This window comes from Hemiscyllium ocellatum, chromosome 16, assembly GCF_020745735.1.
Source record: "Hemiscyllium ocellatum isolate sHemOce1 chromosome 16, sHemOce1.pat.X.cur, whole genome shotgun sequence".
Classification (NCBI taxonomy): domain Eukaryota; kingdom Metazoa; phylum Chordata; class Chondrichthyes; order Orectolobiformes; family Hemiscylliidae; genus Hemiscyllium; species Hemiscyllium ocellatum.
Window position 1 is genome coordinate 74213954 of NC_083416.1, and position 121896 is coordinate 74335849.

At 47.1% G+C, this 121896-nt stretch overlaps 1 protein-coding gene across 4 annotated transcripts; it reads right to left on the reverse strand.

The window, feature by feature from the left end:
- Positions 1 to 2372: 2372 nt before the first annotated feature.
- cyfip2 (cytoplasmic FMR1 interacting protein 2) lies at positions 2373 to 116593 on the reverse strand. Of its 4 annotated transcripts, none has more exons than XM_060836935.1 (32): positions 116526 to 116593; positions 76981 to 77135; positions 76204 to 76293; positions 75310 to 75387; positions 71550 to 71651; positions 70758 to 70939; positions 68864 to 68960; positions 67584 to 67712; positions 65599 to 65703; positions 63710 to 63801; positions 57796 to 57913; positions 55835 to 55954; positions 53779 to 53904; positions 52907 to 53073; positions 51478 to 51625; positions 46287 to 46440; positions 44635 to 44791; positions 38004 to 38100; positions 37454 to 37530; positions 35103 to 35211; positions 32090 to 32209; positions 31006 to 31205; positions 29034 to 29121; positions 24472 to 24615; positions 22293 to 22383; positions 17372 to 17502; positions 15594 to 15666; positions 14932 to 15026; positions 13646 to 13684; positions 12434 to 12672; positions 5182 to 5329; positions 2373 to 3441 (listed from the first exon to the last, which is right to left on the reverse strand). In XM_060836935.1, exons 2-32 carry the CDS (start codon positions 77095 to 77097, stop codon positions 3274 to 3276), a joined length of 3801 nt encoding a protein of 1266 aa, XP_060692918.1. In that variant the 5' UTR covers positions 77098 to 77135; positions 116526 to 116593; the 3' UTR covers positions 2373 to 3273. The 4 variants fall into 4 exon arrangements, with proteins under 4 accessions (XP_060692918.1, XP_060692917.1, XP_060692919.1 ...); XM_060836934.1 differs by lacking the exon at positions 116526 to 116593 and adding an exon at positions 88953 to 89034; XM_060836936.1 differs by lacking the exon at positions 116526 to 116593 and adding an exon at positions 84469 to 84545.
- Between the last annotated feature and the right edge of the window lie 5303 nt (positions 116594 to 121896).

Here is a 121896-nt window from a genome sequence, read left to right on the forward strand (position 1 = left end):
AAAAGGCAGTCGCTTTAATATTTGAAGGGAATTTTATTTCTTTTTAACTGATCTATCACAGTGGTGGGATTTGACAATGATACATCAATACACAGTTGTGGAGTTTAAACTGTTTACATTCCAAGAAACAAACAGTGCACAAACACTGACTTATATTATCGTGCATTATCTCCAGGAGAGTCACATCTTTAAGAGCAGTAATTGTGTTTAGCTCTGCAGAGTTTACAAAGTCCCTCTCGTGTTCTAGGGACTGGCTACACAAGTGTCACTTGTTGATAATCCTTCATCATAGGTAGTTCTATCGTAGGGGTGTGTCGGGCCATTGCAACAAATACACCTCACACCCAAACTCAGAACACCGCAACAAGACAAACACAAACAAATTCACAATGCACTGTTCACCGAGAGCAGGAAGAGAGTGTAGAAAAGTGTAAATGATAAAAACCCTTCCTTCAATGATAATTACCCTTCCTTCAATGATAATTTACATTAAAAGCCCAGAGGCCCCACATCACACATAAATTAATTCAGTAAGTTAAAATTTATTTGTTCTCTGGCAATAATATCTCATTATTTCCTTTCATATTTGATAAATATTTCATATCTTTTGTTAAACAAGATGACTGAGATCCTGAGTCCTTTGCGAGGTGTTACTGCTCAGGTCTTTGAGAAACAATATGTTGACTTTACCAGCAACCAAACCTGGCTGGACAATGCTGTAATCGAAAAACCAGTCACGCTATGGTAGGAGGCCACTCAGTTTTCTGATCTGCTCTGTGTCTTGGTGATTTATTCATTCGGGGAACATGTCCATGGCTGACACAGACGGCATCACCGAACCATTAACAACTGGTTAACACAAATTCAGTCTCTTAACCAATACCTGGAAACAATAGGTTTCCTTATCTAAAGAACTTAGAGAACTGATGGCCTGTTTAAAGAAAATATTGCTCTCTGGATTACTAGTCTAGTCACTTTACACTTTCTAGTCCGGCAAGAACATTTATTGCTTCCATTTTTATTTGAACTGTTGTTAAATTGTTAATCTATTTTCAAATTTGAGCCACTCAACATGAACCTCTGCAAAGCGTGTTAATGTGTGTTAGACAGAGTCAGAGAAAGGGATAAAACATTTAGCCATTGACCCACACATTGTTTGGAGTTAAGACCAGGAAAGTTGAGTCAGGGGGTCCAAATTGAAAATTGCACTTGGGAGATTTGAGACCATAATCCAGGGTGACACAGAGCAAGTGCTGCACTGTTACAGGGATAGTACTGAGGGAGCTGCAAATGTGTTGCTGGTCAAAGCACAGCAGGTTAGGCAGCATCTCAGGAATAGAGAATTCGACTTTTCGAGCATAAGCCCTTCATCAGGAATAAGAGAGAGAGAGCCAAGCCGGCTGAGATAAAAGGTAGGGAGGAGGGACTAGGGGGAGGGGCGATGGAGGTGGGATAGGTGGAAGGAGGTCAAGGTGAGGGTGATAGGCCGGAGTGGGGTGGGGGCGGAGAGGTCAGGAAGAGGATTGCAGGTTAGGAGGGCGGTGCTGAGTTGAGGGAACCGACTGAGACAAGGTCGGGGGAGGGGAAATGAGGAAGCTGGAGAAATCTGAATTCAAGCACTGCACAGTTAAAGGAAATACTGCACAGACAGCAAGGGCTGCTATTCAGAGGAGATGTTAAACTAAGGTCCCACCTGTAAAAGATTCAATGGCATTATTTCTAAGAGTAGTCCCTGATGTCCTGTCCAACACAATCCCTAAACCAGCATCACCAAAACATATGAGCCATCATTAAATTAATCACATTGCTGTATGTGGGAGCTTGCTGAACACAGGCTAAAAGTTTCCGACATTATGACAGTGACTAGACCTCAGAAAAATACGTTTAAAAAAACTTCTACATGTTCGGACTCGTTTTGACAACTCCGGGGCAGGTGGAACCTAATTCCCAGAGCTTCTGGTCCAGAGACTGTGACATTACCACTGCACTAGAAGGCTCTGATAAAACCAGACATATTGAGAATTATAGTCAGCAGGCTGTTAATTGTGTATTAATTGTATTTAGCTGTTTGCAGCTGGAGGGCATGATCTCAGCATTGATCCGAGCCCTTGCGGACCGTCTTATCCCTACCCCTAGACCAGGAAGCCTGAGTGCAAATCCCATCTGCTCCAGATTTGGAGATGCCGGCGTTGGACTGGGGCGTACAAAGTTAAAAAGCACACAACACCGGGATATAGTCCAACAGGTTTAATTGGAAGCACACTAGCTTTCGGAGCGACGCTCCTTCATCAGGTAATATCACCTGATGAAGGAGCGTTGCTCCGAAAGCTAGTGTGCTTCCAATTAAACTTGTTGGACTATAACCTGGTGTTGTGTGATTTTTAACCATCTGCTCCAGAGTTGTGTTGTAACATCTCTGAACAGGCTGATTAAAAATACTTCTGAGTCCCTGAATCTAGACAAGAGCCCAAAATTAAATTCCTAGGATAGGTGTATTCTTGTACCATGTAACTCTGTGAATAAATGAGTGTGCAATGATTAGCTCCAGTTCCATCCTCCACCAATTGGCTTTCTGAAATAGACCATTAACTGTGAAGCACTTTGGGATAGGATCTATAGAAATGTAAGCTTACACACCAAAACACTTCCTTCCAAATATGCGAGAGATCAGAGACTTTTAAGGAAAGACTCTGTGGAGTGGCAGGCAAGGTGACCATAAACTTCCATGGGGAAATGACATTGTGCTCTTAATTTCTGACACTACTTATTGAAACCCTCGGGGAACTTCCCGTCACACTGTCACTAGGGCTCAGCAAAGTGCTTAGATATAGCAGGTGGCAAGGGTTTGGTGTCTAGGGAGCACCAGGTTACAATAACACAACATTAACAATCCGAGAGTATGGTACGTGTACAGGACAGGACGCACAGCAGAATTGACCAATAAATCATGTTGCTCCCATGTGAACCCTCCTAACAGTAAGATTAAGCTCACTCCCAAGTATCCACCACAAGGCAGCTCAGTTTTAGCTGCAAATACTCAGAGGCTAAAGTGAAATTTTGTTTTTGTCCCTAAATGGCTCAGTTGAAATAAAGTGACATGGAGGGGTTAAGGGATAAACCCCTCTGACCCGTAGTTGAGGGTGAGGATCACAAGGGAATCCAGATACCACTGTAAACTGAACCAGAAATGGGGTCCTTGAAGACTCTTGAGCTCAGTTCCGCATCTGGATCTCCTCCTGAACGAGGGTCACGGGTCAAAGGTCAGTGTCACTTCTAGCAGGTGGTGGCCAGGGATTGGTGAATCGGTGGCTGGAAACAACGCACGTGCTCAACCGTTGAGCTGTCGTTCTCCACTGACTTGAGGTACTTGTTCAACATGGCGAAAATCTCATTGTTCAAGATCTGGTACTTCCTGATCCTGTCCGCCATCTTCTTCAGAGGCTGTGGGAAGCACACAATGCACACAACACCAAATCAGGCTTTTGAGATGCTGACCCAGGAACAAGAGACTGCCATTCAGCTCCCCCCGCACCTGCTCCATTACTCAGCAGAGCTGCATCCTAACTCCACCTACCCGCTGTGGTAACCCTTACTGAACAGAAATCTACCATTCTCTGCTTTGAAAATTTCCCAAGTCCCCCAGCCCAACCTGAGCTTCAAATTTTTGGGGAACAGTGTTCCAGGTTTTTCTGACCATGTGCAAGAAGTCACACTTCCTGATATTACCTCTGAATGATCTAGCTTTAATTTGATAGTTACAATCCCTTTGATCTGGATTTGCACACTCGAGGAAGTCATTTCACTTTTTTTACTCAGTCAATTCCCTTAATCACCTTAAATACTTCAATTAGGTCACTGCTTAATCATCAATAGTGAAGGGGATACAAGCTGTGGCTCAGTGGTTAGCCCACTTACCTAACAAAGCCAGGGACCTGAGCTCAATTCCAGCCTCAGACAACTGTCTGTGTGGAGTTTGCACATTCTCCCTGTGTCTGTGTGGGTTCCCTCCCACAGCCCAAAGATGGTGGATTGGCCACACTAAATTGCACGTAGTGCCCTGTGGTTTACAGGCTTGATGGATCAGCATGGGAAATGCAGGGATACGATAGGATGGGATGCTCACTGGAGGGCCAGTGTGGACAGGATAGGCCAAATGGCCTGTTCCTCCACTGTTGGGATTCTATGAAACCTAGTTTGTGGATCCAGTACTCATTTCAATCTCTGTTATCCAGTCCATTGGATGCTGAGGTGAAAGGAACCAATGGGAATTGATTGTGTCACTGGACAAACTAAGATGATGACTCGTAAACCTTGTGCTTGGCACGGACATACTCTCTGGCTCAGGGTCAACATCACTCCATTGCGCCAACATGTTTTTCCAAGCTTGATATTTCTTCCCACAGCTGGGGGGGGGGGGGAGCAAATTCTGTAAAACCCAGGCCTGGATAAAATGGCGCACATCACTAACTCTCAATCCATTTGGGAAGTGCATTGGGATTACTGTCAAACCCAAGTAGATCCAGGCAAGAGATATCCCTAGTCTGGAATGTCGAGTTCAGATTCTGGGGGAGCAGGGTTCCAGAATTCATGCTTTGCTGAAGGACAAACTGCTGTCCAGGTCCTGAGAGTGCAAAGGAATCTCACACTCACTCTGGGCAAAGGGAATGGCTCCATTGAGTTTTTTTTTAATTCACTTGTGGGATATGGGAGACTCTGGCTGGTCAGTGTTTAGTTACCATATCTAATTGCCCAGAGAGCAGTTAAGAGTCAATCACATCGCTGTGGGTCTGGAGTCTCATGCAGGCCAGACCAGGTCAGAGTGGCGGTTTCCTCCCTTAAAGGGCATCTAGGAACCAGAGGTTTTTTTCCGACAATGAATTCACGGTCATCTTTAGACTCTTAATTCCAGATTTAAACAAAGATAATTCAAATTCCACCATTCGGTGTGGTGGGATCCGAACCCAGGTCCTCAGAATTTAACCTGGGTCATTGGATTAAAGTCCAGTGATAATACCAATAGGCCATCTCCTCCTTGGAGGCAAATTGACTTCCTGGGGGACCCTGCATGCCCAACATCACTCACCCCCTCGACAGACAATAAGCACAATCTCACTCCCATCTTTCAGATCATCTCTGGTGTCTGGGGCCTGAACCAGTGCTGCCTATGGAGCAGATACTTACCACGTTCTTTATAATCTCATCCTTGCCGTCCTGCCTCTGAACCTTCAGTAAGTGGTAACAGAAATCGAACAAGTCAAAACGTCGCTGTTGTCCCAGAAGAACGATGATTGAACATCCAGCCCAGTTCAAACCATCTCCGAAGCACTGCCTGAGGGAGGAAGCAGATACAGTCAAACACAGCACTCCTGCATTCAACTGCTTTATTTCTAAATTTGCCGAGATTACAACATCTCCACAACATTAAAAGCATTTTCCCGTCTGTAAAGCACCTTGAGACATCCCGAGATGGAAAACGGCGCTGCAGAAATGCAGGAAATCTCTTTGAAAGTTGTTCAAACTCATTCACGGACCATTCTAAGCTGATTGAATGCAGTTTAGTGGAGGTTTACCACGTGAACCTTGGTTGTCACATTGCACCAGATTAAAACACTGACTTCTCAGTGACCCTTCAATAAGCACTTCACCAACCTTAGTCATGTCGGGCTGAAAAATGTGTTGCTGGAAAAGCGCAGCAGGTCAGGCAGCATCCAAGGAGCAGGGGAATCGACGTTTTGGGCATAAGCCCTTCTTCAGGAATGAGGAGGGTGTGCCAAGCAGGTTAAGATAAAAGGTAGGGAGGAGGGACTTGGGGGAGGGGCGTTGGGAATGTGATAGGTGGAAGGAGGTTAAGGTGAGGGTGATAGGTCAGAGAGGGGGTGGGGCAGAGAGGTCGGGAAGAAGATTGCAGGTCAAGAAGGTGGTGCTCAGTCTGAGGGTTGGGACTGAGATAAGGTGGGGGGAGAGGAAATGAGGAAGCTGGAGAAATCTGCATTCATCCCGTGTGGTTGGAGGGTTCCCAGACGGAAAATGAGGCGCTCTTTCTCCAGGTGTCATGTTGCCATGGTCTGGCGATGGAGGAGTCCAAGGACCTGCGTGTCCTTGGTGGAGTGGGAGGGGGAGTTAAAATGTTCAACCACAGGGCGGTTGGGTTGGTTGGTGTGGGTGTCCCAGAGGTGTTCTCTGAAACATTCCGCAAGTAAGTGGCCTGTCTCCCCAATGTATAGGAGGCTACATCGGGTGCAGCGGATGCAGTAATGATGTGTGTGGAGGTGCAGGTGAATTTATGATGGATATGGAAGGATCCCTTGGGGCCTTGGAGGGAAGTGAGGGGGGAGGTGTGGGCTGAAAATGTGTTGCTGGTTAAAGCACAGCAGGTTAGGCAGCATCCAAGGAACAGGAAATTTGACGTTTCGGGCCAGAGGTGTGGGCGCAAGTTTTGCATTTCTTGCGGTTGCAGTGGAAAGACCACTCCCTCCGTGACTCCCTCGTCAGATCCACACCCCCCACCAACCCAACCTCCACTCCCAGCACCTTCCCCTGCAACCGCAAGAAATGCAAAACATGCACCCACACCTCCTCCCTTACTTCCCTCCAAGGCCCCAAGGGATCCTTCCATATCCGTCAGAAATTCACCTGCACCTCCACACACATCAATTACTGCATCCGCTACACCCGATGTGGCCTCCTATACACTGGGGAGACGGGCCGCCTACTTGCGGAATGTTTCAGAGAACACCTCTGGAACACCCGGACCAACCAACCCAACCACCCCGTGACTGAACACTTTAACTCCCCTCCCACTCCACCAAGGACATGCAGATCCTTGGCCTCCTCCATCGCTAGACCATAGCACCATGACGGCTGGAGGAAGAGCGCCTCATCTTCCACCTAGGAACCCTCCAACCACACGGGATGAATGCAGATTTCTCCAGCTTTCTCATTTCCCCTCCCCCCACCTTTTCTCAGTCCCAACCCTCAGACTGAGCTCCACCTTCTTGATCTGCAATCTTCTTCCCGACCTCTCCGCCCCCACCCCCTCTCCAGTCTATCACCCTCACCTTAACCTCCTTCCACCTATCGCATTCCCAATGCCCCTCCCCCAAGTCCCTCCTCCCTACCTTTTATCTTAGCCTGCTGGACACACCCTCCCCATTCCTGAAGAAGGGCTTATGCCCGAAACGTCGATTCTCCTGCTCCTTTGATGCTGCCTGACCTGCTGCACTTTTCCAGCAACATATTTTTAAGCTCTGATCTCCAGCATCTGCAGACCTCACTTTCTCTTAGTCATGCCGGGTGCTACTGAAATGCAAGTTTTCAATGTGAGAGGACAGGAACTCTGTCAGTGTTTCAGTTTTCTACCAATCCCAGGAACCACAGGATTAACGTGAGGATGGACTGTTTGGAATTACTCATCGGAACTAAATTATCTAGTGCTGAGACAAAAAGCCCATAGTTGAGAGTTCAAATACCACTAGGAGAAGTTGAGGATTTAAATTCAGTTCCAGACAAAAACTGTAATTAACAACGTAGCATCAGTGAAAGAAAATGACCAGCAAACCTTTCTCAGGGCAACTAGGCATAGGCATTAAACATCGGCCCTAGCTGCAACAGCCTGAGGGATTTATTTTTTAAATTTTCTTCTTAAAATGTGTTTGTTTTAAAGATCAGTGGGAGGAGTGTCAATTGGTAGATACAGTGAAGAAAGTGAGGACTGCAGGTGCTGGAGATCAGGGTCGAGAGTGTGGTGCTGGAAAAGCACAGCAGGTCAGGCAGCATCCGAGGAGCAGGAGAATCGATGTTCCAAGCATTCCTGATGAATGCTCGAAAAGTTGGATGCCTCTTGACCTGTTGTGCTTTTCCAGCGCCACACTTATTGACTCGCGTGGATTGGTGATAGTGTCGGAAATCCTACTGCATCAGTCCTGGCACACAGTAAATGCATAACCTGGCTTTGCTCCTGCTCCTGAGCAAGGGTCAATGTGTGCATGTGCAGGTGGCATTTCAGTATACACTAACAGCTCGTTTCCCATTAGCACACAGGGTACAGCAAGCCAGTCGGAAGATAAATGACATGTTGCCGTTTTACTGCAAGGGGACTGCAGTACAGGAATAAGACCATAAGACAGAGGAGCAGAAATTAGGCCATTCAGGCGAAATTGAGGACTGCAGATGCTGGAGATCAGAGTCGAGAGTGTGGCGCTGGAAAAGCACAGCTGGTCAGGCAGCATCCGAGGAGCAGGAGAATCAACGTTTCAGGCAAAAGCCCTTCATCAGGAATGAGGCTGGGAGCCTTGGGGTGGTGGAGAGAGAAATGGGAGGGGGGGTGGGGCTGGGAGGAAGGTAGCTGAGAGTGCGATAGGTGGATAGAGGTGGGGGTAAAGGTGATAAGTTAGAGGGGAGGGTGGAGTGGATAGGTGGGAAGGGAGATAGGCGGGAAGGGAGATAAGCAGGCAGGATAGGTCATGAGGACAGTGCTGAGCTGGAAGGTTGGAAATGGGGTGAGGTGAGGGGAGGGGAAAATGAGGAAACTGGTGAAATCCACATTGATGCCCTGGGGTTGGAGGGTCCCAAGGCAGAAGGAGAGGTGTTCTTCCTCCAGGCGTCGGGGTGGTTAAGATGTGAGGGGAAAGGTGTGGGCACAGGTTTTGCAATTCCTGCGGTGGGAGGGGAAGGTGCCAGGAGGGGAGGGTGAGTTGTTGGGAGGCGTGGACTTGACAAGGTAGTTGCAGAGGGAATGGTCTTTACAGAAAGCGGATAGGGGTGGGGAGGGAAACATATCTCTGGTGGAGTGGTTCGTTTGTATGTGGCAGAAATGGCAAAGGATGATGCAGTGTATATGAAAATTGGTGGGGTGGAAGGTGAGGACCAGGGGGGTTCTGTCCCTGTTGCGGTTGGAGGGGTGAGGGTTCGAGGGGAGAGGTACAGGAAGTGGATGAGATGTGCTGGAGGGCAGTATCAACCAGGTGGGAGAGGAAATTGCAGTCTTTAAAGAAGGAGGCCATCTGGTATGTTCTGTGGTGGAACTGGTCCTCCTGGGAGCAGATGTGACAGAGGCGGAGGAGTTGGGAATAAGGAATAGCATTTTTACAGGAGGCAGGGTGGGAGGAGGTGTAATCCAGGTAGCTGTGGGTTTGTAGAAAATGTCAGCGTTGAGTTGGTCACCGTTGATGGAGATGGAGAGGTCCAGGAAGGGACAGAGGTGTCTGAGATGGTCCCGGTGAATTTAAGGTCGGGGTGGAATGTGTTGGTGAAATTGACGAACTGTTCAATCTCTTTATGGAAGCACGAAATGGTGCGGAAACAGTAATCAATGTAGCAGGGGAAAAGGTGGGGAGTGGTGCCAGTGTAACTGCGGAAGATGGACTGTTCCACGTTATGGATAAAGAGACAGGCATAGCTGGGGCCCATGGGGGTGACCATGGCTACCCCTTTCATCTGGAGGAAGTGGGAGGATTCGAAGGAGACATTCCCCTTGAGTCTGCTCTGCCATTTAATCATGGCTGATACGTTCCTCAACCCAATTCTCCTGCTTTCTCCCCGTAACCCTTGATACTCAAGACCCTATCTCAGTCTTAAATATACTCAATGACCTGAATTCCATAGATTTCCCACCCTCTGGCTGGAAAAGTTTCTCCTTATCTCTGATCTAATAGGTCTTCCCTTTACTCTAAGGCTGTGCCCTCAGGGCCTTATCTCTCCGACCAATGGAAACACCTTCCCAACATCCACTCACTTCAGTATGTTTCAATTAGATTACCCCCTCATCCTTCCAAACTAAACGGTGTGTTGCTTCAATTGTACGGGCCTTTGCTGAGACCACAGGGTTTGCAGCTTTAGTTTCCATATCTAAGGATGGGCATTAGAGAGCAGGAACAGCGCAGGTTCACCTGACTAATCCTTCTGTAGCAGGTATGCCTAGTTACAGAATCATAGAATTTCAACAGTGCAGAAAGAGGCCATTCAGCCTGTCGAGTCCACACTCACCCTTTGAAGAACATCCCACCTGGACCAGCTCCCTACGCTATCCCCATAATCCCACATATCCCACGACTAATCTATTTAGCCTTTACACCTCTGGGCACGACGGGCAATCTACTAGCATGGCCAATCCAGCTAACATGCACATCTTTAGACTGTTGGAGGAAACTGGAGCACCTGGAGGAAACTCACACAGACACGGGGAGAACATGCAAACCCTATACAGTCGCCCAAGGATGGAATCGAACCCAGGTCCCTGGCGCTGTGAGACAGCAGTGCTAACCACTGAGCCACCGTGCTGCATAATGTTTTGTTAAGACCTCATCAGTCTCAAGAGGCACCTGAATAAACTGAGCCAGGACTCTCTGGAGATCAGAGGAATGAGGGCAAAAGTGTTCTGAGGCAAAAGCAGAAACTCAGCAGGTCTGGCAGCATCTGAGGAGAGAGAAACAGAGTTAACATTGCGAGGAGTTCTCTTTAGAGAGCTGGAATCCTGAGTACAGCCAAATCACCCTTGACGCATTAATGCTGTTTCTCTCTACAGAGATTGCCAGAGCTGCTGAGTTTCTGCAGAGCTGCACGGTGTCTCAGTGGTTGGCACTGCTGCCTCACAGCGCCAGGGACCCGGGTTTGATCCCAGCCTCGGGCAACTGTCTTTATGGAGCCTGCACGTTTTCCCCGTGTCTGTGTGGGTTTCCGTCGGGTGCTCCGGTTTCTTCCAGATGTGCCAGTCCTGATCCTGGGATGCTCCCTGACCTGCCGTGCTTTTCCAGCACCACTCTAATCTAGACTCTGATTTCCAGCATCTGCAGTCCTCACTTTTGCCTAGGTTAGGTGGATTGGCCATGCTAAATTGCCCGTGGTGTTCCGGGATGTGGAGGTTAAGTGTATTAGTCAGGGGTAAATGTAGAGTGATAGGGAATGGGTTGGGGTGGGATACTCTTCAGATAGTTGGTGTGGACTTAGAGTCATAGTACAGCACAGAAACACACCTTTCAGTCCAACCCGTCCATGCCGACCAGATATCCCAACCCAATCTAGTCCCACCTGCCAGCACCTGGCCCATATCTGTCCAAACCCTTCCTATTCATATACCCATCCAAATGCCTCTTAAATGTTGCAATTGTACCAGCCTCCACCACTTCCTCTGGCAGCTCATTCCATACACGTACCACCCTCTGTGTAAAAACGTTGCCCCTTAGGTCTCTTTTATATCTTTCCCCTCTCACCCTAAACCTATGCCCTTTAGTTCTGGACTCCCCGACCCCAGGGAAAAGACTTTGTCTATTTACCCAATCAATGCCCCTCATGAATTTATAAACCTCTATAAGGTCACCCCTCAGCCTCCCTCACTCCTTGTTGGGCCAAAGGACTTGTTCCACACTGTAGGGATTCTATAACAAAGTTTTCTTTTGTTACATTTCAGTTTTACAGTATCTACGGTATGATGCTTTCACCAGAATGTTCTGAAGCAGCCTGTCGATGTTTCCACTGATCTGAAATCTACCCACGGAGGGGCTGCATCAGGATGACGGGCCGGACAATTAGGACTGAGATTTGGAGAAATGTCCTCACAGAAAAGGGTTGCAAATCTTTGGAATTGTCCATGCCAGAGGCACAATCACTGATTACAGTTAAAGCTGGGGGACACAGGTTTTCGGTCTCTCAGGGAGTTAAGGGATACTGCAGAGCAGGTGAGGAACTGAGTTTGAAGCCCAAGATGGACGGGTTGGATTGAAGGGTCTGTTTCCATGTTGTACATCTCTATGACTCTATCAGTTACAATGATACTGAACAGTGGAGTACGCCCAAAAGACCAAATGGTTTACTCCGATGTGAATATTTCCGTTCAATGTGTTAATGTGTTGAAGGTGGTTCAGAGACGGTTTACTAAACCCATATCTATAATGGGTGGATTGCCTTATGCGCAAAAGCTGAAGGGCTAGGCCTGTATCCTCTTGAACATAGAAGAGTCAGAGGTAACTTATTTGAAACATACAAGATCCTGAGGGGACGTGACCAGGTGAAAGTTGAAAGGATGGTTGCTCCTGTGAGAGAATCTAAAGATCGTAGTTTAAAAACAAGGGGGCGCACCTTTAAGACAGAGATGAGAAAAGAGATCTTCCTCAGAGATTTGAGTGACTTTGGAATTCTGTTCCTCAAAAGACAAAGTATGGAGAATCTGAACATATGACGAAGGAAGAGACAGATTCTTCATGATCAATGGGATGAAAGATTAACAGGGATGTGCGGGAATGTAGAGGTGAGGTTAAAAACAGCTCAGCTGTGAGCTTACTGAAAGGTGGAACAGGCTAGAAGGGGTGAGTGGCCTCCTCTTGTGCCTCATTTGTGTTTCTCTGTGTGCTGGTGTGTCAGTGCGTCGTGGAGTTGCTGGTATCAGGCTCAGGGCCGTCCCTCCCGCCCGCAAGTTAACCCTTCGCACTCCTGCACTTACTCGGCCGTGAACTCATTGGTCCCAACGGGAATACAGTAAACAAACTGCATCGCGCTCCACAGCCGGTGGAATTCCACGCACTCATCCACGTGCATGACCCCGTTTGTCGCAGGAGGTCCCTTCCACACTGGATCCTGCAGGTAGCTCCGAATGCGGGTCAGGATCACCTCAAACATGGAGAGGCCGCAGCACAGACGCTCCTTGGTGAGCAGGTCTCCTTCACGGGCGATGGCTATTTGCTGCGGACACGGACACACAACGTGAACAGCGGTAACACAGCAAGAAACTCGCTTTGGGAATCGAGCTGAGTACCACACATAATGGACCGAATTACTGCTACACAACGCACTTTAAAAACAAAATAAAACCTTTCACGTTTATATTGACATCTTTAGCTCATCTGCTGAGTGCTGCTGGGAACTGTCACATTTCCCGCTTGGCCCAATTCTGAGGACACAGGGTGCAAGAGACTCACACATGACACCATTTCACTCACAGCTGCTAAAACACAGCTTCCCCTTCAGCACAGCCAGCTCACCGGCCGAGTGCAAGATGGTTGATTCAGGCTTCGTTTAGGTTCCAACTGCCTCACCCCAAACCGCCCAGCCATCCAAGACCACTGACTCTCACTGGGTTACTGTCCTATGCACACACACACACACACACACACACACACACACACAGACCCTCACTGGGGTACAGGGTCCCCCCCACACACACTGACTCTCACTGGGATACAGGGTCTCACACACATACACACACACACACACACATCCTCACTGCGATACGGGGTCCCACACAGACACACACAGACCCTCACTGAGGTACAGGGTTCCCCCCCACACACACTGACTCTCACTGGGATACGGGGTCCCACACAGACACACACAGACCCTCACTGGGGTACAGGGTCACACACACACACACACACACATACACACACACGCGCACACACACACCCAGACCCCCACTGGGGTACAGGGTCTCTCACACACACACAAACTGACTCTCACTGGGCACATGGTCCCACACACACACTGACTCTCACTGGGATACAGAGTTCACACACACACACACACACACACACACACATTTGGGTTGGGGTGTATGACCCACCCTCCCTTCACCCCTCCATCCCTGAGGCTGATGCTACCCCCAGCCCAGGGGCAACCTTGGCTGCGATGAGCTAAAGGTTTGATGGAGTTTACTTACACTGACTGGTAGATTGTCTTTCCATCGCTGCGAAAAGTTCTGGGGGGGTAAAACAGTTTTAAATTTAGGAAAGAAACTCTTCAGAGGCCAACGTTGTCCGCTGGTCACGTTGCTCCAGCAGCTGGAGATGCCTGAGGTCACGGCTTGGGCTGAGGGAATGGGGGGGGTCGTAGGTCACAGAGGTCAAGCCGCGTCCTCAAGCATCCAATGGGCCATGGATAGGCCGATAGTCGAAGTAACCTGGTCATAACTTGACCTGGCTCCAGCACCGGCGTGAACTGTGAGCACTCTGCCAATAAGGGTCTTCACAGAAACTATCCCCCATCAGCCCACCCACAAAGGGAGCTTATGTTTGGGATACAGCAACAACTTGAAGTCTCCTTGACCCAGCCGAACGCCATTAGCAGGGATGTAAATCAGACGCAATTTCAGAACAAGCCACACGAAGGGAGTCATGACGCAAGGTGATTTAAAGCCTGCCCAAACAGTTCTAATTTTAAGGGGCGTCTGTTCAAGGACTGAGGGTGCTCACTGACACTGATTCAGGAAGGATGGGACCAAGCATGGGCGGCTCCATGACAATGGAATAGGCTTTGAGAAGAAGGCAGTGGTTAAAAAAATAGTTTGAAGGCTGCCGACAAGTGGTGAAAGGAGGGAGGTGTCAGCTCGGTCACAGTCACATTGGATGTGAGATGGTACCTTTGGTGGGAGTCACTTTAGTGACATGGAAGGTGTGGGAACACACTGAGAGCAATTTAAACATGACCTTACGGGAAAGATGGGCATGGGTTTGGGAGATGACAACACGCTCACTGAGGGGAAAGGGATGTTGAAGATGTGCCTGCAGTTTACAAAGATGGAGAGGTCCAGCGTTGGTTCGTTTTAAGGTGAGGGGTAATGAGGGAAGACTTGTAGGCAAAAGGGATCGTATTTAATGGGACAGAGAACTGTTCCTGCTGCTGGTGGTGTGGCAAAGCCCAATGATTAACCGAGGACTTGGCCATTCCAGGGAATTCTGGCCATGACTGGCAAGGTTCCCAATGGGCACACTCCCAACTGGATGAGGTTTGTCTAGTGGGAGTTGGTGTTCCTTTGTTTGAGATTCTCACTCGTTATGTCCCCTGTGGGGCAGGTGTCCCAGTGTAGGAGGCTCCCATTTCGCAAAGCTCCTGTTGGCCAAGTGTCCCACTGGGTGTGTCCTGCGCTGCCATTGTCGACTTGGGAAAACGATCAAACGTAAAGCAGGTTTGGGGGAAACAGTATTCACAGGACTATCTTTCCCTTACCTGTGGTGTCCCCAGCCTTTCGATTAAAGGAACAAGGTGCAGCGGAGCATATTTTGCTTCTAAACGTTTCATTCGGACCTCCAATCGTTCACCCTCTGTTAATAAGACAACAAATCACATTCTTTTCATGCACATTCTCACACTCGTGAGTCTTTGTTCTCCAGCTTCCATATCCATGCCTTACTCCCCAGTCAGATACACTACAGGTCAGTGAGCTCATTCATACATTCAAAACCTTTTCTGTCCTGCATTTTTGCCAAGGGACCCAGTTTTCCAAATGTTCGACAGGGTGGGGACCATCCTCTGACCTGAGTAACTGCAGTCACCAGATCTAACATCGTCACCCCCTTCTCAGCATTCTTTTAGTTCCATTTAGATTTAGGACTCGGAATACCAACAGGGGCTTCAGGCAAACCCACCCCATAAACTCCAGAACATCCAGGAAGAATCAAGGAATCACCAGGGTAGCCACTCCCGAATGTAGGAGGGACAGGATCAATGAGGAACTTTGTTACACGTCACTGGGGCACAAGTTTGGATGCAAAGATCATTCACTTACACAGCGTTGCAGATGTGGATTGTACACACGTGTTAATAGACAGGCAGGCACACAGTTACACTCTCTCAAATTCACATACCCAAAGTTTATTTAAACATCTGACCTTTGATGTAGACCCTAGGTAGAATGTTCTGGAAAGGTGCTGCATGCAGAAGATCACAAACCTCTTCTTGAGACTGTAAGCAAGAGAAAGTCTTTTCAAGTCACTGAACAAAAACAGCCATGTTGATTCATGTTCAATCTACAAAGCAGCAAAAACTCAACAAATGTCAGCCTGACCAAGTTCTAAAGGAGCTGGAGAATATTTACTACAGAACCAACCATTCCCTACCCGTTAAAGAACCGACTCGATGACAAAAACCCATATTGTCAGCCTTCCAGCTTCTTATTGGATAGAAGATTTAGTAGCACCTTAAAATTCATACCTAAATCCATCTGTCAAGTCCCCAAATTTATCATCTTCCTTTCCTACAAAATTCCGAGCAAAGCCCACCTCTGAATACACTAACCCTTTCCCTGAAGGTTAAAAATCTCACAACACCAGGTTATAGTCCAACAGGTTTAATTGGAAGCACTAGCTTTCGGAGCGACGCTCCTCCATCAGGTGGTTGTGGAGGACACACTTGTAAGACACAGAATTTATAGCAAAGGTTTACAGTGTGATGTAACTGAAATTATATATTGAAAAATACCTTGATTGTCTGTTGAGTCTCTCATCTATTGGAATGACTGTGATAGTTTCACTTCTTTCATATGTAAATCACAAAATTTTTTAAAGAGAAGTTACATTCTCAGGTTAACTGTAACAATTGGTGTCAGCCAGATAGGACATTAAGATGTTGAAGGTGTTAGCCCCCTGTGTTCCCTGTCTGTGCCATAATGCGTAGACTGATTCTAATCTAAAAAGTGAGTTAACAGAGTCTTACATGGATTCACGCAGTTTTTGAGCAAAGTACAATGTAACTCTGCAAGTACAAATTCACCCAACAAACGTAGTTTTCAATGTATAATTTCAGTTACATCACACTGTAAACTTTTGCTATAAATTCTGTGTCTTACAGTTGTGCCCTCCACAACCACCTGATGAAGGAGTGTCGCTCCGAAAGCTAGTGCTTCCAATTAAACGCGTTGGACTATAACCTGGTGTTGTGTGATTTTTAACTTTGTACACCCCAGTCCAACACCGGCATCTCCAAATCATATCTTTCACTGAAGTTGCTTTGTTGACCCCTCTATTTAACTTCAGATGCTCCTGCATAACTCAGCTGGATAAGTCCTCAAAAAGCTCATCTCCTCAACATCATTTTAGAAATACTTGTGATTTGTTTTTATATCTTTTGGCAGAACCAAGAGGATTTTATTTTTGTATTCTTTCATGGAATGGACACATTGCTGACCTGGCTCCCATTTAAGGTCAATCCCTAGATGCCCTTGAGAAGGTGGTGGTAAGCTGCCTTGTTGAACTGCTGCAGCCCATGTGGTGTAGGTAGACCCACAATGCTGTTAGGGAGAGGATTCCAAGACTTTGACCCAACGATGCTGAAGGGACAGCAATAAATTTCGAAGTCACGCTTGGAGGGGAACTTGCAACTGACGGTATTCCCATGTATCTGTTGACCTTGTGATTCTAGGTGGTCAAGGTCACAGGCTTGGAAGGTGCTATTAAAGGAGTTTTGATGAGTAACCAAAGTGTATCATGTAGATGACACACTTACTATTACTCTGGGGGCCACCTGATTGTGCATTGAACATTTGGGTAAACATGGATCAGTATGGCAGAAATGAAACAACAACTTTACCATCCCTCATATGGAGCGGTGGGACACCAGTATTTTCCAAACTCCTCACCCAGTTACCCCAATTTCTCACAGCCATGCTTACTAAAGCTTGCTCGATGAGCAGGCAGAAAAGGATCGCATTGCCAACTTCCCGGAGACTTTGGAACACATCGGTCTTCAGTTCCGCATACTCAATGATGTCCTTGAGCTGGTGGTGGAAAAATTCAAGGATTCCTGGAACAAAGGTAGACAGGTCACTGTCATCTCATTCAATCTGAGCTCTCTCATAATGATCATTCACTCTCCACCACACTGACCTCTGTTCCACTGATGTCCCATCACACTGTAAGGATTCCATCTTTAATTGTTCTGTATTTTTGATTATGGACTGATGGGGTAAAGTCCTTTTTTCAAAAGCCAAGAATTGTTAAAGGATTACGGTACCTCTTGAAAGCAAGTTAGCTGATCCTCCTTGGAAGTGCAGTTTACACAGCTGCTTGTTCAAGCAGTGGAGGAAGGCTAGTTACACAGATAGGCTCGAGCCAGGGGACTGCAAATGGTGATTTGTTGGCTGAATGGTCTGTTGATTAGTGACCCTCAATGACATAAGCCTTCTGCCTGCCAATAACAACGTGATTGGCTCCTAAGTAGCTGAGCCACTTGGGATATGTGCATGTTCAGGGAGAAGGCTTCATAAGAACTAGGAGCAGGAGTAGGCCATCTGCCCCCTTGAGCCTGCTCCGCCATTCAATAAGATCATGGCTGATCTTTCCATGCCCTCAGCTCCACTTACCCACCCTCTCACTGTAACTCTTAATTCCTTTATTGTTCAGAAAAATATCTATCTTAGCTTTAAAAATGTTTACTGAGGTAACATCCTTCCCTGGGCAAGGAATTCCATAGATTTATAACCCTTTGGGTAAAGACATTCCTTCTCAATTCAGTCCTCAATCTGCTCCCCCTAACTTTGAGGCCAAGCCCTCTTGTCTGAGTTTCACCTGCCAGTGGAAACATCCTCTCTACTTCGATGTTATCTGTAACCTTTGTAATTTTATATGCTTTATATTTTATCAGACCTGTGAAAGGGAAGGAGCTGTTTTTGCTTTTCAGTAAAAAGTCTCCAAGCCTGAAGATAGTCAGTTTATTCACCCTCATTCATTAGAAGTGACAGCTTACTGCAACTGAGTCGGGGACCTTTATAAGGTGAACCAGTCTATGCCCCCTGCAAACAAATGGAAGTATCTGGAGAAGGAAGATTGAGAAACAGTGCTCTGATTAGCAAAAGGATCATCTTTTCTTTAATTCATTCATGGGATGTCAGTGTTGCTGGCTAGGTCAGCACTTGTTCCCCATCCTTAATTGCCCAGAGGGCAGTTATGAGTAAACCACATTACTGGGAGTCTAGAGTCACGTGTAGGCCAGACCATGTAAGGATGGCAATTTCCTTCCTTGAAGGACTAGATGGGATTTTCCTGACAATTGGCAATGGATTCCCAGTCATCATTAGACTCTTAATTCCAGATATTTCTTGAATTTAAATTCTACTGTCCACAGTGGCGGTGGGATTTGAACCCAGATCCCCAGAACAATACCTGGCTCTCTAGACTAACAGAGAGAAAGTGAGGACGGCAGATGCTGGAGAGTCAGAGTTGAAATTGGTGGCTCTGGTAAAGCACAGCAGCTCAGACAGCATCCGAGAAGCAGGAGAGTCGATGTTTCAGGCTTAAACTCATCAGGAATGGGTAGAGTGGGGTGGAGGGGGGTTAGCTGAGAAATAAATAGGAAGGTGGGGGTGAGACTGGAGGGTGGGGGAGGTGGATGCGGGTGGGGGGTAATTGTGAGAGGTCGGTGGGGAAGGTGGAGTGGATAGGTGGGAAGGAAGATGGACAGGTAGGACAGTTCAAGAGGGTGGTGCCGAGTTGGATGGTTGGATCTGGGATGAGATGGGGTGCAGGGGAGATTCAGAAACGAGTGAAGTCAATGTTGATGCCATGTGGTTGAAGGGTCCCAAGGTGGAAGATGAGGCGTTCTTCCTGCAGTCATCAGGTGGATTGGATTTGGTGACCCAAGGACTTGCATGTCCTTGGGGGAATGGGAGGGGAAGTTGAGGTATTCCAACAAACACAGGGCGGTGGGGTTGTTGGGTGCATGTCTCCCAGAGATGTTCCCTGAAACACGAGTTGGCGTTCTGTCTGCCCAATGTAGAGGAGATCACATCGAAAGCAATGGACACAGTAGATGAGGTGGGTGGATATGCAGGACAAAGATAAAATAATATTTATTTATGACCATGATCTGGAATACACTGAAAAGGTTCCAGAAGCAGATTCAATAGTAACTGTCAAAAGAACTGTACAAATAACCAAACTGGAGAAATCTGCAAAGCTTTGGGGTAAAAAAGAGAGTAGGGGTGCAATGCCAAATGGATCATTCTTTCAAAAGCCAGGATTGCCTAATGGAAAGAATGGCCTCCCGTTGGATCCGTATCATACTATCTCTTTATAACTTATCAGACGTAGGGGAAACAAAAACAGAAATTCTTGGAAAGGTTCAGCAGGTTTGGCAGCATCTATGGAGAGAAATCAGAGTTAAGGTTTCGGGTCAAGCGACCCTTCCTCAGAAACTACTTCACACAGAGAGTTGTGAGGCAGAGAGATTCATTCTCTCCGAACTGTTTCCACGTTTAAGATGAGATTTGAGAGATGGATTAAATGGTTGGAAGAGACATGTCTTAGCCGCTCACTCAACTGGCTAGCAGTGAGATCAGCACCACCTCTCACCGTCCCTCCACTAACACTGGTTTGTGTGCGATCACTCAGCTCAACATGGGCCTAGTTGCCAAGGGTTACCATTCCACCTTTCCCCAAAACACTGGTCTCTTGCGCGCTGTGCACTGGGAGAAAGTGAGGACTGCAGATGCTGGAGATCAGAGCTGAAAATGTGTTGCTGGAAAAGCGCAGCAGGTCAGGCAGCATCCAAGGAGCAGGAGAGACGACGTTTCGGGCATGAGCCCTTCTTCAGGAATGTGGAGTGTGTGCCAAGCAGGCTAAGGTAAAAGGTAGGGAGGAGGGACTTGGGGGAGGGGCGTTGGAGATGCGATAGGTGGAAGGAGGTCAAGGTGAGGGTGATTGGCCGGAGTGGGGTGGGGGCGGAGAGGTCGGGAAGAAGATTGCAGGTTAGGAAGGCGGTGCTGAGTTCGAGGGATTTGGCTGAGACAAGGTGGGGGGAGGGGAAATTAGGAAACTGGAGAAATCTAAGTTCATCCCTTGTGGTTGGAGGGTTCCCAGGCGGAAGATGAGGCGCTCTTCCTCCAGCCGTCGTGTTGCTATGGTCTGGCGATGGAGGAGTCCAAGGACCTGCATGTCGTTGGTGTAGTGGGAGGGGGAGTTGAAGTGTTGAGCCACGGGGTGGTTGGGTTGGTTGGTCCGGGCGGCCCAGAGGTGTTCTCTGAAACGTTCCGTAAGTAGGCGGCCTGTCTCCCCAATATAGAGGAGGCCACATCGGGTGCAGCGGATGCAGTAAATGATGTGTGTGGAGGTGCAGGTGAATTTGTGGCGGATATGGAAGGATCCCTTGGGGCCTTGGAGGGAAGTAAGGGGGGAGGTGTGGGCGCAAGTTTGGCATTTCTTGCGGTTGCAGGGGAAGGTGCCAGGAGTGGAGGTTGGGTTGGTGGGGGGTGTGGACCTGACAAGGGAGTCACGGAGAGGAGTGGTCTTTTCGGAACGCTGATAGGGGAGGGGAGGGAAATATATCCTTAGTGGTGGGGTCCGTTTGGAGGTGGAGGAAATGACGACGGATGATATGATGTATATGGAGGTTGGTGGGGTGGTAGGGAAGACCAGTGGGGTTCTGTCCTATTGATGATTGGAGGGGCGGGGCTCAAGGCGGAAGTGGAGGAGATGCGGTGGAGGGCATCGTCGATCACTTCTGGGGGAAATTCCGGCCTTTGAAGAAGGAGGCCATCTGCGTTGTACAGTATTGGAACTGGTCCTCCTGGGAGCAGATGCGGCGGAGACGAAGGAATTGGGAGTAAGGGATGGCGGTTTTACAGGGGGCAGGGTGGGAGGAGGTGTAGTCTAGGTAGCTGTGGGAGTCAGTCGGTTTATAGTAGATGTCCGTGTTGATTCTGTTGCCCGAGATAGAAATGGAAAGGTCTCAGAAAGGAAGGGAGGAGTCTGAGACGGTCCAGGTAAATTTGAGGTCGGGATGGAAGGTGTTGGTAAAGTGGATGAACTGTTCAACCTCCTCGTGGGAGCACGAGGCAGCGCCGATACAGTCATCTATGTAGCGGAGGAAAAGATGGGCGTGGTGCCAGTGTAGCTGCGTAAGATGGACTGTTCCACATATCCTACGAAGAGGCAGGCATAGCTGGGGCCCATGCGGGTGCCCATGGCTACTCCTTTGGTTTGGAGGAAGTGGGAGGATTGGAAAGAGAAGTTATTCAGGGTGAGGACCAGTTCAGTCAGTCGAAGGAGGGTGTCAGTAGAAGGGTACTGGTTGGTGCGGCGGGAAAGGAAGAAGCGGAGGGCTTTGAGTCCTTCGTGATGGGGGATGGAGGTGTACAGGGACTGGATGTCCATGGTGAAGATAAGGCGTTGGGGACCGGGGAAGCGAAAATCATGGAGGAGGTGGAGGGCGTGGGTGGTGTCCTGAACGTAGGTGGGGAGTTCTTGGACTAAGGGGGACAGGACCATGTCAAGGTATGCAGAGATGAGTTCGGTGGGGCAGGAGCAGGCTGAGACAATGGGTCGGCCGGGGCAGTCAGGTTTGTGGATTTTGGGCAGGAGGTAGAAACGGGCGGTGCGGGGTTGTGGGACTATGAGGTTGGAGGCGGTGGATGGGAGATCCCCTGAGGTGATGAGGTTATGGATGGTCTGGGAGATGATGGTTTGGTGGTGGGAGGTGGGGTCGTGGTCAAGGGGGCAGAAGGAGGATGTGTCCGCGAGCTGGCGTTTAGCCTCAGCGGTGTAAAGGTCGGTGCGCCAAACTACTACCGCGCCTCCCTTGTGCACATGTGCACTGACCTGGGGATCCATATTCATGTCGAGGCAGCCGGCAGATCTTGGGCATTACCTCAATCAAGGTCTTCACATACTGCAGGATGGTGCCCTGTAGCTGGGGGGGAAGAATCAAACAGAAGGCATTAACCTCATCAGCAGCTCCGTCATGGCTCTCAAACTCCCATCACTTTCCTTGTGTATCCCATCTCCACCCTCTCCCCAGCTCCTCCTAAATCCACATCCTCCCTCCCCTTCCCAAAACCCAACAAATCCACCTTGAAGGTCAAGGACACAGGGCACCACCAGCTGCAGGTTCTCTTCCAAGACACCTCCTCCCCATCTTGATGTGCAAGCACATCACTGTCCCTTCACCACTACTGGGTCTCTCTCTGGATCAAGCTACCAAGAATACACCTCCAGTTCAAGAAGATGACTCACCAACACCTTTTCAAGAGCAATTCGGGATGAAGACGCTATAGGAAGGATATTATTAAGCTGGAGAGCGTACAGAAGACATTTACCAGGATGTGGCTGGGACTGGAAGATCGGAGCTATAAAGAAAGGCTGGAGTGTTGGAGGGGTGACTTACAGAGTTTTATAAAATCATGAGGTGTATAGATAGGGTTAATGACAGTTGTCTTTTCCCTAGGATGGGGGATTTCAAGACTAGGAGGCACATATTTATGTGAATTTATTCCTGATGAAGAGCTTATGCTTGAAACGTTGATTTGCATGTTCCTCGATGCTGCCTGACTGGCAGCACATTCATTGGCACATCTTTAAAGGGGAGAGGAGAGAGATTTAAAAAAGATATGAGGGCAATTTTTTTCACACAGAGAAGGTGTTCGCGTTTGGAATGAACTTCCTGAGGGATGGTGAATGTGGGTATAGTTACAACATTTAAAAACCATTTGGATAAGTACATGAATAGGAAAGGTTTGGAGTGATGTGGGACAGCAGTAGGCAGGTGGGACTAGTTTAGTTTGGAATCATGTTCGGCATGGACTGGTTGGAGCACATGGTTTGTTTCCAAGCTGTGTGACTCTGTGTTGCAGGTTTGAATGTTCCTGTCAAAGGAACCTTCGCAAATTGTGGCAGAGCAGCTCACTACTGCCCCCTTGTGCTCACTTTAAAGGAGATGGATATTCAGGCTAATGGATGGGGGTGCTGATCAAGCGGACTGCTTTGTCCTGGACAGTGTTGATGACCTTGAGTATTTTTGGAGCTGCACTCCATCCAGGCCGGTGTGGAGTATTCCATCATTCCACGATGGACAGGCTTTGAGGTGAATCATTTGCCATGCAAACACTCAACCTGAAGCAGTCACCCTCTTGATGTGTTTAGTTGAGACACTGGTAAGCCTCAGGTTGTCACTGGTTAGGGATTTGGCTATGGGAATACTGTTGGATGTCAGGCTGATGTGGTGTTGACTATCTTCCATGTTATCACATTTCCCTCCAACTCACATTCAAGTCCCACTCCAGGATATAATTTAAACCAACACTGACTGAGCAGTACTGAGGGGATACACCACGATCACAGGGGCATTTCCAATGGAGCAATGCTCTGTCAGAGGGGCGGTGCTGAGGGAGTGTTATATCATCAAAGGGGCAGGAGCACTGCTGCCTCTCAGCGCCAGGGACCTGGGTTTGATTCCAGCCTCTGGCGAGTGTCTGTGTGGAGTTTGCACATTCTTCCCATTTCTGCTTGGGTTTCCTTTGGGTGCTCTAGTTTCCTCCCACAGTCCAAAGGTGTGCAGGTTAGGTGGATTAATCATGGGAAATGCAAGGTTACTGGGATAGGGTGAGTCTGGGTGGGATGGGTGTGGACATGATAGGCCAAATGGTGTGCTTTCACACTGTAGGGATTCCAAATGGATGGAACACTGCATTGTAGGAAGCTCTGTCTTTCAGATAAAGTGTTAAACAGGGAGACTTCTCAGGCAGATGTACAAGATCCCATATTTTGATGAAAATCAAATTCACCAATATTTATCCCCTAGTCAACAGCACCAAGACAAATTATCCAGCCACGTGCACGTTGCTCTTTGTGGGAACTCTGCCCAACTGGGTGCAGTAACATTAATTACTGTTACCAAGTTCGAGAGAACTTTATTGGCTGCAAAGCATTTGGGAAGCCCTGTTCTCTGTACTTATACAGGTTTATAGTTTCTTTACACAATTTACCAGAGTGGGCAATTTACCAGACTTTTGACGATTTTCAGGAGCTCCTCCATCACCACAGCGATACCTTGGTAGCCCAGCAGGCGGCAGATGGTCTTGAAGTGAGGGGGTCCCACAAAGTTGCGGAAGACGCTGTAGATGTGTGTGAAGGCAATGTTCAGGGGCTGAGGAGAGAGGGAGTGGAGAGGAAACACAACTAGTCAGCAATACTCAGGGGACACCTGTTAATTTAACTACTATCAGTTCCATCGACGCTCACAAGTCAGAAGTAAGTGTGGACCCTTGGGATTTCTGTTATTATCTGATATGGAATACATCCAACAACAGCATGAGCTCAGTGATTCCACAGCCACACCTGATGTAAGTTCAGAAAATTATCAAACAGTGAAATTCACAACTGATCTTGGAGGGACTGTTGGGCAAAGTTCACAGCACAGAATCAGATAATTTAATCGTTGTTTTAAGTGTGGGCTACAGAGAATCTGCAGTAGTGAGTAGAGTAGGTTCTTTCTTGATTATATGTTTTTGGAGATATGTTTTTTGATTAAACTTAAAATATAAGTCATAACTATTAATTTAAACTTGGGGCAGTGTTTGTAGAGGAACAAGACGGTGTTATTTTCTGGGTCTGCAGATAGTGAAGAAGCAAAAATGGCCTTCAATAGAGTGATATGTACTTCTTGTCAGATGTTGGGGTTTAAAGAGAATTTAAGGGTTACTGCGGATTATATCTGCCATAAATGCTGCTGGCTGCGAATTTTATCAGATCGAGTGGATCGGTTGGAGAGAGAGTTAGAAGCAGTGAGGAATTTGCAACACCAACAGTATGTGATGGATGGCAGTTATAGGAAGGGGGGAAAGTCTCAAATACAGTCACATAGATGGGTTAACTCCAGGAAGGGTAAGAGAGGTAGGCAGCTAGAGCAGGAGTCTTTTGTGGATATACCCATTTCAAACAGGTATGCTGTTTTGGAAAATGTAGGGGGTGATAGATTCTCAGGGGAACGTAGCATGAACAGCCAAGTTTCTGGTATTGAGACTGGCTCTAATGCAACGAGGGGTATGTCGGCTTCCAAGAGATCAATTGTGTTAGGGGATTCTCTAGTTTGAGGTACAGACAGATGTTTCTGTGGCCAGCAGCGAAAAAGCAGAATGATGCGTTGCTTCCCTGGTGCCAGGATCAAGGATGTCTCAGAGAGGGTGCAGAATGTTCTCATGGGGGAGAGGGGGCAGCAAAAGGTCATTGTTCACATTGGAACAAACAACATAGGAAGGGAAAGGTTGAAATTCTGCAGGGAGATTACAGAGAGTTAGGTAGAAATTTAAAAAGGAGGTCCTCAAGGGTAGTAATTTCTGGATTACTCCCAGTGCTACAAGCTAGTGAGGGCAGGAATAGGAGGATAGAGCAGATGAATGCATGGCTGAGGAGCTGGTGTATGGGTGAAGGATTCACATTTTTGGATCATTGGAATCTCTTTTGGGATAGAAGTGACCTGTACAGGAGATACGGGGGGGGGGGGGGGGGGGTGTGGGACCCAGGGAGATAGTGAGGAAAGAGATCAATCTGAGATGGGTACAGCTGAGAACAGAAGCGAGTCTAACAGTCAGGGCAGGCAGGGACAAGGTAGGACTAATAAATTAAACTGCATTTATTTCACTGCAAGGGGCCTAACAGGGAAGGCAGATGAACTCAGGGCATGGTTAGGAACATGGGACTGGGATATCATAGCAATTACGGAAACCTGGCTCAGGAATGGGCAGGACTGGCAGCTGAATGTTCCATGATACAAATGCTACAGGAAGGATAGAAAGGGAGGTATAAAAAGGGACATTTAGTAAGTTTGCAGATGACACCAAAATTGGAGGTGTAGTGGACAGCGAAGAGGGTTTCCTCAGATTACAACAGGATCTGGACCAGATGAGCCAATGGGCTGAGAAGTGGCAGATGGAGTTTAATTCAGATAAATGCGAGGTGCTGCATTTTGGGAAAGCAAATCTTAGCAGGACTTATACACTTAATGGTAAGGTCCAAGGGAGTGTTGCTGAACAAAGAGACCTTGGAGTGCAGGTTCATAGCTCCTTGAAAGTGGAGTCGCAGGTAGATAGGATAGTGAAGAAGGCGGTTGGTATGCTTTCCTTTATTGGTCAGAGTATTGAGTACAGGAGTTGGGAGGTCATGTTGCGGCTGTACAGGACATTGGTTAGGCCACTGTTGGAATATTGTGTGCAATTCTGGTCTCCTTCCTATTGGAAAGATGTTGTGAAACTTGAAAGGGTTTAGAAAAGAGTTACAAGGATGTTGTCAGGGTTGGAGGATTTGAGCTACAGGGAGAGGCTGAACAGGCTGGGACTGTTTTCTCTGGCGCGTTGGAGGCTGAGGGGTGACCTTATAGAGGTTTGCAAAATTATGAGGGGCATTGATAGGATAAATAGACAAAGTCTTTTCCCTGTGGTCGGGGAGTCCAGAACTAGAGGGCATAGGTTTAGGGTGAGAGGGGAAAGATATAAAAGAGACCTAAGGGGCAACTTTTTCACACAGAGCGTGGTACGTGTATGGAATGAGCTGCCAGAGGAAGTGGTGGAGGCTGGTACAACTGCAACATTTAAGAGGCATTTGGATGGGTATGTGAATAGGAAGGGTTTGGAGGGATATGGGCCGGGTACTGGCAGGTGGGACTAGATAGGGTTGGACCAAAGGGTCTGTTTCCATGATATACATCTCTATGACTCTAGGTTGGAGATTGAGATGCAGAATTGCAGCCGCCATTTGTCAAGTTATTCCCTCGGCTCTTGGGAATACTGCCTCTTCAGGGCAGCACAGTGGCTCAGTGGTTCGCACTGCAGCTTCATAGCACCAGGGTCCCAGGTTCGATTCCAGTCTCGGGTGACTGTCTGTGTGGAGTTTGCACATTCTCCCCGTGTCTGCGTGGGTTTCCTCCGGGTGTTCTGGTTTTCTCCCACAATCCAAAAATGTGCAGGTCAGGTGAGTTGGCCATGTTAAATTGCCCATTGTGTTTGGTGGGTTAGTCAGAGGGAAATGGGTCTGGGTGGGTTACTCTTCGGAGGGCAGGTTGGACTTGTTGGGCCAAATGGCCTGTTTCCACACTGTAGGGAATCTCATCTAAAAAAAAGGGGATCGCCAAATTCACACCAAACCCACCTCAATTCCAGACTTGTATGCGAACACAATTAAAAAGTCATCTGTTGTCACTGAAATTCACCCAGATAGCGGTGCGAATGTGGAATTCACTACAAGGAGTACCTGAGGCAGACAGTTTAGATGCAAGAGCGAGCAGGTGTGTGAGAGGAAAAGGATCAGAAGGACCAAGTGGGTTTGAAAAGCAGGGTTGGGAGGTGCCTCTGGTGACACTAGCTCAGACTAGTTGGGCTGAATGGCCTGTTTCTGTGATGTGGAATCAAATAAATTCCATCCATGTAAAAGGGAGTTATGTATGTATATAGGGCCGCACGTTGGTGCAGTGGTTAGTACTGCTGCCGCACAGTGCCAGAGACCTTGGTACGATTCCACCCATGGGTGACTGTCTGTGTGGAGTGTGCATGTTCTCTCAGTGTCTGTGCAGGATTCCATGTGCTCCTGTTTCCTCCCACGGTCCAAAGATATACATGTTAGGGAGCTTGGCCGTGCTAAATTATCCACAGTGTTCAGGGATATGCAGGCCAAGTGGATTAGCCATGGGAAACGTGGGATTGCAGGGTCTGGATGGGATGGATTTTAGAGGGTGGGTATAGACCCACTGGGCTGAATGGCCTCTAACTGCACTGTCAGGAATCCATGAGTGTTTGGAATATTCCAGAGACTGCACTGGAATAAATCAGGCTGTTGTGTCGAGGTATGGTGATGGTCATTAATTGGATATTTCCTCTGTGTGTTCACAAGAGGTAATTTTCTGACTCCACACGGTGTCAGGGAGAGAACAGCAGAATGTGAGGAGCTTTGTTGCAATTCCTGAAGCAAAATGCTGAGAAAATTGGAAACCATGTGGGCCCAAATTTCCAACACACACCCCAGTCAACGACGACCTATGCAGCATTGGGAAACAGTGTGTCGAGTCAACAAACCAAAGGCCTAGAGAGACCTTTCCAAATATCATCTACCTTGCCACTCACTGCTGTTCCCAGTGGTTCAGACAGTCGTTAAGATCCCACTGCACCATAAAATCGGTCTCCTATACAACTGAGGCAAAATGACACATCACACTTTTGAGAAATCTTCGAACCTGGGGAATTTCTCTCAGTATCCCATCCAATATCATGAAACTCAGAGATGATGCTGTCATCCATCTTGTGGCAGCTAGTGGGATACTGCTGGCACAAAATGGCTGCCACATCAGTCTTCACAACAAACTTCAAAGAGAGTGATTTATTTTTCACATGAATTAGCACCATGATGGGTCCTAGTCCACACCCAACAAAACTGCCAACAAATCTCTCCACTCTGAACAATATTCAGTCAGATATAAAATTTAAAACTTAATAAAGTGCTCCTCAGAAATTGCTGATTGAAAATCCAGCAAAACTGTCATTGGTTCTAGAGTCACACCATAAATCAACTCTCACTCACCTTTGACCCATACAGGTAATATGGCTGGACACTGGCTGGTTTATCCCTCTGAGGCTCATCTGTAAAGGGAATCGCTGTCCGAACAAACCTGGGTTTGCAAAGGAAAACGTTATAATTTCAGTGAGAGAGAAATAAACATGATTTTGTAAATCTCTTGTCCATTGGCAGCCTGAGATAGTACTAACAGAACACAATGCAGTTCAAGGTATGGTGTCAGAATCAAACGCTATGAGGGCGTGTACAGCAGAGTGTTCAGTATAGAGTATAGCTTCCTCTGCTCTGTTAAACTGCAAGTTACATTCCCTCAACACTCCCCCTCAGACAATTTTAGGACAGGAACAGAGTAGAACTTAACTCCGTCTTCACCAACTGTATCTAACACCCCTTGGACAGGTACAATATGGGGTTAGGTGCATAATAAAGCTCCCTCTGCTCTTATAAATTGAAGGAAAATCTCCCTCTACATCTTCCCCATCATACACTCCCAGGAAAGGGACAGCATGGGGTTAGACACAAAATAAAGTTTCCTCTAATCTTTTAAATTGAAAGTAATTCTTTCTCTACATTGTTTCCATCAAACACTCACTGGAAGGGGACAGCATGGGGTTAGATACAGAATAAAGCTCCCTCTGAACACTCCCTGGACAGGAACATGAGGTTAGATACAGAGTAAAGCTCCCTCTACACTGTCCCCGAACACTGCCAGCACAGTGTACAGCCAATGTCTGGGACAGTGGGGTCTGTCAGGGACCAATAAGTGAGGCTTCCTGTGTTCAGGGGTAGGATTGTGTTTTTTACCCAAGGTTAGGTAGGACAAGGGTACCTCTGATTTCAGTCCCTGCTCCTGGGTAAGGACATAGGGTTAGATACGGAATAAGCTTCCTCTACATTCACCAGTGTGCTGATTATTTCACAGCCTGGAAAAGGAATCTGTAGGGGAATGGGTCTGGGTGGGTTACTCTTCAGAGGGTCGGTGTGGACTGGTTGGACGGAAAAGCCTGTTTCCAGACTGTAGGGATTCTATGATTCACATTCATCTCTCCACTCTCCACCTGCTGACCCACTCCCAGAAGTGGACACTGCCTGGTGGACAGTGACTGCTCAGGGACCTCACAGCAACAGGAACTGTCAGATATATCAGGAGAACACAGTCTCAAATTGTGAAGGAAAAGGCCAGGGTGGTTTGAAATAAACTAACTGTTTATAGTATCCAAGGAGTCAAGAATGATGGCAAATTATACGCAATAGATTTAGCAAAGGTGGCAGGGGAAACCTCATCACACAGAGAGCTGTGAGGCCGTGGGATTCACTCGCAGGGTTAGTGCCTGAGGTCTCAAAACTGACGCTTAGATTGAGGTGAAGGATGAAGGAAACAATATTGAAGGACGTGAGAATGTTGTAGGCAAATGTGACTAGACTGATCTATTCAGCGCACAGCAAACACTGAATAGATGAGCTGAATGGCCTCTTTCAATGTGTTCCAATTGGTTGATGAGCAGAGATTCCTTCCAAATAAATATTGGGATGAACAAAGTAATTGCCTTCAATCCCCACCACAAAACTGGTTCTTCTGCCCCCACCTTCATCGCCCTCCTGTTCCCAGCCTGACACAGGGCTGTCTGCAACTTCCAGATCTTATCCGACCCAAAAATGAACTTCAGACCACGTATCCAAAACACTAAACCCAACACACTGAGACCACCTTCGCAATGTCGCCACCTCTCCCTCAGCTCATTGGCTGTTGAAACCATTGGCTGCATCTTTTCTACCTCTAGACTTGACTATTCCACATTCTGAGTCTCATGATGAGGAACATCCAACCCCCCTCCTCTGACAAGAAACAGAGAGTGTTGGGGGTCTTTCATCAGGAGCATTCTCATTGGTTGGGAATGTAGCGAAGAGAAGGCCCTGAGAAGGTACCCTCCCCCACCTTCCACCTCTGACCCCACCCCATCAAAAAGGCAACACCCACCGATTTGTTGATCCGTTGTAGCAATAGTTGGGCAGGAAGTCAAAGTTGAGTTCCCAAAAGACATGAAGCGTGATTCGTCCATACGGAGCAGATACGTTGTGATTGGCCTCCCTGAACATGGCGTCAAAGCTGTCCAGGGTCATGTGTTTGCATAGGAGACGATGAGTGAGACGGTTGACCTCAAACAGCCACTCCAATTCCTATAGGCTCAAATCACAGAGGACTCAATCAACGTTATGTATGAATAAACAAATCAGGAGCAGCAGTCGGCCATTCAGTCCCTCAAGCTTGTTCTATCATTCAATCCCCCGGCTGATCCGTCAGTAACCTCAAATCCCCATCCCCACCTACCCCTGAAACCTTTGGACCCCTTGGGTGACATGCGTCTATGTCTGACTTAATAATATTCAAGGACTCTTTATCCTTACCTCTTCAGGAAGTGAATTCCAAAGGCTCTAGACTCATTGGTAGAAATAATTTTACCTCATTTCTATTTTAAATAATTAACTGCTGATTTTTAAACAGCAACCTCTATATTAGTCTACTAAACCTTCCCTGGATTGACTGAAAATGGTTAAGGCCAAAATATTGTGTTGTTTCGAGAAGGAAGATGCAGCCTTTGTGGTTCAAGGGTCTTTTCTGCCTCTCTTCTGGTTGTAGTGTAGAAACCTACTAATTAGGGACAGAAGTAGGCCATTCGGCCCTTCAAGTGCCTCCGTTCAATATGATCATGTTTGATCATCCGACTCAATTGTCTATTCCTGCTTCTCCCCTCATCCCCTTTGACCCTTTTAGCCCCAAGTGCAACATTCATCTTTTTCTTGAATCATACAGTGCCTCGAGTACTTTCAGCAGCTCAGCATTCCACAGTCTCACCAGATTCTGGGTGAGGACATTTCTCCTGATCTCAGTCGGACATGGTTATCCCTGCATTCTTAGACTATGACCCCCTGTTTCTGGACTCTCCTGTTATCAGGAACATCCTTTCTGCATCTACCCTGCCTAATCCAGTTGGAAACATCTCAGCACCCGAGCCCCACCCTCTGAAACTGACGGCCCGGCTTGAAGACCTTGATGATCTCACCACAACGGACGTCAAATCCTCACTCTCGAATCGACTGATCGCGTGATCCAGAGACTTGTACATAGCAGCTGAGATCCTCTGAGTGATGAGTCTGTTGAGGTCGATGGACCTTCCCAAGAGCTGTGGGGTGGGGGTGAGGAGACAAAACACAATGAATCGACAGGGTCCAACCTGGCCCCATCTGGCTTTCAACATTTCAGATCCTCTTCTTTCGAAAGGCTCACACTAACACTTGAATGAGAATCACTCCTCACAACCTCACTGTGACGACTTAACTATTAGGAATCTGGCAGGTTATCCCCATCCTTTAGGTCTCTGACTAATGCAGGAGATGGGGAGGCCATTGACTCTGAGGGTGGGTTATCATCCCAAAGGGAAAGGTGAAACCCATCATGAATGTGGAACGTTGCAAGAAAAAAAGACTACGAACATGGCAGATTTTTAATACAAGACTCCTCATAGCTAGCATTCCCTAAATAAAACATCCATTTTGCACTGGCAGTGCAGAGAGGAATACAAGCAAATCAGGGCAGGACTTATACACTTAACTGGAAGGTCCTGACAACTGTTGCTGAACAAAGAGGCCTTGGAGTGCAGGTTCATAGCTCCTTGAAAGTGGAGTTGCAGGTGGATATGATCATGAAGAATGATAGTGAAGAAGGTGTATGGTATGCTTTACTTTAATAGTTAGAGTATTGAGTACAGGAGTTGGGAGGTCATGTTGCGGCTGTACAGGACATTGGTTAGGCCACTGTTGGAATATTGCGTGCAATTCTGGTCTCCTTTCTATAGGAAAGATGTTGTGAAAGGGTTCAGAAAAGATTTACAAAGATGTTGCCAGGGTTGGAGGATTTGAGCTACAGGGAGAGGCTGAATAGGCTGAGGCTATTTTCCCTGGAGCATTAAAGGCTTGGAAATGACCTTATGGAAGTTTATAAAATCATGAGGGACATGAATAGGATGAGTTGCCAAAGGTAGGAGAGTCCAAACTAGAGGGCATAGGTTTAAGGTAATGGGAAAGATTTGCCCTAAGGGGCAACCTTTTCAGACAGAGGGTGGCGCATGTATGGAATGAGCTGCCATAGGAAGTGGTGGAGGCTGGTACAATTACAACATGTAAAAGGCATCTGGATGGCTATATGAAGAGGAAGGGTTTAGAGGGATATGGGCCAAGTGCTGGCAAGTGGTACTAGATTAATTTAGAATATCTGGTCAGCATGGAAGAGTTGGACCAAAGGGTCTGTTTCCGTGCTGTATATCTCTATGATTCTATGACAGTCAGGCATGTTTCTGTTCCTGGACTAATAATCCAGGCTACGACATTTCAGATTTCACTATGGCCAGTCGAAAGCCATGGAAAGAAAAATTCTGATCCTAATAATAACGAACATGGTTCGTTGTAAAACCTAACTGGTTCATTAGTACAGGAGCAAATTATTGCAGATTCTGGAATCTGAACTGGAAACAAAAATTGCTGGAGATCACAGAGGGTCAGGCAGTAACACTGGAGGGAAAGCAAGCTTCGAATCTAATGTTCTAATGAAAAGTCATCTCGATTCGAAACATTAGCTTCCTCACTCTCCATGGATGCTGCCTGGCTCGCTGTGATATCCAGCACTTTTTGTTTTCAGTTCATTAGTATGTTTTAGCATTGGTGAAAAAAAAGTTGCATTTTCACAAAGCTGTCCTGTTGCATTCATCAGGACGTTTTGCAAGACTATCAAATCAAGAAGAAAGCTACGTTTTATCCTGCACAGGCGGGAAGTGCTAATTGGTTCGCAAGTGGACTCTGACCAATGTATTAGCTAGTGTCTACTTGTCAACCAATCAACACTCTCCTTTTATGATCTATAAATGCTGCTTTCCCCCAATGAATTAGTATTCTTGTGCATGATCCTGATGAGTACAAGTCAAAAGATTTTGACAAAGTGTGTGTCTTTTTTTCAGCAATATTGAAGTTTTGCTCTACCAACCAACTGTGAATACCCTGTAGCAAAGGGAATCTGCTGTCCTTACAGTCTGTGGTCAGATGTGCTTCATTCTTAAATGTCCTTTGACTTGGCCAAGAAAGACTTTCAGTGGTTTTAAAAAGGCAACTCGACACCACCTTTGGATATTTGTGGGCTCCACATTACAGGAAAGGTGTGAATGCTTGGGAGGGGGTACAGAAGTGATTTACAAAACTGGCTCCAGGCAGGAGGAGCTGCAGTGATGAGGATAGATTGAGGAAGTTGGGACTGTGCTCCCGAGAGAGAAGGTGGCTGTGAGGAAATTTGATGCAGGTTTCCAAAATCACAAGTTGACCGGATAGAATAGCTGTGAAGACATTTAGAGTCAAAGAGATGTTGCAGCACGGAAACAGAGCCTTTGGTCCATGCCAACCACAGATATCCTAAATTAATCCAGTCCCATGCCTACACGTACAGAAAACAACCACCAGAGGAAACAGATCGATGAGTGAATGGAGCAGGAACGATGTGAGAAAAAGCATTTTCACACCGTGACCTATTAGGGACTGGAAAACACTGGCTGGAAATGTGATGGAGGTAGGTTCAATTGAGGCTTTCAAGGGGCTGTTAGATAGACATGGGTGTGAATAAAAAGCAGGAGAATGGCACTGGGTAATTTGAAGAACCAGTACAGACATGCTGGGCCAAATGGCCTTCTTCTGCGCCATACCAATTCTGGGATTCTCAGCACGACTGAGATGTACCAGCAATACCCACACATCCTGAGAATGGAAACATTGCCCAGAGATGTGTGACCCATGACTCCACCATTGGCTCTTTCTAGCAGTGGACAGGAATCTGGAAGAGGAACTTGAATCGAGTTGACCTCTTTCTTGGATGCACAGAGGTCAGACATGTGGGGATTTATCGCCAGGCTGGCAGAGGTCACAGGTCAGAGGCTGGGCATAGAAGTCAGTCTGTGAGACTCAGTTCTGCACAGAATGATGCACCATTTCCCTGAGCAATCAGGACAACCTGAACGCTGGAGTAAACACGATCCGTACCTGTACATGTCTCTGTTTCAGTAACGTCTCATAGCGATTGGATGGTGGATAGGGAATGATGACTCCATAGTTCTTGCATTCTGCCCGGAACCTTTTATCCAACAATACGCTTAGAAGAGAAAAGACAAGGAGAAATTTAACATTTCTATGTTGCAGCTTCATCAGTGTCTCTAGGTGTTCCTTACACGAGCTGACTCCAAAATGTAAAAGGAGAGATAGGAGCAGGAGTCAGTTTCAGTCTCCCTAGTCTCAGTGGTTAGCCCTGCTGCCTCACAGCGCCAGGGACCCGGGTTTGATACCAGCCTCGGACGACTGTCTGGGTGGAGTTTGCATGTTCTCCCCATGTCTGCGTGGGTTTCCTCTGGATGCTCCAGTTTCCTCCCACAGTCCAGAGATGTGTGTGTTAGAGGAATTGGCCATGCTAAATTGCCCACAGTGTTCAGGGATGTGTAGGTTAGATGCATTAGTCTGGGGTTAAATGTAGAGGAATGGGGAATGGGTTTGGGTGGGATACTGTATGGAGAGTCGGTGTGGATTTGTTGGGCCAAAGGGCCTGTTTCCACACTGTAGGGATTCTAAGGATTCCAGCACGCTCTATCATTTAATCAAGATGATGGCTGGTCTGATCTTGGACTGAGCTCGCCTCTACTTTCTTGCCTTACCCCAAGCTTCTGACAAACTCTCATCCTCATCTCAATTTCCCCACATTAATAACCGTCTAACTCAGCTTTGTCATTCAGTGACACAGCCTCCACATCCCTCTCTCCGAGGTCGAGATTCTGAAGATTTACAGCCCTCAGAAAGAAGCACACCTCTGTCTTAGAGGGTCATCCCCTTATTATGAAACTATTCCCTCAGTTCTAGATATCCCCAGGGGGTTAAATTTAAGATTAGCATCTGATAAATAGATGGGAACAGATCCTAAGAACAGAAGTGTTAAGTGAATCACTTTAGTCAGAAAGAGTCTACAGATTCAAAGTATAAATTAAAAAGTTCAACTGTTAAAGGAGGTACAGCACAGAGAGGGTCATCAAAGATTATAAGTCAAGTTGAAAAGGTTTTTTAAAAAAGCAATGGGATTACTGGACTTGTAAATACAATAATAAGCATAAGAGTTAAGGTAAATCTTCAAAAAAACACTGCCTTTATGCTGGAGTATTGGGTTCTGTTCTGGGCATTCTTTTATAAGGCAGTTGGCCTGAAAGGATTAACTCAGTTTTGGAATAGTCCTGCCCACTGATATATAAATGACTTCCTCTGGAAGAAGTTAGTCAATTTGTTTGTTAGTCCGTACCACAGTCTGCAGCCATGTAGTATACCTCTAGTCATTATCCATCAGGAGATAGCAATGTCTCTTACTTAGTGTTAATGTAGTTAACCAGTCTTAAGCTAATGCTGTTACATAGAAAATTGCTTCCTGTTACTGAAGTATGTGCCTCTGATGTCAAAGACATAATAGTAATTAATGCTTCACAACTTAAACCCCACTGAGAAACTTTAGCTTTAACAGATCTTCATAAAGGCATCAATTCAACTAAGAAACTACAGGCCTGCCACTAAAGAGAGTGAACTCATTGTAACTAATAATTGTACATTTTATTCATCTGATCTTTATGTGCATGATAGTGCACATGAGGGATGATGGAAAGACAGCTAGAGAGCATATGCGTTTCAATAAATAATCTTAATTTATTTTTATGCACAATATCTACTGTTGGAAATTATTTAAAATTGAGGACAAATCACCAAGTATATGAAAAAAAACACAGGCCTCACATATAAAGACACAGAAAATAATAAAAGACACAAAGTCTGTCTGTGATGGGACCAGAAGAAATGTATTGAAATGATGTCAGTGATGAGGGATTTCAGTTTTGTGAGACACTTGTGAACCTGGTTTGGTTCTACAGTGAAGGTTATGAGAAGATTTAATGGAGGTGCTTTAATAGACTAAATAAGGACAAACATTCTAGGGGCAAAAGGGTTAGTAACCAGAGGTCATAGATTTAAGTTAAAAGAACCAGAGGAGATGTAAGTGAAAATGGCAGCACGTGGTTAAGATTTGGAATGCATTCAGCTAAAAAGTGATGGAAGCACATTCAGTAATATCTTGCATAATATTTCCAAGAGAGAATTGGGTAAGGATTTGAAGGGACTAAGGACAGTGGGGTTAAAGTGAAAGAACCAGACTGATTGGACAGTTTCTCCAATGATCTAGTGCATGCACAGTGGGCAGAAGGGTCTCATTCTATGCCGTGAGACTGGACAGCTTTAACAATGTGGAAGGCAACATCACAAGTGGCTCCAGAATGGGTCCTGACAACTTAAGAATAAAGAGGATCATACTCTACCTGCCAGCCATCGCCTTGTAATAAGCAAAGATTTGATCAGCCAACTTGTAAACAAATTGGTCAAAGCAGAGGTTCACCTGGAAGACAAGCGGAGAAGTAGGATATAGAAAGGCAGTTTCCACACTTATTCCACTCACTAAGTTCAGGTACTGAGGGTTCATCTGGTATCCACATTCCCAATGCACTGGCACATACTGGGAGACCTGTGACTGTGTCAGCAATCACTAGGCAGCACAGTGTACGGCATTCCTGATGAAGGACTTTTGCCTGAAATGTCGATTTTCCTGCTCCTCGGATGCTGCCTGACTTGCTGTGCTTTTCCAGCACCACTCTAATCTGGACTCTAATCTCCAGCAACTGCAGCACCCACTTCTGCCGGGCACAGTGTATACCTAGTCTCCTCGTTGATCTGGGGATACTGGGGCACTGCACTCCAGCTGTGGCTGCCACCTGCTGACCTGGCACCCTCTCAGCTGCGGCCCGCGGGATTTACCCAAACCGAAGGGGGGGGGCGGGAGGGGAGAGGTTTAAAGCAGCAAAGCTCACTCACCTCCGCTTCAATCTCATCGTACAGGAACTGCTTTTTGAACTTGGTCAGAGTGTAATAGGCGCTGTCGTTGTACAGGTCCAGCGGGTACAAAACATATCTGGAAATGTGAGAACCAACAAAGGAATCTGAAACACCTGTTCTGATCATTTTGGCCAGGTGACCGTGCTCAGTTCCCTGTCCTTTTTGCTAAAGAACCAAATTAGAGTCACACAGAATGGGAACGGACTCTTTATCCAACCAGTTGAAAATGCGTTGCTGGTTAAAGCACAGCAGGTCAGGCAGCATCCAAGGAATGGGAAATTCGACGTTTCGGGCATAAGCCCTTCATCAGGAATGATGAAGGGCTTATGCCCGAAACGTCGAATTTCCTATTCCTTGGATGCTGCCTGACCTGCTGTGCTTTAACCAGCAACGCATTTTCAACTGTGATCTCCAGCATCTGCAGACCTCATTTTTTACCTCTTTATCCAACCAGTCCATGCTGACTCTAATCCCAAACTAAACTAGTCCCACCTGTCTACGGCTTAGCCCATGTCCCTCCAAACGTTTCCTGTTCATGCATGTATCCAAATGTCTTCTAAACATTGTAACACCCACCACTTCCTCAGGAAGTTCATCCCACCCACAAACCACGCTCTGTGTTAAAACATTGCCCCTCATATGTTTTTTTAAAATCTCTCTCCTCTCACATTAAAACAATGTCCCTAGTCTTGATATCCCTCACCCCAGGGAAAAGACACATGCCAATCACCCTGTCCATGCCCCTCACGATTTTATAAGCCTCTGTAAGGTCACCCCTCGGCCTCCTACACTCCAGAGAAAAGCATCCCAGCCTATCCAGCCTCTCCTCATAACTCAAGCCCTCCATTCCTGGCAACATCCTGGTAAATTTGTGCTGCCCAGGCTAACTCAATCTAATCTGATTAATGAAGAGCTCTCCCTATGATACAGACCATCCCATTACAGACTGAACCAAACCCAACTCATGTCATGAGAGAAGCTCACTGTAAAATAAAACTCTTGGATTATGAGCTGACCGGAACTGCACTCAGTTAGCTAACTGTGGTAGAACAATTTCTCATTCACAGAGATCATTTCCTTTTCAATTCATCGCTTCGTTTAGAAAACCCAGAAAGTTGGGGATTTTTAAAGGGTTTGTTTGGAATGCTGTCCTTTAGCTGAGGCATGTGCCCTCTCATGTGAACATGAAAGACCCACAGACACCCCAAAGAGAGTTGGAGTCTTCTCTCTGGAAGCGCAGCCTATTTTTAGAAATATCAGACTCTCTGATCACATCGCTGCTGCTGTTCTGTGGGATCTTGCTGTGTGCATATCGGGTATCGCGTTTCCTACATTACAACGGAGACTTCATTACACAAAGTGCTCAGTTGGTTGTGAAAACATTTCATACACAAGGCCAGAAGATGCAGGAGCAGAATTCAGCCATTTGGTCCATCGATTCTGTTCTACCATTTGATCATGGCTGATTTGCTTCTCAACCCTAATCTCCCTCTCCCCATGACCCTTGATCTCCCAGCCTATCTATCTCTGTCTTAAATACACGCAATGACTCGGCCTCCACATCCCTCTGAGGCAATGAGTTCCACAGATTCACCACCCTCTGGCTGAAGAAATTCTTCCCCATCTCAGTTCTAAAGGGTCATCCCTTCACTGAGGCTGTGCCCTCGGATCCTAGTCTCTCCTGTTAGTGGAAACATCTTCTCCAGGTGCACTCTATCCAGGCCTCTCAGTATTCTGTAAGCTTCGATCATATCCCTGCTCATTCTTCTCAACTCCATCAGAGTACGGACACAAATTCTTATCCGCTCCTCATACAGCAAGTCCTTCATTCCCGAGGTCATTATTATGAACTTCCTCTAGACCCCTCCAATAGCAGCACATCCTTCTTCAGATACAGGGCCCAAAACTCTTCATTATATTCCAAATGTGGTCAGACCAGAGCCTTATACAGCCTCAGCAGTACATCCCTGCTCTTGCATTCTAGTCGTCTTCAAATGGATGCTAACATTGCATTTGCCATTTGAAATGATAGCACAGACGCCAGTATCCCATCACCAAGTCACCCTTTATTTACTCGTGCACAGTACACTGGCTATGGTCAGCCAGCACTGAGTCAGTCCCCTGAACTGAGGGGATTCTGAATCCCCTGTTTGCAGCTCAGTGGTTAGCACTGCTGCCTCACAGCACCAGGGACCCAGGCTCGATTCTCACTTCAGGTGACTGTCTGTGTGGAGTCTGCACATTCTCAGTGTCTGCATGGGTTTCCCCTGGGTACTCCAGTTTCATCCCACAATCAAAACATGTGCAGGTCAGGTGAATTGGCCTTGTTAAATTGCCGAACCAACCAACCCAATCACCCCGTGGCTCAACACTTTAACTCTCCCTCCACCGAGGACATGCAGGTCCTTGGACTCCTCCACCGGCAGAACATAACAACACGACGGCTGGAGGAGGAGCGCCTCATCTTCCGCCTGGGAACCCTCCAACCACAAGGTATGAATTCAGATTTCTCCAGTTTCCTCATTTCCCCTCCCCCCACCTTGTCTCAGTCGGTTCCCTCAACTCAGCACCGCCCTCCTAACCTGCAATCCTCTTCCTGACCTCTCCGCCCCCACCCCACTCCGGCCTATCACCCTCACCTTGACCTCCTTCCACCTATCCCACCTCCATCGCCCCTCCCCCTAGTCCCTCCTCCCTACCTTTTATCTTAGCCTGCTTGGCTACTCTCTCTTATTCCTGATGAAGGGCTTATGCTCGAAACGTCGAATTCTCTATTCCTGAGATGCTGCCTGGCCTGCTGTGCTTTGACCAGCAACACATTTGCAAATTGCCTATAGTGTTCAGTGCATTAGTCAGGGGTAAATATAGTGGGGTGGGTTACTGTTTAGAGGGTTGGTGTGGACTTGTTGCTCAAATGGTTGGTTTCCACGCTGTAGGGAATCGAATATAATCTAATTTTTTTTTAAAGGGCAATGCTGTCCCTGTTCTTTTTCTTTTTTTTTATCTTTTTTTTCGTGACAAGCAGTGCCCTTCACATCAAAGGTCAATGCTGATCCCCTGTTTATTTATTTATTTTCTCCTTTTATTTTCCCCCGCACTACCGCCTAACTGCGGTAGTGCGTATTTTTTCCTCGAATATAATCTAATTTGTCAGCCAAGGCTCCCTGATTGGCTCAGATCAACAAATCCCAATCCAGGATCTCTCAGTCAATGAGATCCACCTGACTCCAATCACTACACCTTCCAAACTGCCAAATGGCCCTGCATGTTAACCTTAAGTGAATCCTGACTTTGTCCTTCAGATTTCAGAAGCCTTTCCTTGTTTTGAAATTAATCTATGCCTCTATTCTTCCGACCAAAGTGCACAATCTCTCACTTTCCCACATTGTGTTCCACCTGCCACGTCTTTGTCCACTCTCTTAGCCAAGTCCTTCTGCATCCTCCCCGTTTCCTCAGCGCTACCTGTCCCTCCACCTCTCTTTGAGACATCTGCAAACTTAGCAACAATGTCCTCAGTTCCTTCACCCAGATCACTCACGTATCAACATGAGAGGTTGTCGTCCCAACACTGACCCCTTCACTAACTATTGACTGCCATCCTCACCCCTTTATCCTCACTCTCTGCCTTCTGTCAGTCAGCCAATCCTCTATCAATGCCCAGTACCTTGCCCCTTACACCATGGGCTCTTAGTTTATTTAGCAGGCTCTTGTGTGACACTTTATGAAAGGCCCTCTGGAAATCCAAATAGATCATGTTCACTGACTCACCTTTCTCTAACTTGTTCATTACCTCCTCAAAGATTCTAACAGATTTGTCAGGCATGAGGTCCCCTTGACAAAGGGTGCTGACTCAGCCTCGTTTTACCATGCACATCCAAGTATTTCACAATCTCATCCTTAAGAATGGACCGTTAATCTTACCAAAGTGAGGCTAACCAGTCTACAATTCTTCTGCCTCACTCCTTCCTTAGTAGACAGGCAGGAGGCTGGAGGAACACAGGGCAGCATCAGGAGGTGGAGAAGTCGATGTTTTGGGTGTAACCTTTCTTCAGGATCTTTTCCACCTCCTGATGCTGCCCTGTGTTCTTCCAGCCTCCTGCCCGTCTACTTGGGATTCCAGCATCTGTAGTTTTTTTTGTCTCACTCCTTTCTGAAGCAGGGTATTACATTAACCACTTTCCAGTCACTGACTCTAGTGATTCCTGAAAGATCACCACAAATACCCTCACGACCTCCTCAGCTATCTCCTTCGGAATCCTGGAGTGCAGTCCATCCAGTCTGGGCGATTTATCCATCTTCTGACCTTTCAGCTTCCCCTGCACCTTCTCCTTACACTCAGCACGGCCCCCTGACTCTTTTGAAGGTCTAGTAAGCTGCTGGTGTCTTCCACCATAAAAACTGATGCAAAGAACCTACTCAGTTCCTCCGCCATTTCTTGGCTGCCCATTCCTGCTTTTCCAGCTTCATTCCTCAGCGATCCCTTGCAATATTCCCTCCATTATTGCTTTTTTAATCACCCTCTACTGGTTTTTAAAGGCTTCCCAATCCTTTTGCTTCCCACTAATCATACCACAGGATGTGAAAGTGCTATATAAATGCAAACTTCCCTTTAGAGCAAGACAAGTTGGAAAGTTGCTTCCCTAACACATTCTGTCTTGTATTCAAACAAACAGTATCCTCAAAGCTAACAGCCCCTTCCTGGGCTCCTCACTGAGATGAGAGGAAACGTGCTCACCCAGAGAATCACAGAATCCCTACAGTGTGGAAGCTGGCCATTCGGCACATCGAGTCCACACTGGCCCTCTGAAGAGCATCCCACCCAGACCCGTCCATCTACTCTATCCCAGTAACCCTGCATTTCCCATGTCTAATCCATCTAGCCCGCACATCCCTGGACACGAGGGGTAATTTAGCATGGCCAAACCAGAGCACTAGAGGAATCCCACGCAGACACAGGGAGAATGTGCAAACTCCACACAGACAGTTACCCAAGTAGTGAGCCTGTAGAATCCTTTGCTACAGAAACCAGTGGAAGCCAAAAACACTGAATGCTTTCAATGAGTTAGATATAGTTCCAAGGGCTAAAAGGATCAAAGGGTTTGGGGGGAAAGTGGGAACAGGGGACTGAATTGGATGCTCAGCCATGACCATACTGAATGGCAGAGAAGTTTAAAGGGCCGAATGGCCTACTTCTATGAGTCTATGCTTCGGCCTATGTTTCACACAGTTTCTATCCGAGAGAGAGTATTTAGCTCAATGGTCACCATTCCCACCTCTCAATCAGATATGATTTGGAGATGCCGGTGTCAGACTGGGGTGTACACAGTTAAAATTCACACAACACCAGGTTATAGTCCAACAGGTTTAATTGGAAGCACTAGCTTTCGGAGCGCTGTTCCCTCATTCACCTGATGAAGAAGCAGAGCTCCAAAAGCTAGTGCTTCCAATTAAACCTGTTGGACTATAACCTGGCGTTGTGTGATTTTTAACTGAATCAGACAGGCTTTGAAGCCTTATATTAGACATCAGAGTCCAGGATCGCCAGGTTACTCTCCAGAGGGATATCAGTGTTGGGTTGATGTGGAAGACTTTCCACCCACCCTTCACTGTCTGGGGTTTTCAGAATCTCGAACTTACTCATCTCCAAACAGGACTGGGATGAAATGGTCATGGCTAGTCATCCTCTCCCTGTTGTTTTCAGCCAAGAGATGACGAACAAACGTGTACATACTCTGAAGCAGATGGCAAAGTAGTGGCAGATTTCAAATGGTGCACAGCAAAAGCTGTGTCACTATTCTCTGTCCCTTTCCCCATCTCCTTCGTCATTAACTGATTGCACATTTTGCAATCACTGGCTCATCCCAATTTTCATCACTGAAATACTGGAGAAGATAATGCAAGTTCATTTAGCATTCATTTCACTAACAGATACCACTGCTAAACTTTGGGTGGCACGGTGGCACAGTGGTTAGCACTGCTGCCCCATGGTGCTAGAGATCTGGGTTCAATTCCCGCCTCAGGTGACACACTGTGTGTAGTTTGCACCGTGTCTGCGTGGGTTTCCTCTGGGTGCTCCGGTTTCCTCCCACAATCCAAAAATGTGCAGGTTAGGTGAATTGGCCGTGCTAAATTGCCCATAGTGTTAGTGGAAGGGGTAAAATCTGTGGGTTGGTGTGGACTTGTTGGGCCCAAGGGCCTGTTTCCACACTGTAAGTAATCTAATCTAGCACCTTTTACACCTGACAAGCAGGGAATGAGGTTCATAGGTCAAATCTAATCTTCAATTATAGGATGTTCAGAGCTGTTCATTATGGGTTCTTGGTCAAATTGAAGGTCCCACTATCTCCACCACAGTTTTGTCAGATATACCATGGACAGGCATCGTTTGAAGCAATCCTGTTTTCAAAAGACAGTGAGGGAGCATTACCGTTTCCCCACACTCCCCTCTTCACCCTTGACACCCACCTGATGAAGGTGCAGCGCTTTGAAAGCTAGTGCCTCCAAACCAACCTGTTGGACTATAACCCAGTGTTGTGTGAGTTTAAACTCTCCCCCATCCCAGTCACAGTGAACAACCGAAAAGGACAGAAGGTAGGCAAGTAAACTTTACTCCATCATGGAGGGCTCTTTGGTCTCCAGAATATGGTCCGTCAGAATCCACGGCATTGACATCTCAATGGGAAACTGGATCCTTCGGCCCATGGTCAACTCCAGGAAGAACTCTCGGAACCAGAGCTGGGACAGGTCACAGCACTGCTGCAGCGATTCTGAAACAACCCACAGGAAAGTCAAGAGAGGCACTGCACTCTGAGTCAGAATGCACAGAGACTGGATTCTACACCATCGAACAGGGCAGCGGAGGAAGTGGGAGAACCACCATCCCATCAATCCCTCTCCTCCCACAGTCCATAGCCCCTCTCCTCTACCGCTGACTGCATCCCTTCCCACAGCCTGGGTACACACTACCCCATCACTCCACCCCACCTTATTTATTTATTTATTCATTTTGTGGGATGTGGGTGCCACTGGCTGGGCCAGGATTTATTGCCCGTCCCTAATTGCCCTCAAGAAAGTGGGGGTGAGCTGCCATCTTGAACCGCTGCAGTCCACCTGCCATCAGGGAGGGAATTCCAAGATTTTGACCCAGTGAGAGTGAAGGAATGGCAAGATATTTCCAAGTCAGGAATGATGAGGACTGGCAGGGAAACTTGAAGGTGGTGTGTTCCCGTGTATCGGCTGCCCTTGTCCTTCTAGATGGAAGTGATCACAGGTTCGGAAGGTGCTGTCTGAGGATCTTTGGTGGATATCTGCACTGCATCTTGCAGATGGCACACACACGGCTGCTACTGAGCGTCAGTGGTGGAAGGATTGGATATGGTGCCAATCAAGTGGGCTGCTTTGACCTGGATGGTGTCAAGCTTCTTGAGTGTTGTTGGGGCTGCACATTTCCTTATCGTGGATTCTACCCAACCACTTATTCTCCTGCCCCCATTCTTATGAAGGTGCTTGCTCACTAGATGTGGAGGCCATGAATGCCTATTGAACCTAGAATAACAAGGATTAATCCAGGATAGTCAGTGTGGCTTTGTAAGGGACAGATCATTTCTAACAGGTCTGTTTGAACTTTGAGGAGGTGACTAGGTGAGCAGATGACTAGGTACTGCAGCTGATGTATTCTACAGCGATGTCAGCAAGGCTTATGACAGGTCCTGTGTGACAGGCTGGTGAAAAAGCCTAGTCCTTGGAGTCCAGGCAAATTGGAAAAATGTATCTGTAGACAAGTTAGTGGCAGGAAGCAGAGGGTGATGGTTGAACGACGTTTTTGTGACCAGGGACCTCATACGATGTCGGGTCTCTTGCTTTTTGTTGTACATTAATGATCTAAACAGGAATGCAGGAAGTATCATCAGGTGGTCAACAATAACAGGATAATTACTGATCTGGTCATGATGAGTGAGAAATCCGTGGGTTACAGGGAGTTAGAGACAGGCTGGTCAGGAAGGCTGATGACAAACAGAATTTAATCCTGAAAAAAATATGAGGTGATGAATTCTGGGAGGACAAACACAGTTCTGTCATCCCCACTGCCCTGGCTCCATATTAGATAATAGTCTGCTTGTCTCTTCCAGTTCTGACAAAGCTTCCTCAACCTGAAACATAAACTGTGTGCGCAGAGGCTCCCAAGTCAGAACCCTACCCCCGTGACTGCAATCTCCCTTTCAGCAAGGCTTGTGTAAGTTCAAAGAGAGCTGGGACACTCACCACTGAAGTTGAGGAGGTGTGTGTGGAAGAAAGACTGTTTGTGAAAGTCCTCGATAGCGATCACAATTGGACCATCGAGGCTGCTGCGTAGTGTCTTCTTGGAGCCACTCTTGTCAGCGATGAGGGACTCCAGCATGGTCCTCACCATATACAACTAGAAAACAGAGAACGCACTCAGGGGGCACAACCTCAAAACAGGAACAAAACCACACTTAGTGTCCAAAGATGTGAAGCTGGAAGAACACTGCAGGTTAGAGAGCATCTGAGGAGCAGGAACGTTCTAATGAAGAGTTTTGGCCCAAAACGTTGACTTTCCTGCTCCTTGGACGCTGTAGCTAGATTTAGATTTTTACTTACGGTGTGGAAACAGGCCCTTCGGCCCAACAAGTCCACACCGACCCGCCACCCACCCATACATTTACCCCTTACCTAACACTACGGGCAATTTAACATGGCCAATTCACCTGACTCGCACACCTTTGGACTGTGGGAGGAAACCGGAGCACCCAGAGGAAACCCACACAGACGATGTGCAAACTCCACACAGTCAGTCACCTGAGGTGGGAATTGAACCCAGGTCTCTGGTGCTGAGAGGCAGCAGTGCTAACCACTGTGCCACCATGCCGCCCACTAGTCTTTCAGCTTTGTGTCTATTGACTCGAACTTGCAGCATCTGCAGTCCTCAGCGTTTCCAACAAACCACACTTACTTCAGGTTTACTCATTCACAGACTGTGGACATTGTTCCACATGGATTTTCCTCCTTAGTTACCCGGGAGGAGGCAGTCAGAACAATCTCGCTTTTGAGGCAATTTCAGTAGAGGGTCAACCGGATTGCCGTGGGTCTGGAATCAGATGGCGAGCCAGACCAGTGAAAGACAGCAGCTTTCATTCTACAAAGGAGCCAATTTTCATGGTCACACTGGGGTGACACAAGCTCGTTACTTAAGAGCTTGTGTCATTGCATTTCGATTCTGCAGTGAATATGGCTCTGATGGTCATTAGGATTGCTCTCCAGAACACTACTGTACCATCACCCTGTGGACTGACTGATCACCAACTGGGCCTTCACAGGGGCAGCCTGTCAGGGTGGGGTAGGCTGGGGCTGGGGGGAGGAATTCACAGCCAGAAACCAGGAACCAGGCAGGGCGATGGTGACATCATTGTTTCACACTGGCTTCTGAAGCTTTCCGAGGTGTCCCGGAAATTCCTAAAAGTCCTGTTGCGGGAAACAGGGAATCAAGGACACACACGCTTGATGTGGAGCTGGGGGCCTCGGGGAACATGCAAGAAACTACAGAGTGTTGTGAACACAGCCCAATCCATCAGGCAAGCCAACCTTCCATCCACTGATTCCACCTACACTACCCACTGCCTCGGAAAGGCAACCAACATCATCAAAGACCCCTCCCACCCCAGTTATAATCTCCTCCAACTCCTCCATTGGCTGAAGATACAAAATCTTAAACACATGTACCAACAGATTGAAGAACAGCTTCTTCCCTGCTGATATTATACTGCTCAAAGCACCTCTCAAATTTCTAATTTAATGTTGACCTCCACCTTCTCTGCAGCAGTAAGATAGTATTCCCCACTCTGTTCTATGACCCTTATACACTTTGTACAGTACGATCTGCCTGTGTGGCACGCAGAACAAAACTTTTCACTGTACCTAGGTATGCGTGACAATAATAAATCAAATCAAAAAGGTCACCCACTCTGTGTGCATGTGAGTGAGTGCATGTGAGTGAAAGAGTGAAAGACACACACAGACACACACACATGCACTCACACAAAGAGACACAAAGTTACATACATGCCCACACAGACCACCCCGTTCAGTCACACATCGATCCCACCTCTCTCCCCAGCACAGAGTCCAGGTCGAACATGTCAGTGATCAGTTTGTAATGGAGCTGAATCTAATACAACTTTCTTCTATTGAACTGGAACGACTTGTTGTCCCAATCTCTCACACTGCACAGGAAGATCCAACATGTTTTCCTGTTCCTTTCTATCTATCGGGTAGCTTACAAGATTTGCAGTCAGGGAAATCAGTAACCATCATGTCCAAAGAGTGAATACAGTGCAGTCCGATATCCCCACGTGGAAAACAAATGATAAGAATGTGCATTTCTATAGCACCTTTTCACTGTTTGGCATGTCTCCAAGTGCTTGATGGCCAATGAAGTACTGAAGTGTAGACACCACAGCAACGTAGAAAATGCCAGAAACAGTTTGCACACAGCTAGCTCCCACAAACAGCAACATGATGACGACAATAAATCCAACAGGACCCTGGAGATGTTGATCCTGGACCCCAGGGAGATCCCCCTGAATCATCTTCACACAGTCACCGTGGGATCTTTCACATCGACCCCAGAGGGCAGGGGTGACCTTGCTTTATCTAATAGCTGAGGGGTGCTTAACCTGGGGCTGAGGCCAGGCCTTGGAGGGTGGGGGGGGAGGCGGGGGATGGAATAGAGGGGTGCGTTTGTCTATCTGTCTAACCCAGAGAACAGTCTGATTAAAGCTGGGGTTTAACAATGATGCTGCCACTTGGTGGCTTTTTCAGGAACTGCACCAATAAAGAGCAGCTTCAATTTGACAAGTTAACAGAAAGAACACAGGGCAGTATTCCTCATTCTGAAATACACAGGGACGAGAACCAATTCTCACATAATTCTCCTTTAGTTGATGATATACTTGTAAATAAGGAGAAACAGAATAAACTGTTTCACATTTCACCATGCCAGACTTGCTACTTCCTGCCTCTGGTTCCACCACAGGATACTGGGAATTACAGAAAATTTCCTCAACATAATTAAAAACGGGACAGGGAGACATTAACTCGAGTGGTCCTCTGGAATCGATGGCCCAGTCACCCTCTGGACTCCAGCTGGTGAGGAATAGGCGTGTGATTGAAGGGCTTTTGCCCGAAACGTCGATTTCGCTGCACTTTGGATGCTGCCTGAACTGCTGCGCTCTTCCAGCACCACTGATCCAGAGTGTGATTGAGGGCGCTTGCTCAGATTTGGAGAGGTACCGATGTATTGATCTGCGATAGCCCCGTCTGCAAAGTTTGGACTTAAAACTGGCAACTCTGTCACATCCCGGGACCCTCTGCAAAAGTTTCTGAGTCAGAGTCAGAGGCAGAGGATTGGGCAGAAACAGGATGGTTTCTCAGAAAAGGGTTGAATGGCCTTTTCTGTACAGTGACATGCTCACTGAACTGAGTCGGTTTAGCTCAGTTGGCTGGACTGTTGGTTCGCAGAGCAGTGAGATGCCAACAGCGTAGGGTCAATTCCCAACACCAGTTTGAAGTTACCATTAAGGACTCTCCTTCTCAACCATTTCTCTCCCGACGTCTGGTGGCACTTAGGTTAAATCACACCAATTGATTCTCTCTAATGAGACAACAGCCCCTAGGGTCTGGTAAGACTATGGCGAGATACACACACTGAGCACCAAAGGCAACAGAGTCCCGCCTCAGGGAATTCAACAGTCCCCTCCCTTTGGCACTGACTCTGTTCCCCATTGACTCAGTCACAGTGAGGGTCCTACCTGGAGTTCCCTGTCCACAAACATACTCCCCCCGTGCCCAAAGTCTAACCAATTTTCTCACCGGGGATCTGTCCAACACAGCAGAGAAAAACCAACAGAACTCCTGCTCAGCACCAAGGTCCACATCACTTCAACAAAAATCAGGATTTTTGTCAGGTAGAAGATATAGAAATTTGTATGCGTGTACAAACAGATTCAAGAACAGCTTCTTCCCTGCTATCAGACATTTGAATGGGCCTCTCAAATGTTAATTCTGATCTTTCTCTCTCTCTCTCCATATCTTCACTGCAGCTGGACCACTGTGTTCTGCACTCTATTCTGCTGCCCTGATGCACTTGGTGTGGTATGATCTGCTCTCATAAGCTGGCAAAACAACACTTTTCACTGTATCTGGGTACTTACGACAACAATAAATCCATAACACTTTTTAAAATATTTTCCTTTGATGTGGGCATTACTGCCTGTCCCTAATTACCCCAACATGCCAGCGGCTTGCTGGGATATTTCAGAGGGCAGCTGAGAGTCAATGACATTGCAAAATCTCTGGAGTCACATGTAGACCAGACCAGGTAAAGATGGAAGATTTCCTTCCCCAAAGGGCATTAATAAACCAGGTGGGTTTTTAATGACAATTGACAATGGGTACCTTATCACCAGCACACAGAGCCGGGCTGTTTTCAATTCCAGGTTTTGTGAATTGAATATAAACTTCACCAACTGCTGTGGTGGGTATTGTACTCTTGCTTCAGGGCTACACCTCAGTGAGAATACCATCACGGCACCACATTCTTTAAATTGTGGAACCCACTCTTATACAGAAAACAACAGCTGGATTCTCAAGGATCTGTGGAACACATGATCCTCAATGTTATAAAGTTCATCAAGGACACATACTGACCTTCAGACAGTGCAGCACTCCCTCAGTACTGACCCTCAGACAGTGCAATACTCCCTCAGTACTGACCCTCTTACAGTGCAACACTCCCTCAGTATTGACCCTCTGACAGTGCAGCACTCCCTCAGTACTGACCCTCTGACAGTGCAACACTCCCTCGGTACTGACCCTCTTACAGTGCAACACTCCCTCGGTACTGACCCTCTGACAGTGCAGCACTCCCTCGGTACTGACCCTCTGACAGTGCAGCACTCCCTCAGTACTGACCCTCTGACAGTGCAGCACTCCCTCAGTACTGACCCTCTGACAGTGCAACACTCCCTCGGTACTGATCCTCTGACAGTGCAACACTTCCTCAGTACTGACCCTCTGACAGTGCAGTACTCCCTCAGTACTGACCCTCTGACAGTGCAACACTTCCTCAGCACTGACCCTCTGACAGTGCAACACTCCCTCGGTACTGACACTCTGACAGTGCAGCACTCCCTCAGTACTGACCCTCTGACAGTGCAGCACTCCCTCAGCACTGACCCTCTGACAGTGCAGCACTCCCTCAGTACTGACCCTCTGATAGTGCTGCACTCTCTTGGTTATATGAGACTGTCAGTCTGAACTCTGTGCTTAAATCAGCCAATTCAGACCTGAGCCCATGATCTACTGGCTCCAATGCGAACATCCAGCCGTTTCCCCGAACACTGGGGAACGCTGCTCCCACAGAGACATTGCTACAAACCTGTGTACTCGATGGACCAACTGAACGACGAGGCACTTTAATGTCAAAGCCCCCTTTCGGATCCTTATCCCCCTTCAGACAAGGATCATTGGCAGGCTCCCGGCCATTTTCCCAGTCGCAGATTGTCTTCCTGATTGCCTGAAGTACACTGGGAATGGGAGAGGGAAAGGTGGGAAGGACGGCAAACCAGAGAGAGGGGTTACAACAGGTACCGAGTATCTGAAGCAGTGTCTTCTCCTCTTCTGACCACCGCAGTCCTGCGCTCAGCAACATTTTCAAACAAAGGTTGAAATGTGGTCTGTTTATTTGACACTTGCCCAGCCTGACTCTCCTTAAAGTTCTGAAGTGGTTTCACAAATCAAAGATAAAAAATATTTTCAGAAGGAGAAAGAAGACAAGTCATTCACTAAACCTGTGGCTCCAGCATTCTCTGATTATCGACAGGGTGCAGCTCTCTTCTCCCCCTTCTGTCCCCTCCTACTCTCCCTCCATCCATCCATTATACCACACACCTCCCCTCTCCCCACCTCCGTCTCTCTTATCCTAGCATTTCCATCAGCAATTCCCGGATTTTTTTTCCCAACCTGATCCAAGACCCTTCTCCAAGTCTCCCTGTCCTGTCCCCACATCCTCACACTGTTTCATGCTGCTCTCCAGGTTCCTCTGTGTTCCGTCTCCCATCCCAGCCCACCCCACCCCCTCACTCTCACTCCCCTTCCCCACCCCCGCCTCTGCTGCTTTCTGGATTTCCGAATCCCCCTCTCCACATCATTCCCTTGTTGTGCTTCACAACCAACAGCCCGACCTGACCACTCGTTTCCTTCCTCCCACTCCCCACATTCTCCCCTCCCCCACACTCTCCCCTCCCTCACACTCTCATTCCCCTCCCCCACACACTCACTCTGCACTCCCCCCCACACACTCCCCACTCACCCCCTACATTCCCACTCTGCAAATTCCCACTCCCCTCCCCCACACTCCCCTTCTCTGCCCCCACACCCTATACCCCCATTTCCCTCCCCTACACTCCCATTCCCCTCCCCCACACTCCCATTTCCTTCCCCCACACTCCCCTTCTCTCCCCCCACACCCTAAACCCCCATTCTCCTCCCCTACACACTCCACTCCCCTGCCCACACTCTGATAGGTCCCCTCACCCACACTCCCACACCTCACACTCCCATTCCCCTCCCCTACAATCCCATTCCCCTCCCCCTCCCCCACACTCTCCTTCTCTGCCCCCACACCCTACACCCCACTCCCCTCCCCCACACACTCCACTCCCCTACCCACACACTCTGATATGCCCCCGCACCCACACTCCCACACCTCACCTGCCTATTCCCCTCCCCCACACTCCCATTCCCACTCCCCTCCCCCACACACTGACCCCCTACACTCCCTCCTCGCCTGCCCACCCCTCCTCCACCTGATGAGGACGTTCTTCTTCTTGCGAGTGGCCTGTCGGAGTGGCTCTCTCAGGGTCACCTGAGCAAAATCCTGCAGCGCTGCGTAGATGGTATTCCGGATGGCCTGGTTAAAGACACTCTCCATACGGCCCATCAGCACCTGCAGCCCTTTAATCATTGCGATCACCTGCAGGGGCAATGCAATGAGATAGTACAGTGAATGTCCCAAACCAGAGGGAGCCTGCACCCCTGCACTCCCCTCACCCTGCACCCTCTCCCTCCATCACCCACCCCCTGCTGAATGTGAGAGACAGAGTGAAAACGAGAGCGAGAGAGAACACCTCTTCATCACCAGTGAGAGAGAATACATCACTGCACAGCCTCATTTCAGCCATCCACTAACCACCACTCTCAACACTCCCTCAGTACTGACCCTCTGACAGTGCAGCAATCCCTCAGTACCAGCCCTCTGACAGTGCAGCACTCCCTCAGTACTGACCCTCTGACAGTGCAGCACTCCCTCAGTACTGACCCTCTGACAGTGCAGCACTCCCTCAGTACTGACCATCTGACAGTGCTGCACTCCCTCAGTACTGACCCTTTGACAGTGCGGCACTCCCTCAGTACTCACCCTCTGACAGTGCGGCACTCCCTTTGTACTGACCCTGTGACAGTGCAGCACTCCCTCAGTACTGGGCCTCTGACACTCCCACTGTGGTGCCACTCGGTACTGCACTGGGAACATCAGCCTGGATAAAGTGCTGGAATTACTGAACGGGAGTTGGAAGTTTCACTCTCGGACTCGGGGCTGAGGTCTCAGTTATAAATGAGGAGTTGAGAAGCTGCTGGATTTCTGCCAATCCCCAGGAAGCTGTCAATGACTGCGAGTTACCTCAACCAGTGCAAATTTCTCCTCACTCGTGTAGTTATAGCGAGTCGCCCTTTCATACTCTTCTGCAGTACCCGGACATTCCTTGTTACAGAATTTATCCGTGGGATGAACCAACTTCCAGGAATACTGTTCAAAACAGAACATGTGTTAGAGACAGGCATCTAAATGTAGACATTTCACTCCAACTTCCCCCGTGTGGGGTACACAGGTGAGGTCATATTTATTTCACACCACCCGGTGTTGGGGAAACATTGTTCCGTCTTTTCCAAAGATTGACGTAATGGGAATGTCTTTGGAAGTTCATGCAGAGGCCTAGACCTGTGCCCTCCAGACGGGGCCTCAAACTGCAAATCAATAAATCCAGAATTTATAGCTACTCCCAATGATGGCAATTGTGAGAACTACCATCGACTGTTCAAAGAAACTCGTTTGATTCCTTTAATGAAGGAAATCTGCCATCCTTACCCGGTCTGGCCTACATGTGTCTCCACACTCTCAGCAATGTGGATGACAGAGAACTGCCCTCTGCAATGGCCTAACAAACCACTCAGTTCAAGGGTAATTAGCAATGGGCAATAAATGCTGGCCTTTCCCGTGTAGGCCACATCCTGTGAAAGAACAAAAAATAACCGCTAACCTTGGGGTGACATCTCCAGGTCACACACATTTCCTGAAACATTTAGGAAGACAAATGGTCAACTGGCCTTCATTGCAAGATATTTCAGTTCAACAGTAAGGATGCCTTGGTTAAGTCACACATGGAGCATTCCATGCAGATTTGGTCTCCGTACCCAAGAAAGGATATACTCACCACAGAGGGAGGTTCACGACATTGAGACTGGGGAAAACAGAAATCTGAGGACAGACTGGTCTTTATTCACTTGTATTTAGAAGGATAAGAGAGTGTCTCTTTGAAAGATATAAATTTCTAATAGGGCTGGACAGACTAGATGCAGAGTTGGCGTTTCCCCTGGGTGGGAAGTCTAGAACCAGGGGACAGTCTCAGGGTATGGGGTAGATCATTTAGGACTGTGATAAGGAAACATTTCTTCCCTCACTCAAACAGTGGTCACCCTGTCGAATGCTGTGCCATAGGAGACTGTGGACGGCAAGTTAGTGGCTATATTCAAGGATTTGGAGATGCCGGTGTTGGACTGGGGTGTACACAGTTAAAAATCACACAACACCAGGTTATAGTCCAACAGGTTTAATTGGAAGCATACTAGCTCTTGGAGCGACGCTCCTTCATCAGGTGATTGTGGAGATCGTCGCTCCGAAAGCTAGTGTGCTTCCAATTAAACCTGTTGGACTATAACCTGGTGTTGTGTGATTTTTAACTATATTCAAGGAGATAGATGCACGGTTCAATATTAGAGGCACCATGGGGTTTTGGAGAGAAAGCATTGAGATCAGTCATGCTGAACGGCAGGGCAGGCTGGATGGACCGAATGGCCTACTCCTGTTCCCAGTTTCTATACTTCCATACCTGAGAATGGATAAATAACAAGATGGGATAGAGGAGAGTGAGGGAGCGGGGTGTGAGGGATATGGAGAGGACATAGTTTTGGTGGAAAATACAGTTTCAACTTGTACCAGTGATATTGGACATGGGTCAGCTGCATGAATGGGCTGGAAATCTCTGGGCACTGACTGAAATTTTTAAAAATCCACTCAGGAGATGAGGGCATCATGGGCTAGGCCTGTACTCTTTGCTCATCCCTAATTGTCCAGAGGGCAGTTTAAGGATCAATCACATTGCTTTGGGTCTGGAGTCACATGTCAGCTAGACCAGGTAAGGATGGCAGTTTCCTTCCCTCAAGGGCATTAGTGAACCACATGGGTTTTTCCAACAATCAGCAATAGGCTCATGGTTGTCATTAATTCCAGACTGTTTTTACTGAATTCAAAATTCCACTATCTGCCGTGGTGGAATTCAAACCCTAGTCTCCAGAACTTTATCAGGGTTTCACCAGGATTAACAGCGCATCAGTGATACCACCAGGCCATCACCCCCCCCTCCCCCGAATGCACATGATGTCGTTTGTTTAGCTCTCACCACTTCCATGACGTGAGTACTCCACTTCGAGAGGAGCTGAAGGCCTCGCAATGCCAAGTCAAACAGCTCTCGGTATTCTTCATCCGACTTCTGGCTGTCCAATCCTGATCCTGTCACAACCTGCACAGGAAGATTCCGGGGTCAGTCCAGAGCAGGGAGCCAGGGTGGGGTCGAGAGAATGGCACCTCCCTCCCATCCCACTCCCGGGACTTCCTCATCAGTTCAGGTGAAAGTGCTGAATGCCAATCTTTTAGAATCCTTAAAGTGTGGAAAGGAGGCTCTTCAGTCCACTGAATCTCCAATGAGCATTCCATCCTATCCCCGTAACCTTGCACTTAGCATGGCCAATACACCGAACCGACCCATCTGTGGACTGTGGAATGGAACCAAGAGCACCTGGAGGAAACCCACGCAGACACGGGGAGAACGTGCAAACTCCACACAGACAGTCACCCGAGGGTGGAATCGAACCCGGGTCCCTGGTGCAGTGAGGCAGCAGTGCTAACCACTGAGCCATCCTTGTCTCCCAGCGAAGGGGATCCTTAAAATACCACCGGTCTTGCCCCCACTGGAACCAAATGCTGCCTCAACACTTTGGGAAAGAAGGCAAGATTTCAGGGAATGGCCTAGGGATGAGGGCGTGGGTGCAGTGACAGGAGAAAGTTCACTTCAGAGCAGGCAGGGGGCCAGCTGACTAAACTGCTGTGTTGACAGACAATAACGAAGGGTGAAAGGGAAAACAGACAATATGGTTTTCTGTAATCAAAAATACAGGCAGTTCTTCTACAATTCAACCATTGCATTCTGGTGCAACCCTACATTATAGAAAAATCTTGCTTTCAAAACAGCGTTTAAAGCATTAGTGATATTATCATGGTACAGGCAACACACGTTTTAAAGGTTTAAAGGGCAGCACGGTGGCACAGTGGTTAGCACTGCTGCCTCACAGCGCCAGAGACCTGGGTTCAATTCCCGCCTCAGGCGACTGACTGTGTGGAGTTTGCACATTCTCCCCGTGTCTGCGTGGGTTTCCTCCGGGTGCTCCGGTTTCCTCCCACAGTCCAAAGATGTGCGGGTCAGGTGAATTGGCCATGCTACATTGCCTGTAGTGTTAGGTAAGGGGTATATGTAGGGGTATGGGTGGGTTGCGCTTCGGCGGGTCGGTGTGGACTTGTTGGGCCGAAGGGCCTGTTTCCACACTGTAAGTCTAATCTAATCCCTTATTCTTCAATCATGTTACAGTGAATTAGTGTTGACAAAACACGCGTTCTAGCAGACAACCTATTCATACTAACAACTGGAAAATGTGAACATGGTTGGATATCATGTGTATTAGTCTGAAAATGATTGAATAATATAATTATGCGTACTAACTTGGAATATAAACAAAACACAGTGGGTGAGTGAATGTTGAGTCTTTTGATTGGAAATTATCTGGAGGAAGAGTCAATTCGAAGTCTGCTGCCTTTCAAAGTGTGTCAAACCTTTGTGTCTTAAAGCTTTGAGCTATGCAATATATTTTGACATGCACAGCTCCCGTGCAAAACGAATCAATATTGAAACAAAGAAACCCGACACTTGTCTAGTCTAAGAGGTATTAAAGGGTTAAAATCACCATTCCAGGAAGGTCAGTAACAGGGGATTAAGATCATCAACAGCATTTATTTTCCATTATGGTTTGGGCTGAGATCTGGCACCCACTGTGTGGATGGAGATTTAAAACAGTGTCATTCGATACAGAACTAGTTGAGTACACACAGCAGAAAGGGTGCATGGAGATCACAGGAGAAAGCCATTCGGCCCACAGACTCCATGTTAGAAAAGTGCGAGGTTGGTGGGGAAAGAGCAGGGAGGAACAGGACTACCTGGGCAGCTCTATCAACAGCATGACGGGCCGAGCTGCCTCACGAGAGGACGCGGTGACAGGAATCGACAGTCGCCAGTTCCTGTTGAGCACCCACCTCGCTGTTACTGTAGCGCGCGAGCTCAGAGATGAAGCGAATGTGGTCATCCCGGATCTGCACCATCTGCTCACAGATGTTATACTGGGGGCTGCTACTACTCTGTGTACACGTCCACCTGCAGAGAGACACACAGAGGGGTTAGACGCAAACCGCGTGAGAGAGAGAGAGACAGAGCAGAGAGGGCGGGCGTGGGGTGTACCTGGAATTCCCTCCCTAAGGGCATTGTGGGTCAACCCACAGCCCATAGTCTGCAGTTGTTCAAGAAGGCAAGGCGAAAGTGAGGACTGCAGATGCTGGAGATCAGAGTCGAGAGAGTGGTGCTGGAAAAGCACAGCAGGTCAGGCAGCATCCGAGGAGCAGGAGAATCAACGTTTCAGACAAAAGCCCTTCAAAGATGGCAGCTCACCTCCATTTTCTCAAGGGCAACTAGGTGATTCAGGATGATAAAAGGTGTGGATAAAATAGACGTGGAATGGATGCTTCCTCTTGTGGGGCATTCTGAGACAAGAGGTCACAGTCTTAGGTTAACGGGGAGCGAATTTGAAACAGAGTTGAGGAGAAACTATTTCTCCCAAAGGGTTGTGAATCTGTGGAATTCGCTACCCCCCAAGTGCAGTGGATGCTGGGACAGTGAGTAAATTTAAGGAGGAGTTAGTCAGATTTTTAACTGGTAATGGGTTGAAGGGTTATGGGGTGAGCCAAGATTGAATGGTGGAGCAGACTCGATGGGCCGAATGGCCTAACTTTGCCCATCTATCTTAAAAACTAGGGACTGGCAATAAATGCTGGCCCAGCCAGCGATGTCCACATCCCTCAAAATGAATATTAAAAAAAACGACCGCAGACTCATGTCCTGCCTGCGAAGCCAATGGGCAGGACCTGATTTCAGAGGACCATAACGGTGGATTCGATTCTAGTGACAGGAAGAGAGGAGGCTGCAGAGGGATTTGGAAACAAGGCCGAGAACCTTAACATCAACAACGTCCAATGTAGGTCAATGAACTCAGAGTGAGGGTGGGGAATGACGGGGAACTAGACTTGGGGAAAAGTTAGATGATGAGGGAGCTGAGGTTTGGATGGCCTTGAGTATCCAGAGCACTGAAGGTGGGAGACCATCCGGGAGTGTGGTGGAATCACTGGGATTCGAGGTAACAAAGGCTTGAATTAGGCTTTCAGCAGCAGAGGAATTAAGTTCTTTACATTCATTCACAGGATAAGGGCATCACTGGCTAGACCAGTATTTATTGCCCCATCCCTAAGTGCCCAGAGAACTGTTAAGAGTCAACCACATTGCTGAGGGTCCGGACTCACATGTAGGCCAGACCAGGAAAGGATGGCAATTTCCTTTCCTAAAGGACATGAGTGAACCAGATGGATTTTCCTGACAATCGACTCATGGTCATCATTAGACTCTTCCTTCTGGATATTTACGGAATTCAAATTCCAGTATCTGCCATGGCGGGGGCTTCGAGCCTGTGTCCCCAGAACATGACCTGGGTCTCTGCAGTATTGGTCCAGTGATGATATCACGAGGTTCAGTGAAGATCAATTTTAATTTTAAATAAATTACCCTTAAATCGAGCTCCAGAAACACTTGCTTTGATCTTCAACTGATTTTCAACAATGTAAGTGAAACTGAACTGGGCCACGGCTCTGATGTACAGCGAGACAGCTTTTCCAATAGGAAACGGAATCTGTGGTATTTCACTGAATGACAGCACTCACTCCTTTTTACAACAAATTTCTGACCATTCTAAATGACTTGAAACAGAACTCAAATCGGAACTTAAACAAATACTTGGACACAATTTCCCAAGTCTGTCTTCAAATGGGATAGCTGCAGACCCACAAGTCACACTCAACGTTATTAACCCTTCTTTTACCAAGTGCTGATTGGGAACTGGTTCCAGACAGTGGGTTATTTGCTGGAAGAGCACAGCAGTTCAGGCAGCATCCAACCAGCAGCGAAATTGACGTTTCGGGCAAAAGCTCTTCATCAGGAATAAAGGCAGTGAGCTGGAAGCTTGGAGAGATAAGCTAGAGGAAGGTGGGGGTGGGGAGAAAGCAGCATAGAGTGCAATGGGTGAGTGGGGGAGGGGATGAAGGTGATAGGTCAGGGAGGAGAGGGTGGAGTGGATAGGTGGAAAAGAAGATAGGCAGGTTGGACAAGTCATGGGGACAGTGCTGAGCTGGAAGTTTGAAACTAGGATGAGGTGGGGGAAGGGGAAATGAGGAAACTGTTGAAGTCCACATTGATGCCCTGGGGTTGAAGTGTTCCGAGGCGGAAGATGAGGCATTCTTCCTCCAGGCGTCTGGTGGTGAGGGAGCGGCGGTGAAGGAGGCCCAGGTCCTCTATGTCCTCGGCAGAGTGGGAGGAGGAGTTGAAATGTTGGGCCACAGGGTGGTGTGGTTGATTGGTGCGGGTGTCCCGGAGATGTTCCCTAAAGTGCTCTGCTAGGAGGCGCCCAGTCTCCCCAATGTAGAGGAGACCGCATCGGGAGCAACGGATAAAATAAATGATATTAGTGGATGTGCAGGTAAAACTTTGATGGATGTGGAAGGCTTCTTTAGGGCCTTGGATAGAGGTGAGAGAGGAGGTGTGGGTACAGGTTTTACAGTTCCTGCGGTGGCAGGGGAAAGTGCCAGGATGGGAGGGTGGGTCATAGGGGGGCGTGGCAGACTAGGAGGAAGAGGGGATTGCAGGAGGGAGGTCGAGAGGGTGGGATGTGTGGTTAGTCATTCATGTAGCAAGTAATTGAGTCGGTAATGGGGTTAATGGATTAACTAATTGACAGGGCAGTTATAAAAGGAGGAGCAGCTGAGCTGTAAGACTGAGTAGTCAATAAACTCTCTCCATAAAGAAAGGTGTCTGGGTTTCCAACTCCCCACTGGTTTGGATCCAGACTGATACTGGTGATCGTGTGGGTTGGAGGTGGGGAAAATGGTTTGAGAAACTTATCTCAAGGGAATCACAACATTATTATCTCTCTCTGCAGACTTGCCCATGAATCACTGAACTGGGACGCCCCGTTCAGGCCTTCATCCTTGATTCGGGGACACCTTGTCAACTGTATAAGGGCCTGAAACAAACCGTTAAATAGAAGAGAATCCACTATAATATGGAACAGTTCACCATTGGATACATTTCACACAAAGCAATTTCAACGCCTACGGGTGACATGAAGAACTATGTACCCCTGACTTTCTAGTCAAAGACCATTACTGAAGGAAGTTCATGACTATTATTGCAACATTCGTTATTGAATTCAATGTTCCGAATTCTAATTAAATTCAAACAGAGGGCACAATCTCAGAATGAGGGGTCGAGCATATTAGATGCAGAGAAGGATGAATTTCTATTGAGGGGAGTGTATCCATGGACTAGGTCACTGCAGAGGGCTGTCGAGGTTGGGACACTGAGTGTACTCAAGGTGGAGGCAGACAGATTTTTAATCAGTCAGGCAATGAAGGGTCATGGGGATAAAGCAGCAAAGTGGAGTGGAGGATTATTAGATCAGCCATGATCTCGTTGAATGATGGAGCAGACTGGATGGGCTGAATGGCCTACTTCTGCCCCTTATGGTCAGTGAATGGTTAAATCGATACAGTCGATGGAAGGCAAGAGTATACACAGGCTGTGGGAAGAGATTAAGCAAATCATGGGGAATTCCTTTTGGAATACTGCGTGCAATTCTAGTCTCCCTCCTATCGGAACGGGTTGAAAGGGTTCAGAAAAGATTTACAAGGATGTTGCCAGGGTTGGATGATTTGAGATATAGGGAGAGGCTGAACAAGCTGGGGCTGTTTTCCCTGGAGCGTCGGAGGCTGAGGGGTGACCTTATAGTGGTTTATAAAATCATGAAGAGCATGGATAGGATAAATAGCCAAAGTCTTTTCCCTGGGGTGAGTGAGTCAAGAACTAGAGGGCATAGGTTTAAGGTGAGAGGGGAAAAATTTGAAAAAGACCTAAAGGGAAATCTTTTTCACACCGATGGTGGTACGTGTATGGAATGAGCTACCAGAGGAAGTGGTGGTGGCTGGTACAATTGCAACATGTAAAAAGCATTTGGATGGGTACATGAATAGGAAGGGTTTGGAGGGATATGGGCCAGGTGCTGGCAGGTGGGACTAGATTGGGTTGGGATATCTGGTCGGCATGGACAGGTTGGACTGTCTCCGTGCTGTACATCTCTCTGACTCTATAATGTTGTGAGGGATTTTATTTCATTCTGTGCTTTCAGATGATGCGAAGTTTGAGAACATTTCCACAATAGTTTTGTTGTGTTAATATTTCATCCAATAAGACACTCGGTCTAGACAAACAAATCATTGTTAAGAAGGTGGTTCTCTTATTCACATCGTGACACTCCACCTCAAGTCCTGCAGCATCTGGTTAGCGTGGTGTTAGTGAGCAGGAAAAGCTGAGGGCAAAGAGGTGAACACAGGGAACTGCAGGGGCTGGAGAGAAGCCAACACTGACCCTTCCCACAGCCAAGGATGTCGCAAAAAGGGAATATTCAAACAGAGGGGAGCATTAGTGAGGCCAGGGAACTGGGAATCACTTCAAACGCAGCTGGTGAGAGCCCTGGGAGTGAGTAGTGTCAAAAGGAGAAGCAGTATTTATATCGCAACTTTCACAATCTAAGATGTTCTAAAGTGTTTCCCATACAATGAAACATTTATTGAAGCATTGTCATTACCTTCATGCAGGAGACACAACAGTCATTGTTAACACAGCAAACTCTCCAACAGCCTGGAGAACTGACCAGATATATGGCCTCGTAGGTGCTATCAGTTGAGGGAGAGATGCTGACGCAGGATGAGAGAGTAAACTCTTCTGCTCCCTTTGTCATGATGTTATTATGTCTAACTGAGTCAGCTTATCATCAAGGAGAGAGTGAGGACTGCAGATGCTGGAGAGGCAGAGTCAAAACGGGTTGCGCTGGAAAAGCACAGCGGGTCAGGCAGCATCCGAGGAGCAGGAGATCAACATTTCAGGCATAAGCCCTTCATGAGATTATGCCCGAAGTGTCGACTCTCCTGCTCCTCGGATGTGTCTGACTTGCTGTGCTTTTCGAGCGCAACACTTTTCGATTCAGCTTGGCATCTCATTTGTGAACCAAGAACTCAGACCCTGACAATGCAGCGCTCCCTCAGTATGGATTCCCGACAGTGTGGCACTCCCGCAGTCCTGACCCTCTGACAGTCTAGCACCCACTCAGCACTGACCCTCTGACAGTGCAGTACTCCCTTAGTACTGACCCTCTGACAGTGCAGCACTCCCTCAGTACTGACCCTCTGACAGTGCAGCACTCCCTCAGTACTGACCCTCTGACAGTCTAGCACTCACTCAGCACTGACCCTCTGACAGTGCAGTTATTTCTCAGCACTGATCCTCTGACAGTGTAGCACTCCCTCAGTCCTGACCCTCTGACAGTGTAGCACTCCCTCAGTACTGACCCTCTGACAGTGCAGTTATTTCTCAGCACTGACCCTCTGACAGTGTAGCACTCCCTCAGTCCTGACCCTCTGACAGTGCAGTTATTCCTCAGCACTGGGATGATCGAGGCTCAAGAGCCTTTCCTCACGTGAACCCACCATGTAATAAATGAGGCAGAGTTTGTGTCCGACCCCGCCAATTCTCAGTGGGCCGCAATAACCCACCTGCTTATCTCAATAGAACCTCCTTCCAACGTCTCCCAGTCAGGACAGACAAGGGAGGCAGTCACAATCAGGATGCAGCTGAGCTCCTAGCAACTTCCCACCAGGAAAGTACGGAATTAGGTGAGAAGGTCTGGGAGCTCCAGCTCGGCATTCCTTGGACCTGCCTTCCTCCTCTCAGAGTCCTCCTGCCAAACGTTTACAGCTCCAGATTGCGACTGGCCCAGGTTACATTACGGCTCGCACTCACTTGGATTTGTTCTCCTCATAGTGAGCACTGGTCTTAATGTATCTGGCCAATTCTATCTGCATATCCCCGAACAACGGGACCACTTGCAGCTGCTGCAAGAGAACACAAGAGGAGGCATTAATCACAATTTATAATTCTTCCAGAATTCACAGCCAAAACAGGGCACGCTGTTAAGGGTTTGTACAGTTTTTTAAGTAACAACATGTTAAATCTGTTTGAAGCTGTAACTACTATGTTGAAAAGGGGAAGTGCGTGAGTTTGAGGTTTCAGACAGTGTGTGATAAAGGGCCAGCAAATTATAACTAGTGCTCCTGAGATCGGGGAAGTGTAGCCACGTGGATTGCAGATTGAGTCAGTCTGTTCACCAAAGAATAGGGGTGAACCATTCACTCTTGACTTGTGAAACGATAATGACAGAGGGACTGGCAGGATCAGTGCCAGGGCCTCATCTGATTCTAATCAGTGTCAATAACACAGATGGAGAGCCAAGTGTGAGCTACCAGGTTACCTGGTGACACAAAATTAGAGGATGCATAGGAGTTACAGAGAAGTTCCGGAGGTCAAGAAGATGGGATTTGGAATATCATGTGGGGAGCTCTGATCAGAAAACTAGAATGTGTTTTATAACATGGCAAAAGAGTGGGAAATGTTGGTACTTGGCGGTTCCCTTCCATAAATGATTAAAAAAATTAACATTTGGGTACAGCAAGCGATCAGGAAAGCGAATCCTTTTATTACAAAAGGTTATGATTGTCTGAGTAAAGAAGTCTCAACATTATTGTGTAAGGGCTGTACAGTTTTGGTCTCCATGCTGAAAGAACCATGTGTTTTCTCAGAGAGAATACAATGAATATTTTACTGAATCTTCACAAACAAAATGCTCATTGTGGACACTACAAGCGAGTCTGTTCAAGTTGGGATAGATCAATTTTTAAATTCTACAGGAATAGAGCAACGTAGAGAAAGACTGAAAAACGGAGCTGTTGTCAATGATTATACTGAATGGGGGAACAGGTTCAAAGGGCTGAATATCCTCCCTCCTGCTTCTCTTCTGTTCTCATGGAAGAGGTCCTAGGGAGTGTTGCTGAACAAAGAGATCTTGGAGTGCAGGTTCATAGCTAAAGTGGAGTCGCAGGTAGATAGGATAGTGAAGGCAGTGTTTGGTATGCTTTCCTTTATTGGTCAGAGTATTGAGTACAGGAGTTGGCAGGTCATGTTGCAGCTGTACAGGACATTGGTTAGGCCGCTGTTGGAATATTGCGTGCAATTCTGGTCTCCTTCCTATCGGAAAGATGTTGTGAAACTTGAAAAGGTTCAGAAAAGATTCACAAGGATGTTGCCAGGGTTGGAGGATTTGAGCTATAGGGAAAAGCTGAACAAGCTGGGGCTGTTTTCCCTGGAGCGTCGGAGGCTGAAGGGTGACCTCATAGAGGTTTACAAAATTATGAGGGGCATGGATAGGGTATGGGGTGGGGGAGTCCAAAACTAGACAGCATAGGTTTAGGGTGAGTGGGGAAAGATATAAAATAGACCTAAGAGGCAACTGGTACATGTATGGAATGAGCTGCCAGTGGAAGTGGTGGAGGCTGGTACAATTTAAGAGGCATTTGGATGTGTATATGAATAGGAAGGGTTTGGAGGGATATGGGCTGGGTGCTGGCAGATGGAACTAGATTGGGTTGGGATATCTGGTTGGCATGGAAGGGTTGGACCGAAGGGTCTGTTTCCATGCTGTACATCTCTATGACTCCATTTGGGTAGTGGAATTCTGTTCCGGCAGGAGATTATCTAGGTTGTGGTTGACCGAAACAAAATAAAAATGGCTACTGCTTTCCCTCGCTGAATGGACACAGATGAACTCACTGGTCAAGGGTCAACAGTCTTTTTACCCGGAAGAACTTGTCGATTTTACTGAGGTTTATCCGTTTCTTGGTGTCCAGTTTGTAGATATTGCTCACATTTCCATCCATCAGATACAGTCCGAAGCCCATCACCTGTTAATAGAGAAGAAAGTTTCACAAATACCAGCCCCTAGTAGAGATGGAAGGTGTCATCCACACTGCCATTAGGCTGCACTTGCGTGAGAATAACCTGTTGTCCAGTTTGGGTTCCATCAGCTCCTGACCTCGTTACAACCTTAGTTTAAATATCCAGAGACGAGCTGAATTCTAGAAGTGAGGTAAGAGTGGCCATCGATGCTACAATTGACCCACCGTGACATCAAAGGGATCCAGAAAACCGGAATCAATGAGTATCAGAGACAAGCTTGCTGCTGGTTGGAGTCATACCCGGAGTAAATGAATATGGTTGGGATTATTTGAAGTCAGTCATCTCAGTTCCAGACATCTCTGCAGGAGGATCCTCAGGGTAGATATTTTCTAAAATCAACATGTTCAGAACTGTTATTACAGGTGGTTCTTGAACCCTTGCCTTCTGGCTCAGAGATGGGGACACTGCCACTGCACAAGAGTTCTAGTTTCTCAGACTAGTGTCCTTGGTCTAGCCATCATCAACTTTCATTAATGAATCTCTCCATCATCAGAAATGAGACAATCACTCGATTCTCCTGCTCCTTGGATGCTGCCTGACCTGCTGTGCTTTTCCTGCACCACACTCTCGACTCTGATCTCCAGCATCTGCAGTCCTCACTTCCTCCCATTCCATCTTCCAGTCCTTTATCTTGAGTGATAGTATGGACATGTGAACCGGGAGCAGGAGTAGGCTATTCAGCCCCTCTAGCCTGCTTTACCATTCGATAAGATCACTCCTGATCCAATTGTGGCCTCATCCAACTTCCTGCCCACCCACTACGACTTTCACACTCTCATTTACGAATAACCCACCTACCTCTGCCTGAAAATATTCATGGAGTCTGCTTCAAGCGAAGAGAGTTCCAAAAACTCAAGAAAGTCTGACTCAAAAAAGGTCACCTCCTCTGTTTTAAGTGGGTGCTCCCTGATTTTTAAACAGTGATCCCCTCATTCCAAATCCTTTCAGACTGTGATTGCTTTAAGTTCCCCCCTCCCTATTTCCTGACTCTTTTCTCTAAGCTTAGGGAATGTTTTTAAGAAACCTTCTACTGTGAAGACACAGACAAAACATTAGTTCCAAGTCTCTTTCCTATCCCTGTATCTTTTTGCTATTCCTATTCCCTATCCCTGTAACCCTACATTTCTCGTGGTAACCAATCCATCCTGACCCGCACACCTTTGGACTGTGGGAGGAAACCAGAGCACCCGGAGGAAACCCACGCAGACACGGGGAGAACGTGCAAACTCCACACAGACAGTCACCCATGGCAAGTCTCATTCACCTTGTAAGGGACCAATACTCACCTTATTGCTTCCTTTCCCTTTCATATACCTACAGAACTATATACTTTGTGTTTTTATATTTATTGGTTATTTTCTGTCATTCTCTATTTCCTGCCTGCCTTGTTATTAACTAATCTTTTCCTGATTTCTCCATGATCGCAATCCTCTGCCCTACCTTTGCAGTGTTTCCCTTCAGTGTAATCCCCAAATGAAGACCAAAGATTCAATCCACAAAGCTCATGGAATGGTACGACATAGGAAACCGCTCTGTCCATCGGACCTGTGCTGGCACTTCTGCAGAGCTATCCAATTAGTCCCACTCCCTCTACTCTTTCCACACAATCCTGCAATAGTCTCCCAGAGTTATTCAATCTCCTCATGACCTGGGCTAACCCTTCAGTCGCTCCGTATTGACTGAGATTAATCGGATGTCGGAAGTTGGAGATGATGGGAAGGGGAGACTGCAGACGAGTGTCTAACACAGATGATTTCACACATCCTACACACCGGGTTTCTGCACAGCCAGCTGGGTCATGTTCCACACAATAATGAACCATTACCTTCAGCAGCATGTGTTTCTCGCTGGGGGTCAGGTACATTCGATTCTCGTAGTAATCAACGCAGATATTGACGATATCAGCCAGGAGTTCCTCATAACCAGGGATCACCTCCAGCTGCTGGTGCAGGCACTGAAATACAGAGTCATCATAGCATCATAGACTCCCTACGGTGTGGAAGCAGGCCATTCGGCCCTTTGAAAAACATCTCACCCAGAGCTCTATCCCTGTAACCCTACATTTCACATGGCCAATCCACCCTGACCTGCAGACCTTTGGATTGTGGGATGAAACCAGAGCACCCAGGGGAAACCCACGCAGACATGGGGAGAACGTGCAAATTCCACACAGACGGTCACCCGAGGCTGTCCCTGTGACGCAGCCGTGCTAACCACTGAGCCACTGTGTCGCCCTAAGCTCCATCAAGAAGTGATCAGCTGAGTCTCCAAGCATTGTGCTGTGACTGGTCCCCACCCAGGAACACCTCTGTCCAAGTCCCCTGGCCTTCCACCCTCTCCCATCCCCAGCGCACACACACACTCACTGCAGTTAATCTTGGGTATGCCTGTAATAGCTAACAAAAAATAGTCAGACTGAACGCAAGGTGTTGTTCTTCAGCTCCAAAGGAGCATCGTATCAGACTAAACATTTACTCAATACTTCTCTCTCTGTCAGCTGAGGCTCTCCAGCATTTTCTATTTTCATTCGAGACACTACCCGTTGTATTTACTCACAGCTCAGGCTGTACTGATCCTGGTGTGAGTCCCCGATGTGTTTGTTTTTGAAACCTAACTCTGGAATTTCTCACCACGTTCTTCCAAAATGGATCACCCCCTCATCTAAAAATTCCTGACAAAGAGCTTCTGCTCAAAACCTCGATTCTCCTGCTCCTCGGACGCTGCCTGACCTGCTGTGCTTTTCCAGCAACACTCTCGACTCTGATCTCCAGCGGTAAAAACAATGACTGCAGATACTGGAAAGCAGATGCTGGATCAGTGGTGCTGGAAGAGCGCAGCAGTTCAGGCAGCATCCAAAGTGCTGCGAAATCGACGTTTCGGGCAAAAGCCCTTCATCGGGATTCCTGATGAAGGGCTTTTGCCCGAAACGTTGATTTCGCTGCTCGTTGGATGCTGTCTGAACTGCTGCGCTCTTCCAGCACCACTGATCCAGAATCTGACTCTCCAGCACCTGCAGTCCTCATTTTCTCCTCATCCCCTGGTCTGCCTGAGAGACGACAACTCCTTCCCCATCCCCATTCCCATCCCCGCAGCCCCCAACGTTACCTGGGTTATTCTGTTGTGATTTGCCAAGAACATGGAAAGGTTCTGAGATTCCTGGATGGATTGGGGGTCAGCCATTTTCCTCAGGAACTGGGCAGCCCTGGAACGGTTGAAGACTCAGAGTGAGTCACCTCATCAAGAAACCTCAGAGATTCAGTACCATTTTTCTAAATCTTTTGGATTCATTTTGCTCCATCCCAATCTTCTCTCCTTCACAGTCCAACCCTTCCTCCCTGATCCTGACCCTCACTTGGGATGCACACATCATAATGTGAAAGACTGGTGGAACAGACCCGATGGGCTGAATGGCCATCCTTTATTTTGTGGCCTCACACTCCCCGCTGAGTGAAAGCCCCACAATCCCCACCCTGTCCCAAACATACGGACCCCTCACTGGGTTGGCTGGATGGGGTGGAGTAGGGTTGTAGTTAGTCGGGAGGGTGGGGCATCTGTTGAGGGGAACATGGGCCGTCCCATGGAGGGGCAAATCCCACCCAAGGATGGGATGGACTGAGAATTACTGGCCAATTAGAGCTGCTCGCTCTCGCCTGCTTCAGGATTGACTGAGGTCCGCAGCATTGGATCCTGGATTTGGGTCAGTGTATTGGGTAGGGGACGACAGGTCCTGGGGAGGTTGGGACATATCTGTTTGGTCCAAGGAGCCTGAGGGGAGGATATCCCCACTTACACGAGACTGGGCAGGAGTACTGCTGCAGTGAACCACCTCATGTGTATGACAGGTCTGACGGACTGAATGGCCTCAGCCTGTTCCTCTGTATCAGCTCAGAGAGGTCTAACTGGCCTCCTGCTGTCCCTGGGTGAAGGGGCCGAATGGGCGCCTCCTGTCCCTGGGTGACGGGACTGAATGGCCTCCTGCTATCAATGGGTGACAGGGCTGAATGGCCTCCTGCTATTCCTGGATGATGAGGCCGAACGGCCTCCTCCTATCAATGGGTGACAGGGCCGAACGGCCTCCTGCTATCAATGGGTGACAGGGCCGAACGGCCTCCTCCTGTCCCTGAGTGACAGAGCTGAATGGCCTCCTGCTATTCCTGAGCGACGGGGCCAAATGGCCTCCTGCTATTCCTGAGTGATAGGTCCGAATGGCCTCCTCCTGTCTCTGGGTGATGGGGCCGACTGGCCTCCTGCTATTCCTGGGATAAGGGGCCAAAAGGCCTCCTGCTGTCCCTGTGTGATAGGGCCGAATAGCCTCCTGCTGTCCCTGGGTGACGAGGCCGAATGGCCTCCTGCTGTCCCTGGGTGACAGGGCTGAAGGGCCTCCTGCTGTCCCTGGGTGATGGAGCTGAATGGCCTACTCCTGTCCCTGTGTGACGGGGCCGAATGGCCTCCTCCTGTCCCTGGGTGACAGGGCTGAATGGCCTCCTGCTGTCCCTGGGTGAGAGGGCTGAATGGCCTCCTCCTGTCCCTGGGTGATGGAGCTGAATGGCCTCCTCCTGTCCCTGGGTGACGGGGCCGAATGGCCTCCTGCTGTCCCTGGGTGACAGGGCTGAATGGCCTCCTGCTGTCCCTGGGTGACAGGGCTGAATGGCCTCCTCCTGTCCCTGGGTGATGGAGCTTAATGGCCTCCTCCTGTCCCTGGGTGACGGGGCCGAATGGCCTCCTGCTGTCCCTGGGTGACAGGGCTGAATGGCCTCCTGCTGTCCCTGGGTGACAGGGCTGAATGGCCTCCTCCTGTCCCTGGGTGATGGAGCTGAATGGCCTCCTCCTGTCCCTGTGTGACGGGGCCGAATGGCCTCCTCCTGTCCCTGGGTGACGGGGCCGAATGGCCTCCTGCTGTCCTAGGGTGACGGGGCCGAGCGACTTCCTGCTATCCCTGGGGGACGGGGCCTAATGGCCACCTCCTGTCCAGTGTCCTTCGGCACTGAGCCGCACTGACCTCTTGTAAGCCGAGTGGTCATTCTTGACGCTACATTTCATATTCTTCAGCTCATCCAGCACAGCGAACATGTTGATGAACTTGCCCAGGGTCAGCAGATACGCCTCTGACACAAAGTCCTTCCGTCTCTCAGCGTGACACAGCCTTTTCACCTCGCTACAGAAACGCTCGATTGCTTTGCGCTGTTTCATACAAACAGAAATGAGAATGCATCAAACTGATGAGAAAGACCTCAAACAAAAACATTTCACATTCACGATCCCAGCGGACAGTTGCTAAAACTGAAAGAACTTAAAGTAGGAAGGGGGGTTACCAAGACTAAAACCAAGGGTTTTTCCTTCATCTCATGGGATGTGGGCATCGCTGTCCACTCACCATCCTGGCTTGGAAATATATCACTGTTCCTTCACTGTCGCTGGGTCAAAATCCTGGAATTCCCTCCCTAAGGGCATCGTAGGTCAACCCACAGCAGGTGGACTGCAGTGGTTCAAGAAGGCAACTCACCCCCAACTTCTCGAGGGGCAACTAGGGACGGGCAATAATTCCTGGTCCAGCCTGGGACACTCTCATGAATGAATTAAGACAAAAAGTCACTCCACCAACATCTAAAAAATACAAACAGTTTGGTCAGAGATCCTGATGTTGCGCCAATTCTATCACTGCGATGCAGGCCATCGCTAAGAAACTTGGCACACTGAAGGAAAAGATGAGCTCGCCATCAAATGGGCAAGAAATTCCTGCGTTCTTCACTGGGATCAGTCCAGCCTGAGGCTCTGCTCAATGGTCCCTTACCTGGAAATACATGAACTTCATCAGTTTGGTGACCTCTGGCTCCAGAACCTCAACTGTCTTTTCGTAAATCTCCACACGGTTTGGTTGCTCATTGCACTTGACCTGGGGTTTACAAAAAAATAAGTGCTAAAGTTATGAAAGAAAGCAAGAAAGAAAGAAGTCCGGGACAGCAGATATAAAGTTGGCCTATTCACAATCACATGGGTCGCAACAAATCATTTCAGTCATCACCTTCCCACCTTTTGAAGGGAATTTTAAAAACAACAAGCAGACAATTGGAGAAAAGATAAAGGTCCTTGATCATAATGGATTATGAGGAAGCGTCTTGGCTTGGAGGATCAGTTTGTTCGAAATTAAAAGGGCTAGGAACTCCGATGTGAGAGTTTATGGGCCCTCTGATCAGTAGCTTGAGAATTGGATAGTTTATCAATCGAAAAATAATAGCATTTAAAAAAGGAATATAAGTGTTGGAGAATCATTAATTTTCACATAAACTGGAGGAACAAAAGCAGCTTAGAGAGTAAGTTCAATCGAGCCATGGATGTGGAGATGCTGGTGGTGGGCTGGCACAGACAAAGTCAAAGTCACACAAAAGCAGGTTATAGTCCAACAGGTTTATTTGAAATCATAAGCTTTCGGAGCGCTGCTCCTTCACCCAATGAAGGGACAGCATACAAAAGCTTGTGATTTCAAGTAAACCTATTGGACTATAGCCTAGGTCTTCTGACTTCTGATACAGTCAAAGAGATGTACAGCATGGAAACAGACCCCAACTCATCCAAGCCGACCAGGTATCCTAAATTAATTTATTCCCATTTGCCAGTATTTAGCTCCTATCGCTCTAAACCCTTCCTATTCATATACCCATCCAGATGCCTTTTAAATGTTGTAATTGTACCAGTCTCCACCACTTCCTCTGATAGTCCATACATGCATCACCCTCTGTGTGAAAAGGTTGCCTCTTAGGTCACTTTCAAATCTTTCCCCTCTCACCTTAAACCTAAGTCCTCTAGTTTTGGACTCCCCCATCCTGGGCAAAAGACCTTGGCTATTCACCCTATCCATACCCCTCATGGTTTTATAAAATTGGATAAGGTTACCCCACAGACTGTGATGCTCCAGAGAAAACAGCCCCAGCCTATTCAGCCTCTAACTATAGCTAAAACCCTTCAACCCTGACAACATCCTTGTAAATCTTCTCTTGTAAATACTTTGAGAGTGTTTCCTAAATTAGCACACTGCGGAACTAACCAGGGGATAGGCTATTTTAGATTGCGTCGAGTATCATAAGGCAGGGTTAATTAATAATCTCATGTTAAGTGATTATCTGGGGAAAGAGTAAAAATAATATGGTGAACGCCAGACTGAGTTTCAGAATGACATACCAAGTCCAAAACTAGAATATTTAATGTAAATAAAGCCAATTATACAGGTATGAGATGCATCTGGGCTATGACAAATTGGGAAATTTTACCAAAAGGTAGATATTAGCTCATGGGCCTCCTCTCCCCTTGCTAATCTGCCCACAGTCCTCACCCTTTCAGATATCAGGCTGTACCGAGGATCTGGAGAACTGCAAATATTACATCCTTATTCTAAAAAATAAATGCAATGATAAATCTAACTACATGTCAGTTAGTTTAACGTTGCTGAGTGCGTAACCTTTAGAAATGGGACAAAATGAACAGTCACTTGGACAAACTGAATAATTCAGGAAAGTGAATTTGTAAATTGCAATTTGTGTTCAACTAATGTGTTTGAGTTTTTTTGGTAAAATAAGGGAGAAGATTGATGAGGGTAATGTGATCGATGTGATGGATTTGGACTTCCAGAAGGCACTTGTTAAAGTGTCACCTAATGGTCTTCTCAGCTAAGTTGAAGCCTGTAGGACATGTGGGGAGGTGACATGGATAGATTTTGCCTGATTGTAACAAACAGAAAATGATGATGAAAAGTTTTTCTCCCCCCTCCCCCCCAGACTGTAGCAGGGTATAGAGTAATGTTCTCTTGGGGTTAGGAGCTCTGCTTTTCTTGATCTATGTTAGTTATCTATACACTGGTGTACAGGGTTCCAACTCCAAACATTGCCAAAGTATTGTGAACTGCGAGTGTTACTTTTAGAGGTTATTTTGAGCTGGGTTTTTTTAAAAGAGAGGTTGTGGGGCAGAGATACCGAACTGGCTACAGAAGACCTCAAATAAACAGTTTGGGAGGTTTAGGAGTTTTCTTTAAAAACAACCTGAATGGGTGTGGCCAGCTCTCACAGATCCAGATTTCTGGGGTGTTTGTCCCCAATAACATCAGGAGGTATTGGGGTCTCAACAGAGTTGGAAACTTCAGTGGTTGTCTCCTTGTTCGGGATGTTACCATATTGGAACAGAGAATTAGTAACAGTTACTGTATATACTATTCAGTTAAGTTTCTGATCTGTTAAGTGATTCTAAATTCCTCTTTCTTTGGCTGTATTTTAACTACAGTGTTTAAATCAAGTGGGTTTTGCTTAACGTTGAGTGGTTTGACCAATCACGTTGCATCAGGAACAGACACTTTATGAATGCCTTCAAAAGAAGAAAAGATTAAGGTCTGGGCTAGCTTCTTCAAATAATTTGAGGAGGTCAGGTCTGGTCTGGTCTGTTCCTGTGCTGTACAGTTCTATATTCTATGTAATACGTTAATCTGGCATTAGCTGTTGGGAAAATCAATTACGTAAACAAGACAATTACGGAATACCAACAATGATTAGGTAGAATCAACGTGCTTTTGTGGGAAATCACATCTGACAAAATTATTTTGTGTTTAAGATTGTAACGAGCAGGAAAATAAGGTGGATGAGTATAACTGAAGCTTGAAAAGACATTCAATAATCTGCCCCAGGTAAAATGCTCACTCTAGATATGGACTCACGTCATTGGCGATAATATATCACCTTGAATAAAAGCTGTGTTAACTGACAGAAGGCAGATAGTAGCGATGAGGTTGCTACCGCCAACTGGGGAGCCAATAGCGAGGGAGTAGATCCCAGAAGGAGTTGAGTACAGCCACAACTGTATTGCATAGCGGAGCAGGGTGGAGGGACTGGGGTGTATGTTGTGCTTTTTAATGAGCAGCACCGTGTGCTGGTGCTTCCTTCATAGTTCTTCATTAAGTGAAGGACCTGAACAACATCCAGAGTTGGCCTGCCAGGTGGGGGGCAATATTGACAGCACCCGAGGACCGGGGCAGGAGGGAAGCTTGGAGAATTGGAGGATAAAAAATAAAGAGCAGGTGCTGGGAGGTAGAACGCGTTCTCTAAAAGAGTGGAAGGAGCAGATTCAGTCACAACATTCAAAACAGAACTGGACACATACTTGAAGAGAGAGCACTGCAAGCTGCCGAGAAGGAGTAGGGGAGTAGGATTAATTACACAACCCTCTCAACGAGCTGTCATCACCACAATGGGCTGAATGGACTTCTCTGGCAACACTGTGCTCATCTAATACTGTCTGAATTTAAGAACTCTACCATTCATTAATGTGCGATCAGCTCCCTCACTCTAGAATTACTTCACTAAATCTCTCCACCCTTTCTCCTCCTTTAAGACGTACCTCTTCGATCAAGCACTTTGGCTTCCTGCTTTAGTACCTCTTTGTGCAACTTGGAGTCAAACTTTTGTTTGATAGTACCTGTGGTGCGTTCTGGGACATGTTACAATGGTAAAAAATGCTACATTAATGCACTTGTTGTCATATGCATCCTTGTCTCCACTGGGCGCCAGCATTACCTGTGGGATAGCGCGTGAGCAGCTCCTCCAGGTGTAGAGCATCACTGCGTATTCATGGCCCTCCTCCAGCATCTCATTCTAAAGGGAAAAGTAGAAAAATCGTGACCCTGTTAATGAGGGTGTGCATTTCATCCAACCAGGATAGAGAAATTGGGTTTGACAGTGAAGGTCAGGGACAACACTGGGATTGGGTTGGACAGTGAGGGTCAGAGCCTGACACTGGAATTGGGTCTGACAGTGTAGGTCAGAAACTGACACTGGGATTGGGTTGGACAGTGAGGGTCAGAGACTGACACTGGGATTGGGTCTGACAATGAGAGTCAGAGAGTGACACTGGGATTGGTTTGGAAAGTGAGGGTCAAAGACTGACACTGGAATTGGGTTGGACAGTGAGGATCAGAGCCTGACACTGGGATTGGGTTGGACAGTGAGGGTTAGAGACTGACACTGGGATTGGGTTTGACAGTGAGGGTCAGAGCCTGACACTGGGATTGGGTTGGACAGTGAGGGTCAGAGCCTGACACTGGGATTGGGTTGGACAGTGAGGGTCAGAGCCTGACACTGGGATTGGTTTAGACAGTGAGAGCCAGGGTCAGGCAGCATCCGAGGAGCAGGCAAATGAACGTTTCAAACAGGGCTTTTACTGAGTGTAGAACCAGGCACAGGTTACTCAGTCTTAAATAGTGCAGTATAATGCAGACACCACTGAACTGTCACATTGGGATCTTGTAACGTTTTCCCAGAGTCGGATATTTTCAAGGAGCATCCTCAAATTGGTCAAGGGCTCATTCCTGGGGCATCGAGGACATTCAGGGTGGTGGGGGTGAAAGGAGCTGGTTGTGGACAGAGCTGAGTGACGTCCATCCTCCTCGGGCGGAGAGCTGAGCTGCTTACCATGCTTGAGTGTACTGTGGCCTGTTCGATGTACCTGGCGATCCCAGTAACAAATGCATTCCTGTCTTCAAAGTTGGTGTCAAAGTTCGCCTGAGGATGAAGGACAGCAGTGGAAGAGTTTACAGAAATGGACACACTCTACAGTACACAAACACAACATGGAGACATGACCCATGTGCTGTCAGAGTCCACCAAACCCCCTTCCTACCCAGAGACTGGATCATGGACAATAATAAACTTTGTTGGTAATCATTGGAGCAGGCTCCCAGTCAATAGCAGGCCGGGTTACTATCTCTGGACTCAGTGGCTGGATTGGAGCACAGCCCAGTTATAGCCTCCTTAAAATGGCCTCCGTCTAAGTTAATATAAATAAGTTAGCAGTAACTTCAATCAATATATTGCCTGCTCAATGAGTTCCTAATTCACTAGATCTGATACAACAGTTACTCCTGGAACTCACCATGAAGTTCCACCCTTCTTAAGCTTGTCCCTCACCTGAGATGTGGTGATCCTCAGGTTAAACCACTCCCAGTTCTCTCTGTAATAAGACAGCGTCCCCATGGTCCCATGTTGGTTTTACTTTTACTGTGCAAATGCAGGAATCTGGGGTGGAAGGATTGGCTTCGCACTTCCCAATATGTATTGCCAATCTTCCCAATTCTTCACTAATCTCTGGGACAATATTGGCTTTACCTTTACCTTACTGTGGGAGAGTTGATCGGGTGCCTACTTGTCCCAGTTGAGATCAGCTCGAGGTGTCAGGGAGGCCACACCTACCTGGTACATGATGGAGGAGGGAGGTGGTTCGATGCATGGTTGCTGGTCAGGGAGAGGTAACTCCTCCAGAAGGTCCACATTGGACAGGGCATCCTCCAGGGTGACATGCGTCGTCATGGCTAGGTTCGATTAAAACCCGGCAAGGTTAATCAGCACTGGGGAGGTGGGGGAGGAATAAGAAGAAAACTCAGTCAGAATATGTGCAGTACTCACAGAACACAATGGATCCCAAAAAGACACAAGGGCTGTTTATCAAAACTGACTTTAGAAATGCTTTAAAAACTTCCCAAAAATTTTCTCTTCCACTATTTTTCGCCCACTGGCTATCCAGAAGGTGTTGCCTGCCACTGTACCAGCCGACAACTACACCCCAACCCTCTGTTAACCTGACCCCAAGACCCTCTCCCCCCGACACCCTCTCTCACCCCCGTCCCCAACATTCCCTCCCTCCAACACCTTCTTTCTCTCCCTCCTCCAACTCCCCCTCCTCTTGAAACCTTCTTACTCCACGACACCATCTCTCTCTCTCCCCCTCCCCCAACATCCTTCCTCTCCCCCTCCTCCAACCTCCACTTCCCCTGACATCCTCCCTCTCCCCCGCCTCCAACCTCCCCTTCCCCGAGACCCTCCCTCTCCCCCTCCTCCAACATCCCCTTCCCCTGACACCCTCCCTCTCCCCCTCCTCCAACATCCCCTTCCCCAACACCCTCCCTCTCCCCCTCCTCCAACCTCCCCTTCCCCTGACACCCTCCCTCTCCCCCTCCTCCAACCTCTCCTTCCCCTGACATCCCCTCTCTCCCCTTCCTCCAACATCCTTTTCTCCTAAAACCCTCTTTCCCCCCCTCCCCCAACATCCCCTCTCCCCGATTCCCTCTTTCCACTCCCCCTCCCACCATCCCTCCTGCAGTCCAGCTGGGGCACAATCCATGTAAAGACAGAGACCATTTTGACTGAAGCTGCCTGAATGAAGGGCAGGTTCAGAGTACATGCCTCATGTTACACCTTCCTCTGTTAAGAGCTGCATTAAACTGATTGATCTACGCTCAGTGGGTGGCACAGTGACTCAGTGGTTAGCACTGCTGTCTCACAACGCCAAGGACCTGGGTTTGACTCCCACCTCGGGCGACTGTCTGTGTGCTGTTTGCACGCTCTCCCCGTGTCTGCGTGGGTTTCCTCCGGGTGCTCTGATTTCCTCCCACAGTCCAAAGTTGTGCAGGTTAGGTGAATTGGCCATGCTAAATCGCCCATAATGTTAGGTGCGTTAGCCAAGGATAAATATAGGGTAGGGAAATGGGTAGGTTACTCTTTGGAGGGAAGGTGTGGACTTGTTGGGCTGAAGGGCCTGTTTCCACACTGTAGGAGACTGCAGGCATCAAATCTAAGTGGAAAGAAATCTCTTCTCTGGAACGGGAGGGGGTGTGGGGCACACAGTTTCAAAATAAGGCCTCTCTGATTTAATGTGCACATGAGCAGGACATTTCTTTCCCCAGCCAGTCATTTGGAATTCTCGTCCCCAGAGAACAGCAGAGGCTGGGGGGGGGGGGGGGGCTGACTAGATTTAAAGGAGGGAGTTACAGAGATTGCCCACTTTTCAGAGCCACCAAAATCAGGAGGCATAAAAACGTTAACAGATCCAAAATGGTATTCAGGAAAAAATGTCTCGATCCTTGGTGGGAGCAATGTTTGGTACATTTTAGCCTAGAACGCCATTGAGATTCCGAAAGGAGACTGGGAATCCGCACAGTTAGAGATGGCAGCTCTCACAAGATTAGCGTTCTGTAGCAGAGCGTAGAGCCAGGCACAGGTTACTCAGTATTAAACGGAGGAGCAGAAGGAGCTCCTAAGGCAGAGGCCATTCAGTTGCCACACGTGGACCTTGTAACCTTTATGGAGAACGCAAGAGACGTTTCTCAATCTACATGAGGTTCAAGTGTGGAGTTGAGCCACGATCACACTGAGTGATGGAGCAGCTTGAGGGGCCGAATGGTCTACTCCTAATTCTCGAGTTGTTACGTCGTCAATGTATTCGGTTTAACTTCAACTATCATGAAGGACTTCGAAACAGGCAAAAGAAAATGAACCAGCTCTTGAACAGGCTGGAGTTAACCACGTATTTATAAAAAGACAGACTGTGCTCGACTGGTCTAATTGATATGTTTGATGAAGTAACTGAGAAGGTTGATGTTGTTTACATTGGTGTTAAAGAAAGTACGTGACGGTGTATCACATAAAAGTCTGGTGAACAAAACTGAGGTTCTTGGAATAGACAGGTCAGTGCTGACAGTCATGGAGTCATACAGCCCGGATACAGACTGTTCGGTCCGACCAGTCTATGCCCAACATAATCCCAAACCAAACTAGTCCCACCTGCCTGCTCCTGGTCTGTTACTCTCTGAATCTTTCCTATTTATGTATCTATCCAAATGTCTTTAAATATTGTAACTGTGCCCACATCCACCTCTTCCTTAGGAAGTTTGTTCCACATGCAAACCACCAGTGAAACAAATTTGCCCTTCTTGTTTTTGTGTTTGCTGCTGTTTACCTATTATTTACTACCTATGCTACTTAACTGTCTGTGCTACTTAACTCTGTGACCTGCCTGTATTGCCCGCAAGACAAAGCTTTTCACTCTGCCTTGGTATACATGACATGAATTCAATTCAATTCAATTTTCAACTCAACTCAACTCAATCCAACCAAGATTTGGAGATGCCGGTGTTGGACTGAGGTGCACCAAGTTAAAAATCACACCACACCAGGTTATAGTCCAACAGGTGTAATTGGAAGCTCTGAAAGCTAGTGTGCTTCCAATTAAACCTGTTGGACTGTAACCTGGTGTTGTGCAATTCAATCAAAGTTGTATACAAAGTCAGCGTAACGCCCCAACTCCGATACTCGATGCTCTGAATAATGAATGCAAGTGTGCTAAAATAGTGGCTCAAGGACAGAAAACAGCACGTTATGGTTTTATGGTTATTTTTGATTGAATGACAGTCAGGCAGAGGCACCCAGAGGGTGGTGGGAATCGGGGATGCACTGCCTGGGACTGTAACCTTACAAAATTTAAAAGGTACGTGCATGAAATTACATAACATTCAAAACCTTGCTCAGGGAAGTGGGACTACAGCAGATTTGACGTAGATTTAGCAGTACAGACCCAATAAGCTGTCCTGTATGATTCCATGAGTCAGTGCAAGGATCACTGCTTTGGCTCAGTGGTTAGCACTGCTGCCTCACAGCACCAGGGTCCCAGGTGCGATTCCAGCCTCGGGTGACTGTCAGTGTGGAGTTTCTCCCCGTGTCTGTGTGGGTTTCCTCAGGGTGCTCTGGTTTCCTTCCACAGTCCAAAGACGTGCAGGTTAGGTCAATTGGCCATGCTAAATTATCCATAGTGTGAGGTGCGTTAGCCGGGGGGAGGGTGTGTGGACTTGTTGGGCTGAAAAGCCTGTTTCCACTCTGTTGGGAATCTAAACTAATCAAATCGTAAATGCCTTGAGTATGAGAATACAGAACAAATTGTATCCGTTGCTCCCGATGCGGTCTCCTCTACATTGTGGAGACTGGGCGCCTCCTAGCAGAGCGCTTTAGGGAACATCTCCGGGACACCCGCACCAATCAACCACACCGCCCCGTGGCCCAACATTTCAACTCCCCCTCCCACTCTGCCGAGGACATGGAGGTCCTGGGCCTCTTTCACCACCGCTCCCTCACCACCAGACGCCTGGAGGAAGAACGCCTCATCTTCCGCCTCGGAACACTTCAACCCCAGGGCATCAATGTGGACTTCACCAGTTTCCTCATTTCCCCTTCCCCCACCTCACCCTAGTTCCAAACTTCCAGCTCAGCACTGTCCCCATGACTTGTCCGGACTTGTCCTACCTGCCTATCTCCTTTTCCACCTATCCACTCCACCCTCTCCTCCCTGACCTATCACCTTCATCCCCTCCCCCACTCACCCATTGTACTCTATGCTACTTTCTCCCCACCCCCACTCTCCTCTAGCTTATCTCTCCATGCTTCAGGCTCACTGTCTTTATTCCTGATGAAGGGCTTTTGCCTGAAACAGTCGATTTCGCTGCTCCTTGGAAGTTGCCTGAACTGCTGTGCTCTTCCAGCACACTAATCCACAAAAGGAATCACAGACTTCCTACAGTGGAGCAAGAGGCCAATCAGCCCATCGAGTCTGCACTGACCCTTTAAAGAGCATCCAGCCCCGCATCCTATCCCTGTAACCCTGCATTTCCCATGGCTAACCCCTTAGCCTGCACAACCCTGCACACTATGGGGCAATTCTGCATGGCCAATCCACCCCGAACCTGCACATCCCTGCACACTATGGGGCAATTCTGCATGGCCAATCCACCCCTTAGCCTGCACAACCCTGCACACTATGGAGCTGGTCAAAGCACAGCAGGTTAGGCAGCATCTCAGGAATAGAGAATTCGACGTTTCGAGCATAAGCCCTTCATCGATGCTGCCTAACCTGCTGTGCTTTGACCAGCAACACATTTGCAGCTGTGATCTCCAGCATCTGCAGACCTCATTTTTTACCTGCACACTATGGGGCAATTCTGCATGGCCAATCCACCCCGAACCTGCACATCCCTGCACACTATGGGGCAATTCTGCACGGCCAATCCACCCCGAACCTGCACATCCCTGCACAACTCTGGACTGTGGGAGGAAACCGGAGCACCTGGCAGACTAAACCCTCAGAACGGTGGGAGTCACTTTTTTTAAAAACACAGCCGGGACTGCCCAGGACGAGAGTTGCAGGAAACAGAGGTGGGAATTAGTAAGATGTCAACATGTTCAGTGGTGTGGGTATGAGATGGAAAGGGAGGTCAGGAACAGGTGAGGGGTTTGCACAGACAGAACAATCTGGGCTGATCCTTTTGAGGAGTCAGTGATAAAAACAGGTTTAAAGGAGAGAGGGAAGTATTAACAATATCGACTAAAAAGGGGAGCCAGGAAGCTAAGAGGGTGGTCAGCAGGTAAGTGAGAATAGAGCTGAGAAAGCAGGAGGTGTATGTTAGGAACATGACCAGTTCAGGGAGGCTGTGAAGAAACCAGAGAAAGAGGCAAGGTCAGGCTTACGATAAAGGGCAAGGCCGTCTCAAGGTCCGGTTTAGTGGCTTACAGGAATAGAGGGAAAGGAACAGATGGTCTCAGTCCTGGCATCAAGGAAAACATTCGTATCTCCAGCGTACGAGCACATATGCTTTATACAATCTGTCATTTCCTCCCGTCAACTGTTGCAATCCCTCAGAAAGAGGATTCTCTTTGTACAGACAGTTGTTTCTAGGGTCATGCCCCCACGTCCCATCAGCGCTTCCCTCCTGCCACAACATACAGACAGGTAGCGAAGGATAAAACTGGAGCTTTTCTTTTGGGATTTTTCAATCAATTTGTCTGTGGCAGATTGCACTTGAGCCACAGTTAAGGACACTGCGTGGTGGTCTTCGGGTGGTACATGGCAATCTCTTGGCCTGTCGCGGTGGTCTCCCAGCAGCCCAGCACGGTGGTCTTTGGGCAGTCTCTCGGCCTGGCGTGGTTTCAGGGTGGACGTCCAGTCTCGAGGTGATACCAGAGCGATCTCCCAGCGTTGTGAGCCCTGAGGTGAAGCCAGGCGTAGTCTGGATCGAGGCGCAATGCAGACTGGAGGCTCTCTGCCAACATGGACTGGGTCGGAAGACCATTTCTCTGTATGTCTTTTCTCCATTTTATAACATATTCCTAAATCTGCAATGGTGGACTTCTGGTACTTCTCTACTTTTTCAAGAATTATAACTGGAAAAGCTGTGCTTGGGAACCTTTGTACCGAAGATGGCAGCATAAGCAGCGATTCTCACACTTTCCTCATGCAAGAACATGTGACTAAAAGCTAATTCAATACCAACACCCACAAGACAATGACAATTCTGTGAGTCCACTCCGCATATAACAACTGATATCTTTAACCAACCTGTTTATGATGCTCATCCGGGACGGGTGAGACTTGAACTAGGGCTTCCTAGTTCAGAGACAGTGATACTACCACTATGTCACAACAGTACTCACAAGGTCTTTTCTAACCAACCTGCTTAGAGATGTTATGATTCATGCCTGGAGCAATTGGGTCTTGGAAGCAGGACTCCTGGGTCAAAGGCAGGGACACTACCGCTGCACCTCAAGCACCATTAAAAGGTGCGGATGCTTTGTAAAGGGTTGAAATTTACTCTGTCAGGGCCATTGTGGACAGGCCAGGACACATATTTTGAACGAGCCATTCATCTCGAGCAAGTGGGCTTCTAGTACAAAGACAGGAACACTATCACTGTGCCATAATCATCCCTATTCTATAGATATTTACCAATCAAACTGTGCTGCGATACTACTCCATGCCTCTAGAGCAGCTGAGACTTGAATCTGGGCCTCCTAGTCCAGAGACAGGGAACTTGGCATCGACACAGACACATATTAGTCCTTGTTCACTGCCAAACTATTACCCCAGGTCCATCCTGTCCCAAATAACGTTAGGGCAATTGTCCAATTAATGCACGTTCCCTGACAACTAACATCTGCCTCATCCCAAACCTGCAAGTATTTTAAGGCTTCCTGAGTTACACAGAAAATAGTCCAGAAATAGTCCACTTCAAATCCCCCTCGCACTCCGCCAAGGACATGCAGGTCCTGAGCCTCCTCCTCTGCCAAAGCCAAACCACCCGACAAATGGAGGAGGAATGCCTCATCTTCCACTTTGGGACCCTCCAACCACACGGGATCAAAGTCAATCTCACCAGTTTCCTCATCTCCCCTCCCCCCACCTCATCCCAGATCCAACCCTCCAACTCAGCATCGCCCTCTTGAACTGTCCCAACCGTTCATCTTCCTCCCCTCCTATCTGCTCCACCTTCCCCACCGACCTATTTCCATCACCCACGCTCCCCCCCTCAACTGCATCCACCTATCGCCTTCCCACCTTGCCCCACCCCAACCTCCTATTTTTCTGTCAGCCCCCAAAGGGTTGACTCTCCTGCTCTTCGGATGCTGCCTGACCTGCTGTGCTTTTCCAGCACCACAGTTTTTGTCTGATCTCCAGCATCTGCAGTCCTTTCTCTTGTTCAGAAGTAGGCCATTCAGCCCATCCAGATGGTTACCCACCCTTTCATGCCTTCTTTCATATCCTACTCTATCAGCTTAATCCCCTGCTCTCTTTTCCATCTTAAATACATCAAGAGAGCTTCATGAACTTGGTTCCAAATGGTTTGTGCAGTGGATAATGCCTGACTTGATTTACAGAAGTAAAACCACATTTCAAAAGAATTAATGATGAATTGAGACCCAACTCCTCTCAAACTCATCATGTCCCTGGAGTATCAAACAGACTGGCTCACCCTCAAATTCTCCTTTTCCCTTGTAGCCACCACGCCCCATGGTTACCTCACCTCTCCCCCATCCCCCCCACCTCTTTCCCAACCATCCGCGCATCTCCCCACCCAGCCTTACAGCTTAGCTTCCCAACTGCAGTCAGCTTCACGTGTACATTCCGCACCCATCCACAGATTCGGTGATAAACTTCCGCGGCAGCTTCCGAGGTGGTTCAAAGTAAGAGACAGAAACACGTTCGTGAACCCTGACCTTTGAGAGAGAGAGATGTACAAGAAACAAAGAACAGGAACGAGAACAGGAAACCCATTTCCTGTTGAGCAGATATGTTCAGCCCTTGCAGCAGAACGTGCGGTGGGCAGAGGTGTATGTAGAAATGGCAGGTTTGTACACTTACTCCTTGCAACGACAGTCACGCCAAGATGTCTCCCAGCCATAAACCTCTGCTCAGAAAACAGATGATAAAATACACTCAGAACCCTAGAACTTCAGGGGAGACAAGACAGCCAAGTGATACTCTGCTTGGTGTCTCAAACACCCGCTCATTAAAAAATAAGCCCCAATAGGTTCGACTCACAGGAGGAAACACCAACTTCATTAATCTACAGCTCCAGCTCAAATTAAGAGTTTGGAAGCTGCTCCCAAATGCCCTCAGGTGATGAAATGACCCAACCCAGCGGCACAAAGGCTGGTGTGCTCCTTCTCACATACACTGGGTTCAGCTCTGAGCCTCATTCATCCTGAAAGTCCCCAGCCAATTCCCCGAGCTCAGCATGCCAAGAGATTCCTTAATCTGCATTTATTATCAACTCCACTGGCCTACAGATACACCATGTCTGAAAACTCAGTGATTCCTATCCCAGCCTTTGGCCCGAACTTCAAAGGCAACATCATGGCTGTGTGTGTCTGTTTGAGAAAAAAAGAGTGAGCTCAGGAGTGAGAGAGAGAGAGGGAGAGAGAGACAGAGCCAGCAAGACTGAGCGCGGGAATGATCGTGGGTGCAAGAGAGAGCACAGGCAAGCGTGGGACGAGGCAGAGAGAGTGTACAGGAGTGAGCAAGAGCAAGCATGAGAGTGAGAGAGTGAGAGTGAATGCGTGAGCGAGAGAGAGCAAGCATGGGAGTGAGCAAGGGCACACAGGACAGTGTGAGAGAGTGATAGCAAGCAGGAGTGAATGAGAGAGTGAGAGTGAACGCGGGAGCGAGCAAGAGAATGAGAGCATGTGCGAGACAGCGAGAGAGTGAGCGTGCCGGGGTGTGAGGAACATGGGAGGGAGCAAGGGAGCGTAGGAGCAAGAGCCTGCAAGAGTGCACAAGGAAGCGAGAGAGCGTGGGAGTGAGACAGCATGGGAGCGAGCGAGGGAGCGAAAGAGTGCAGGAGCATGAGAGAGGGAGAGGATGGGTGCATGTAGCAGCGTGTATGCGTGTAGCAGGGTGGGAGCGTGTAGCAGCGTGTAGGTGTGTAGCAGCGTGTATGCATGTAGCAGAGTGTATGTTGTAGTAGCGTGTATGTGTGTAGCAGGGTGGTTGTGTGTAGCAGCGTGTATGCGTGTAGCAGCGTGTATGCGTGTAACAGTATTTATGCATGTAACAGCATTTATGCATGTAACAGCATTTATGCGTGTAGCAGAGTGTATGCGTGTAGCAGCGTGTATGCGTGTAACAGCGTGTATGTGAGTAGCAGCGTGTATGCGTGTAGCAGCGTGTAACAGCGTGTATGTGAGTAGCAGCGTGTATGCGTGTATGTGAGTAGCAGCGTGTACGCGTGTAGCAGAGTGTATGTTGTAGTAGCGTGTATGTGTGTAGCAGGGTGGTCGTGTGTAGCAGCGTGTATGCATGCAGCAGCGTGTATGCGTGTAACAGCATTTATGCGTGTAACAGCATTTATGCGTGTAGCAGAGTGTATGCGTGTAGCAGCGTGTATGCGTGTAACAGCGTGTATGTGAGTAGCAGCGTGTATGCGTGTAGCAGCGTGTATGCGTGTAACAGCGTGTATGCGTGTAACAGCGTGTATGCGTGTAACAGCGTGTATGTGAGTAGCAGCGTGTACGCGTGTAGCAGCGTGTACGCGTGTAGCAGCGTGTATGCGTGTAACAGCATGTATGCGTGTAACAGCGTGTATGTGAGTAGCAGCGTGTATGTGTGTAGCAGCGTGTATGCATGTATGTGTGTAGCAGGATCGGCGCGTGTAGCAGCGTGTATGTGTGCAGCAGAATGTATGTTGTAGTAGCGTGTATGTGTGTAGCAGGGTCAGCGCGTGTAGCAGCATGTATGTATGTCGCAGGGTGGGCGCTTGTAGCAGCGTGTGTGCATGTAGCAGCGTGTATGCGTGTAGCAGAGTGTATGTTGTAGTAGCGTGTATGTGTGTAGCAGGGTGGTCGTGTGTAGCAGCGTGTATGTGAGTAGCAGCGTGTATGCGTGTAGCAGCGTGTATGCGTGTAACAGCGTGTATGTGAGTAGCAGCGTGTACGCGTGTAGCAGCGTGTATGCGTGTAACAGCGTGTATGTGAGTAGCAGCGTGTATGCGTGTAGTAGCGTGTATGCGTGTAACAGCGTGTAACAGTGTGTATGTGAGTAGCAGCGTGTATGCGTGTAGCAGCGTGTATGCGTGTAGCAGAGTGTATGTTGTAGTAGCGTGTATGTGTGTAGCAGGGTGGTCGTGTGTAGCAGCATGTATGCGTGCAGCAGCGTGTATGTGTGTAACAGCATTTATGCGTGTAACAGCATTTATGCGTGTAGCAGAGTGTATGCGTGTAGCAGCGTGTATGCGTGTAACAGCGTGTATGTGAGTAGCAGCGTGTATGCGTGTAGCAGCGTGTATGCGTGTAACAGCGTGTATGCGTGTAACAGCGTGTATGTGAGTAGCAGCGTGTACGCGTGTAGCAGCGTGTACGCGTGTAGCAGCGTGTATGCGTGTAACAGCATGTATGCGTGTAACAGCGTGTATGTGAGTAGCAGCGTGTATGTGTGTAGCAGCGTGTATGCATGTATGTGTGTAGCAGGATCGGCGCGTGTAGCAGCGTGTATGTGTGCAGCAGAGTGTATGTTGTAGTAGCGTGTATGTGTGTAGCAGGGTCAGCGCGTGTAGCAGCATGTATGTATGTCGCAGGGTGGGCGCGTGTAGCAGCGTGTGTGCATGTAGCAGCGTGTTTGCATGTAGCAGCGTGTTTGCATGTAGCGATAAGTACATCAATGCGTGCAAGGTGCTTGCGTGTTTTTGAACATACTGTGCACACAGAAATCTTACTTTCCCAGCAATGAATGGTCAGTCTCTGGGGTCATGCCCTATTCCCGTTCTCCTCCTCTAGGAGATCACTGTCTTCTCACTGACTCCCCCCCCAACCCCGGCACAACAGGAACTGTAGCTGCAGGATCCAAACGGGAGACCTGAGTGAATCCAAACGACACACTTTATACAAGGTCTGTGTTCATCCGAGGGGCATCAACTCCCCCCCCCCACCAGGGTCTCAAGTGGCTGGTATCAGGATTGAGCACTTTCTAGTCAGTGCCACACATTGAGGATATACATCCCGTCAATCCCAGAGAGGTGTCCCCACTGCGGCCATCTCCTGGACCCCACCTACCATCCTGTTGATGCTCTGAGCCCATTAATTAATTACAGAGAGGTGATCCCTCCCCCAACTACATGGGATCAACATCGATTTCACCAGTTGCCTCACCTCCCCTCCCCCCAACTTATCCCGGATGCAACCCTCCAACTCGGCACAGCCCTCTTGAACTGTCCTCCCCGTCTAGCTTCTTTACCACCATCCGCTCCATCCTCCACTCTGACCTATCACTATACCTACCTATCACCTTCACATCTACCTTCCCCCTAGCCCCACCCCTTCCCATTTATCTCTCAGCCCCCACCGGGGTCTTCCCGACATTCCTGATTCAGGGCTTATGCTTGAAATGTCAACTCTCCTGCTCTTCGGATGCTGCCTGACCGGCTGTGTTTTTCCAGCGCTACACGTTTTGACTCTAATCTCCAGCATCTGCAGTCCGCACTTTCTCCTGCTGGAATTAGCACTAGACTGTTAATCCAGAGACCCAGGTAATGCTTTGGGAATTTGGGTTCTAATCCCACCATGGCAGATGGCGCGACATGAAATCAATACAATTCTGGAATTAAGGGTCCAATGATGAAACTATTGCCAATTGTTGGAAAAATCCATCTGGGCCCCTAATGTCCTTCAGGGAAGGAAACTGCTGTCCTTACCTGTCTGGCCTCCACATTACTTCAGATCTACTGCAATGTCTGTGACTCTTAACTGCCCCAAGGGCAACTGATAGCCAGCCATGCCCACACTGCACGAAAGAATAAACAATCACTTTCACATCGCAAGAGCTTTAGAAAATGATTGTGCGAGGTTCCTTGAATCCACAGGTTAAAAACAAAACCAGTGTCACCAGATCCGGAACTGTGCAGAGACACAGTCAAACCCTCCACAGCTCAACTTCAGTTGCACACACTCACCACCGACTCCCAGCAACCTGACCGTTTCATGTGAGCTTACAACATAGACAAACACAATAAGTTCATTGACTCGGCTAAACTCCAAGCTGAAATAAGTGGCTCCAAATAACCACAGTCAAATCCTACCTCGATCACAGAGATACCAGCCCATTGTTTCGTGAGTGATGCAGGAAGGGGAAGGAGAGATAGAATGCTGCGTTATTGTGAAATAGACAGTGCCACTAAATCAGGCGTCTTGACAAAACATGAGAAAAAGCAAAAGACTTTGCTGTGATCGGCTACACTTGTCACACACCCTGCTGTCGACTCCACCCCAGCTAGAAATGAACACTTCGAATCATAGAGTCACAGAGATGTACAGCACGGAAACAGCCCCGGAGAAATATCGAGAGAGTAGGACCAGTCTTAAACAAGGAATCAAGCGGGCTAAAAGGGGTCATGAAATAGCTTTAGTGAGCGGAATTAAGGAGAATCCCAAAGCATTTTATTCTTAGATAAGAAGCAAGTGGGTAACTAGAGAAAGGATTGGTCCACTAAAGGATAGTGAAGGAAGGCTGTGTACTGAACCTGAGAGAATGGGTGAGATTCTGAATGATTACTTTGCATCAGTGTTGACTGAGGAGAGGAACATTATGAATCTTGAGATTAGAGATAGACATTTGATTAATCTGGATCATGTTGGCGAAAGTAGGGAAGGTGTTAGCACTCTTTGGGGTGGGTGGGATCCAGACTTGTAGTCCAGCAAGTAGGTTAGCTGTTTTTCAGGATATCCAAGAATGTAGGGAGGCTGTGGAGAAGGTAGCACTGACAGGGAATACTTACGGACACAGAGATGGGCTCAAGTGTGTATACTTCCACGCAAGGAGTATCAGAAATAAGGTGGGTGAACTTAAGGCGTGGATTGGTACTTGGGACTACGATGTTGTGGCCATCACGGGAACGTGAAGAGGGACAGGAATGGTTGTTGGAGGTTCCTGGTTACAGATGTTTCAGTAAGATTAGGGGGGGTGGTAAAAAAGGAGGGGGGAGTGGCATTGCTAATTAGAAATGGTATAACGGCTGCAGAAAGGCAGTTCGAGGGGGATCTGCCTTTGGAGGTAGTATGGGCTGAAGTCAGAAATAGGAAAGGAGCAGTCACCTTGTTGGGTGTTTACTATAGGCCTCCCAATAGCAGCAGAGATGTGGAGAAAGAGATTGGGAAACAGATTTTGGAAAGGTGCAGAAGCCACAGGGTACTAATCATGGGCGACTTAAACTTCCCAAATATTGATCGGAAGCTCTTTAGATCAAGTAGATTGGACGGGACAGTGTTTGTACAGTGTGTCCAGGAATCTTTTCTAACTCAGTATGTAGATTGTCCAACCAGAGGGGAGGCCATATTGGATTTGGTACTTGGTAACGAACCGGGACAAGTGATGGGCTTGGTTGTGGGTGAGCATTTTGGTGATGGTGACCACAATTCTGTGACTTTCACCTTGGTTATGGAAAGAGATAGGTGTGTGCAACAGGGTAGGTTTTAGAATTGGGGGAAGGGTAAATACGATGCTGCAAGACAGGATCTGAGGAGCATAAGTTGGGAGCATAGGCTGTCAGGGAAGGATGTCGTCGAAATGTGGAACTTTTTCAAGGAACAGATACGATATGTCCTTGATATGTATGAACCTGTCAGGCAGGAAAGAGATGGTCTTGTGAGGGAACCTTGGTTGACGAGGGAGGTTGAATGTCTTGTAAAGAGGAAGAAGGAGGCTTACATAAGGTTGAGGAAACAAGGTTCAGACAGAGCACTGGAGGGATACAGGATAGCCAGGAGGGAGCTGGAGAAAGGGATTAGGAGAGCTAAGAGAGGGCATGAAAAGTCTTTGGTGGGTAGGATCAAGGATAACCCCAAGACCTTTTATGCGTATGTGAGAAACATGAGAATGACGAGAATGAGGTCCGATCAAGGACAGTAGTGGGAGACTGTGTATTGAGTCGGAAGAGATAGGAGAGGTCTTGAATGAGTACGTTTCTTCAGTATTTACAAATGAGAGGGACCGTATTGTTGAAGAGGAGAGTATGAAACGGACTGATAAGCTAGAGGAGATACTTGTTAGGAAGGAAGATTTGTTGGGCATTTTGAAAAACTTGATGATAGACAAGTCCCCCGGGCCTGACGGGATATATCCTAGGATTATGTGGGAAGCAAGAGAGGAAATTGCAGAACCGTTGGCAATGATCTTTTCGTCTTCACTGTCAATGGGGATGGTGCCAGGAGACTGGAGAGTGGCGAATGTTGTATCCCTGTTCAAAAAAGGGAATAGGGATAACCCCAGGAATTACAGGCCAGTTAGTCTTACTTCAGTGGTAGGCAAAGTAATGGAAAGGGTACTGAGGGATAGGATTTACGAGTATCTGGAAAGACACTGCTTGATTAGGGACAGCCAGCACGGATTTGTGAGGGGTAGGTCTTGCCTTACAAGTCTTATTGAATTCTTTGAGGAGGTGACCAAGCATGTGGATGAGGGTAGAGCAGTGGATGTAGTGTACATGGATTTTAGTAAGGCATTTGATAAGGTTCCCCATGGTAGGCTTATGCAGAAAGTCAGGAGGCATAGGATAGTGGGAAGTTTGGCCAATTAGATTAGATTACTTACAGTGTGAAAACAGGCCCTTTGGCCCAACAAGTCCACACCAACCCGCCCCCACCCATTCCCCTACATTTACCCCTTTACCTAACACTACGGGCAATTTAGCATGGACTGTGGGAGGAAACCGGAGCACCCGGAGGAAACCCACGCAGACACGGGGAGAATCGCCTGAGTCGGGAATTGAACCCTGGTCTCTGGGGCTGTAAGGCAGTAGTGCTAACCACTGTGCCACCGTGCCGCCCAATAGATAGAGTGGAATTGGATAGAGAACTGGCTAACCGGTCGAAGTCAGAGAGTGGTGGTAAATGGTAAATATTCAGCCTGGAGCCCAGTTACAAGTGGAGTTCCGCAGGGATCAATTCTGGGTCCTCTGCTGTTTGTAATTTTTATTAATGACTAGGAAGAGGGAGTCGAAGGGTGGGTTGGTAAATTTGCAGACGATACGAAGATTGGTGGGGTTGTGGACAGTGAGGAGGGCTGTTGTCGGCTGCAAAGTGACTTAGATATGATGCAGAGCTGGGCTGAGCAGTGGCAGATGGAGTTCAACCCTGATAAGTGTGAGGTTGTCCATTTTGGAAGGACAAATACGAATGCGGAATACAGGGTTTATGGTAGGGCTCTTAGTAGATGAAGGAGCAGAGGGATCTTGGGGTCTATGTTCATAGATCTTTGAAAGTTGCCATTCAGGTGGATAGAGCTTGTAAGAAGGCCTATGGTGTATTAGTGTTCACTAGCAGAGAGATTGAATTCAAGAGTCGTGAGGTGATGTTGCAGCTGTATAGGACCTTGGTAAGGCCACATTTGGAGTATGGTGTGCAGTTCTGGTCCCCTCATTTTAGGAAAGATGTGGAAGCTTTGGAGAGGGTGCAGAGGAGACTTACCAGGATGTTGTCTGAAATGGAGAATAGGTCGTACGAGAATAGGTTGAGAGTGCTAGGCCTTTTCTCATTGGAATGGCGAAGGATGAGGGGTGACTTGATCGAGGTTTATAAGATGATCAGGGGAATAGATAGAGGAGACAATCAGAACTTTTTCCCCGGGACAACAGAGTGTTACAAGGGGACATAAATTTAAGGTGAAGGGTGGAAAGTATAGGGGGGATGTCAGGAGTAGGTTCTTTACCAAGAGAGTGGTGGGGGCATGGAATGCGTTGCCTGTGGGAGTGGCAGAGTCAGAATCATTGGTGACCTTTAAGTGGCAATTGGATAGGTACATGAATAGGTGCTTAAGCTAGGACAAATGTTCGGCACAACATCATGGGCCGAAGGGCCTGTTCTGTGCTGTATTGTTCTATGTTCTTTGTGTTGGGTAGGCTAGAGGTTATTAAGGTGGACAAATCCCCAGGACCGGATGGGATCTATCCCCGGTTGCTGAGGGAGGTGAGAGAGGAAATAGCTGGAGTCCTAACAGATATCTTTGTGGCATCCTTAAATACAGGTGAGGTGCTGGAGGACTGGAAAGTTGCTCATGTTGTCCCCCTGTACAAGAAGGGCAGTAGGGATATTCCAGGTAACTACAGACCAGTGAGACTGACGTCGGTGGTGGGGAAGTTGCTGGAGAGGGTACTGAGAGATAGGATCTATTTATATTTAGAGCAGAATAAACTTATCAGAGATAGGCAACATGGTTTTGTGCGGGGGAGATCGTGCCTTACCAACTTAATAGAGTTCTTTGAGGAAGTGACCAAGTTGATAGATGAAGGAAGGGCTGTTGATGTCATACACATGGACTTCAGTAAGGTGTTTTATAAGGTTCCCCATTGTAGACTAATAGAGAAAGTGAAGTCACATGGTGTGCAGGGTGTTGTAGCTCAGTGGATAAAGAACTGGTTGAGCAACAGGAGAGAGAGAGAGTAGTGGTTGAAGGGAGTTTCTCGAAATGGAGAAAGGTGACCAGTGGTGTTCCACAGGGATCAGTGTTGGGGCCACTGTTGTTTGTAATATACATAAATGATCTGGAAAAGGGCACTGTTGGTATAATCAGCAAGTTTGCAGATGACACAAAGATTGGTGGAGTAGCAGAAAGCATAAGGGACTGTCAGGGAATACAGGAGGATATAGATAGACTGGAGAGTTGGGCGGAAAAGTGGCAGATGGTTTTCAATCCAGACAAATGTGAGGTGATGCATTTAGGCAAGACTAATTCTAGAGCGAATTATACAATGAATGGAAGAGCCTTGGGAAAAGAGAGGGCAGAGGGATCTGGGAGTGCAGGTCCATTGTACCCTGAAGGTGGCTGCACAGATGGATATCGTGGTCAAGAAGGCATACAGTATGCTTGCCTTCATTGGACGGGGTATTGAGTATAAGGGCTGGCAGGTCATGTTAAATTGTACAAGACATTGGTTCGGCTGCATTTAGAATACTGTGTACAGTTCTGGTCGCCACATTACCAAAAGGATGTGGACGCTTTGGAGAGGGTGCAGAGAAGGTTTACGAGGATGTTGCCTGGTATGGAAGGTGCTAGCTATGAAGAGAGGTTGAGTAGGTTAGGTTTATTTTCACTAGAAAAAAGGAGATTGAGGGGGAACCTGAAGGGTATAGACAGGATGGATAGAGACCAGCTTTTTCCCAGGGTGAAGGATTCAATAACCAGAGGTCACGCTTTCAAGGTGAGAGTGGAAAGTTTAAGGGGGTTACACGCGGTAAGTACTTCACACAGAGGGTGGTAGGTGTTTGGAACGCATTGCCAGCAGAAGTGGAAGAGGCAGGCCCGGTAGATTCATTTAAGATGCGTCTGGACAGATGCATGAGTAGATGGGGAGTAGAGGGATACAGATGCTTAGGAACTGACAGTACATTTGGATCAGCTCAGGCTAGGATGGCTGAAGGGCCTGTTCCTGGGCTGTAAATATTCTTTGTTCTTTGTTTGTCTATACCGACCAGATATCCCAACCCAATCCAATCCCACCTGCCAGCACCCAGCCCATATCCCTCCATACCCTTCCTATTCATATACCCATCCTGATGCCTTTTAAATGCTATAATTGTACCAGCCTCCACCACTTCCTCTGGCAGCTCATTCCATACACGCATTAACCTCTGAGTGAAAAAGTTGCCCCTTAGGTCTCTTTTATATCTTTCCCCTCTCACCCTAAACCTATGCCCTCTAGATCTGGACTCCCGCACCCCTGGGAAAAGACCTTGTCTATTTACCCTATCCATGCCCCTCATGATTTTCTAAACCTCTATAAGGTCACCCCTCAACTTCCGATACTCCAGGGAAAACAGCCCCGACCTGTTCAGCCTCTCCCTATAGCTCAAACCCTCTAAACCCGGCAATATCATCGTAAATCTTTTCTGAACCCTTTCAAGTTTTTGAATAGCTGCTAAAACAGTGTTTTATTAATCATCATTCATGGCCACATTGTAATTTGACCAACACTGTACCTATTGTCTGGTCTAATCAGGAATTACGGTGCTGTGTTGCATGTTTTGCACTTTTTTGTGCACCTGCACAGTCCATTTCTCTATCGCAGGATATCCCAATGCTCTTCACAGCCAATCTCAGAGAATGCACACAGCAAGCTTCCACAAGCACCAGCAGCAGCTGGACACGATGGTCGGTTTTTGTGATATCGTTGAAGGATCAGTACTGATTAGGGCAGAGGGGAGAACTTTCCTTGAAATACTGGCCAGGAAATCATTTCCTTCCCACTAAGATGGGGCTCCAGTTGAATGGCTCGAATGACTGACGACACGACTGACAATGTAGCACTCCTTCAGGCAAGCGTCAGCCTGCGATTCCAATTCAGTTCCTGGTGTGGGGCTTGAACACTGAACCTTCTGTTGCCCACTGCAAATTGGAAAAGGCAGGCTTGAATGTGCCTACAGCTGTATATAATTTCACGATTACTGGTGGTGGTTAAGAAGATTTTTTAAAAAACCACAGTGATTTGGTGATGGGGATTGTGTGTGATAACACTTCATAATCTCAAAATGTCTCACAGGTATAGCTACTGTCAGAACGTCCTTCAGCATGGAAACAGACAGATTCTTTGGTCCAACATGTCCATGCCAACCAAGTTTCCCAAACTACACACACTTCACTTTCTCCCACCTCCCATGTTTTTTTTAGATTAGATTAGATTACTTACAGTGTGGAAACAGGCCCTTCGGCCCAACAAGTCCACACCGACCCGCCGAAGCGCAACCCACCCATACCCCTACATTTACCCCTTACCTAACACTACGGGCAATTTATCATGGCCAATTCACCTGACCCGCACATCTTTGGACTGTGGGAGGAAACCAGAGAACCCGGAGGAAACCCACGCAGACACAGGGAGAACGTGCAAACTCCACACAGTCAGTCGCCTGAGTCGTTCTATGTAAACGCACCATAACCACACCAGTGAATCCAATAAAATGCCAGAATATTTATTAACCCTCACCTCAACCCTGGCCCATTATTCTTCAAAACCAAAATCTCTTACGTAGATTCATAGGAGAATAAGTAAAGGGAGACCCTTCAGCACACTGGGTCTGTGCCAGCTCTTTCCAAACACAATCCAGTTATTTTGATTCATGTGGGCATCATTGGCTCAGTCATTATTTACTGCCCACCTTTGAGACAGTGGTAGTGAGCTATCTTCTTGAATCACTGCATTCCCGTGGGGTCAAAGTTCATGTAGAAAGGGCGTTTCCAACAATAGAAACACATATCCAAGTCAGGATGGTGAATGGTGTTGAGGCGATGCTGCACCTAATCCCACGCCTGCATTTGGGGTTAGTCTCATCCACTTCACCCTCCTGGGATTGCCAACTCCAACACAGAATTCTGTCCCTCCCCACCAACTCTCGCAGACCTTCCCCGTCCACTCCTACAATTCTCACCGAGATTTTGTAACCATTTTTAAGCCAATGAGGGAAACAAAATCTTGAGCACTGTGTAGAAACATTATTTTCCTCACCTCATCTCTGGTCCTTTTGCCAATCATCTGAAACTTGCTTCCGAACAAACTAAGCTTCTCCAGTTTCCCCACAATCTATAATCCCTGATTCATGCAACAAACGTGGTCTGTACCCTCTCTGATTGCCTGAATACCCTTTTAACAGAGTGATCCCCACAATGAGGAGTCAATGGTCAGTTGGTGCTAGGTGTCGGTCCAGCATCCCTTCCTCAATCTTCTACTATACGTTTTCTGATGACCCATGAGTTGTGGGAAAGGCCTGTGTATTTTTTTGCAAGCTGTCCCTTTTATGACCGAAGTCGTGTGCAGAGTATTGTGTAATTTCCTGAGGTTGGCATGGGGATGAAAAGTCAGGAGCAAAGAAGGGAAGTCAGTGGCAGTATCAGGGTTCTACCGTGGCTAGTGATAGGCAAGCAGAGAGCTCTCTGTGAGTGGATTAACTCCCTGTTTCATAATTTAGAACAGGGCTCTGAGAATATTGAAGAGATTGTGTTACTGCGTATGTGACATACAGTTGGAAAGGAGAGAGATGAAACGGGACAGTGAGAGAGAGGGAGAGAGAGAGAGAGAGAGAGAGAGAGAGAGAAGGGGCAGAGAGGGAGAGATGGGACAGAGAGAGAAGGAGAGATGGGATAGAGAAAACAGGATTATGGATGAGAGAGGATTCAATGTTGTTGTCTCAGAGCTGTCAGAACCAGCCTAAAGGGTCTAGCACAAAGGACTCAGGAAGTTTTGTGGCAATGGGCTGCTGTAATCTGAATGAGAGAGGGCTTGTTGATTTGTGCCCGGTCAGTATAAACCAAATTCATGGACTTTGGATTGAAAGGATAACGTAGCAGAGGCTGTTGGGAAAATGATGAGTTTGCAAACAATGGGGATAATGCGATTGTAACCATATGAGGTACCTTTGTTGTATTGACAAATTTAAAATGAAATTTCCATTTCAATTGCCTTCACCTAACCAATGTTTGAAATATATTGACCTTTGTTGATTTCTTCCAGTGAAAGTTTTAAAAAGTAAAATCTTTCTGTTGACATCATTGGGATTCCTTTCAGAGCTCTCTGCCTCTGTGTGGATTATAACTGTTAAGTACTTCCGAAGCACACTGCCCTGCATGTCTTAATGTCTGTTCTGTCAACCTGTCTTACCTCCTTCAAAACTTAGCGCACAAACACTCCCAATTCCTTCTGTCCTTGAAAACTATATCATTTGGTCTGTGTTGACTCTCTTCATTTTACTGAGAAAAACATAACTCACTTTTCTGTGTGATTTGACCTTGAGGGAGAGGCTGAACAGGCTGGGGCTGTTTGCCCTGGAGCGTCGGAGGCTGGGAGGGGTGATCTTATAGAGGTTTATAAAATTATGAGGGACATGGATAGGATAAATAGACAAAGTCTTTTCCCTGGGGTGGGGGAGTACAGAACTAGAGGGCATAGGTTTAGGGAGACAGGGGAAAGATATAAAAGAGATCTCAGGGGCAACTGTTTCACTCAGAGGGTGGTACGTGTATGGAATGAGCTGCCAGAGGCAGTGATGGAGGCTGGTACAATTGCAACATTTAAAAGGCATCTGGATGGGTATATGAATAGGAAGGGTTTGAAGGGATATGGGCCGGGTGCTGGCAGGTGAGAGTAGATTGGGTTGGGATATCTGGTCGGCATGGACGAGTTGGACCAAAGGATCTGTTTCCATGCTGTACATCTCTATGACTCTATGTGTTTATCCATTCCACACCCTATTTATGTCCTCTTTAATTCTCTCATTTCTTGCCTTACCCTTAACTCCGGTCACATTTTCTGCCATCTGTAAATTTTGTATTCTCCCAACAGTTAGTGCACATCAAAAACATAAAGATAATACTGAGCTTTGCAGAACACCACTATACCCTGTGCAGTAAAAGGGTTAATACTCATACATCAACACATCACTGCAGAACACCACTATACCCTGTGCAGTAAAAGGGTTAATACTCATACATCAACACATCACTGCTGAAATAGCTGACTAATGGTTCTGGCAGTTTCTTGCCTAGCACGCAATTTCTTCTAATACCCATCACCATAATAACATGAATCTCTCCATAAAGTTTCAAGACCTGTTTTCTCTTTGTCAATGTTATATCAATCTCGCTGCCACCACTTTAATCCCATGGCTATGTTGTGCTCACACGTCTAATGAGGTGGCGAATGCGTTTGGAAAATGCATTAGATACACAGACACCAACTGCACTGCAGTTTGTTATTTCAGAAACAAAAACTAATTCCAATTTGTCGAACACAATGGCTCCATGTTATTAGTCCATGCTTGTTCAGGCAGCTTTCAACACTCTCCTGGGTTAATGTTGCTCAAATATCCCTGATCAATGATCAAGTTTATCTTTCTAGCCGTAATCGAACATGGAAGCAAGATTTGTAACCACCATAAGACCATCAGAGGAATATTGGAACACATGGTATCCACTTCCCTCTCAATCACTACCCTTACTTCCATCAACAATCCCACCTTTACAGTATGGATTATCCAAAACACGGCATTCTTGGTATTTCCAGTTTATTTTTACATTGTCCCATATCCTGGCAACCTCGTCATCTCCCAGACATGATGTAGTGGGAATGTCACTCACCCAGGTTAATGTGCAGGGCACATGGGTTCCAATCCCACCAGAGCTGCTGGAGGATAACTTAAATGCAATTAAGAAAATCTGGAACCGAAAACTTGTCTCAGTAACAGTGACCTTGAAACTATTGCCGTTAGGATAGAAAATCTGCCATCCTGACCTAGTCTGGCCTACATGTGACTCCAGAACCATAGCAATATGACTGACTCTTAACTGCCCTCTGAAGTGAGCCAGTGAACCACGAGAGCAATTACGGATGACCAACTAATGCCATCCCTGCCAGCAATATCCACAAAACCTGAAAGGAATAAAGGACATGAGTTGGCAAGTTCCCTTTCTGGGAAAACACCGATACAAAGAACACAAAAAGCTTCAGCTCTGACTTCTGCCTGCAGCACTTTTGACATTGGCTCCGACTCAGCCCTCAACCCTCCTCTCAAAATTATTGCTGTAGTCGAAAAACGGGGGATTCCATTTTATGGGAACCGCTAATCTAAATTCACACTGGTCTCTCCTGCTTCCATTTTCACTTCTCTCTTGCACTTTCTACAGTCAGCTTGATTGCCCCTTGATTCATCATGCTCCCTTGACACTGTCTCTCTGACAGCACCGCACTCCCTCAGCACTATTCTGACTAACATATTCTCTAATTACACAAATTACATCGCACAGGAAATCTAAAATCAAACCCCTAACATCGTCTGAAAGAACAACGTCCTGCTATACTTGACTGTTGGTGTTCAATATCTAATTATGGACAAACAATCCATCTCATGAGTAACTCTAGACACCAACATTGCCTCAAGAGGAAATTCTCTCTTTCTCACCGGGCTGACTGTGATGGTCAAGAAAAAAGGCAAGATTGCATTGATTTCACTGACCACATTCTCAGGATGTCTCAAAAATTTCAAGGTCTTTGAACTGTAATGGAAGCGAACTGTCAAAAAAAAAGAGAAACATTTCACAGTCAGTAAGATGGTGGATGACCTGCTTTCTCTGCTGTCCAGTTGGGGAACCCCTGACCTCTTCAACCTCACTAGTCTCAATTTTCCCACATCCACTCCCAGTAGGAGTCAGTGGATGGAGATCAGGAATCTGATCACGGCACGCTCCTGGTCTCTTCAGCCAAGGCCAATACAAGTGTTGCATTAGCAGCCGAGGAGACAGCTAACTGAACAGTTTGTTATCAGACGCTGTCCCATCCTCTGAGGTTACATGAAACGTACAGTCGGTCAATAGTCAGAGAAGGGTGTGGCTGGCTGGCAGGGGTGGGATGTAGTGATGGAGCAATAGCCTTTGATTTAGACCCACACAGAATACGAGGTGCTTTGTTAAAAAAAATGGAAATTGCTGGAAAAACTCAGCAGCTCTAGCAGCATCTGTGGCGAGAAATCAGAGTCAACGTTTCAGGTCCAGTGACCCTTTCTCAGGTAGCTAGGAAAATGTTGGGTTTTTATGCAGAAGATAGAATGGGGGAAGGGGGTAAGGAGTAAGAGATAGGTAGGGATAGAGCCCAAAAAGAGAGAACAACAGTTGGTCAGACAAGGGAGTGGACGACAATCCGGCTGGGAGGGTGAATAGCTTTAATGGAGAACGTTAGTGGCTCACAATGGGTTGTGTGTAAAATAGTAGACCATGTGATAATAAGCTGAAAATGTGTTGGTGGTCATTTCCAGCTCTGATCTCCAGCATCTGCAGACCTCACTTTTTACATGTGATAATAAGACCTGGGTGTGTAGAGTTTGAGGTAAGGACATGGGAGAGCTCAAACCCAAAAATTGTTGAGTCCATATTGAATCCAGAAGGCTGTGGAGTTCCCAAGTGGAACATAGGTGCTTGATCCTTGTGTGGAGGAGAGCAGGGACTGCAGAATGGATGTACTGACTGACTGTAGCATCATGCAGCAAGATGGTATTTAACTAGGGAAGATTGAAAGGAATCCCAGAGTGATAGGGAACAGTATGATCAGGAAAACAGCAATATAGACCCAGTACCAAGATTAAAACTGACATTGGAAAAGGTGGATCTAGTTGTGGTGATCCATTTATTATTCAATAACATATATAGATTAAGGAACAGTGTTCTGATGAAAGAGTCTGAAGAGGCAATGCAGCGCCTCAAAGATGATAATCTCTGGATTGTTATCCAAACCATGCACCAACTGCACAATGGTCAATGTGATGAGAACACTAAACCCATGTTTGAAAGAATGGTGCAGAAATGTGGGGTTTTTGTTTCACAGACATAGGCACCAACACTGGGGAACGAGGAGAGTATTCCATTGGGATGAGCTCCAATTAAACTGTGCTGGGATAAGTGTCTTGGTGAATCATGTCAATCTTTAAGGTTGTGGGTGCAACTTCAAACTAAAGCAAGCAGGGAATCAGAGAAAAGGAGATTTAGAAACCTAAAGAGAAAATAGAGCAGTGGAATGATGGGTAAAGATAAGCAGAGTGCTTCATGATGGGACAAAGAGTTTAATGGCAAGACAGAATTGACAAATAAAACTAAAGGCTCCCTATTGGAATACACAAAGTATTAAGAATTAAATATATGTGCAAATAGAGGTAAATGCATTTTTTAAACTAACAATGCAGAGAAATAGTTACCAGGCTGAGGTGAGATAAAAAGTTCCAGACTGCACAACATTTCGTAAAGGCAGCCAGAATAGAAACATAGGAAGACTATTCATGCTAGTGAAGGATGACGGAAAATCATTTGTGTGCAAGAAGTTAGATTCAGTAGATTTACTGCTGTTTGTGACTTTGGAATAACAGCAAATATCAGTGGGGTCTTAGAGCCTAACAGTAATTATACTGTTGAGTAGAATTAAGCAATACATAACTAGAACTTGCAACAGAAGAAATGTAATAATTGTGGGGACTTTAATTTTCATATAATCTATGCAAAACAAACTGGCAAAAGTAGTCCAGAAGATAAACAGAATAATACATTGAGAATCAACAAGGGAAAATGCGTCTTTGATCTGGTATTGTGTAATCAAGTAGGGTTAATTAGTAATCTTATAGCAAGAGACTATCTGGGGGAAACAAATCATCACAATACAATTAGATTCTATATTAAGTTTGAGAATGACATACTTGAGCCCAAAATAAGCATCTTAAATTTAATAAAATCCAATTAAGTAGGTATTCCACCACTTAAGATTAACTGGATCAATAGTCCAATAGATATAGCAGTAAATAAATAGCAAAAAACAATTTTAAAATGGTTCAATATATATTCATGGAAAATCAGCTCCAATCACAAACACAAAACCTTGCCATTAAAAAACTGTGGTTTACTAAGGAAGGTACTGCTTATCATTAAATCATAGAATTTTACAGTACAGAGGGAAGCCATTCATCCCATTGTGTCTGTACTGGCTCCCAAAAGAGCTACCCAGCTAGTCCCACTCTCCGTAGCCCTCTAAATTCAACACTTTCAAATATTTATCCAACTCTCTTTTGAAACCTCCTGTGGAATCCATCTCCACCACTGTCCAGCGCATTCTCATTCCGAGCTCTCTTGCTGACAACTTTGAAACGTGACTGCTACTTACGGACATTACATCTAGTGAACCCAGAATAACCTTCTTTACCCTGTCAAAAATTGTTTATAATTATGAACACCTCAATAAGGCCACCTCTTAATCTGCTTTGCTCAAAGGGGAATAAGCCCAATTTCTCTACTCCTTCCTTATATCTCAAACCCCTCATTCTTGGTATTAAAAGGTTAAGTGTAAACAGATTGAGAGAACTTATTGGATAATTACTTGTGCACATATAAAGAAACATTTCAGTTATACTTTCAGGTATCCCTGAAGACATGGTGTTCACTGACTTATTTCAGACCATCTGCAAACAGGGGGCATTGCAAGGGGCTGGTGCACATTATCTCCTGTTAATTCCATTAAAATTAATTTAGATTTGTTAAAGTTTCTTCAAACATTGGATTGATGTTAGTGCCTCTTTCACAGACTCTTGCTCTTCAATATGTTTTCATAAGATTTAATTTGGCTTAGTTTAATTTCAACGCGTCTCAAATCAAAGACATCGAAATTGGTGATTGGTTACAAAGTTTGTAGCTATACATTTTTAATATCTAACTTTATGAATAAATGTAAATATCAGTAAATATTGATATCTGGTCATCTCCTTTACTATAAGACATTTAACATAATGTCCAATAATGGACGACATGGTGGCACAGTGGTTAGCACTGCTGCCTCACAGCGGCAGAGACCCGGGTTCAATTCCCGCCTCAGGCGACTGACTGTGTGGAGTTTGCACATTGTCTGCGTGGGTTTTCTCCGGCTGCTCCGGTTTCCTCCCACAGTCAAAAAATGTGCAGGTTAGTTGAATTGGCCATGCTAAATTGCCCGTAGTGTTAGGTAAACGTAGTGGAATGGGTGGGTTGCGCTTTGGCGGGTCGGTGTGGACTTGTTGGGCCGAAGGGCCTGTTTCCACACTGTAAGTAATCTAAAAAAAAACTCTTACCTAAAAGTGAAGGCTGAAATCTAATCTGACAAATGCTGAATTTAGGTCACTGTTCTCAGGAGAATATTCACTTTTTTTTCTGGAAAAGAAAACCCTTCACAAAAGTAATCCACACCCATCTGCCTCTAGTTCGAGAACAACATCGCAACAAAATATTTTAACATCTAACTTAATTTATACATCTTTCATCACAGATGATAGGGTGGACTTGGAAATAATTGTTGATATCAATTGAATTAAAATGGAATTTAGCATTTGAAGGCAGTATTTCAGCAGCTTTCATTTATTTTTCCAACATTGATTCTTCTCATCCATTAACCATCACCAGTTAATCAGCCGCATTTTCTGATTGCCGTCAAGCCCACTGAGGGCATCACTGACCACCAAGATGTGAAGGAGAGGGGCTTATGAACACTGCCTGGGTGGTGTCATTTTGAATCAGAGATCCTATTAAAAAAGTATTGTTCACAACAGGGTTAATTCTAACAGCACTGTAGGAGCTTTCTATACAAGGGCTGCAGCGGTTCAAAGTGGTCAGCCCACGATCACCTTTTCCAGAGTAATTAGCGATGGGCAACTGATGCCGGTCCAGCCAGCGGCACCCACAGTCCAGGAATAAATAGTGACAAGCAATTGCAAAGCTTGATTGGTCAATTGAACGAGTTATGTACGGAGACCTGATGTTTGTTTTGATGAAGCAGCTGTACTACTGAGTTTCTGATTGAGACCTGATGTTTGTACTGAGACCTGATGTTCGTACGGAGACCTGATGTTACGTACGGAGACCTGATGTTCATTTTGATGAAGCAACTGCACTACTGAGTTTTTTTTCCCCCACTACAGTACAGTTAGAACTAAGCTGCTAAGTCCTTACACACATTGTCTAACAGTATTTTGTGTGCAATGTGACCACAATGCATGATGGATTAACTTAGTTGAATGTCAGATATTGTTATAGTACTAACTTTGTTAATTGCAAAGTTATATTTTATTAATGACAAATTTATCTATAGGTCCATTCAAAAGATTATCATTGTGTTCTGTACAATCTTTCCAATGAGGAGAAGGAAACACAAATGATCCATTGGAATTTCATTTCCTGAAGAGCTACCATGGAGTTGCAAAAGCAAGAACATTTTTAACTCCTGCAGGGAGCAAATATTTAAGAAGCGATAAACAGGACAAATGCAAACCTTTTTATTTCAAAAAATATATTTTATTCATAAAAACACCTTGATGGACGTAGTCACGTAAGCAGTTTGGTTCAGTGGAGTAGCATATGAAGAAACAAATCAAACACTGGAGTTTGACTCTACCCAGAAAATAATCTAAAGGCATATCTTACTTGTACGAGATTATAACCTTTTCAAATATCGTTGGTCGTCGTGAGCAACGGGCTGACCTAGACCGAGTGTTGCAGACTGGAACATTCCAAGATCCAGGGCCACGTGCAGAGAAATGCATGAAAGCTTAGGGCAGTTGTCACTAAGGTGCAGTGGGGAAAGACCACCATCTATGGACCTTCTGCCATTCAGTTATCAGACCCTCCCAGTACCTCAAATGCATGTAAATATTATCTTGTACAAGTTACAAATGCCATGGGTTTGTTTGTTGGATAAGAGTCAAGCTCCAATGTTTCTTCATCTGCCACTGTACAGAACTGCTGTAGTGATGATGTAGTATATAAAGGGATTTTTATGAATAAAGCATACTTTTGAAATTTAAAAACAAAAAGATAAATGCAAACTGCATGACAAAGATTTTTTAAAAATCCTTCATTTAATAAGAGTCAGAAGGGGGAAACCTCCGATGAGGCAGTTAGCCTTTTAAACAGTAATGTCTTAAGAAAGAAGTCTAACTGAACAGCTGTGAAACAGGACAAGGACATATTCATCTCATCATTAAGTGGTCACTACTGTCAAATTAACAGCAAGGAAGAACATATCGAGAATCCTCTGAATGACAATATCCAAAACCAAATTCATGAACCAGCAGTTAGTTCATGAGTCACTAATCAGATGACAGAAGTGGGGTTTTACCAAACACAGCAGAGGACCAAACTGGGGACAGAATTCAATATATGGATCTGTGAGATGTTAAGCATCATCATCATCATCATCAAGACGACGACAAAATAGGAGAAAGGCTTCAAACAACAGACAAGCATCTAATCTACCAGACATTCCATTGTGAATGCGATTGCTGACCAACAGCCTATGCTAAGTGTTCCGGTTTTGTTCTTATTGTTGAAAACTTAATAAAGTTTATGAAGTTTGTGAAAATACCCTTGTACCATTGTGTTTTCATAGCTCGTCTAAGATAACCATAGCTCTCTCGACTTCGTCTGTAATTAAGTGGTCACTTGTTGGGCCAAAGGGCCTTTTTCCTCACTGTGAGCAATGTAATCCAGCATTTTGTATATCACAATTAGATCTCCTGTCATTCTTCTAAACTCTAGAGGTTTTAGGCAAATCTGTCATCTCTGGAATCAATCTCGTGAACCTCCTCTGAATTAACTCCAATTAACTACGTCCCTCTACAAGTAAGGGAACCAAAACAGCTGCAATAACACTTGGTACAGTTGCACAATAGATTATAGAGTCATAGAGATGTACAGCATGGAAACAGACCCTTCGGTCCAACCCATCCATGCCAACCAGATATCCCAACCCAATCTAATCTCATCTGCCAGCACCTGGCCCATATCCCTCCAAACCCTTCCTATTCATATACCCATCCAAATGCCTTTTAAATGTTGTAATTGTACCAGCCTCCACCACTTCCTCTGGCAGCTCATTCCATACATGTACCACCCTCTGTGTGAAAAAGTATACTCGTTTTCTTTAACAAAAAATGTTAAAATTCCATTTGCCTTGCTTACTCATTTTATTTGCTTACTAGTTTTCTTTGATTAATTCATGAGGACACCCAGATCCCTCTACATTGAAGCAATCTGAATGTTTCTCTCCAATTGGATGATAATATGTTGCACATCTTTTCTTCCAACCAAACTGGATAACCTCATCCTTATCCACATTAAACTCCATTTGCCAACTATTGGCTCTTTCACCTAATCTAACCATATCCGTTTGTAACTGTCTTATTTCTTCAGTTACATTCCCACCTATTTTAGTGTCACCTGCAAATGTGGTAATATTGCTTTCTGTCCCTGCACCCACATCATCATTAATATAGATCGGAAATAATTGGGGTCCAAGCACCAGGCCGTGTGGCACCCCATTCGTTACAGTTAGCCAACCAGAGAAAGACGCTGGCTCTCGGCTTTCTCTTTGCCAGCGGATTCTCTGTCCAAGTGAATAAATTATCCGAAACCCCATGTGATCATACCTTGTGTATTAACCCTTTGTACAGCACCTTATCAAATGCCTTGCTTGCTACATCTTTGAAGGATTGTAGTAAATTAGCTATGGGAGACGTTATAGTGTGGGCTTACTACATCAGTTACCGACTGACATTGCTCTCATTTCCTAAGAGGATGGGTACATTGGCCTCCCTGGAATTTAGAAGAACGAGAGGTGATCCTATTGAATTAGACAAGGTTCTAACAGTGTGGGACATGACGAATCTAGAACTTAGGCCATAGCCTCAAATAAAGGGGGTCAATGATTTAGGGGTGAGATAAGGAGAAATGTCTTCACTCAGAATTTTATGAATTCTTGGAAGTCTCTACTCCAGTTGATTGTTATGCACTGAGTGAATTTAAGGCTAGAATGGACAGAGGCAGATGATCAGCCAAGTCCATACAGAATGGGAGGCGGCTAACCACCCGAAGCCAGGAGGACGAACACCTCACCTTCCACTTTGGGACCCTCCAACCTCACAGCATCCATGTGGATTTCGCCAGTTTCCTTATTGCCCCTCGCCCCCATCTTATCCCAGTTCCAACCTTCCAACTCAACACCTCCCTCATGACCTGTTCCATCTTCCTTCCCAACTATCCACTCCACCCTCCCTTCCAGCCTTTCACCTTTACCCCCACTTCCATCCACGTATTGCACTCTTAGCTACCTTCCCCCCAGCCCCACCCCCTCCCATTTACTAGACCCCACCCCGGAGGCTCCCAGCCTCATTCCTGATGAAGGGTTTTTGCCGGAAACATCGATTTTCCTGCTGCTCGGATGCTGCCTGACCTTGCTGTGCTTTTCCAGCACCACACTTTCGACTCTAATCTCAAGCATCTGCAATCCTCACTTTCGCCTGGCAGACTGAACTATCCATGCCTGCTGCAATAAGACCATAAGACATAGGAGTGGAAGTAAGGCCATTCTGCCCATCGAGTCCACTCCGCCATTCAATTATGGCTGATGGGCATTTCAACTCCACTTACTCACATTCTCCCCGTAGCCCTTAATTCCTCGAGACATCAAGAATCTATCAATCTCTGCCTTGAAGACATTTAGCGTCCCGGCCTCCACTGCACCCCACGGCAATGAATTCCACAGGCCCACCACTCTCTGGCTGAAGAAATGTCTCCGCATTTCTGTTCTGAATTGACCCCCCTCTAATTCTAAGGCTGTGTCCATGGGTTCTAGTCTCCTCGCCTAATGGAAACAATTTCCTAGCATCCACCCTTTCCAAGCCATGATTGGAGAACATAGAGACCGAGGAGTTCGGGTACATAATTCTTTGAAATTTTTGCCACAGATTGACGGGGGTGCCTTCATTGCTGAGACCTTTGAGTATAGGAGTTGGGACATCATGTTATAGGAAGGATATTATCAAACTGGAGAGAGTTTAGAAAAGATTTACCAGGACGGTGCTGGGAATGGGAGGGTTTGAAATACAAAAATAGACTGAAAGGCTGGGACTCTTTTTCCTGGACTGGAGGAGGTCGAGGGGTGACCTTATTGAGGTTTACATGAAGGTTGAGAGTGTAGTGCTGGGAAAACACAGCAGGTCAGGCAGCATCTGAGGAGCAGGAGAGTCAACGTTTCGGGCATAAGCTCTTCATCAGGAAGGGCTTCATTATTCCTGATGAAGGGCTTATGCCTGAAATGTCGATTCTCCTGCTCCTCAGATGTTGCCTGACCTACTGCATTTTTCCAGCGCCACATTCTCTACTCTGACCTCCAGTATCTGCAGTCTTCAGTTTCTCCTAAAGAAAATGAAGGGCATGGCCAAGGTGAATAGCAAAGATCTTTTCCCTAGGGTAGGTGAGTTTAAAACTAGGGGGTGTATTTTTAAAGGTTAAAGGAGAAAGATTTTTAAAAAGACACGAGGAGCAACTTTTTTTTTAACGCAAAGTGGTTCGTGTGTGGAATGAACTGCCAAAGAAAGTGGTGGATTGTGGGAACAGTTACAGCGTTCAAATGACATTTGGATAAGTTCATGAACAGGAAAGGTTTGGAGAGATATGGACCAAATACAGGCAGGTGGAACTAGTTTAGTTAGGGAACATGGTCAGCAATGGATTGGTTGGACCGAAGGGGCTATTTCTGTGCTGTATGACTATAACCGATCAGTACACTAAGTACAAAGACAAAATGCAAAATTGCTATTTTAGGAAAGCAAAACTCAAGAGATCCTCTTCTGCTTTGCCAGAAATAGCACTGTGTGTACACTTTGCATTCTCTCAGCGTTCTCACACACTGTTGGAGAATGGTCAGCATTGGCTCTTGGTAGCTTAAGGCGGATGAGTTCATGTGTCGTGGTGAAAGTCTGTCCTGGGATCTATACCCAGTCAGTGTCCAGTTGCTAGGACTAACAGTGGGGAATGGGCAGTGAGATATGTGGACAGTGGCTGATTTGGGGTTGGGTCCCTCCAAGTGTGTGGGACCACTGATATCACTCCCTCAGCATCACTGTCATGAAGGTTAGTTGGAAATGAGCAGGAAGTCTAAGATTTACTAGATCAATTCTTCAAGTGTCTGTCATAGTGTCATGCAGCCTTTTGGCCTAACCCACCCATGCCAGTTCCTAAACTGAACTAGTCCCATTCACTTGCATTTGGCCCACATCCCTCTACACCTTTCCCATCCGTGTACGTGTCTAAGTGACTTAAATATTGTAATTGTACCCACCTCTACCAGTTCCCCTGGCAGCTTGCTCCATGCATGCACCATCCTCTGTGTGAAAAAGCTGCCCTTCAGGTCCCTTTTAAATATTTCCCCTCTCACCTGAAACCCATTTCCTTATGTTTTAGACTCCCCTCAAATTGATACTCAAAATGGCAGGATGTGATCAGTGGTGTCCCACAGGGATCTGTGTTAGAGCCTCAATTATTCACAGTATTTATTAAGGACTTGAATAATGGCCCAGCAAGTTATAGATCCAAACTTGCTGATGACACAAAGTTAGGCAGCATTGTAGACAATGCAGATGATCGTCTCTCAATATCCCTTTCCAGTTTTACGCTAAGTTAATGGGCAAAGCTGGAGCAGCTGTAAATCAACGTAAGCACATGTGGGACTATCTATTTTGGACTGAGAAAGAATAGATTGGGGTGTTTTCTCAATGGTTAAATACAATGGATGACCAAAGAGGATTGGGATGTCAGGTGCATAGAACTTTAAAATATGAACAGATTAGATTACTTTACAGTGTGGAAACAGGCCCTTCGGCCCAACAAGTCCACACCGACTCACAAACCCATACCCCTACATTTACCCCTTACCTAACACTACAGATAATTTAGCATGGCCAATTCACCTGCACATCTTTGGACTGTGGGAGGAAACCCACACAAACACGGGGAGAATGTGCAAACTCCACACAGTCAGTCACCTGAGGCGAGAATTGAACCCAGGTCTCTGGTCCTGTGAGGCAGCAGTGCTAACCACTGTGCCACCGTGCTGCCTAACAGGTTCAGAAAATAGTCAAGAAAGCTAATGGAATACTGCTTTTTACATGTAAAGGATTAGAGTACAAGGCTATAGAGGTTTTGCTGCAAAACGCTGGTTAGACCCCACTTGGAGTACTATGAGCAGATCTGGGCACCATACCATAGGAAGGAGAGAATGACCTTGGGAGTGCAACATAGGTTTGCAAGAATGATACCTATGTTAGAAGGAGAGAGGATCCAAAGTAGGCCTGTAGAATTTCGAAGGTTATGGGGTAATCTAATCAAAGTCTTCAAGATATTAACAGGAAAAGACAGAGCAGATAAACTATTTCCACGAATTGGGGATTCTAGAACTAGGGGCATAGCCTGAGAACTAGGGCCAGACAGTTCAGGAGAGATGTCAGGAAGCACTTCCACACACAAAGGGTGGGAGAGGTTTGGAACTCTCTTCCACAACTGCAGGTGGATTCTGGATCAGTTGTTACTTTTACATCCGAGATAGATAAATGTTTGTGAAGTGAAAAGGTACTAAGGGATATGAATCAAACGCAGATACGTGGAGTTAGGCCACAGAGCAGCCACGATCTCACTGGATGGTGGTACAGGCTCGAGGGGTTGAATGATCTCCTCCAGTTCCTGTAATCAGGGGTTGTCCAGGTGGCACGGAGACCAAGGGAAAATTCCTTCACTTGGAGAATTGTAACCAGTCACGATGGCAAAGGGAACTCAAGGGATCAATTACTCCCATGATGTCTCACCTTTCTCTTCAGCTGGACCTTTGACCTGTGCATTTAATGTCAGCCACCACCTGATAAGCGCAGCATCGTCACACTCTAGGATCCACGTCTGTGTTAACAACATAAGAACCAGGAGCAGGAGTAGGCCATCAGGCCCTTCGAGCCTGCTCCACCATTCAATAAGATCATGACTGATCTTTTCGTAGACTCGGCTCCACTTACCCACCCTCTCACCATAACCTTAATTCCTATACTGTTGAAAAATCCATCTTTGCCTTATAAACATATAAGCATCAACTGCTTCACCGGGCAGGGAATTCCACAGATTCACAATCCTCTGGGTGAAGAAGTTTCTCCTCAGTTCAGTCCTAAATCTGTTCTCCCTTATTTTGATGCTCTGCCCCCTAGTTCTAGTTTCACCAGCTAGTGGAAACAACCTTCCTATTTCTATCTTATCTATTCCCTTCATTATTTTATGTATTTCTATAAGATCCAGCCCTTTTTCTTCTAAATTCCAATCGTATATTCCCAATCTACTCGATCTCTCCTGTTCTTTCTCTGTCGCTTTGTAAATCCTTTCCTGGAATGTATTTAGAGTCATAGAGACGTACAGCATGGAAACAGACCCTTCGGTCCAACTTGTCCATGTGACCAGATATCGCAACCCAATCTAGTCCCATTTGCCAGCACTTGGCCCATATCCCTCCAAACCCTTCATATTCATATACCCATCCAGATGTCTTTTACATGTTGTAATTGTATCAGCCTCCACCACTTCCTCTGGCAGCTCATTCCATACACGTACCACCCTCTGTGTGAAAAAGTTGCCCCTCAGGTCCCTTTAATATCTTTCCCCTCTCACGCTAAATCTGTGCCCTCTAGTTCTGGATTTCCCACGCCAAGAAAAAGTCCTTGTCTATTTATCCTATCCATGCCCCTCATTGATTTTATAAGGTCCCCCCTCAACCTCTGATGCTCCAGGAAAAACAGCCCCAGCCTGTTCAGCCTCTCCCTGTAGCTCAAATCCTCCAACCCTGACAACATCCTTGTTCCCTTTGGGAAGTTACAATCTCCTTCAGGCAGTGTATTACAGATCACAACAACCTGTGTACAAATATTCCCCTCCCTATTCCCTACAAGCCTCATTCCTGATGAAGGGCTTATGCCCGAAATGTTGATTCTCCTGTTCCTCGGCTGCTGCCTGACCTGCTGTGCTTTCCCAGCAACACACTCTCGACCTTCCCTACTCCCGTCCACTGTTTTAACCTCTGTCCTCTGGCCAATACCTCTTCTACAATTCCAGGCAGTTTCCCGTTCGATTGATCAAAACCTTGGCTGCAATGGAGAAATCAGAAATTTCCTCTCAACGTGTAAACTATCCCAGGGTTTCTCAAAGTGGAGAACCGGACAATTCTCGAGCCTTGAAATGGGGGTCCCTGTGGGCAAAGGTTTAGGAGGCACTAAGCGAGGTGGATATATCTGTGTTTGCTGTTCCATTGGCAGTTGAATAGCCCAGTGGTTAAAGTGTGTTCCTGTTTCTCCAGCACAACCTGAAATCGAGGAGGAGACTGCTCCCAGCAAATCAATCCACACTTCAACCCAAAGCAGATTAACTGCATAATCTCTTCACTGCCTTCTTCTTACAAGCACACGCTCTTGGGAGAGGGCTCTTGTGGTGCACTAGTAGAGTTCCCTCCCTCAGAGTCTGGAGGTATGGGTTCAAGTCCCACCTACTCCATAGGTGAGGAAAGATGTCTCTGAAGAAATGGGCTAGAAAATTGGGAGGGAGCGTTTTTGCAACATTGGCAGTGTTCTTACCTCTGGACCAGAAGGTCTGAGGTCAAGTTGCACTTAACCCAGAGGTTAAGTTTGAACAGGTGGATTAAAAATTTCTATTAACAATTTGAACTGGGCAAGAAAGTAAAGGAAAAGGTGAACAATTGGATAATGCTTTCATCCAGGCATTAACAGGCTGGATTCATTGCCCATCCTCTCGTTGCCCTGAAAAACAGAGTGGCTTGCTTGGCTGTACAGACATTGGGCAGGAGTCACATCTAAACCCAAATCAGGTAAAGGACAGATTTGCCTCTCGAAATGACATCAGTTAACCGGTTGGGCTTTTACAACAATCCAACAATTCCTTGGTCCCTCTCACATGTCCAACCTATTACTCACAGAACTTTCTTTAAGCAAGGAATTAGATTTTCAAATTACCATGGTGAGGCTTGAACACATGCTCCCTGAATTAGTCATTTAGCAACATTCACTGTACCCCTAGTATGCTAGGAAAAGGTTATGATAAGCAGATATGAAAATGATGTTAGATAATCTGCACAGCAAGTAACACCAAAGGCAGAATAGTATTCGTTACATTTAGATTAAAAAAAACACATACACACAGGAGTGAGTGTGAGTTTGTAAATATTGGGAAATGTGAAGTCATCATTTTTGGTCATTGTTCCGATCTCCATGACTAGCCAACTATCTCTATCCCCCTCCCTCTCTCTCTGGCACAAACTGAGAGTAAACTTTGTGGTGTCATACTGGACTCGGAGATGAGCTTCAAATCTCAGATTCACAGCATCAATGGAAACACCTATTCTAGCCTCTGCAGCACAGTCCAACATCATCTCGTCATTTCAGCTTATCCCCTGCTGAAACCCTCACTGAATCCCTGCTGCTGTTGGACCTGACCATTCTGACACATGCTTCATCAATCTCCCTCTGTAAACATGAGGCCCCCCAAATCCCTCCTGCCCATGTCTTAACCCTCTCCCTTCCCCATCACCCATGATCTACAATGACTGCCACTCATGCAAAGCCTTGACTTTAAAACTCTCACCCCCATTTTCCAATCGCCCATCCTAACCCCTGTGATCCTCTGTGGAGATCTCTGAGTTCTTCCAATTCTGACGTCTTAAGCCGCCCTGATTTTAACTGTTTCACTGCCGAAGGTTACGCCTTCTGTTGTCTAAGGCTAAGTTCTGGAATCCCCTTCCTACATCTCTCTGACCCTCTACCTCGCTTTTCTCCTTCAAAGTGCTTTCCAAAATCTCTCTTTTTCCAAGAGGACATAGGTTTAGGGTGAGAGGGGAAAGATATAAAAGAGACCTAAGGGGCAACTTTTTCACACAGAGGGAAGTGTGTGTGTGGAATGAGCTGCCAGAGGAAGTGGTGGAGGCTGGTACAATTATAATATTTAAGAGGCATTTGGATGGGTATATGAATAGGAAGGATTTGGGGGGCATATGGGCCGGGTGCTGGCAAGTGGGGCTAGATTGGGTTGGGATATCTGGTCGGCACGGACGGGTTGGACCGAAGGGTCTGTTTCCATGCTGTACATCTCTATGACTCTATCTGACGTTATGCAACTAAACTGTCAGGCACTTGAGAGACATTTTACAAGAAAGGTGCGATACAATTTGTTGTGGGGGGAGTTCATTAAGAATCTTTGTTTAGACTGTTGCAATTCTCTCCTAGTTGGTCTGCCCATGTTTCACACCACGTAACTTCAGCTCATTCAAAACTCTACTACCAGTCTCTTAACTCACACAGAGTCCTGTTCACCTGTCATCACCATGCTCTCTGACCTTGATTGGTTCCATACCGGCCAACACCTTAATTTGTTTTTAGGATTTTCACTCTAATCCAAATGGCTCCATCACTGCTGTCTGTAACTTCACAATGTCTAGAATTCCCTCCAAACCTCTCTGCCTCTCTCTCCTCGTTTAAGACACTTTTTCCAACCAATCTGTTACAATCACCTGAGTACTTCATTGATGTGAGGTTTACCTACAATACTGCAACCTATTGAAGGCGCTATGCAAATGCAAGCCATTGAGTGCCCAACAGCATGCAACTGTGTGTGAAGGTGAGTATCTGATTGAGTGAGTTTGAGACTGGAAGTGCAAGTGAGGGAGACCTGTGATGGTGTCCTAGAGGGAGTAGTGTTTGATGGGGGAGTGCAAGAGACTTGGAGTCACAGATGGAGATCTGGGTTGTTGGAGTCAGAGAATGAGAGAGACCTTTCATCGAGTCTCACAAAGGGTGAGTGTTGAGTGTTGGTGTCTGTGATGAAGTATGAGAGTTTGGGAATGACAGTCTGACTGATGAAGGAGAGCTGGGAAAGGCTGGGAATGAGTGAGTGAATCTGAGAGGGGCAGATTGAGTGAGTGAAGGAGGCAGAGAGCAAATTCTGAGTGAGGAAGGGAGAGTGGAAGCAGCAGACTGAATGAGTGGGGGAGGCTGAGTGATGGAAGGGAGTGAGTCGGAGAGTGGCTGAGTGAATGAGTTGAAGGAAATCAGTAGGAGATGGGAGCGAATGCAAGGGAGAGGATGGAAGACTATGAGAGAGATCATGAAATAGAGAGGGTGGCAGGGACAGCAAGGGAGGGAGAGGGCGGGCATGAGGGAGGGAGGGGTGTGGGGCAGTGGGAGGGAGGGATGTGGGGCAGAGGGAGGGAGAGGGTGGGCATGAGGGAGGGAGGGGTGTGGGGCAGAGGGAGGGAGAGGGTGGGCATGAGGGAGGGAGGGGTGTGGGGCAGTGGGAGGGAGGGATGTGGAGCAAAGGGAGGGAGGGATGTGGGGCAGAGGGAGGGATGTGGGGCAGAGGGAGGGAGGGATGTGGAGCAAAGGGAGGGAGGGATGTGGGGCAGAGGGAGGGAGGGATGTGGGGCGGAGGGAGGGAGGGATGTGAGGCAGAGGGAGGGAGGGATGTGGAGCAGAGGGAGGGAGGGATGTGGAGCAGAGGGAGGGAGGGATGTGAGGCAGAGGGAGGGATGTGGGGCAGAGGGAGGGAGGGATGTGGAGCAGAGGGAGGGAGGGATGTGGAGCAGAGGGAGGGAGAGATGTGGAGCAGAGGGAGGGATGTGGGGCAGAGGGAGGGAGGGATGTGGAGCAGAGGGAGGGAGAGATGTGGAGCAGAGGGAGGGATGTGGGGCAGAGGGAGGGAGGGATGTGAGGCGGAGGGAGGGATGTGGAGTGGAGCGGAGGGAGGGAGGGATGTGGAGCGGAGGGAGGGAGGGGGTGATGGATATGGGGCAGAGGGAAGTGGGACAGAGGGAGGGAAGTGATGCAGCATTAAATGGAGGTGAGGTGAGGTGAGGATTAACTCAATCCCTGAGCAGATGGGGCACCGCACAAACACGGAACAAAAATAAACCATTAACCCCTTCAGCCTCTCTGCAATTTACTGGGTTCAATTCCGTTTCCTCTCCATCAAACAGAGCGCCTCAGCTTTGCAAAGCAAGTGGGGAGCCCCCGCCCTGCGCTGTGCTGTCAGAAAAACAGGCGGACATAATCACAAAATAAAAGACATTCATTTCCGAGCATGCATATATCAAATCTGAACGCAATATTTAATGAATCGACACACAATGGATTATCCTTCCGTTCGTGTGATTTCTCCAGCGTCTGCTGTCTCCGGGAAGCCTCAGAATGCGGTCAGGTATTTTTTTGTACAATCTGAATCTTTGCATTGTAATGGTTTGCATCATTGCACTTACCGTCTGGCTGCATGGGCGAAGGACCAGCCTCAGTGAGGAATACAGTGAGGAGCTGCTGCTGCTGCTGCTGCAGGGCTCAGAGACACTGTCAGTGTCACACAAGGTACTGGCTGCTGCTGCTCTCTCTCTCTCTCTCACTCACACACACACACAAACAAAGCGAAAAAAATGGCTGCAGTGTTGTTCCTTAACGAGACAGAAACACCAATGATGTGTTAATCTTTCAAAAAATAAAAGCACAGCTCAGACACACGGAATCACCAAAGCCCCAGAGGCTCGCCTGGCTTCCAAGGCGGTGTCTTTCAAGATACAAGGGCGGTCAGAGATATTCCCAATAATGCCCCGAGCCAAGTTATTTCGAATCAGAATTTACATGTTTAAAAATGAGAAAAATCACGACTTAAATGCCAATGGTTAGCAGTCTACTGTCCGATGCAATGGCTGTGGGGTACAAGCCCCAGTAGAAACCCTATTCACAATTACTGTACATAGAAACAGAGAATGTAGGAGCTAGAGGAGGCCACTCCGCCCTTCAAAGCTGTTCCATCATTTAGTATGATCATGCTTGATCATCCAGCTCAGCCCCCTGTTCCCGCTTTCCCCATAACCCTAAGAAAACGTTTTGAAAATATTCAATGGTTTGGCCTCACGCTGTTGACTTGGTCGTCACAAATGACTCCCATTGTACAAGCCACTCTCCCGATCATTCCCTTCAATAATTCACTGTCCCTTATCTCCGTTCCATATCCCAAACAAATCTACTCCCACCACTGCCTGTCCCTGCAAAACAAAACTAAATCCCAAATCAACCTGGACAGCACAGAAATCCACCTCCTGCAGTTTGTTTATCTGAGGTGTAGCATAGTGGTCAGCACTGCTGCCTCACAGCAGGAGGGACTGGGGTTAGATCCCAGACCTGGGTGACCATGTGGAGTTTCCATGTTCTCCCTGTGTCTGGGTAGGTTTGGGGTGACTTCTTCCACAGTCCAAAGATGTGCAGGTGAGGTGGATTGGCCATGCTAAATTGTACAGTGTCCCAGGGTTGTACAGGCGAGGTGGATTGGCCATGCTAAATTGAACAGTGTCACAGGGTTGTACAGGCGAGGTGGATTGGCCATGCTAAATTGTACAGTGTCCCAGGGATGTGCAGGCGAGGTGAGTTGGCCATGCTAAATTGTACAGTGTCCCAGGGATGTGCAGGCGAGGTGGGTTAGCCATGCTAAATTGTACAGTGTCCCAGGGTTGTACAGGCTAGGTGGATTGGCCATGCTAAATTGTACAGTGTCCCAGGGATGTGCAGGCGAGGTGGGTTAGCCATGCTAAATTGTACAGTGTCCCAGGGTTGTACAGGCGAGGTGGATTGGCCATGCTAAATTGTACAGTGTCCCAGGGATGTGCAGGCGAGGTGGATTAGCCATGCTAAATTGAACAGTTTCCCAGGGTTGTACAGGCTAGGTGGATTGGCCATGCTAAATTATACAGTGTCCCAGGGTTGTACAGGCTAGGTGGATTGGCCATGCTAAATTGTACAGTGTCCCAGGGTTGTACAGGCTAGGTGGATTGGCCATGCTAAATTGTACAGTGTCCCAGGGTTGTACAGGCTAGGTGGATTGGCCATGCTAAATTGTACAGTGTCCCAGGGTTGTACAGGCTAGGTGGATTGGCCATGCTAAATTGTACAGTGTCCCAGGGATGTGCAGGCGAGGTGGATTGGCCATGCTAAATTGAACAGTGTCACAGGGATGTGCAGGCTAGGTGGATTGGCCATGCTAAATTGAACAGTGTCACAGGGTTGTACAGGCTAGGTGGATTGGCCATGCTAAATTGAACAGTGTCCCAGGGTTGTACAGGCTAGGTGGATTGGCCATGCTAAATTGAACAGTGTCCCAGGGATGTGCAGGCGAGGTGGATTGGCCATGCTAAATTGAACAGTGTCCCAGGGTTGTACAGGCTAGGTGGATTGGCCATGCTAAATTGAACAGTGTCACAGGGTTGTACAGGCTAGGTGGATTGGCCATGCTAAATTGAACAGTGTCACAGGGTTGTACAGGCGAGGTGGATTGGCCATGCTAAATTGAACAGTGTCCCAGGGATGTACAGTCCAGGTGGATTAGCCATGCTAAATTGAACAGTGTCCCAGGGTTGTACAGGCTAGGTGGATTAGCCATATTACATTGCACAGTGTCACAGGGTTGTACAGGCTAGGTGGGTTAGCCATGGGAAATGCAGGGTTTACAGGGTCGGGGTAGAATGCTTTGGGGCGGGTCAATGTAGCCTGTTTCCACAGTGTCAGGATTCTACGACCTATGCCTACATTTTCAAAATCCAACTTGTCTAACCTCTGGCCTCCGATGATCTCCAATTTTCCTGCTCCTATATATCACTGATTTACTCAAACCTACCTTCACTTCGTCATGGACACCTCAGTCATATGAAGCCAACGTTAGTTGTTTGCTCCATTACGGCCATCATTACTGCAATTTAATACTCCAGGCACATGATGACAGCATCTTGGGAGGCAGTGGCTGGGCCAGTGGGAGCTGGGAAGATACTTTTCCATTGAATATTGTGCCTTGTGAGGAGCAGGTCCTCCGAAGCTGAACTGACCCAAGATCCAGTTGGTGTTGTTCCCAAAGGCTAAGCTGTTCTTCCAGTTGGTTGTGCTCCTGTAGTTTTCCATGCCATTTCCAACTGTTTGACTCTGGGCACTCCGATCATGTAGAAGGGCTTCCTCTGGACTGACTCCAATCCCAGTCAGTTTGGGTTCTCAATTGAGCACATCCCTGTATTGCAGGGGGAGGTGATTACCCAATCGTATTATTGCGGGGTGATTGATCCACAGATCCAGATAGTGCCTTGTGGGTTCGGGTTGAAGTTCTATCTTGGCAGAACTTGGATTTATTTTTGAATTCACTCACGGTTCATGGTGGTTGGCCAGCATTTATTGACCCCTTTCAAGTTGCCTTTGAACTGAGTGGCTTGCTGGAACATTTCCGAAGTAGATGAGAGTCAACTCCATCCCTGTGTGTCTGGAGTCACATGCCTCACATGGATGAGGATGGTCATGAAGGGAACTAGATGACTTCACCGACAATCGAGCATGGTTTCACGGTCATCAGTAGGTTTTTAATTCCAGATTATTATCTAATTCAAATTCCATTGTTTGCCACGGTGAGATTTGTACTCATGTCCCCAAAACAACTTAGCAGAGTTTCTGGGTTAGTAGTCTAGCGATAACATCGCAAGCCATCATCTCCCCGACAATTGAATTGTTGCATCACCATTGTCTTACCAGACCATGCTCTCTCATTAGAGAAAAGTGACTGGTGGTGACTTAACCAGAGGGCCACCTGACCTGAGGTGAGGGAAGAGGTTGAGAAGGAGAGTTTTTCATGGGAACCTCAAACCAGTGATGGGAATTAAACCCATACTGTTAGTATCACACAACTCTATAAACCAGCCATCCAAGCTCAACCTATTCCCTCAACTGAACTGTGAGTCTAATGCTAACCATTGTCAATTGTAAGGAAAAACCTCTGGCTAACTAATATCCTTTAAGGCATTAATGTCTGTCCTTCATGTAACTCCAGACTCAAAGTTACTCTCAACAAGGGATGGGCAGTGAATGATGGCCCAGGCTGCAAGGTGCATATTCTGTGAATGAATTTTTAAAAAGTCACATGGGTCTCTAGCTGATACTGTGCTCTTGAGTGTGTGGCTGTCATCCATTCAGCTCAGATGACCCCTCAACCAATGGGCTCACTGCTAACTGCTAGAATGTAGAAACAAAGAGTAGACCAGAGCTGCTGAAAAAGGATCATTGGACTCTCAATGTTAACTCAGTTTTCATGGCCAATGCATCCTTGGACTATAGGAGGAAACCCACACGGACATAGGGAAAACATGTAAGCTCCACACAGACAGTTGCTGAGGGTAGAATCAAATCCAGGTCCCTGACACTGTGAAGTAGCAGTGCTAACCACTGAGACACCCACAGCACTGACAAAGGGAGCAGCCTCTGGGAGAGTGTGCAGACACCCAGGGTCTGAGATACTCCAGGAAGAGATCTCAGTGTATGGGTTCCAGTATTGACTTAAAGCATAAGATGGCTATGGAGAGAGTGCAACAAAGGTTAACCAGACTGATTCCTGGGATGGCAGGACTGATGTATGAAGAGGCACTGGATTAGTTAGGACCATATTCACTGGACGTTAGAAGAATGGGAAGGACGGGATGTCATAGACACCTACAAATGCTAGGAAGGGACAATAACCGCTGGCCAGCCAGCATTACCAATGTCCAACAAGTGAATAAAAAAAGGACTAGATTGGGTAAATGCAGGAAGGATATCTCTGATGATCAGGGAGCCCAGAATCGGGGTCACATTGTAAGGATAGAGGGTAGGCCATTGAGGACTTAGATGAAGATAACTTTCTTCAGAGACTGAGGAGCCTGTGGAACTCTCTGCCACAGAAAGTGGCTGAGGCCAAATCATTGAATGTTTCCAATGTTTTCAAGAATGAGTTAGATACCATTCTTAGGGGTCAAAGAATATGGGGAGAAAGCAGGGACAGGAGACTGAGTTGGATGATCAGCCATGAACATACTGAATGGTGGAGCAGGCCTGAAGGGCTGAATGGCCTCCTCCTGTTCCTGTTTTTCTATGTGCTATAAAGTCCTCAGTAACACCACCTCTGTAACTGAAATAACAGCACAGAGGCTGGGATCCTGTCACCAAGTCACCCTTTATTTACTCGTTCACAATACACTGGCCATGACCAGCCAGCTCAGAGTCAGTCCCGGGACTGAGGAGATTCTAAATCCCCTGGTTATATTTCTCCCCAGCATCCACGTCGTGTGCGTATGCAGGTGTGGGACATTGTGAAGAAACAACGAGTGCAGAGATTTTTATTCATATTCCATCACCAGGAAGGAAGGAAATACCCGAGTGGCCAATGACAAGCTGTGACCTTCACATCAAAGGGCAAGAATTAAGTGATTGAAAAAGTGAAGGGGAAGGCAGGGACCCAATCAAAATAGAATCGGACTGAGAAATAAAACACTCCACAGCCCGCAGTGCCCACCTCTCCCTGAAAACCGTGAGGTTGTTGGTGAACACCGCATGCTCTTTCTCCAGGGACACCCAGGCCCGAACGTAACCGCGGAAGAGGGGCAGGCCACCGACCAGCACAACCCCCTCCTCGGCCCGCTGCCTGGACCGGTTAATCCCCTGGTTATGCTGGTCAGCCAGGACTTTCCCTGATTGGCCCAGGTTAACAACCTGGGTCGCGCAGTCAACAAGCTCCACCTGGTTCCGATCACCATAGCAACATTAACTGGTTTGGCCCCACGTCATTCATTCAGGTGAAGG

Coding starts and splice junctions, on each gene's coding strand:
- cyfip2 (XM_060836935.1), bottom strand. CDS start 77,097: ATGACGACGCATGTCACCCTGGAGGATGCCCTGTCCAATGTGGACCTT. Junction 32,210..35,102: donor TGAAACAGAGACATGTACAG/GTACGGATCGTG, acceptor CCCACCCCACAG/CTCTTGGGAAGGTCCATCGA. Junction 29,122..31,005: donor TACAACGGATCAACAAATCG/GTGGGTGTTGCC, acceptor TTGCAAACCCAG/GTTTGTTCGGACAGCGATTC.